The sequence below is a fragment of the Haliotis rubra genome, unplaced genomic scaffold, assembly GCF_003918875.1.
Source record: "Haliotis rubra isolate DU_JTF1 unplaced genomic scaffold, ASM391887v1 Scf407, whole genome shotgun sequence".
NCBI lineage: Eukaryota > Metazoa > Mollusca > Gastropoda > Lepetellida > Haliotidae > Haliotis > Haliotis rubra.
The window spans coordinates 639,425-760,000 of record NW_025767088.1 but is presented as its reverse complement, the minus strand read 5'-3'; the positions used below and the strand labels follow the sequence as shown (position 1 = coordinate 760,000).

Sequence of the window (120,576 nt, the reverse complement as noted above, 5' to 3'; positions counted from 1 at the left end):
ACTATGAAGCATTGAGAAATCACCAAAACTTGTGCACCCTTGGGGCATCTTTTTTAAAACAATAAATGCAACAAAACCCTTTCCCCGATTGAATCATGAACACGTGTTTATGAATCTACATAAATAGCGACACCGTGTGTTTGCTATAATTTAAAACACCGGGTGCTACCACTAAAGTTTTAATAGCAACATTCCTGAATATTTTTTGAAATTCACAAGTAACAATCCTTTGATGCAGGGCGAAATGTTACAAAACATGCACCGGTGCAAAACGGATGTATGAACTAAGGTCAAAATTTGTGTCTCTCTTTGCATTACTTGTCCACACAACACTGATACATGAACACACACAACATTTGAGTCATGTTTTACGGCGCTTTTAGCAATATTCGAGCAAATAAGCCATTACGGCTTGTTTACCAATCCTTGTTCAATTTATTTTGAATAAAATATGTTTACACTATATTCGAGCAATGTTCCCAAACTGGGTTTCACACAACTAGCATTTGAACAATTCCAAACATCTAACACCTGTAAACTATGTTACACGTGTTTAGTCATGGTTTGGGGGCTTGATGTCATCAAACTGTGGCTGCTTCAAGATTATGCACATATTCCTCTTACATTTCACAGCAAAAGATCTGAGAGGCCCTAGCTGCAAACAGAACTGTGATGCAGCTTTGATCAATTTATATGAACAGGCGCGGATACAGCTTTTGAGAAAGTGTGTGTGTGTGTGTGTGTGTGTGTGTGTGTGTGTGTGTGTGTGTGTGTGTGCGTGTGTGTGCGTGTGTGTGCGTGCGCGCGCGTGCGTGTGCGCACTATTGGGAAAAGGGAGGATGCACACTTCATTTTCACCAGAGTTTCAATGGTCATTTAATAAACTTTCAGTACAAAAGGGGGGTGCGCACCCCTGCACTCTGGATCAGACTATGATGAACATTGGTCACCTTGTCTTATTTGGCGGACCTAGGTATTCAAGTGCAAGTTCGGTCAAGTTACTCAAGTCAAGAGATGAGAAACAGAACTAAATATGGAGCTTCTAAATGGCATTTAATCTACAGATAGACAACCTAACATTCTAAAACACAGAAGGTTTATCTTGCAGTTGGGGTCTCTACTCATCACAAATCATATGTTTACAGGGATGCTAAACTTGTCTACTGTCACGGTTTAAGAGGATCACCATATATTCCATAATAAGATACAATTGTTAAAACATCTGACTGAGGTGTCATTGCTGATTGTAATACAAAACAATCAAAACATACTGCACGAGGACAGAGCTTCTCATCTTCAAATAAAGCAGTAACTATAGTTCGACCAGAAGTATTGAGAATGAGAACAACGTAAACTATATATTTAGTTAGACATAAACCAAAAGATACGTTTGTTCAACAAACACTGGTTACACAGGGCAACAAAACAGCAACATGTTCAATATTTTGTCAGACCAAATCTTTTCCCGATGGTGAAGCATACTGTCAATCGAGGAAAGTTAGAAAATGACAAGTCATGATACAGCAGACATATTCCTAGAACCAGATTAAAACCCAACTCACACAGTGTGAGGAGAAACAGGCCATACACTGGACTACCTACTGAATATGTCAGGTTTAACAGTGACCATATTACCGGCAAAAGTGCGCCTGTTCAAGTCCTTTATGTGGATGTACGGATTCAAATATTTCCCTGGGACCTGCAGCGGTGAGTGCGTAGACTGATAAGCCAGGTACAGGAAAAATGGCTGCGAAGATAAAACAAAACATGCATGATGAGCCGAAAAGAAACATACCACTGTCAAAGTGTCAAAGCACAAGCTACAAGCCTATTTCAGCTACATAGCGACAAGACCAAGTCACACATGTGTACAAGTCCATTATATACACAAAGTCACACTTGAAAGCAATTTTTATAAACCCATTTCAACATTGCAATATTGATTACAATATAAAAGTTAAAACATGAGCTATAACAATTTAATACCTACGAGGGCGAAAATATCGGGGTTCATATTTTCAATACGATGTCCTAGGGAAACATATCACTTTGTCATGGTGATGTAACATCATGAACAGTGCTATGACGTCACATTTCTTCTATGACGTTGCGTGCTACATGCGGCGACGGCGGGTAGCCAACCTGTTTGAAAGTAGATTTGGGTTTATTTTCCTCAATTTGATGACTTTGGAAATAAATAGAACATTATATTCATGACCATATCATACTATGTTTATGACGCTCGCTCTCGCTCGGGAAATACCATCATTTAGGCACCCGTGTCGTAAACATAGTATGACATGGGCACTCATATAATATCCACTTTATCATTTATGTTTTATGGCTGTTGTACCACATTTGATGGCCATCCTCTAAACAGTCTTCAAGGATGACACTTGCTCTGCAACATCGTACGCATGTCCTTGGAGATTTCTCACGTCAAGAGGCGGCAGCGACTCTACCTTGGACCACCAGAAGTCCAGATCTCAATCCCATAGAGCATGTTTGGGACATTATGAGATCCTCCAATACAAAATCCTGATGTATTAGAACATACCATCCATGAAGAATAGAACGTAACATCAAATTAAATGTCTGATACAGTCAATGAGGAGGGTCAGGGATATTAACACCTATGTGATCTTTTGAGGATTGGAAATCCAAATCTTGAAGATGACCACACTTGTTGACGTCATACGACTATCGCCGACACCCTTCTATTTCCCTTTTATTTCACCAAAAGGCTGCTTCTCCACTACCTATATGTAGAGAGTTGTACGTGCCACCAGTATTTGGCTACCCGCCAAATCACGTGCGTTCCATGCCTGTGACGTGTGACATTTTCATGTCACCATCCGACCAAGTTGGACGTGCGGCATCTTTCTCATGTTGTAATCTTCGTATTTCACTGTCAATAAACTGGTTTATATCGTAAGCGACGCTCCCCGTCTCATCATTCATTGTCCTTGGGACACCTCAAGACCTGAACCCGTGACACGACATTGCACTACAAAATGAGTCAATTGTTTTCCATGTTTCTTTCTATAAATGGTTCTGTCCCATTATGACCACGCCCCAGTATGACTACATCCCAACTTGACTACGGTAGAAATACACATCCTTATTAGGTACCATATGCCCTAATGGACTAGCCCAACTAGTGACTATATTTGGCTTCATGACTGCATTGAGTAGTATATGTTTTTATTACCCACGAGGTCAACGTATGGGTAGTTGCATACTAATCTCGTACGTCACACGAGTGTCGTATCGCGTTGACCTGTGTCGTAACGACTTGACCTGAGATTCTAACGATTTGATTGGATAACCGATGACCTCTCAATTAGGTCACATTCTGACGTAACTATTTTTTCATTCATAACAAACACGTGAATTCATTCATTCTACAACTTAAATGCATTGTGGGAATGTAAACATCGCGAACGTTGCCGTGTCGCTGTTTAATTGTAAGTCGAACTGAGACATTATATCCGTCGAAAAACATAAACGCAATGTTTCCACCAGTGATGTTAGCCGAATGAAGCAACTGCAAACCAAGAAACGAGGTGCTACGGAGTAAGTTACTGTAGGAGGCTGTACGAGGCGATGACAACTGACATGCATCGTGACGTCGGTTACCAAGGCAGTGACGTCATTACAGTGTGACGTCATGCAAATATTGTACTACAGTACAAAACTCTTCCGCAACCTCTTTATGAAACCGGTTTTCGGTTTGAAACCAAAATCATAACTAAAATACGCTATTTTGTCAATTTAATGCATGTAAGACGTGGGTAATAAATAAAATACCACACTCGGTCTCATTACATACGAATTATACGAAACGAGTGTCCTTCCTATGTTATCTGACCTCGCTTTCGCTCGGTCAGATACAATAGGAAGGACACTCGTTTCGTATAATTCGTATGTAATGAGACCTCGTGTAGTATTCTCTATATACTAGAATCACGATAATCTGTTCATCGCGTAAAAAGTTATGTGGGTGATGATCCTTCTAAGCAACAATTAACTTATTATTGTGTAAACATACTTTCATTTATAAAACTAATGTCTACAAACAGTAAGTGGATAGTAGTGCGGAGAAGTAGGAAGTTAGGTATCTTAGTTTCACAATTTTATTTAACTTTAAAACTTTACTATAAAAGATAGAAATTTCCTGGCACAACTATGGCCAGTGTTCAGAGAGCAGAGTTTGTTATATCTAAACTGGCGGACAAGGTCACCACACAGAGACTGTTGCATTAGTTACAAGATGTGGTCCTGTGCATAGAGCTCAGGTCACAGATCAGTTGAAGTGAAGCAACGCTGAGCACGGAGAGTCCATGGATGGGTGACCGTATTTGGCAGCTCGACTCCTGGGAGTTTCAAGGACTTCTGTCCTGCCCCACAACGAAGCACATGTGAAACATGTGGTCTCACCTTCGGCAAGTGAGTTTGTTCAAAATTTGCATCTGTTCAACCAGCATAAAATGGGTACATGGTATGATACGATGGTAGTCTGAATTTGAACTTTGAGCGCCTGACAGGCGAGAGGTTTTATTTTCCACTATTATTATTATTATTTTTATTATTATTATTATGTTGACATGAAACATTCTCGATGGAACTTGCACCTACTTTGGACTCATCATGATCCTTGATCACACTGATAGCCCTCTCCGTAAACAGATACGTTGAATAGTGGCCAGTCTCATTGAAAACTGGGTTTGTATTGTTACGTAGGTCAAGGCCACAAAACGAGTATCTGGAATCGTGGCCGTCGCAAGTTCTGTGTGTGAAGTAGTCCTCGCTGCCTGTCAGATAGCCTGCAAGTTTAGATTAGATATATAAAGGGTTAAGTCAAATAAAATGTTTGGTAAATAAATTGATATACTAAAATCATGTGATTTGTTAAAAACATGAAATTATATACAAGAGTGAGTGAGTGAGTGAGGGACTGAGGGAGGGAGCGAGCTGGTGAGTGAGTGAGTGGTTTTACACCCCTTTAAACAATATTCTAGAATTATCACGACGGGTCACCAGAAATGAATTTCAATTGCTTCAGCTTCAAGATGATATGCGGTAATCACAGTTTTTTCATTTATTTCACAGATATAACCAATCACTAGCCACACCTACAATTTAGACCCATGAAAATCTGTGTTAGAATGGGTCTTCAGCAAAACCATGCTTGTCATAGCAGGTGACAAATATGATTGGGTGGTTGGCTTGGTTAACAGACCATCACATTCATATTATGTTGATGCTCGTGATGTCAATCACCGGGTTGTCTGGTCCACCCTCGACTATTTCCACACTGCCACGATACAGCTGGAATATTGCTGATTGCCACATTTAACAACAAATAAACAAACAAACAGTTGACATCTTTCCTCACCATAGTATGAATCAAATCCCCGATTGGTAGGCAGGTAGTCATCCTTGTAGAAGCCCAGATGCCATTTGCCGACAGCGTGGGTGGAGTAGCCGGCCTGTTTGATCTTGTCTGCTACTGTGGGGCTATCTAGCGGGAGGCCATTGGGCTGAGAGCCCCAGATGATGCCATGTTGTAAACCTGTGTGAATCTGAAAACAGACAAAACAGATGGCCAGGCTCACAAACACTTGGTTGACACGACTGCATATCCCAGTTGTGTAGAGCAATGTTCATGACGTTGATCACTGGATTGTCTGGTCCAGACTTTGCTCAGTGCATGCGGCGTTAAATAGGAAATAAACATTACAATGTTTTACCGACAGAACACAAAGAAACTATACACCTGAAATAGAATTTGAACCCCAAATTACAATGTTATGAAAACAATCTTAGTAGCCTGAAAATATTTGCTGAAACACTGCAACCTTAAGGTCCCAATCACAACCTTGATACCTTCATCAAACCAGGGCTACTCTACAACACGTTATATAGTCTCCTGATCAAACACATCAATTACCAATCCTTGTTTGTTTCCTTTTCTCCTCTTCAGTATTTCATATGAACACAATAATCAAGAAATCATGCAGATTAAATCCACTGCACTCCCCTGAAGTGAGTTGTACAGCTAATTAATTTGGAAGAAGCATGTTTGTAACATCCAGCTAATAATTCTGTTCAGACAATGAAAACAATCCATGTGCAGACATTCGTGTCTGAACGTCTTCAGTCAGTCCCTCAGTTCTGATTCAAACAAAGAAAATCAAATTATGATCACGAGGATAAATAGAAGGTCTCAAAGACCGTGAACCGCATTATTTTCCATTCTGCCAAGCTTCTGCAATACTAAAGCCATAAATGAAGCAAGCGAAAAGTTGCCCTGAAAAGCTGTGTATTTACATACTAGGGACTCCTTGTTATACCGGAAATGCCCGTATTTAAGCCCTGGGCTTAATTTCGAATTTGACCCATTTCATCTAAGAAACATGTTTTTCTTAAATTATTCCCTTGGCTTAAATTCGAGAGGAGGTAAACTACAACAAAATTTGTTGTTTTTAATTTTTAATGGAACGAATCTTATTCCATGAACAAATTCAATCATCTTTTCAACATAACTATTATAATTTGAGAGAACTCTTTTAAAATTCAAACTGTTGCGTTGAAATTAAATGTTCATGAAAATGAAACACATCAAACGACTCGTCAGCTTCCATCATCTGGTCCTTATCTGTCAGTCATCATCACCATCTTCTGAACTGGAATCCTCGAAATGGTCGTCACTGAGCTGGTCCTCAGCTGGCAGTACAAGACCTGAGTGCGACTGAAGAACATCTGGCAGTACAAGACCTGAGTGCGACTGAAGAACATCTGGCAGTACAAGACCTGAGTGCGACTGAAGAACATCTGGCAGTACAAGACCTGAGTGCGACTGAAGAACATCTGGCAGTACAAAACCTGAGTGCGACTGAAGAACATCTGGCAGTACAAGACCTGAGTGCGACTGAAGAACATCTGGCAGTACAAGACCTGAGTGTGACTGAAGAACATCTGGCAGCCTGGAGGTCAGTTGCACCAGTGGAACATGTTCTCCCTTCTCAGCTACACCACACAATCTGAAGGAATTCTCGACAACCGTTTGGGAGATAAATGTTACTGCATCAGATGCCATGTTCAGCAATACTTCGTATGATGGTCTTTCCCTGTTGCCGGCGACAGTGAATTCTTTTTCAGTTCTGCCACTGTCCTCACATGGCAGCTTTGAATGGGGCGGTAACTCCGCCAGATACATCCAGAGGTTGCAGGGAGGACGTGTTTTTTGGTGGGATTAGCTTGGTGGCCACATTCAAGGATTTGAGTGTTTCGACGACGACATCAGTGTAATGGCTCTTGTGGCTGTCCATGAGCAAAAGAGAGGGTTCAGTTGCAAAGGTGCTGCCTCGAGCTCTTAAACCAGATTCAATCCAGGTCAACATCAGGGCTTCGGTCATTGATCCGCCTTTGGAAACAAAGAGTTCAATATTTTGGGGGACTTTGCATTTTGGAACATTCACAAGATCACCATAACTTTGAGAATGCATGTGACCATCCATGCAAATGCCCAAGACCACGGTAAATCTGTTCCTATCGTGTCCAGTCGTGAGCCTAGCAACGTTCTTCGATCCCACGAAGTCCAGAGTTGTCTGTCCAGCCATATCAATATAACATGGAGTTTCATCCATATTGATAATTCTACTTTTATCTAGCAGGGCAGTTAATTGCTCAACGCCACGAAAATAGTCATAGCTAATCTTTCTTTGAATCTTCATGCTGCGCTTGTCCTGTTGTCCATGGTGAGTTATCTTCCTGGATGAAATATCATGCCTTTTGCAGAACTTTAGGATCCATGTGTCACTTAATTTCAGGGAATCTCTGCTGATCCCCATTTCGTACACACGGCATAGCCCCTTCTCTCTCAGCGTCAGGTAATTAACGATGTGTTTCTCAGCTCGCTGTGTTTTGAACCAGATCAAGAGGGCTTCTTCAAGCTCAGGTTCCTGTGCTTTTCGACCAGGATTGCCTATCCGTCGCTTATCACGTTTGCCATCACTATTCACCATCTGCTCCTCTTCACTCAACCACCTTCTGAGATTTGTCCTGTCAGTGTTCAACTCTCTACCCACTTTAGCAACGTTATTGTCGAAATCAGTTTTTTAGCTTCTCACAGCTTCTGCATTATCGTAAATGATTTTCTTGATGCCATAGTTCTCTAAACATGCACATCAACAACAAGTAATATAGCTGAAAGTTTCCTAATGTCTACATGATTGCCAATAAAGATCAGGGCAGCTGGAAGTTCAAGTCCCCCTTGCGGCAAATTAGATCTTGGGGGTTTATTTGTTAATAGTTCCACCTGTATTGTAGCACCTCGGCGAATGAAGAAGTTACACAATTTGCGTTCTTCAACTGGAATATGTCCGACAATAACGTTCTTACTCTCAGCAGCCACTGCGTATCGATCAAACGGATTTAAATTGTCACAATTGGTGTCTAAAACGTCACCTGTATTTGGTGACCAATGCGGTATATATATATATATATATATACATATATATATATATATATATGTGAAACCCTCTGACAGAACTAACAGCATAATATAGACGAAGTGATTTCATCAAAAACACGTGTCTTGAATATTTCGAGAGGAGATCACTCTAAAAGTAATTTCAAATTTAAACGCATGGGCTTAAATTCGAAAAACAAAACTGTCAAAATTAGAAGGATTCCCGGTAACTTATCTGAAGTTACGTAAGCTATATATCGCTGCATCAAAGAGCTCTGGGGAACCCTCTGTCAGCCAATTCCACGCGAGAGAATCAATATGACTCGCTTGTAGTCTGTAGAATTTATACTGACTCACCTGGTACCTCCCTGACATGAACTGGGACCGTGTCGGGGTGCAGATAGGCTGGACATAGTAGTTTTCCAGCTTCACGCCAGCCGCTGCTAACTTGTCAAGATTTGGTGTTTTTATCTCCGACTTGTGGTACCCGATGTCATGGAATCCGTAATCGTCAGCGAGGATGAAAATAATGTTCGGGCGACTTGACTTCGCTGACAAAACAGTGCAACATGCACATAATAACAAGAACTCTGCAAGATGCATGGCTGTCACGAAACTGTTCAAGATCCCGAATGTGTCGAACGCCTACATTCAACTAGATCAGTCTTTCGGTGCAGTTCACTTGTGATCATGTGACAATGTTGGATCATGTGACTTGTGCAAACTCCTCAACAGTGCTACTACAAATGTACTGAGTAATGAGTATGGCAACCGCGGGACTACTGTGAGCGTTGTGCGTTGCTTCATTGTGTTTTGTTTGTTTGTTGTTTAATGCACTCAGCAATATTCCAGCTAATAGCCTATATGACAGCGGTCCGTCTGTCTAACGTCATAGTTAGAGTGGGGACGGGTCGTCATGTCAAGAAATGGCAACCATGTTCTCTGAAACAAAGAGGTACAAATATACATGTTTGATATCACGTGTGCTTATTTGGTGGGGTGTTCTAAGGTTGGGCCATTTAGGCCATTAGTCAACCAGGTCTCGGAGAGCCAATCAGTTGTGTCATCTATGGCCAGTTTGGTTGCTGGGGGAAATTATTTCTGAATTCCCATGGGGAGAATTTTGATATCATCTAGAGATTGACTTAGTGTGGGTAAAATAACACGCAGTTCTGACATCTCTGGTCAGGTGCTTCGAACAATATATATTTCTTCTCGTTTTGATTCATGATCTGGAACAATCAAGACCTCTGTTTGCCATTTATAAAGTGGATGTGTTACTCGTGACAAAATGTCTCTCAAGTAACAATGCATGGCGTGTATAAAAACCCACGACCATGTATTTTGTAATCAAGAGTTCCTCTGAACCATTGGGATAGGTGATGAAGTACAGGTTCACTGAGACACCGGGGCAGGTGATGAAGTACAGGCTCACTGAGACATCAGGGCAGGTGATGAAGTACAGGCTCACTGAGACAGCAGGGCAGGTGATGAAGTACAGGATCACTGAGACATCGGGGCAGGTGATGAAGTACAGGGTCACTGAGACATCAGGGCAGGTGATGAAGTATAGGGTCACTGAGCCATCGGGGCAGGTGATGAAGTACAGGGTCACTGAGCCATCAGGACAGGTGATGAAGTACAGGTCACTGAGACACCGGGGCAGGTGATGAAGTACAGGTCACTGAGTACAAGTACAGGTCACACTGAGACACCGTCACTGGCACCGGGGCAGGTGATGAACTAAATACAGAATTCAGTTTATTCAATAAAAAGAAGCATCACGTCGTTATGCTTGTGACGTTGGTGAGCTGTGTTGCCAGCTCATACATATATGGTTTATGACCATACGGTGGCGAATGAAAACATATGTACATTTTGATGGTGTTTATAAACCAAATTGTAGGTCCATGTGCTTGAATTCAGTGAGCTGGTGAGATTAGTCAGACCTTGAGAGAAATATGAGACCTTGAGTTCAATCAGATAAGTCGTATACCTTGATTGCGACCTTGGGCCGATATCATCTCAAGCTACGGGGCAGTAGGTCAGGCAGCTGATGTTTGACTCAATGGATGGTATAGGATATGGAGAGAAAAAACGCAATATAGAAAATTTTGTATTGTTTTCCGTAACATCAAACTGTAAAACGTTTCTATTTGCAAGTCAATGCATTTTCACCTTGTTTGAAAGACGCCGTAATTGCATGGAAGTGAGTGAGTTTAGTTTTACGCCGCACTCAGCAATATTCCAGCTAGTTGGCGGCGGTCTGTAAATGATCGTGTCTGGACCAGACAACTCAGTGATAAACAGCATGAGCATCGATCTACGTAGTTGGGAACCGATGACATGTGTCAACCAAGCCAGCGAGCCTGACCTGTGACCACCCGATCCCGTTAGTCGCCTCTTACGACAATCATGGGTTACTGAAGATCAATTCTAACCCGGATCTTCACGGATCATTGCATGGAAGACTAGTCAAACAGGCTATGAACTGGGGCACGTAATTCTCATTTCTTAACCAGTGTGAGAAAGAGCCACTGGCCCGACTGGCTAGTGAATTTTCATGGGGTCATTTTGTAAATATATCACTCTCTCCGACTTATTAAGTTAATACACTTTTATATCATGCAAGATTATGGCCTGATAAAAATGTTCATCATATTAGCAGCTCAATGATGTCTACATTCAAATTAGTGAATTATTTTATGGGCTAGTAACTGTCAGGCATAGCTAGCCCAACTGGCTAGCAAAATTTCGCACACTGTTCTTAACACCTCTGCTGACATGATATTAAAAGTGCATCGATATGCCATATCAGCCATACTGGTAGTGTGATGCAAGCCTGGTTATTTACCCTTGTCACCTGACCGCCTCTATGTTGACACTTGCACATGTATCTTACCTCATATCATTGACGGACACATAGCTGCACATGTACGCTCACTGACTCAGGACCGCCTCCGTGGTGTAGTGGTTCGAGCGTCCGCCCGGAGAGCGGAAGGTCGCGGGTTCGATCCCCGACCGCGTCATACCAAAAGTCGTTAAAATATGGTGCTTGTTGGTCCCTGCCTGGCGCACGGCATTAATGGGTACAACAAGGCCTGGTCAGTATAATGTGTCTGAGTGGGGTATTCATGCTTCACTGTGGCATGGTATCTCAGTGGGCAGCACTATAAAACCAGCTTAAGTCTGGGCTAGTACAAGCATACACACGCATGCACGTCGTCATATGAGCGAAATATTCTCAAGCATGACTTTAAACCCAATTTCACCTTACCTCACCTCACTGGCTCAGCATATCGTTTGATAACAGTGTCGCGAGGCAGTCATATCATGACTATCAACATTGTATCAATTCCAACTCGCATACCGACATTTCTATACAGATCTGTATTTACTTATCGAATGCAGGCATGCTGTATACATGACTATAATGTGTAAGCAATGTGCCACATGCATTGTTTGCCTATATTACACTGTAATGTATGAATCCGAGGAGGGACATTGTCGCTATGTCGCATTGTCGCCCTCTCAAAAACAAGTAAAGTGAGGAAAAATATCGCGACAACGCGACATTTCGCCCATTTGTCGCGTTATACGCGTGTCGCGTGTCGCGTTTTGGTTAATTTTGCCTCATTTTGCTTGTATTTGAGAGGGCGACAACGCGTCAATGTCCCTTCCAGGATTCCATAGTAATGGGTTTTCGCCACATGTTAAACATTTGAAACAAAATTATTCGTTACTGACTGATGTAAAACTTCCTGATCACCGGGGTTAAAGCGTTCACTCCGTTCATAGGCGGATACAGACGGGAATTTGTCCTGAAAGTTTATTAAATGACCATTGCAACTCTCGTGAAAATGAAGTGTGCACCCCACCCCTCTTCTCAAGAGTGCGCGCGCACGCACGCACGCACGCACACACACCCTTTCTCAAAAAGCTGTATCCTCCAAGGCGTTGGTTGGTTGGTTCGCTGTTTAACGCTCAGCAATATTCCAGCTATATGGCGGCGGTCTGTACATAATCGAGTCTGAACTGGACAATCAGCAGCTTGAACATCAATCTACGCAATTGGGATACGATGACTTGTGTCAACCAAGTCAGCGAGCCTGACCACCCGATCCCCTTAGTCGCCTCTTACGTTCCGAATGCCCGGGTTCCTTTCCCCACATGGGTACAATGTTTGAAGCCAATATCTTGTGTCCCTCGCAGTGAAATTGGTGGAATATTACTAAAAGCAGCGACACCAAACACTCACTCCTGATGGCTGGTGAGGTGAGGTGAAATTGGGTTTTACGTCGTGCTTGAGAATATTTCGCTCATATGACGACGTGCATGCGTGTGTATGTGTATGTGTGGCTATTTGTACTAGCTCAGACTTAAGCTGGTTTTATAGTGCTAGCCCACTGAGATACCATGCCACAGTGAAGCATGAATACCCCACTCAGACACATTATACTGAACTCCGAGCCGACCAGTCCTTGTACCCATTAATGCCGAGCGCCAGGCAGGGACCAACAAGTACCATATTTTAACGTCTTTTGGTATGACGCGGTCGGGGATCGAACCCGCGACCTTCCGCTCTCCGGGCGGACGCTCTAACCACAACGCCACGGAGGCGGTCCTGATGGCTGGACCAAAGTGAGTGAAATATATTGAATACCTACAGAAAACTATCAATACCCAAAGTGAATGATAATTTTTGAATGCATACTTGATGGCTTCAAAAGTATCTTATGTATCCAAGTTTAAGATCCCCACAAAAAATGAATAAAAGCACACATAAATTGAGTAAAATAACCAAACACTGATTAAACTTAAATTGTATGTTTTCTACATTTGTAAAAGTTGTGTTTACAGGTTCCTTTAATGAAAAAACCCACACCCAAACAAATAAAAAATATTGAAATTGGTGACATTGATTAGATTCCTACCAAAAAAAATAAAAGGATATTTAAACTGGATAAACTAATCAAACACTGATCTTAAAGTATATTTATTTTGCATTTTTTCCATGTATTTAATATTGATGAAAAAAACCAGAAAAATATAAATGGAAATAAGTGACATTGTTCAGCGCAATGATGAAGTGCAAGCCCCGCCCTTTCTATCATCAGTCATTTGTCGATTTAGCAGACGCCACATACATATGTATACTGATGTATATCAGTATACTCTATAAGATGAACGAAAAACAAAATTGCTTGGTTAGCACATACTCAACGATTCACTTTTAGCAGTGAATCTATAAACAAACATTGTTTTTTTTCAATTTCAAGTAAGCTCTTTCATTTTATAACTTTTGTTTGCCTTTGCATGTAAACTATTTTAGATGTAACAGGGAACATTTATATGGAAAACTTCTCAATTTCGGTTCACATTCCAGAAAAATTCAAAACATGCAGGCTGTCGTTTGGAAACTAGTACACGCATTAATCTTTCGGAAAATCTCGGCGTGAACGGAAAGACTTCCGGTGTAAACAAGGATATTGGAAATCCTACTGGTGTGTTCCGAATGGTAGACCGTGGCGCAACAACGAAGGAAAAGAAATAGAGTCGCATTAATGCGAATTGTGAAAACGAAACAGGTGCATATACGAATATATGTTATGCTAGAAAATAGCTTGTTTTGTGCATAATATCAGATCGTGATCCACTGTTCAGGGCATAGTCTGGATCTGACCAGAGCCCAATATTCAACTCATAGTCTGAGGAAGTGTTAAAAACTCCCGAATTCTAATGGTACATTTCCGCATTCCTGTTTCGTTCAATGCTTTCTCTTACAACCTTTCAGAAACTTTTCTATGTGGTTAAATGCAGTATGTTTAATACATTTGAAGTTTAGACAAAAAAGCTATGAATACACAATGCCATTTAGAAAGTAGTCAAATGCAACATGTTATATTTGGGATTACACTTTCTTAGTAAGAAAAGCAAGATTTATGGATGTCAACTTCTTTATTGTGAATAACAAGATGGTTCGGAGTGTATGCTTGCTCCTTCATCAGGTGTAATGATGGAGCAAGCATACACTCCGAAACCTCGTGTTATTCACAATAAAGAAGTTGACATCCATAAATCTTGCTTTTCTTATGTATTTCACTTCTAAATGCCCTTCAAAGATTTGACTCTCTTAGTATATATACAGATTTTAGTACTTTTGTTGGGTTGAGTCCCATCCATGGCTTGTGGAAACTGTAGTGACTGAGTGGGCTAGGCGCGTGACTTTGTGTGCTGGCAATTAGCTCACTATTAGGTGCTCTAAGGGGTGGGTTCTGAATCCCAGATTGGAACTCAACCCAACAAAAGTACTAGAATCTGTACTTTACTAAGAAAGTGTAATCCCAAATATAACATATTTTAGAAAAAAACATCTTGAAAAATCTCACTTTGAACCAAATCATGGAAATGATGACATTTCCTCTCAGTGACTGTTAGCATAGAGTCCTAGTACGGAAGATAAGGAGCACTTGCATGCAGATACTTTATGTAGTAAGTTGAATTATCCCCCTTGATAGTTCATTTTTTGGGGCATCTTGGATTTGTAAACTGCACACTAGGGCTGTGTATTGGCAAATAAATTTTATTACATTATATTGCGATTCAGGTACCCATATTGCAATATATTGGGAACTTAAGTGTTTGACAGTGAGTGACACTATTTTCTACATTATAAGTATACCTGAACATGAGTAATGGTTCTGATAACAACAATCTCAAAATTAGGTTGCATAGTCATGGATTCTCTTGTTTTAATACAGTTTATAGTATTACAGTCTGCTGTTTTGTCATTGAATAACAAAGGAAAACATTGTTGTGAATGAAAGTCTGTGTAGATTTTAATTTGAGCCATAAAGATAATCACAAAAACCTCATATATGTTCTTTACCCAATATACTGGTTCTCAGAAAAAATATTGCAATATGTAGCGCTTCACTTTGAAAAGTGTATTGCAATATACCTGTATACATGCTGTTGTAGTACTTATTTATACTGCCACCATATAGCTGGAATATTGCAGAGTGAGGTGTTTAAACAACTAACAAACAGCTCCTACAGCACACATGGTACCAAGTTAATGGTAGACTCTACAAGCCTTAAAATATTTTTGAAATATAAAATTTAAATTATGAACACCAGTAATTGGACTAATCTTGTCTGATAGGCAACAATTACTGTGATTTCTTTATCCAAGATGGTTTCCAAAAGAAAATGTATGTTGTGAACAACAAATTAATTGCTACAGGCGTTGTAGATTTAGATGTAGGATATAGTCCTAAAAGAAGTGATTATTTTTGTTGGTTCAAGGTCGTTTAGGCTGATAATGAGACCCATGTACAAGAATGATTGCGACTTTTCACCCCATACCCAGTCCCATTCAAAACATGTGCTATTCTTATGTCTATCTAGTATCTATGTGCATTCCAAATTACAATCTCAAACAGCAAGTGTATATTATATAGTGTCTCTTTTCTGAAAAGATTCTTTTCTGCATATGACTACCAATGATGATAACAATCACTTATGTCATAAGCATTGTGTGTTGCAGGACAATCAAAATTTAGTTGAATTTATTTTTGAGGTTTCTGTACAATAGTGGAGACTTTCATCATGAACATGTGTGAGCAATATTCAACTAACATTCATGAAAGTATGGAAGCTTTGTAAAAGTATGGAAGCTTTGAACTTCAGCTCTTCCATCAAAGGAGGAACTGCAACAGAGCTGACAAATTTGTTTTGTAGAAATTTGAATAACTTGAAACAAATAGACAAGTAGATAATTTTGTTTGGTCCAAATTGTATCTTGTTTATTTATTCTCTTGAGAAAAGATGGCTACAATCGTTAGAGTGAAGAACACATAAGTAGAACATGTCATTGTCATTGTAAAAGGGGCAAATTAATCATTTATTCGGAAATACTCAATTGAGGGATGTCAGCTGAAAGCAGCTCATCAACTTATGAAGAGAAAATACATATTCCTCACTGGCCTACAAGTGAAGTACGCATTTTGTCGGAAAGCGAGCATTACATCTCCAAATCATCATCATAATCATCATCATAATCATCATCATTCCTAACTGACACTGATTGTATCATTGTACACATCTGAAGTTAGAGGTGAAAAGAGCTTGAATACCCTTGTCATAACTTGTAACAGTGTCAGGTGAGGTGAGGTACTAAACTCTGGGTTTAACGTCGTGGCTTAGAATATTTCGCTCATATGATGTTTCATTTGCATGGCGTGTGTATCATGTAAAACACACGGCTCCCTGTACCTAGCCCAGACTTAAGCTGGTTTTATAGTGCTAGCCCACTTGAGATACCATGCCGCAGTGAAGCATGAATACAGATCTATCAGAGACTGTTCATATTACTGACTCACCGACATGACCAGTCCTTGTTCTGCCCATTAATGCCTGGCGCCAGGCAGGGACCAACAAGTATCCCTACCATATTTTAACGTGATTTTTGGAAATGACGCGGTCGGGGATCTCAATCATCATCATGATCTTCATCGCTTCCTAACTGACACTGATGGTATCATTGTAAACATCTGAACAGAGATGGAGGTGAATACCCTTGTCATAACTTGTAGTGTCAGAATAGAGTGTTACTAACACTCTGGCTTTGAACCATGGCATATAAGGGTTATAATAGATGTTTCATTTCTTATGGTATAAGCTAAATTTTATATGTTTTGGGGAACCCTGAGCCTATGTTGACAGGGTAAATTTCATGAGATTTTGTGCAAGTCAAATGTCAAGTTTTGAATGGTTTCAGCTTCAACTGTGTACTTGTGGAGGTCCATATTGATAGACATAGAACACTATATGCCCTCGATGGTACATCCTTTTGGGTGTGCATACTGTGGTGCTTAATATTGACAGGGCATACAGGGCTCGATTTAGTGCTTTGTTACTTGCACTGGTGCAACCCAATATTACAAAGTGCAACCTAGTCATAAGTCTAACTTGCACCAGGTGCAAGTCAATTTTTTGAGTGGGTAAACTTCTGAATAGAATATCTAAATAATTCAATAGCATATTTCTGATATTACATATTGCAATAAAAACAGTGTAACTGGAATTTGACTGGTGCAATCAGGTTTATATATTAAGGTTGCACCTGGTGCAAGTGGGTTAACATCTCTTAAATCGAGCCCTGGCATATACTTTATCACATCTGTGTCATCATACTGCCTATTATATTCCATTTGGATTTGACTCTTATGCTAGGTTCTCAGATATAGAAATCAGATGTGCATACTTAACAGCACAATTTCACACATTTTCAACAATATTTTGGCCTATATTAGATATATTGGGACATATGCACTGACTGTAGCTTCCTATTGATGCAATAAACGACTTATTATCCCGTACGACTTGCCTGAAATCGAGAATTGAAACTTCGAGGTGAACAACTTCCAAACAGAGAACACTTGCCATATATGGAATGTAAACAATTGCTCTGTAGATGGAAAACTGTCGCACATGGTGTTGTCAGTGTTTGCCAAACTGGTTTCAATCACATGTTGTGCGTAGGATATTCATAAAGCGCACACCAAGGGACATAACTCTATGGGGTTCGCTTGAAATAATGTTTGGCCAGAAGAGGGCATGATAATCGATTTAATGCAACGTTGAATTAATTCATTTGAACTTTTTAAATTTAATATTGTAATCTAAATCCGTAAATGTTTTTATATGAATTATATGGTAGCTTCCCTGAGGGCTGATGGTTAGTATTATTGAGTTAAGTGCATTATTTATTTTTAGAGAAGTGTGATGTGAAATAGTGCCTTTAACGTACTTGTTCTGTGAATTTAGAATATCAGTGTTTATTTGAATGTTCACCTGACACTTCTGTGGAGGGTTTGTTTGAGTGCGATCTCATCATCTCATTTTAATGAGATTAATTACCATCTTCACCCACCAGATGAACAATATGCCAACTTCCACATTCAAACATGGACTAAAAGCTGGTTCTTTCTTCATAGGAAAAGGCCTTTAAACAATGGAGCAGTATCCAGTCCAGTTCTTTACATCATTTCTGGAAAGTCTTCAGAGACTCTGTCGAGACAGTGTGAACTTCAGTCAGTTCGTGGAAATCCATGGCTACCTCTGTGTAGAGATCGACAACATGAAGAAGGAGAGATACGTTCTCAGTGAACTGCTACAGAGCAGTGGTAATGTGGTCAGCGAGAGCTACTGTACGAAGGCCTTCACATCTGCTGGACAAAATGGCCATCATCAGAGAGACACCAGGACTCAGTTTGAAAGAAATGATTGGGAATCTCAATCCTACTCACATTCCAAGACTGGTTCAGAGGACTGGACTTCTCCGGGGAATACAGAAGGCAAATTTCAACGTAAAAGGAGCAGACGGCATAATCAGGAAGACTCTGAGACATATGCATCAACATCTTCAAGACGTATGGATAACTACAAGCCTCAGATGTCACAATCTCCACCTAGCCCCGAGTCAGAGTTTGTGTCAGGTCATGGAGGTCATGTGACCTCGTGGGAATCAGAGCATGGAGATGGACAGAGGCAGACGGGCTCGGTAACCAAGTCCCCATCCTTCACAGACACTGTTCCATCTTCTGTAGTGGATCCTGATGAAGTAATAGATCTGGACATGATTGACGATGATATGGACGCATCGTTCCCAGGAGAGGAGACTTCAGTCGCTATACACCAGCGAACAGTGCCAGACCAGTCTTACAGCAGTGTTCAGCATCGGAAGACTAATTTGAGTCCAGGGACTTTGAATGTTATCAGACATTCTGTGAGACAGTTCAAGAGATTTCACTTTGAAAAGTCATGGAAGGACATTGATCTGCTGTCTACACCTCCTGAAAGGTTGAATGTTTTGTTATTGGAATATTTCAAAGATGCTAAGAAGATTGGAGGAGGTGAGCTCACGCCCAGATCCCTGAAGAATGTCCAGGCTCATTTAGAAATGTTTCTAAGGGATGGAGGATACCCATATTCAGTTAGCAAAGACAAACAGTTCCAGTCTTCTCGGGACTTTCTCAAGAAGAAGCTTATGGACAGTGGCAAAATTGTGACTCAGAAATTCAGCCCTGTTGATGATCACGACATTGAGACCATGTTTTGTATGAATCAGCTGGGGCCGCACAACCCAGATTCCCTCACTAACACCATGTGGTTTCTTAATTCCAAATATTTCGCCATCCGCCGGCCAGCAGAACACTTTGGGTTAAAGTGGGGATGTATCTCGTTGAAAACAAATGATGAAGGGCAGGAATATCTGGAACGAAGAATTAATGAATCGTTTTCCTTAAAATTGTTTGCTAAACCAGAGGTTCCGAACCGATGTTTTGTGAATTTTTACAAACAATACAAAGCCATGAGACCAAAGATTGCCCAAGATGCCGATTTCCCATTATATCTGAAGGTTAATAAGTCGGACAATGAACAGTGGTTCCTTCCTGAGGCAATGGGTTGGAATCCATTCACAACAATATGGCGCAAGTTGGTCATAGGGTCAGGGCTCCCAGTAAACAAGAAGATCATGTGAGTTCAAGAAGGGACGGCTTACTCAAAAAGGTTCGAACAGATGTTAACTTTGGAGGATATGTTTTTATGAAGTAGTGCTTCATGGACTGTTTGTGGAACTAATAGTGCAGGGAATGAGCACCTCTGCATGGAAATCCTTGCATGGACGTCCTGTGCATGGACCTCCTGTGCGTGGATCTCCTTGCATAGACTGCCTGTGCCTGGACCTCCTGTGCGTGGACTTCCTGGTATGGACGTCCTAGCATGGACTTCCTTGTATATATTTTCTTGCATGGACTATCTTGTGTGGAAATCCTTGAATGATGGGTCTTTCTGGGTGCAACCTTAAATCATAATCCATAGTTTTCTCTTGACTATGTACAATTTCTTGTCATGAAGCATGAAGTGGAATGTTTGGAGTTTTTTGTAGATGAACCTAGGCTATTCATTTCTTCTATGGTTTGCTGATAATAGATTACCAACTGCCTTGGGCTGGTTGAAATAAGACAAATCTTGTTGTATTTTGTTTAGCATGAAGTTATTTGGGTCAGTAGGTTTAATGGTAAAAACAAAATGGTAATAATGATTAAAGTGCCAAAAGTTTTTTATTTATACAGGAATATATATGTGTAGTTTCTCCCGTGAAAACAATAGTGGCAGTGATCCAAATGGTGTAGTTGCCATATGCATCGCCCTTAATTTAATTAATCAAAATTTTAAATTTCATAACTTGTTTGAGTGGCATTTTAGAAGTTGAAACGTACAATATAGAACTTTTTTCTTCTTTTTTTTCTTGTTTTCTTTTTTTTTCTTTTATGGATAACAACTTCTTTATTTTGTGAGTGTGATGTTTCGATACAGATTCTTGTACCATTGTCAAGCAAGAGTGAAAATTGTTCTACATTAAAATTTCAGGTTAATTTGGGTTATTTGGATGGATTAGTTTGAAAAATAATAAAAATTTAATCCAGTTTTATGTCAGTTTCTGTCTGGATTTTAGCTGTTATGTGGAAGAAATATGGCCTTTAATGGGTGTCATATAGAGCTGTGATGATATATCGTAGTATCGATAATCGTGATACTTTTTCTGACAATAAATATATCGATACTTTTTTCCGTATCGTGATATGTATCGTTGACCTTAAAATTGAGATTTTTTTTTTTCACACGAAATGGAGAGTTATGTCAAAATTTACACTGTTTCTTGTTATCAAAATACACTTTTTAAAAGAACTAAAGATAGCATATTGTGATATGCATCGTATCGAATCGTATCATTCCATGATATCGCGTTACGTATCATATCGTAGTGAAATTTCTGTATCGTCACACCTCTAGTGTCATACTTTATTGGTGTGATGTTGTCTTTTTGTTACCCATGTACGAACAAATGCTAGTTTCTCCTTTGTTATAATAATAATAATAATAATGCTAATTTTTGCGCCTAGAATCCAAAATGATGCTGCTCTCTGGTGTTACATTATTACCCTGAAGGAATTGTACTTTCAAAGCTGCTACTAAGCGCTTCGCACGACCGTATAGGTCCGTACATCCGCTTCTCAGGTACCCATTTTGAACACCTGGGTGGACTGAGTGCAATGTGGACGAAGTGCCTTGCCCAGGGGCACAACACAGTATGAGACCCAGGTCACAAATTTTGGTGTCTCCACTGGGATTCGAACCGAGGCCTTTTCAAACACATCCAGCAGGACACTAGTACATTTTGGTGAAGAAATATGTTCCAAATAACCATATATAATGTTTATAATCTAAAGCTACATTATGTAATCATGAGAAAGGTGTTGCCAGAGAGTGGGGTGTAATTGTGTTAATCTTTTATGTTCCATACCCTTCCTCCCATTACTGTTTCAACCTCTGTTGAATCATCTGACTAATGCATGCCTGCACCCTCAGGAGATATATGTAACATATCGTATCCATTGCCCTGCCACCCATCCCCAACCATAGCTAAATGAACAAACCATAATCAATGTTCAAATAAATTTGTCGTTGTGACAAATTTTGGGTGGTCTGACTCAGTGATGTCTATTGTTATACATTGCAGACATCTATTCTGCTCATAATGTCATCGACTGGTTTTCAGTTACAGTAAGTTGATTGGTTGGTCAGACTTGGTGATATTTTTATTATACATGGCAGTTATGATAATTGCTCATAATATCAACCACTTGTTTTTGGGTTACAGTAAGTTTATTGGTTGGTCAGACTTGGTGATATCTTTATTATACATGGCAGGTATGATAATTGCTCATAATAGCAACCACTTGTTTTGGGGTTACAGTAAGTTGATTGGTTGGTCAGACTTGGTGATATTTTTATTATACATGGCATGTATGATAATTGCTGATAATATCAATCACTTGTTTCCAGGTTACTGTAAGTTGATTGGATGGTTGGACCCAGTTGTATTGGATGTATGGGGCAGTCGTGATAAATGCTCTTAATATCACTATTTTCAGATTAAAAGCTTAATGGGTGGTCAGGCTCAGGGAGTGTTGATTGTGTGTCATTGTGCACAGCAGTCGTTGGTAGTTGCTCATGATATCAGCCTCTGGTTTGTTAGGACCAGATTCCATTATATACTGGTGTCGTTAATTAGTTGTAATATTGCCGAGTGTGGCATTAATCAACAAACATCCTTAATTCATTGTTTGATATGATGAGATGACAAGTATGCCGGCATCAGCAGACAACTAACTGTCATTCTTTTCATCCCAGGAATAGGGGCTGCTGGGAACCATGGAAACACAGTACTCAGTGCAATTCTTTACCTCCTTCGTGGAGCAGCTTCAAGATGTGTGTCGCAACTACCTCCAGTTCAGTCAGTTTGTGGAGGTCAGTGGCTATGTGTGTGTGGAGATCGACAACATGAAGAAGGAGAGATACGTCCTGAGTGAACTGCTACAGAGCAGTGGTAATGTGGTCAGTGAGAGCTTCTGTACAAAGTCGTGCAAAACAAACAGAAACGTCAGGGATCCAGTGGGTCGGTTTGGAGAAAGAAGTTTAAATGTTGAACAAATTACTAGAGACAGTCACTCAGGGTTACGGAGAAGTAAACAGAATTTTCCTTCTCCTGATTATATTCCACAAACCACTCAAAGACAAGATTTGGTTCCGACAGTACGTTATCAGGAGCAGTCGCAACCTGTTCCTTTAAAGAAACAACGGACCAGTTCCAGACAGGATACCTTTGACTCCCTCGATGGGGGTTGGGTGGTTGACCAGTTGGTGGAGGAAAGAGTGACTTTGCCACAAACATTCATTCAGGTTGACGCTGAACCCTCAACATTGGCAGCGTCCTCAGCTCCATCAAATCAGGTGCTTTCTCTACCTCAGGATGATGAGGTCATAGATTTGGACTTGTTTGACGATGACCTTGACATTACAATGGAGGACGAGGGATCAAGAAATGCCCTCAGTTCCGGTCTGGCGTTTGCTCCTGTGCATGCAGTGGATAATATTCAGAGGAAGCGTAGTCACTTGAGCCCAGCTTCTCTTGCAACCATGCGGTACACCGTAAAGCAGTTCCAAAGGTTCTTGTTTCATAAATGTAATCAGGATATAGACTTGTTTTCTACCACCCCTGAAAAGCTAAATGAACTTCTGCTTGACTTCTTCAAGGAGGCCAAGAAAGTAAATGGCGGGCGAGAATCTTCGTCCTCGGTCACTGAAGAATGTCCAGACATGCCTCGATAAGTTCCTACGAGATGGAGGGTATCCATATTCTGTGCTGAGGGACCAACAGTTCCAGTCATCGAGGGAGTATTTGAAGAAGAAACTGAATGACAGTATAGCTAATGGAGGTGGAACAAATACAGTCTCCGAGTGTGATATCGAGTCACTGTTCCAGACACAGGTGCTTGGAGCCAACAATGCTGAGTCGCTCACCAACACAATGTGGTTCCTCAACTCCAAGTACTTCGTCCTCAAACATCCTCTGGAGCATCAGAACCTGAAGTGGGGTGACATTAATCTCAGGATGGATGACAATGGTCAGGAATACCTGGAACGTGTAGTGGGTGGGAGATACACTCTCAAGGTGTACTCCAAACCAGCCAAACCTGACCGATGCTTTGTGAACTTCTACAAGCAGTACAGAGCACTGAGGCCTAAGATAGCTTTGGACGATGAATATAGCTTCTATTTCGGGTGGATGAAAGTGACGATCAGAACTGCTGGTTCATGCCCGAACCCATACGCCCTGGAACTCTTACCTGCGTATGGAAGAAAATTCTTCTCACGGCTCGTCTTCCTGCTAACAAGAGAATCATTTGAATTGGGTGATACTATTAGTGGTATGCTCTTTATTCTCCTTTAGGAAAAGTCAAATATGTTTTTTGTAAAAGCTGTAAGACTTGACGTGGTGAAGGTGGATTTCAATCGCTGTTTTCATCATACAAATGACACAAGGTCATGTGTTTTGCTCTGTAACAATATCCCTCTACTGGAGTTCTGACGCCCCTGCAATAGGAGGTCGCGCCACGTAGGTTTTTTAATCAGCCAATCTGCTTGATGGCTTCTTAATTCCTGCGGTAACAGAGAAATAGATTAACGGCGGTAAATCTGAATTTTTTAAGGATAGAAACAGAAGGAAATGCCCACTTCCAATTATCAATAATAATGGCCACACATATTTTATACACCCAGTCATTTCTAAATGCCATGGTGTCTACAACCAAAAGGGATTCCATGAAAGGAATATTTGAGTAATTTGTGAGTTTTCATCTGTTAAAAGCTGACATGTTTAGATCTAGAAGACAAGAAATGAAACAGAATCACTGTAGCTTATATCTGATTGGCACAAGGACTCGTTCATTGTTCACGTAGATTTGATGTCAGGTTCACCTGCCAGTCTTTGGTTGTCTTCATGCAGAACATGGAATGAGGCATCCGATATGGATTAGACAGACCACGCAGTCACTGAAATCTCATCACTTTTCAGCTGAGTGCAGCTGGGATAATATAAGTTTGTTTTTCATGGAGTAAATACGCTCATGTGAATATTTAGTGGACTTTACTTCTTTTTAGGTAGTTTACGGTAGAGGAGTAAAGATAAGGATACAATATTATCATGATTTGTTTTGCAATGAATAGGTCAAAATATGATATTTATAAGAGTGAGTCAATTCAAATTTAATGTCCCAATGGTGTTATTTAAGCCTTACCGCCATATAGCTGGAATATTGTGGTCTGCTGCGGAAAACTAAACTCACTCACTATTTAAGCCTTAATGTGGCTAAAGTATATCATAACCACTTGTGATTTTCCATGTCTTGACATCAAGGCAACAGGCATTTATGTCATAAACTGTCTGAAGGAACTGAGGAATATTGATCTCTTGCATCCCATTTTGATATTATGAGTGTCTTTGGAACTTAGAAAATTGACAAAGTGATGCTTATTATAACCTGGTTTGGGGGATTACACTTTCCCAGTAAAGTACAGCTTGTAGTACTTTTGTTGGGTTGAGTCCATCCAGGATTAGAACCCACACTCCCAGAAACAGGCACCCAATCACCAGCACATAAGTCAGCTGTCTAACCCACTCAGCCATCTAACGAAGATTTTGACTTGAAATGTTTTGATTAACGCCATGGAGAACGTACCGGTAATAAGCAATTTACAAAATGTTTTATGTGCTTGTAAACAGGTTTGAGGAATGTTTTTAGATCATTTAATTTCAATACACGATGATCATTTGAAGACAGATGTGTTATTGATCATTATCATTTTTTTTATTAAAGATCATTGTCCATGTTAAATAGATTTTATTTAGTTGTGGTCATGTTATGGAGAAGATTTAATTAATCTGTGTCCTAGTAAGAAGGTTTTACAGCAACTTTTTTACTCAATCACCATGTTATGTTCAATATTGTCATCATTGTCAGCATAATTTCATAAGTAACTCTACAGGTGTACGTAGGGGTTGCTATCAGTGTAGATTGATAAAGATTAACTAAATACATATATTATGAATATCAGAGATGTACTTTTGAGCAAAAATGCAAAACAATCGTTGAAAAAACCCAAGAGTGGCCCATGAATAAGACATCGAACTTTTTGTATTTTGTGTTTGCATTTAAATTCTATTTCATTCTAATAGTATGTGCAAGGTATTGGAAGACACAATTTTCATATCGATAATCATTAAGAATTCCTGCCATTGATAATTATCAATCTTTTATGACATCCCTAGTTGTGTGTACCTGTGTTTAATATTATCTGATATATAAAATATTGCAAGAAGTAACGTCGTCTTGGGTCTTTCTTGATTTGGAATATTGATGGAGAGAGTTGTATGGAAAGTGTTGCGGAGTTACAAATAGGGACTGTATGCTACATACACATGCTGCTCTCTACATACACAACATCCTTCATTGTATGGGGCGGTGGTTAAAGCATTGGCTCGTCACGCCGAAGACCTGGGTTTGATTCCCCACATGGGTAAAATGTCTGGTGGCCCTCGCTGTAATCTTGCTGGAATATTACTATAAAGCGGCATAAAACTTAACTCACTCACTCTTCATTGTACATACACAACATGGAACAAAAATTTATGATGATTAACTTCATGAGCATCAATCTACACAATAGGAATTTGAGGACTGCGAGCCTGACCACCTGATCCCATTAGTCAGCTCTCATGACAAGCATGAGTTGCTGAAGACAGTTCTAGTCATGATTTTCAAAGGGCAAATAAATATTATATTTTCACAAAAGTCCAGACATACAATGAACACTTTACCGGTACATACCGGTAACCAGATTGTGTGTCAACAGGATTAGATTGCATACTTCAGTTTGGATTTTGTTGCTATGGTGATTGTTACCAGAGGGTGTCCGGGTGTTATTCTCCCCTGGCAATTTGTCTAATTCTAACTATCAGGGTTATATAATTTCATGTCATGCTCATGATAATGGTTCTACATTGGAGCAAGAACATCAAAACTCATTGTATTTGGGGGGAATGAGAACTACACTCAAGAAAGACTTAAAATATATAAAATGCTAAAACATATAAATCAACGTATTTCCTCTAATAAGTGCTGGGTCTAAAGCAGCTCCATAACAATTATGGTAATGACATCCAGTAAGTGCAAAAGCGTCAGGTCTGGAAGTCCATTGAAAAAAATAAGTGCTCAGGCGCTTATTAGAGGAAATACGGTACTATGAAATAGTAGGTAACCAAACCAGTGTATTTATGCCCCTCGACTTCTTGCGCGGCACACGAATGTCGCAACTTTCCCCACAGAACTGGCATACAGTTAACACTTCAGTATAATTTATTTCATATTTTGCAATGAATCCTCTTTTCAACACAGATTTGTTAACTTTATTCAGGTGGGTTTTTTACTGTCAAAGAAGTCACACAGGTGTAATGTTGAAAGTCAAATTCACACTCACTCTCACTCTGAGAGTTGTTTTATTAGGTGCTAGTATTGTGAGTTGGTTAAAATCTCATAATTGATGATGGGTTCATTACAACCGATCAATCATCGACAATAATTGGTTAGCGTCATTTATCAAATTTTCCTGGTTATGTTTGTTACTGCACAAAAAAATAAAGAAACAAAAGTAGAAGTTATGTAGTTCTTTCTGGGTTTTTTGCCCAGCAATTTCACAAAATGCATTTGCAAATTTCACATCTTTAAAGGATGACTAGTATCTTAAGGACATAAATTTCCTGGAATCTTTAAGATAATTTCAATCATGACTTGGAACGAGCTTGTAGTGCTTATGAAATGCAACAGACAAAACCAACCTTGTGAAATATATTGTTAATGCAAACAAGTGTTCTGAAATAGTTTGTGTTCGATTATAAGAAAACATGATCGATTGCTTGGTTGTTTAGTCATTGCGACCAATCTTTGATTATTTAAATTAATCTGACCACCACTATCAGGTACATGTTGTTAAATATTATTTTCTTTACACATATTGAATAACCTGCATCATTGTGACTAAATTGTTTCCTTTCATCCTAGGAAGACGCTTAGGCTATCATGGAAAAACAGTACTCAGTGGAGTTCTTTGACCTCCTTTGTGGAGCAGCTTCAAGATGTGTGTCGCAACTACCTCCAGTTCAGTCAGTTTGTGGAGGTCAGTGGCTATGTGTGTGTGGAGATCGACAACATGAAGAAGGAGAGATACGTCCTGAGTGAACTGCTACAGAGCAGTGGTAATGTGGTCAGTGAGAGCTACTGTACGAAGTCATTCAGAACTGCAGAGAACAGATCAGCCTCCTGGAATAGTTCAACCCAAGAGAGAAGAGAAAGAGGTGACTTTAGAACTGCTAAAGATAAGGAAAATATAAGTGAGGATGAAGATGACACCACCTTTGCCTCACCATCCCCAGTTGGTGAACAATACACATCAGAAGCACACTGTGATATGGGAGGACCTGAAGAACGGGTGATAGTTCCACCCTGTCTGAAACAGCAGTTCAGGACTTCATCAAACTCGGAGTCCATGTCCTTTGCATCGAGGAATGCTCCTTCAACTTCAGTGGAATTTGACGAAGATGAAGTCATTGACCTGGACGTGTTTGAGAATGACCTTGATATGGAGGAAGAGAACTCACCAGGGTCTTCTGAAACAACTGTTTCATGCACACTATCAGTACCTAAAAAGAAGGGAAAGCTCAGCTTGAGTCCTGGAACATTAGCAAAAGTGAGGAACTCGGTGAAGCAGTTCCAGAGGTTCCACTTTGACAAGTCTGGTGATGACGTGGACCTGTTTTCTTTGGCCCCTGAGGATCTCAATGAACTCCTTCTGGCCTACTTCAAAGAGGGTAAGAAAAGAGGTGGGGGAGATCTAACTGCATGTACACTGAACAATGTTCAGAAGCACCTGCACATGTATTTACGCCATGGAGGCTATCCCTATTCTATTGTCAAGGACAGACCGTTCCAGTCCTCCAGTGACTTCCTCAGAAAGAAGCTGAATGTAGGAAGAAAGATTGTCGCCCAGAAACACTCTCCAGTCAATGATGATGACATAGAGATCATGTTCCAAACTGGCCAGTTGGGAATTCAGAGTCCTGAAAGTTTGATCCATACCTTGTGGTTTCTCAATTCAAAATATTTTGGCATCAGGCGCCCAGCTGAACATTTTAACTTGAAATGGGGAGATATTCAACTGAAGGTCAATGACGAGGGCATGGAATATCTTGAAAGGCCAATTAATGCATCGTGTTCATTGAAGATTTTTGCCAAGCCTCATACCCCGAACAGGTGCTTTGTGAACTTCTACAAGCAGTATCAGCAGTTGAGACCAAAGTTGGCGATGGATAAAGAGTGTGCTTTCTACCTGAAGCCTAATAAGTACTCCGACATATGGTTCACATCCAAGACGGTGATATATTCTTACTTCACATATCTGTGGAGGAAACTTGTAATTAATGCTGGGTTGTCCATTGACAAAAAAATATTTTAATGTTGGTGTGTGTTGCAATCTGATAGGCTTAAAACTATTCGATAGTTTTGAAAGTTAGTAAACAATATTGGGTTTTTTATTGCTGTCAAATGTTAGCCTTCATTTGAAGAACATGGTAAAAGCAGGGCATCATGTCAGCAAAGCATAATTTTAGAAATTGAGGAATTCCCCAAATAAAATCATGTGACATACTGAGGTTCATGGAGAAATGATCCACTGTTTGCTTGGTAGTGTTCATCTAGGTGACGTTACAGTCAACTTATAAACCAACAGTGACCTTGTTCTTAGGGGACACCTTTCCTTGTAATATCCCTCAAATCTGATACAATCTCGCTTCCTCTGGCCATTATCTAAATAATGTCCCTCTGTCCCAGGCAATTATCTTAATAACGTCCCTGTGCCCCGGGCATTATCTTAATAACGTCCCTCTGCCCCGGGATTTTCTGAGGAATAGCCCTTGACTTTGAATTATTACTTGTTTTGAAGATTGATACGACATTGTCTTGCCATCACTGAATGCAATCTTAAAATATGACATTACCGACAATTTCCAACATGAAGTGCCGGCACCCAGTTTCGAACCCGCAACCCTTCGCTTACTAGCTTGGCGGTTTTATCCACTACGCTACGAAGGATCACTGTGAAGAATGTGATTGTTTGTCAGTATGAACCGTGTGTTCCTCCCAAGATGGGAAGTGCGCGTGTGGAGCACGTGCATTGCGAGGCGTCGTCTGCCAGTCTCATCCCAATTGATTTCAACAGTAAATACCGAATATAAAAATTATATCTAAAGTATATCTTCGGTCGGTTTATAAGTTGGATATAACATGACCGTGGTCATTATTGAAAAGTAAGCCTTCTTCCCTTGGGAAATGCATGCGGGGCCTACGGCCCTTAAGCATTTCCCGCGGGAAGTGGGCTTACTTTTCAATAATGCCCGAGGGTCATGTTATATCCTACACATATAACCATAGTATGTGTGGTAATTAATTTGATGGACCTTTAGCAGAATATTTTTCTCTGTATTTTATAAACCAGGTGGTTACATGGACATTCAGCTACATGTTAAACATGTACAATATGTTCACAATGACAATATTATATAAAATTAGTGTAACCATGAGAAGATATTTTCATGTATCATGATTTTCCTACATAACTCTGAACAATAAAATTCTGTCATTCACTGTACTTCCTTTCTTCAAGAGATGACTCATTTGTCTGGGGCAGCACAATACGCTGTGCAGAGTTGTGTCCCTTCGGCTAGCGGGATACCTGACTGGGTTTGAATCCCTCTTTGCCCGGATCATGTTTCTAGGTTTGTAAGTGTAGCGGCCCTAAAATTTCCGGAGTCCCGTGCTGGGATTCAAACCACAAACATTCTGATCAGAAGTAGGACGCCTTGTCCATATGACCAAATAGGTTAACCATGCTGACAAGGTAAGGATGTCATCTGTGGGACTCCATAAGCACCATGCCTGTGCTTGTGGATTTCAGCAAATTGGTCCACGTCTCGGACCTGCATCACTTCAGGCTTTCCTCTCTGTCAAGCTGACATACCTTGACATAAGTTGAATATGGTTAAAATTGGCATTTAAAATACCAACTCATGCATTCACCAAGTGGTAAACTCCTCAGTACTGAATCACTTCAGGCATCAAGACGACAGGCACTGATATAACTGACATAAACCCAAGTCACTCTTATTCTTCTAACCACAGGCATTCTGGGTAAAAACATAGGTACCCAGCAAGCTACGCTGTGCTTGTTAGAACTTCAAATTACAATGGATTGGGTGGTTATACATGGTGAGTTGTTTGATGACGTGTCATGATAGTCATCATATCACTTAGATCAAATTCTGGTCTTCAGTCTCAATTACTTACAGACACATCATCTTATTAATATGCCTGGTGCTAATTTCTAGAGTGTCAATAAATCCTTGTCTGAAAATATTAACATTATCTGTATCTCTTGACTGCATTCTGGTCTGACAGGAGACATTAACTTGACTGCACTGTGCTAATTTCAAACCATTGGAGTAAACGAGAAGAAACCCACTTTAAAGTCTGACTTTTGCATCATGCTAAAACTTGAACTATACTTGGTAAGGCTTCTGCCCATATCAGCCCTAAATTATAACGATGAGGAATTATTTCTTTCAGTGACATTTTTATAATTCAGATACGTCTTTCAGTATGTTCAGATACAATATTAAAGAAACATGTTAAAATATTATATTCAGGTATGATTTGACTAGAATGAAATTTAAGGTGGGATACGGACGGAAGTCTTTCCGCATTCTAAACGTGACACTTCACACTTCATTATTCATTAACCTTCCATAAGCTTATCTCACAATAATTATTTTAAATACCCTCAAGTTAGCAGACGACAATGGACGTTTTGCGTCTATTGTTTTCCGCGTGCTTCCTCACTCTTGACATATTCCCCCCCCGACTCGTGTTCGTTTTCTGGGCCCTGAGAAAACTTTGCTATCGTGACTTTCACAAATTTCCCCAAAGACCTACATCCAGATAAACGCAAGCATGTGCGTCGAAACACGAACTCGGTTCCACAAAAATCCATGTGCCCCTTCTAACATTCTTAAATTTTCAATTAAAGGAAATAAAAATTACAAGGGGCATAACTCTTGCATCTGCCTTGTAAACTATTATCTTGCAGACTTATCATAGTCAAATACCGCTTGCAATTCAGTGCGATCCGACATGTATTAACAAATTCTAATATATAGGACTCAACTCACATGTACATATATTGTTGCATATACAAGCCATGTATTAGTATTTGAAGCAGGGCCTCGAAAAGTATAAAAGTTGTGCTGGGAACATTTTCAACCAACGCAATCTTTCAACCAATGTGTGTTATTCATTCCACGTTACTGCACACGTTTTATTCAGTATCTGCTCAGTACTTGATGATTTCATAAATAATATTTCAAAATGAAATGCAAACAAAAATATACCCAGTTGGTGTATCCATAGCTAGCAATGTTACCCATTAATGAGGCGCGCTCCCTTGATCGGGTTATTCCCGCTCACCTAGCCCTGTTAATTAATCATATCTATAACGGATTAGGGTTAGCTTGGCCAGCCACGGAGTAGGGGTGATAAGTTACCTGTTACCTGTGAAATTATACCCATCAAAATATGTGGTTTTGTCTCTGTATATGTACATAATGTAAACCCTTTTAAGATATCAATACTCCATGTATCAAAATATTTATGACATGTATATTCTAAAACTCCATGCATCAAAATATTTGGTCTTATCTCCAGTTCATGGGTATCCAGTTTGACCCAACACCTGTTGTTTTAGGGGATTATCACACTTGACTGGTAGGGCTGGGTGAATGGGAAAAACTAAAGTTATAATGAGTGAGTATGGTTTTACGCCGCTTTCAGCAATATTCCAGCAATATCACGGCGGGGAACAAGAGAAATGGGCTTCACAATATTGTATCCATGTGCATGGGAATTGAACCTGGGACTTCAGTGTGAGGGGCGGACGCTTTAACCACTAGGCTACCCCACCGTTCTAATTCGGTAATATCACATGTCAGTCTTCTGTTAAAGGAAATGCCGATAATTTGAAATCCACGTACACGATTTTGGTGCTAGAAACCCGCAGTCGAAATGGATTCGAACCCGCGTTCACTGGATCCGCACATGGTTAAGGGACGCAACACCAGCCAGTGAAATGGCAACTTGACAAGGACTGGCGAGTGGAGTTCTCCGCGAAATGCTTTGTATAGTGTTCAATGTGACCAGGATAATGTGTGGACATACAAATTAATGAACCCTGGTTACGGGGAGAACGTTTATTCCCTGTGTAAGAGCAATCCTGAAATAATATATATTTCAATACATACAATGTCAAATGTCATATTATATACGTAAGATTATAACATCATATCTGGACCGTATCCTAGATCGATTTTCATTCTGTTGATCACTGGATTGTCTGGTCCGGACTCGATTATTTTCACACCGCCGTCATATAGCTGGACTATTGTGTGGCGTAAACAACAAACCAACCTAAATACAATGTCATACTACATACCTAAAACTATAAAATAGGTCACACCATCCTTCAGATGAAATAATAACCAGGCAGATTCTAAAACAAATTAACTGCAAGGGGAGGTAACACCTTGATTTACGTCCGACATACGAATGAAATAAATACAATAACAGTACTTATTATTGTTGTTATTTGCACTTGTTAAATCTAACCTCTATATTTACACACAAGTTATGTTTTAAATGTACACATAGTTTATATTTACACATGAATATTAATTATAAATCATGTAAATGTTTGCACACTCGTGAACTAATATAAGTCCTGGGTGATGAAACGTTGGTGATTCCAAACACGACAGACGTATTGCTTGTGAAAGTGCGAATGTGAAGTGCAGATTTGAATTAAGAAACGAGTTTAATGATCCAATCTGGAAAGAGCTACAGATAACGTTTTGGGTCATTGAGTTATGTACTCACTTGTGTTCATCTCAATTGGGTACCCTAATTTTCTTTTAAGTAACCAAATCTATTGTTCCCACCGCACTCAAACTCAATTGGGTATTGGTACCTGCAACTCGTGACTATTAATATATAAATATCCATAAAACTGTTAAATGACTTAAAACAACTGTGCGGAGGATTTATTAGGAGGGACTGTAAAGGTAAACATATAATGCGCCTGGCACACTCAGTGTATAATTATCTTATATATATTAATGACGTAGTTTAGAACCCAAACGTAATATAATGAAATTCGGTTTATAACCAACAATAAATAGACATTCATGAAACAGGTATAACTGTACATATAATCTGTTATACCAGGGATAATCTACAACATACAACGTTATATTGTCTCCCTGGTTATACATTCAACAGACGACAAAAGGGACATACCAAACATAACATTGTTTTAACGTGTCAACATGCTGTCATAATGTGTGATAACGTCAGATACCCAATCAGTGTCATGATTTATACACTATATATATAACTCTTTCTTTGTCATTCATCCCATCGAAAGAGTACCGCTAAACCAAGTATTGGCTTTAGCTAGTTGTCGTCTAGTAGTATGAAAACCGGCATATTATTCCCCGTTCCGTTACTCTTTTGTGTGGAGGACTGCTGAAAAGAATTTGAGGAAAATGGGGGAATGCGGAGTATTTTCACGTTTAAAACCACCAAGGCATAATATTGCTCATGTAAGATCATGTTTTGCAGATTATTTACATGTGTATGGGTTAGTCTGTATGGGTAATATGTCTTTTTCACGTGCGTTTTTGTTAATTTTGCAAGCTTTCGATCTGCTGACCCGAACGATGTTTGCAAGTGGCCGTTTGTTGATCCACTTTGTTTTCCTAACTAGCCATAACCATATTTATCTCACTGCAGTGGTCTTGTTACTAAAACATACTTTACATTTAAAAGATCGTCTTCAAAGTTTATGATATCAGCGCCAATTTTGTCAAATCGTTCATGCCTGGACAATTATTGACTTTCGGACCAGTTGTCTCCCTTCGTATATTGAATGAAGGCGCGAAGCAAGTGAACCAAGAATAGAATGTAGACACAAGCTTCTCTGTGTATTTAAGGACATCAACCTCCGTGCTTGAAAAGATCCAAAGATTCCATTATGTTACACTGACATAGTGTTCCCAAATAATGTTCAAAATAAGATGAAATATTAATTAACCTGTTAAGGAAATCTTGACTTAGAGGAATACTCCATTATAGTGATAAGTATTGTTGATAAATAAAGTTTTCTGGATAGTACTGCCAATCAAATTCATAATTATAAGGGAGGTAATTTATCTAGTTAGTTTGTTTACAGGTTCATTCAGTTAATTTTGATGGCCTCATTAAGATAATTAATCATATACGAAAATATTAATAAGAAAATATCAGTGCTCCAAATCTACAGGCTCGAAAAGTGAAGTCATTGCCGTGCTAGATTAGAGTTAAGTTTTTTAAATTGAGGTTCAGGTGCAAATTGCCCTTCAGTCCTGCATATCATGTACTATTCAAAATTATCAGTATCCTTCTGACATGTTTTTTTCATGGTTCTTAGTGATTTTTAGGATGCTGTTCTTGTTTGTAATCTTTGCATACATGTGTCGCCACTCACTAGTGATTTGAAATATGTTGATTTATTTTGGACTCTATTATAAGTTTCTCCAATATTTATCGCTAATCTATTGATCATTTGGTTAACAATTATGAGGCTCTGTGATGTATATCAATAGCCAGCCCTATTGAAAATGAAGTGTTGATTTAACATAGCATCAGTGTGTCAACCATGTGCATAGAACCTTGCATCACAATCCAGGAGCGAGAGAGGACCTGTGAAGATCCAGGTTGAGTTGGTCCTGCAACCCATGCTTGGTTGATTTAACATAGCATCAGTGTGTCATCCAGGAATCTTGCATCACCCAGGAGCAAGAAAGAAGATCTGGGTTGAAATTGGTCTTCAGCAACCAATGCTTGTTGTAAGAGGCGACTAACGGGACCGGGTGGTTAGGTTTGCTGCCTTGGTTGACATGTCATCGGTTCCCAATTGCGTAGATTGATGCTCATGCTGTTGGTCATTGGATTGTCTGGTCCAGATTATTTACATAGATTACAGACCGTCGACATATAGCTGAAATACTGCTGAGTGCGGCATTAAACAACAACCAACTAACTTTGTGTTTAAGATGTCAGCTGCAGCATTTGGGGAGCAGGGAGAAAGATATTTGTACATTTCAGAATTTTAACAAAAAGTATTGGTTCTGTCAATTTCAGTGTGACCTTTGACACCGAAAAGAGCACAGAGTGACCAGACGATGTGAGAACAATGAACGACGACACAACCACTCGGTTCATCGCATCCCTTGTGAAATCTCTACAGTCCTTGTGTCATGGATATGTGGAGTTTGAGAAGAACATTGAGATTATCGGACACATCTATCTCAATATTGACAGCCAACAGAAATATGACTATGTTGTTAATGAACAAGTGTGCAAGAATGACGACGAGTCCCAAGCGATGTTTGTCAGCAATAGCTTCCATGCCCAGCCTCCACGGACCACTGTGAAGACTGCTAGGCAGTGCAATGCACTTGACCTCAAAATCCAGTCTGCCAAAGACAATATAGGTATCGACCTTTCCACATTCCAGACCGATGTAGGTCAAGGTCGTTCCGCATCCCGCGAAAGCTCACAATCACTTTCTGCAGGATCGGAAACAGGTTCAGTATCAGGAAATGTTCCAAATCGTGAGCCAGGTGCATCCCCTTCCCTCCACTGTCAAAATCCAGAACGATCTGTTTCGAGACGGAAACGACATTTGCATGACCTTTCCTCAAAGCCCTCTCCTGATGTCTCCCCATCTAGTCGAATCCGAGACGGGGAGAGGCGCGACCACCATGACAATACTTCGTTACGTTCGCAATATACTCTTGGTGCTTCTGCCTCCAAGCTCGCTCGGAGGATAAGTAATGAACTTGAAAAGCAGGGCTTAGCTACCCCAGCTCAGATAGACATTGACGGTGAAATCCATGCTCGATTATCTGCTTCAAACGAGACTCGTTTTGGTCGCAATGGCCAAGGTGCATCTCAGAGACAGTTTTCAGATGATTCGTCCAAACACATAGACTCTACAAAAGATCCCCCGGAGAAGTCTGAGGGGCAGTCATTTGCCGACAGTATTGATCTTAGCCGAGTGAAAGAGGAAGTGATTGAAGATGAGAGCCTGTTTGATCAGCTTGACTGGAACCGAACCACACGTGACACAGACCAAGAGACTTGTAAGTCCAACATACATACATACATACATACATACTAACATTTGTATAGCGCCGATATCCAGCTCAGCTCCTCAATGGCGCTTTGTTTTTTTCCCTCGTTCACTGGATGTCAATCTCAACGGCACATCGTATTGTCAATCTCAACTCCCTGGGGAGCATTGTGCCTCTTAGAAAAAAAGCTTGGTATTCGCCTGAATTATATATAAAATATATCATCTTTGGTTTGACTGAGCGTCTTGAACTTAGTTGAAGAGTAATACAAACTGAAAATCGTGTTCTCCCAAGTTTGGTATTTTTTAACAAAAATGAACATAGGTGATGTAATGATGACTATAGTGAAATGCATTCCCCTTTCCTTTGGTCCTCATTTGACTGATAAACAGTTTGAACAGCATCTGAAATATTGAACAAGGAGGGATGATGGTTCTTAATTTACGAATTGTTCATGATTGTATCGGGGCGGTGGGTAGCCTAGTGGTTAAAACATTGGCCTGTCACGCCAAAAACGTGGGTTTGATTCCCCATATTGGTACGGTGTGTGAAGCCCATTTCTGGTGTTCCCTTCACAATATTGCTGGAATATTCGTAAAACGGAGTAAAACTAAACTCACTCACTCATGATTGTATCTGTCCCAATTACAGATGATCCTCAGGCAGAGGGACACGAAGCCTCGGAAGATCAGATTGTGGCCGAAAACCTGGCTGCAGCAGCCTCCTCATCCCTCTATCCTGTCATGATCCACCAGAACACCGCGGGGCTGCCCATGCCAGGCTATGGATCCCCCGTCTTTCCACAGAACTTCAGTGAACCCACCCACACAATGTCCGCAAGCTCCTCCCCCATCGCTTCCACCAGTGGCCAGCTCAGTCCCGGGGCCGTCTTTGGAGGGCGCCGGACACAACCAGGAAACTCCGGCCGAGGTAGGATCATCTTTACCTCTCAAACTTATACTGATGGTTGTATTGAATGCATAGGAGAGAGGAAACTGCCTCATCTGTAGGTGGTTGTACGATTGTTTTACTGCCGTCTATGGGTGGATGTAAAGGCATCTTACCACCACTACTAATCTCTTTAGGTGGTTGTACACTTGTTTTACTAGCACCTGGAGGTGGTTGTATCACTGTGTTACTACCACCTCTACATGGTTGTATTATAGTCTTACTGACACCTGGAGGTGGTTGTATCACTGTTACTACCACCTCTACATGGTTGTATTATAGTCTTACTGGCACCTGGAGGTGGTTGTATCACTGTGTTACTACCACCTCTACATGGTTGTATTATAGTCTTACTACCACCTCTACATGGTTGTATCACTGTGTTACTACCACCTCTACATGGTTGTATTATAGTCTTACTGGCACCTGGAGGTGGTTGTATCACTCTGTTACTACCACCTCTACATGGTTGTATCACTGTGTTACTACCACCTCTACATGGTTGTATTATAGTCTTACTGGCACCTGGAGGTGGTTGTATCACTGTGTTACTACCACCTCTACATGGTTGTATTATAGTCTTACTGGCACCTGGAGGTGGTTGTATCACTGTGTTACTACCACCTCTACATGGTTGTATTATAGTCTTACTGACACCTGGAGGTGGTTGTATCACTGTGTTACTACCACCTCTACATGGTTGTATTATAGTCTTACTGGCACCTGGAGGTGGTTGTATCACTGTGTTACTACCACCTCTACATGGTTGTATTATAGTCTTACTGACACCTGGAGGTGGTTGTATCACTGTTTTACTACCACCTCTACATGGTTGTATTATAGTCTTACTGACACCTGGAGGTGGTTGTATCACTGTGTTACTGCCACCTCTACATGGTTGTATTATAGTCTTACTGACACCTGGAGGTGGTTGTATCACTGTGTTACTACCACCTCTACATGGTTGTATTATAGTCTTACTGACACCTGGAGGTGGTTGTATCACTGTTTTACTACCACCTCTACATGGTTGTATTATAGTCTTACTGACACCTGGAGGTGGTTGTATCACTGTTACTACCACCTCTACATGGTTGTATTATAGTCTTACTGGCACCTGGAGGTGGTTGTATCACTGTGTTACTACCACCTCTACATGGTTGTATTATAGTCTTACTGGCACCTGGAGGTGGTTGTATCACTGTGTTACTACCACCTCTACATGGTTGTATTATAGTCTTACTGGCACCTGGAGGTGGTTGTATCACTGTGTTACTACCACCTCTACATGGTCTTATTTGTATTATAGTCTTACTGGCACCTGGAGGTGGTTGTATCACTGTGTTACCTGGAGGTGGTTGTATCACCACCTCTACATGGTTGTATTTATAGTCTTACTGGCACCTGGAGGTGGTTGTATCACTGTTACTACCACCTCTACATGGTTGTATTATAGTCTTACTGACACCTGGAGGTGGTTGTATCACTGTTACTACCACCTCTACATGGTTGTATTATAGTCTTACTGACACCTGGAGGTGGTTGTATCACTGTGTTACTACCACCTCTACATGGTTGTATTATAGTCTTACTGTGCACCTGGAGGTGGTTGTATCACTGTGTTACTACCACCTCTACATGGTTGTATTATAGTACATGGTTGTATTATAGTCTTACTGGCACCTGGAGGTGGTTGTATCACTGTGTTACTACCACCTCTACATGGTTGTATTATAGTCTTACTGACACCTGGAGGTGGTTGTATCACTGTGTTACTACCACCTCTACATGGTTGTATTATAGTATTATAGTATCTTACTACCACCTGGAGGTGGTTGTATCACCTGGAGGTGGTTGTTACTACTACCACTCTACATGGTTGTATTATAGTCTTACTGACACCTGGAGGTGGTTGTATCACTGTGTTACTACCACCTCTACATGGTTGTATTATAGTCTTACTGACACCTGGAGGTGGTTACTATCTACATGGTTGTATTTAGTCTACCACCTGGAGGTGGTTCTACACTGTGGTACCATTATAGTGTATTTACTGACACCTGGAGGTGGTTGTATCACTGTGTTACTACCACCTCTACATGGTTGTATTATAGTCTTACTGACACCTGGAGGTGGTTGTATCACTGTGTTACTACCACCTCTACATGGTTGTATTATAGTCTTACTGGCACCTGGAGGTGGTTGTATCACTGTGTTACTACCACCTCTACATGGTTGTATTATAGTCTTACTGACACCTGGAGGTGTTGTATCACTGTTACTACCACCTCTTGGTTGTATTATATCACTGGAGGTGGTTGTGTTACTACCAGTCTTACTCTACATGGTTGTATTATAGTCTTACTGACACCTGGAGGTGGTTGTATCACTGTGTTACTACCACCTCTACATGGTTGTATTATAGTCTTACTGACACCTGGAGGTGGTTGTATCACTGTTACTACCACCTCTACATGGTTGTATTATAGTCTTACTGGCACCTGGAGGTGGTTGTATCACTGTTACTACCACCTCTACATGGTTGTATTATAGTCTTACTGACACCTGGAGGTGGTTGTATCACTGTGTTACTACCACCTCTACATGGTGGTTGTATATATAGTCTTACTGGACACCTGGAGGTGGTTGTATCACTGTGTTACTACCACCTCTACATGGTTGTATTATAGTCTTACTGGCACCTGGAGGTGGTTGTATCACTGTGTTACTACCACCTCTACATGGTTGTATTATAGTCTTACTGGCACCTGGAGGTGGTTGTATCACTGTGTTACTACCACCTCTACATGGTTGTATTATAGTCTTACTGGCACCTGGAGGTGGTTGTATCACTGTGTTACTACCACCTCTACATGGTTGTATTATAGTCTTACTGGCACCTGGAGGTGGTTGTATCACTGTGTTACTACCACCTCTACATGGTTGTATTATAGTCTTACTGGCACCTGGAGGTGGTTGTATCACCTGTGTTACTACCACCTCTACATGGTTGTATTATAGTCTTACTGACACCTGGAGGTGGTTGTATCACTGTGTTACTACCACCTCTACATGGTTGTATTATAGTCTTACTGACACCTGGAGGTGGTTGTATCACTGTGTTACTACCACCTCTACATGGTTGTATTATAGTCTTACTGGTGTTTACTACCACACATGGAGGTGGTTGTATCACTGTGTTACTACCACCTCTACATGGTTGTATTATAGTCTTACTGGCACCTGGAGGTGGTTGTATCACTGTGTTACTACCACCTCTACATGGTTGTATTATAGTCACTGTGTTACTGTATTACCTACTGACACCTGGAGGTGGTTGTATCACTGTGTTACTACCACCTCTACATGGTTGTATTATAGTCTTACTGACACCTGGAGGTGGTTGTATCACTGTGTTACTACCACCTCTACATGGTTGTATTATAGTCTTACTGGCACCTGGAGGTGGTTGTATCACTGTGTTACTACCACCTCTACATGGTTTGCTATTATTGACACCTATTATAGTTACTACCACCTCTACATGGTTGTATTATCTTACTGGCACCTGGAGGTGGTTGTATCACTGTGTTACTACCACCTCTACATGGTTGTATTATAGTCTTACTGGTTGTATCACTGTGTTACACCTGGAGGTGTATTTGTATCACTGGAGGTGGTGTTACTACCACCTCTACATGGTTGTATTATAGTCTTACTGGCACCTGGAGGTGGTTGTATCACTGTGTTACTACCACCTCTACATGGTTGTATTATAGTCTTACTGGACACCTGGAGGTGGTTGTATCACTGTTACTACCACCTCCTACATGGTTGTATTATAGTCTTACTGACACCTGGAGGTGGTTGTATCACTGTTACTACCACCTCTACATGTATATTATACTGTGTTACTACCACCTCTACATGGTTGTATTATAGTCTTACTGACACCTGGAGGTGGTTGTATTGTATCACTGTGTTACTACCACCTGGAGGTGGTTCTACATGGTTACCACCTCTACATTATAGTCTTACTGGCACCTGGAGGTGGTTGTATCACTGTGTTACTACCACCTCTACATGGTGTGTATTATAGTCTTACTGGTTGTATCACTGTGTTACACCTGGAGGTGGTTGTATCACTGTGTTGGTTGTACCACTGTGTTACTACCACCTCTACTGGTTGCACTGGTTGTATTATAGTCTTACTGACACCTGGAGGTGGTTGTATCACCTCTACATGTTACTACCACCTCTACATGGTTGTATTATAGTCTTACTGACACCTGGAGGTGGTTGTATCACTGTGTTACTACCACCTCTACATGGTTGTATTATAGTCTTACTGACACCTGGAGGTGGTTGTATCACTGTGTTACTACCACCTCTACATGGTTGTATTATAGTCTTACTGACACCTGGAGGTGGTTGTATCACTGTTTACTACCACCTCTACATGGTTGTATTATAGTCTTACTGGCACCTGGAGGTGGTTGTATCACTGTGTTACTACCACCTCTACATGGTTGTATTATAGTCTTACTGACACCTGGAGGTGGTTGTATCACTGTGTTACTACCAGCATCTGAAGGTGGTTGTACGATTGTCCTTCTGTCACCTGTATTTGGTTGGTGTACAATTGTACTGCCATCTTAAGTTTGTGTTTGTACGATTGCCCTGCTCCCATCTTAAGTTTGTGGTTGTACGAGTGCCCTGCTGCCATCCATTGGTTGCTGTTCAAATGTGCTATTGCAACCTATTGCATGTATATGGGGTTGTAAGATTGTGGTATTGCAACCTGAAGGCAACCCAGAGGTGGTTTTATCATTATATTACTGAAACCCGGAGGTTGTTTTATGATTATATTACTGCAACCCAGAGGTGGTTTTATGATTATATTACTGAAACCCGGAGGTGGTTTTATGATTATATTACTGAAACCCAGAGGTGGTTTTATGGTTATATTACTGCAACCCAGAGGTGGTTTTATGATTATATTACTGCAACCCAGAGGTGGTTTTATGATTATATTACTGCAACCCAGAGGTGGTTTTATGATTATATTACTGAAACCCGGAGGTGGTTTTATGATTATATTACTGAAACCCAGAGGTGGTTTTATGGTTATATTACTGAAACCCAGAGGTGGTTTTATGGTTATATTACTGAAACCCAGAGGTGGTTTTATGATTATATTACTGAAACCCAGAGGTGGTTTTATGATTATATTACTGAAACCCAGAGGTGGTTTTATGATTATATTACTGCAACCCGGAGGTGGTTTTATTATTATATTACTGAAACCCAGAGGTGGTTTTATGATTATATTACTGCAACCCGGAGGTGGTTTTATTATTATATTACTGAAACCCGGAGGTGGTTTTATGATTATATTACTGCAACCCAGAGGTGGTTTTATGATTATATTACTGAAAACAAGAGGTTTTACACTTGTGCTCACTGCAGTCAGTACTCAAGGTCTAATATGTGATGCTAGCAACTAACATCAATGTATGAATACACAGTGCCTTCGATGTATCTTGTTTGCCTTAAAGCGTCCTCAGTGTGACCTCTTGAGCTGTCAGTGACTCTCGGAGTCATCTCACTGCTGTTTCACATCCGTAAGAAAGTGGAAACCATACAATTGTGTCCCAGAGAAATTGTACTGACAACACAGGCACGATATACATGAATGCTGCAAAATCTTATTGACTTCCAATTCAGTGAGATCATGACTGATCAATGGGACATTTACTTGATGATAACATACATAATAGGCTGAGTATGAATTTATGTGTTAGTTCTGTATTGATTTTCAAAAAGTGATATTAAATATGTTTTGTAAGAAACCAAGCCAGACAACAAGGGATAGCACTGCTACCTGTCACAAACAATACAGTAACGACTGTTGCCTAAGGTATCATGACAAAGCTATACTTACCAGTCGGGCAAGTTTGGCACAGAATGTTTTATTGCAACAGTCTTGATTGTCATGTCACATGAAGTAGAGATGTTCATGCGAAAATGGGGTTTTGGGGTTGCCTGGTTAAAGCGTTCACTCGTCACGCCGAAGACCCAGGTTCAATTCCCCACGTGTACAGTGTGTGAAGCCCATTTCTGGTTTCCATCGCTGTGATATTGCTGGAATATTGCTAAAAGCGGCATTAAACTACTAATTCACTCACTCATGCAAAAATGATTTATATTGGGTGCCTAGTATAGATGGTATTGTCACTGGTATAGTGGTTTGTATCGATACATGAGCAAGTATATCGTGACACCCTGCTTACCAACTTCATGTGTGTTGAGCCAGACACAGCCTCTGGCTTCTTACTATGAGACAAGTATGGAAGTACCACCCTCTCATATGCCGTTGTATCACGTAACTTGATTGTCGAAATGAGCTGTGAACTAATTAGAAGCTTGCCCTGATGGTGAACCAAATATGTCTGGTGGTATGCATCTGCTGTGAGTCTCACAACACATGGTATGTGTCCTCAGGATCTTGTTGAGGCGTTATTGTGTTTGATTTGTGTCCACGATCTAGGTACAGTTTCTGTTGTTTTAACGGGATGTTTTACACAGCAGAAGCAAGGATCACCGCAGGGTCTTGTCACTCTCTTCTCCCTCATCAGAAAGTCAGTTTCAGAGAATGTTTGCCTCAGCGAACTTTCAGTATTCCTGCAGTAAGCATGAACATTAAAATCACGCCAAAATCAAAATTTCAAACCAAACTCCTTTCTTCTGCTATGTGACTTATTATCCAAATTTTTTTTCCTTTTTCTTGGTGTGTTATTTGCTAGTCTGCAGGAATACATTCTCTGAAGTTGCCTTTCTATTGCAGGAAGAACCTTGGAAAATTACGTGGAATTTGTGCGCCCAAGTAATTATCCAGTTGGCCGTGGTCCGTACTCTGCTTATAGGGAAAAACTGAAACAAGAAAATCCAGTAAAATGGATGAATTTCATGTGGAGGGAAAGAGAACGTGTAAAAAAAGAACGGGCCGTTTTGAAAGAAAGAGATGATGAACAGGCGTTGATGAAGAAGGAAAGAATACGTATACAGAATCGGTTGCGGAAGCGGAAAGAGAGGCAACGAAAACGCGAACGTGAACTGATGGCAATTGTGAAAACTGAAACAGACAGTGCCCCATCGGATGCACAATTGCGAAATGCAGAAGAATGGAGGAAATCTGATGTGTTTCTTCATTCGTCCTTTAAGCACCATGCTGGATGTGATGTGAACTTGTAGAGTACTCTGAATAGAAACACGTGTATGTTTGCAAGTGTCTGAATTTACACGTAGTACTCTAAACTGGATCGCCACGATTTGACAGTTGATCAAGGGCCTGTTCCTTAAGTCAATCTCTGATCGTAATTTTCAAACTGCATAGTTTACAAAAGGCAGACTGTTGAGGTCACTTTGGAACAGGACCTTGGTGAAATTGTTAATGACTGGACCAGTTTGAGTAAGTGTAGCCGTTACTGTGTGACTGCCATCATAGTATTGTGCCTCTCGGTACGTGTGCCCTTTTAGCCACATGCATTTATAGAGCAGCATGCATTCTGGGTAGTAAAGTAGGTCCCTGCAATCAATGCCGGTCGTAAACGGCAACTGACTTGACTAGGTGATTAGGCTTGGTGATTTGGTTCTACGCATGCCATTGCATCTCAGTGTGTAGATTGATGCTCATGATGTCACCCACTGGGTCGTCTCCTCATGACTTTATTATGTCCAGGAGGCTGAAATGTTGTTGGAATATTGTTAAATATTTCGGCTTTAAGTACAACAATCAAATATATACTGTTTGTTCCAAGGGAAATAGTGTACAAACAAGAAGTGTTAAATTTTGGAGGCATTTTATAAATAAGGAATGCCTTAGTATTGACACCTAGGTATCCCACTTTCAGGGAATTTTAGTTTGAGACCAAGATTTGGAAGGTATAGAGATATTTATAAGAAAGTAATCAAATAATGTTTTTTATACATTTATATATTTTCTTTTGTTTTCTTTACAAAATCAAAACATTTTGCATTTATCCAAGCATCTTTTATCAGTTCAGCAAAAGGATTCTGTATTGAAGACACAATATTGACATGATGTATTAGAAATCCATTTACGTACACATTGTGAGAACTATTTATGATTTGTTTGCACAAATTGCAGTGCTATTTATGACACATAGATATCTATTTATAAGGACATGTGACTAACACTGTTGATTTATTGTTGTTGTGTGGATATAGCAGTTTTATATTCATGTCTGTACAGTATTATTGAATGTTGACAACGGTACCACCTAGTGATATCTTGCAATAATCAACTAACCTGTGGTAATATAGTGCCTTAAGTGTTCAGCCAGGGAACAGGGGGGTTGTGTTCACCGCAGTATATGTTATATGTAATCGTCCTTTGGGGATTCTGTGTTAGAATAGGGCTCTAGAAACAAGGTCACAACATGAGACAAAGTGGATTGGGCACTAAGGCTTGAGCAGATTGTGGATTGGGTGGTCAGATTTAAGGCTACTGTGTGTATTGGGTGGTTAGAACTGAGTTGATTGCATGGCATTTCATGGCACCTCAAGGTCTATTCTCATTGTTTCTTCATGCTATAACTATTATGGAGGAAAAACAGTACATTAATTCGCTGTACATGAGGGATGCAGTGAGATTGTGCTAAATTTGATTGTTTGTGCTCATTTGTGACCATTGGTTGGTCAGCAGTCAAAGCAGTCAATTGACAATCTTTTGCATGTCCAAACAGTTTTCCCAAGCCTTTCTGCTTTGGTAAAGAAATCCTTCATGAAAGGTCTGATTGCTTTAAACATGGTTTCCAGTGATACGGTGATAATGTGATCTGACATTTGATTCCCAGAAATAAAGCTACCATATTTGAAACTATGTATTTTATAAAAAAAAATGATTACAAATACAGAAGGATCCTAGAAGAATTTCTTATTTCATGCTCGAGCTGAGAAATTCTTGACTTGACCAGTCATTCTAGACTTATTGGGGTTCCTTTTTCTAATTTATTCTCTAAGGTCTGGGAGAAAGATCCCGCTATTTTCTAAAGAACCTCAATTGTAGAGTTGGTTATGAGAGAGAAGGACCTTAAGAAACAATAAATAAGTTTTTCATTTGGAATGATGACTTTTAAGTTTGCAAGTTGGTCAGAGATGTATTCATTCCCACACCCTAGCTTTAACAGGGAAACATCGGTTCCAAATTGAGTGGATCGATGCTCATGCTGTTGATCACTGGATTGTCTGGTCCAGACTCGATTATTTACAGACCGCCACCATATGGCTGGAATATTGCCGAGTGCGGCGTAAAACTAAACTCACTCACTTCAACAGGGAAAGCTTCTAGGACTGTGGCTTTGTGCCTCCATTAGGCTCTGTAACAGAGTCCCAGAAATATAGTTCTTATTTCAAATGTATGCAATAGAAACTACAATCTAATTACAAACCAAGCAATGTTTAATTTTAGAGACTGGCACTAGACTTGACAAATCATTGTAGACATGGATTCATTATTCGATTTAGATTCTGTGGCCTAGGCGACTATCTTCCATGTGTATTCTTATATGATCTTCAGAGATTGAGCTATGTATGCTTGGTAGTGACTCTGTTTCCTACTCTCTAGCCCAAGAAGCAATCAGCTTCCATGCTGATAATCAACTTAAACTTTGTCAGTCATCGGTATGCAATGGAGAAAGCAATAACATCCTGATAGTCCTTATACCTCATTGGTAATTTCTGTACTTTTTTTATTCCCTTTTATCATTTTCTCAGTTTTTGTCATGTTATTGAGGCAACATCTGTCACTCATCTTTGTGATATCTTTGTGTAAACAATGGAAAATCCGTTTTAACTTTGTTAAAGGGAGCTCATATTAGCTTGATCAGGGGAGAATTTCAAAAGTTTGTTTTTTTGTAAATGTAATCATGTTGAAGTAAAGGTTGACAAATTGTCCGTCCAAGAAAATCACCTTTTCAGGGATAAAAAAAATAATGGCTTTCATTGTCTGGTTCTTTTGTGGAAATGAAAAGAATGTCTGTGGTTGGTAAACATCGGTGAGTTTGTGCCCCGTCCAAAATGTGTTCAAGTTGATGTTGCTCCATTACTTGGATTAGCAATGACTTGTTTTGTGTTATTTTATTTCTACCAAATATCTACATTTTCACAAAGAATGTCCACAAATATGTTTTAGCATGTTTACGGGGCAAGTGTGATATGTCTCAAAGCTTATGGAATTACTGTTTTATTTCTTCATCATACTCTTGAATTGCTCCCGTAAGACTGTTTGTTAGCTGGACTGAGTATACTGGGATGTTCATATGTCTTGGAGGTTATTGTGGTGTTCAAGGTGTGTTTTCTAACAGTGATGAAGCAGGACGAGACTGATGTGAATGTACTTGAATTGTTTCCTTGTTACGGAGGCTGTATGCCACACTTAGAACCAGTACTGCCTTTTTACAAGCTTCGGTTTTTGCTGTGCCAAATATTTTCTGTTTTAGTATGTGCTTTTCATTTTATTTACTTAACGTCCCCAGTCCAATAAAACAGCAGTTGTTGTCATTTGTGTTAACTGGGCTGAAGTTAGACACTTGTTTTACCATTGACGTGACTGAATGCCGCAGATGCTGTGAGCGCTGCCCATGTTGTGTAGATTTGTGTATTTAATGGTGCAAGTGTTCCTCTGTTGTTAACTAACAATCATGTAAAGGAATCAGGAGAAATAGCTGAGTTTTTCTGCGACAATTACCAACGATATATGATTTGTATAGATACTCAATTGCGTGCCAAGGAAAGGGTCTCAAGGACAGAGTCCCAGTTGCTCCAACTTACCTCCCTTTGTTCTTTGAATATATAAGATGAATTTTCTAACGGTTAGGTACCCACATCTCAAAGAGATCTTCAAATACAACCACCGATTTGATTTGTGTTTTCTTGAAAGAGTGACTATGAACTTATGCTGGATTGAATTCTAAAATTATCTTTTCTTTGTTTTGTTTTTTCAGTTTATTTTTATTATTATATTTTATTTCGTAGTTCTTGTTACAGAAACAGACTAAGCACCTTTTTCAGATGTATAAATACACATATGCTGTTAACTATCTTAGATTAATAGACATATATTAGTAGCTGTCTATATGCAAGTTTGTTTGAGATTGCTGAAAGATGAGTTCTAAATTAAGGGTGTTCCTGTTATCGTTCAGGTTTTCACTTACACTATTTTGAATCCGGGGACCTTTCAGGAATTTGGGGTACGAACAGATCTTCATTGATGTTCATAAGGGGCAATCAAATGGATGGATGCTCAGGCTAAGTAATTTGGTAGAGAGCGTGTCCTTGACAAAATGTAAGGTTGCTCATTATATTGATCACTGGATTGTCTGGGTTAGACATTTAATTACTGGATGCTGTCATTTTGCTGGAATAATGCAGAGTGTGGCGCTAAACATCAAAATCATCAAATGAAATCCCAATATGCTTCCACATTTGAGCTTTGACAAGGCCCCTTTTGCATACATGCCCAATTTAGAAGTGTGGATGTAATATCCTGTTTGAATTGTGTCCCCAAGTTTAACATATCTTGCAGACTACAGCTGAGGAATGCTGTTGGTTTAGAAGGTTAGTGTTGCTGTATGTTGATACGAACATGTTGTTACGTTGATTTTGTGTGTACTTAGAAAGATATTCAAGTAGCATAATAAAAGTGGAAAGTGGTAAACTTCATGATGTGTTGGTTTTTATCTGGTGTCATACTTCAGTATTCATCACGGGGCTACCCTAGTGGTTAAGGCGTTCGCTCGTCACGCCAAAGACCCGGGTTCGATTGTGAAGCCCATTTCTGGTGTCCCCGCCATGATATTGCTGGAATATTGTTAAAAGTGGCGTCAAACTAAACTCACTCACTCAGTATTCATCACTGCTTTTTGCAACATTTTGACAAATGGAGTATCCATGGTAACAAATTAGAAAAGTACATCGCACACACACACTCTTTCTTGCAACATTGCATTCAACCACAGAGGATGAAAAATGTTAAGTATGCTGTACAAATAACATGCATGCCTGTGTTCATGCATATGTATGTAGATAACATGTTTCTATGTAGATACTCAGCTTGTCAAGTTTGCTGGTACCCCAGCAGACCTAAGAGTAAAGATTTCTTGAAAATATTTGGAACTCAACAGAGATTACCAGGATCTGCTGATCACAGGTTTGAATCCCGGATTTGACAGATGTGGTCGTGCTCTTGGGTTTCACCAAAGTGGTAAAGGTCTGAGACCTGCATCACTTTGGGCTACCTACCATGCCAAGCTTTAACTGAGATTCTGCAACTCAAACACTAAAACTGTTCAACTGCTACCTGTTACCGCTGTACAATGACTTGTTCTGACTGCCACACTGTTTTTAAGCGTACTGGACTCGAGGGAGTCCTGCTGTATGTCATGGTGTGTGTGTGGACCGTGTAGGCAGTGTTCTCTTGTTGGTGACGGGATTGATGTTTGTGTAGCTGTCGGCTGATTGGACACAAGGTGAGAGCAACATTCCCATCTTTGCTTTCTTACAACATATCACCACCCCGTAACCATGGTAACCCAGTGCTCCAGCTTGATTTTCTGACCTCCCTAATCCTTCTCTGTATGTTCTTTTCTATGTAATAGTCAAGAAATTGCTTCCTTCATACTGACTACATTACTGTTCACACTTCAAGGTCACTGGCTCAGCTATTTTCACAGAAACTGTTACAAATCTCAGCTCAGGTTACTTTTTCGCGTCTGCTTTCCATGGCTAGTTCCTCCTAAGAACATGTTTACTCTTCATTTTAATGGATAAATATTTATTGAAATATGATAACAAAGCAAAGGAGGACATGTGTGCTCTTTCCTGAGTTTCAATCTGACTTTTGAATCTTTGAATTTTTTTTGTTCAGGAACTCAAACTGGAGCACTGTGAGAAGAAATTCATTAAAAATAAGTGCCATCTTGTTTTCTCTCTTCATAGTTTGAGTTCCTTGACTGTCTTTTTCTAAAACTGTTTGACCTTGTGATTTTCTTTGTTTGCAGATGCCCTGGAAATGGCTCAACAGCAAGGTGGCATGAGCCATGAAAGCAATCCCAATCTGCTTAGGTGCAACTTGTGTTCTTACACCACATCTTTTGTAGGAGCTCTTAAACGTCATTTACGAACGTGGCATATAAAGAAAGCCTCCCCCATTCCGTCTAAACCTGGTTATCCATGGCCCAGCACATGTGGGATGGACAATGTTAATCGGTTCCAGCCCATGGTCCTCCCAGTGACACATCTCCAGAGTCCCAGGGAACAAGACGTGATGATCATGTCCGAAAATATGCCAGGAAATCCAGGGATGTTAGAAGCAATAAGCATTTTTGAATCCAAAGAGAATGAAAGAGATAGTTCTTCCAGTAGAGGGCAGCACCCGGACTCAGTTATCCGAGACTTTAAGTGTTTGTTGCCGGACACAGAAGAGAGGGATCTTTGCAGTGAGGCGGACTGCTCAGAAGATCCTCAGAACACCATCATGGTCATGTCTACTGAGGATTCAGAAAACCCGCCAAAAGTATTACTCCTGTGTCGATTCTGCAACAAATCATTCAGGTCACAACTGGGTCTGAAACTTCATATTGATTCGAAGCATCTAGGGAAGTTTCAGTACAAGTGTAAAATTTGTGGGAAAGGCTTTACAAATCTGTGGAACTATCGCAACCATCTTTCCACGCACAGTATGACACCTTCAGAGAGGTGTGAAAACTGTGGGGCTGTGTTTCAGTTTAAAATCGGTCTTCAAGAACACCAACAAAGATGTCTGCCAAGGACGTCTGCTCCAGCAGAACTGGTTGAGGTGAAGGAAGAGACTGCAGCGAGAATGTACAGTTGTCATATGTGTGGACGTCTGTTTAAATGGAGATCTTCTCTCAAGTATCACCGCGACAAGGGATGCATTGTTAAGCGGTTTAGTCAAGGGCTGCAGTGAATCACTGATGGTTTTGTTTGTATCACATGAACATGTCACATGCTGTTGCTTTTCACATTGCTATTTGAATGGAGATATTTAGGATGTCTGAAATGAGGAATCACAAAGTCACCTTACATTGTCCATCATGGTTCTTGGATGCCAACTCAACCAAAAATCGTACAGTAGGATTTTTATAGAACAATTTGTGTCTGTGGATCAGAGGGTGTAAACTTGTTTGGACAGGTGTCATGGATCAGGGTTTCGCTCGCTATTTACTTTAACTTTAGTCTGAAACACTGTCAGGTAATATTTGTAACCTTTATATTTTTAATTTTTACCAAGATTATTATTTGTGGTCAGTAGGCGTACTGAAAATATAAGAAATGCCACTATTGTTTAAGGTGCAAAATGTTAGGAATTATACACTAATAAGTATACATACTTACTTTATTGATTCCTTGTTCTTTAGAGTTTTCAGTGACCAAATGTGAATACAATCACTTTAAGCAATTATTGAAAAGGTAAATGTTACCATGGCTACTTTAAAGGAGGAACAGAAGGGGACAAAGTTGAAACAATGCATATTTTATGGTTGTTGCTTTTGACTCATGTCAATGGAGTCATAAAAAATACAAAAAGTGTTTCCATGATAAAACAAATAATGGAATTTTGACCATCCAAGTAGACTGTCGATTTGATGACATTCCCTACTGTTACATGCACACATTTAATACAGAATCAGGTCACAGGGGTGGTTCATGGTGGGCTAACTTTTGTAAATAAACACATGTCTATGCTGTATCTTGTCATGCATCCAGTGGAATGTGATTCCAGATCAGTACAGCATGGAGCTTGTTGTCTTCACATGTGAAAATATTCAGTGAGTGTATGACAGTATTATGTATAGTTGTATGTATATCTGAGGATATTGATCAAGATGTACAGAACTGTTTGAAGACATGAAACTATTGCCTTTTATTTATGTTTGTGAATGCCCACAGTATTTATTTTAATAATATTTTGGTTAGAACGAGTCCCTAGCAACTGTTGCTGGTTGCTATTGGCAACTGATGGATTGGGTGCTGAGTCTATGTCTGGATTGATAGGACATCCCTGTACCCGAATGGCAGGGATTGTACTCACAAATGTCTGGTTCTGATGCTATTATTTGCAAGCTGATGTTATTTTCATAGGATATTGCCAAGTGCAGCATTAGAAACAAAAAACAGTTTTACTTAAGTCTGGAGTTGATCTGGTCACACGATACCAAAGATGGAATGAAAGGCAGCTCATGGGTAATATGTATGAAGCCTATTTCTGCTTTCCTCAACCGTGATATTTCTGGAATATTACCAACAGCAGCATAAGATCATACTCAACCATACTCTCTCTGTTGTGTAAGTGTGAATGCCCTCGCCTCATTTACTATTAGAAAATACACACACATTTTATTAAACTAAGTGCTTTCCTCAAAGTGATGTTTATTTTAATTGTTTACAGTCCCTGCCATGTATTGGAGAGTTTGTTGCAAGATTGTTTACTTGTCATATTTACCAGATGAGATTGGAGGATAAGTCCTTGACAGTGGTAATTCCCTAGTCGCAATGCGCCACGTGCATGAAGAGAGTTTAGCAATAAAAACTTGTGTTGTTTTGTGAGCCGAGATGTTTACCATGATGTGATAATTTGAGTTTACAATTCATTCTCATACTTGTCCTCCCAACAAATTACAACTTTTGTCCCTTTTTTGTATCCACGGAGAGCAAATTGTTTCTGAACTGGTGACATATAGCATTCTGTAGTGAAACTACACTGATCAATGAAAGCCATGTTTTCAAATCGCAGTATTGCAATATCCATTATTTCATGATACAAGGTCTCTGATTGGTCGTTCTTTGTTAAGCATGCTCAAAAGTCATTTTATAAAAAATATATTTGTCGATGCAGACAGGATGTAACTGAATGTACACCGTTTGAAAACACCTCATTGTCTTTCTGAAAAACATTTAGTTGGTGTCACATGAATTTCATGAATTATATGTTGTCAACAAAAAACGTCAAGGCGTAAAACTGTTATGGTACTGTTCACATTACACTTTTTCTCACAAAATTTTTGCTTTTCTTCACTACTGATGACTCCAAAGTTTCAATCAGAGTTTGCATCTCTGAGTTTATTTTCACTCGTCGTGCTGAAGACCCAGGTTCGTTCCCCACATGGGCACAGTGTGAAGCCCATTTCTGGTTTCCCCTGCCGTGATGTTGCTGGAATATTGCTAAAAGCGGCGTAAAACCCAACTCACTCACTGAGTTAATTCCCTTGAAGGAAGTCAGGATGTGCAAGATCATAAAGTTAAGCCTTCCTGTCAGAAGATATATTTCCTTTCAGTCAGAACATTGTGAATCATCAACATTTTGCCTAAAGTGGAAGATGTACTTTTCTGGTCAAATTATGATTGTTTTTGACAAACTTATGGCAAAAATATCGTGTGTTTATGTTTACAATCACATATTTATGCAAAGCATTGTGCAAAACAGATCAAATGGAAAAAGTTCTGATTCGGTTATGAAGACCCCATAAAAGGGGTTTTGGCAAGTGCATAGTTGATGTTGTATGGAGTATTGACAGTGGGTTTGACCAATAGACCAACAGCTGTTTTGTGGTAAATTGGCTATGTAGAGTTCTGTGTACACAGCTTTATCCTTTCTGCCACTGGACATTTACAATGTGATTTGTTTGTGTACAGACTTCTTGGAATCAAGCATCGAGATGGGGGGCATGGAAACCAAGGTATCCATGGAGATGAGAAACCTGTGTACCGAAACCATGGAAACCACATTCCCAAATATCGAATCATGTGTACCAAATTTGGAACCCGCGGTGGCGGAAACAAGCATGTGGAATATGGACATGGCCTCAGACTCAGGAACCATTTTACCCTCCGATTTCAACTCCACATCATTCAACACTGTTTCAAAATCAAAATCTTTCAATCCACAATATGAATGTCCGAGGTGCCATCGTAGATACTCCACTCCACAAACAGTAAAACGACATATGAAAAGTCACGACCATGAATATGTATGTAGGAAGTGTACTCTATATTACAAGACGGCTGAGGAGCTTGAAGCCCACCAAGTTATGAAACATCCGAAGAAGTCGCTGCGGTGTCCCTATCGGAACTGCAATGAGACATTTTGGGCGGCGATACAGCTCAACAGACATGTTGCTGGTCATGGCAGTGAGGCTGTTATAGACTGTAATAGGTGTTGGCTTACCTTCACATCTTTAGAAGACTACAGTCAACACACCAGCCAGTGCCATCCATAGAATGTATGCTGATGATGGAATTTCACTTAAGCAATAATGTGAAGAATGCAAAATGTGTTTATGTGCAACAGTGGGTCATTGATGATGATGATGATGCATCTGTCAGATTAAGTTGTCAAGATGGAACATATGTTTTTGTTGCCCGTTCTTCCCCAAGATGATGATGATGCATCTGTCTTTCTGACAACGGTTTTGTTTAAAAAATCTTTGTTGTTGAAAGTTTTACTCTAACAAACACCCATAACACAGAAGATGATGTAAATAACTGAATGATAACTCAGCTCCCTCATCACCACACCATCCATGCCACCCCCACATCATCTCACGTACAGTTGGTTTGATCACTGGATTGTCTGGTCCAGTCTCGGCTCCCCCATCACCACACCATCCATGCCACCCCCACATCATCTCACGTACAGTTGGTTTGATCACTGGATTGTCAGGTCCAGTCTCGGCTCCCCCATCACCACACCATCCATGCCACCCCCACATCATCTCACGTACAGTTGGTTTGATCACTAGATTGTCTGGTCCAGTCTCGGCTCCCTCATCACCACACCATCCATGCCACCCCCACATCATCTCACGTACAGTTGGTTTGATCACTAGATTGTCTGGTCCAGTCTCGGCTCCCTCATCACCACACCATCCATGCCACCCCACATCATCTCACGTACAGTTGGTTTGATCACTAGATTGTCTGGTCCAGTCTCGGCTCCCCCATCACCACACCATCCATGCTATCATGTCACCCCACATCATCTCACGTACAGTTGGTTTGATCACTGGATTGTCTGGTCCAGTCTCGGCTCCCTCATCACCACACCATCCATGCCACCCCACATCATCATCTCGCGTACAGTTGGTTTGATCACTAGATTGTCTGGTCCAGTCTCGGCTCCCTCATCACCACACCATCCATGCCACCCCACATCATCTCACGTACAGTTGGTTTGATCACTAGATTGTCTGGTCCAGTCTCGGCTCCCTCATCACCACACCATCCATGCCACCCACACATCATCTCACGTACAGTTGGTTTGATCACTAGATTGTCTGGTCCAGTCTCGGCTCCCTCATCACCACACCATCCATGCCACCATGTCACCCCACATCATCTCACGTACAGTTGGTTTGATCACTAGATTGTCTGGTCCGGAACCACTTATTTACAGACTGTAAGCATATGGCTGGAATATTGCAGCATTAAGCAACAAACAAATCACATATTGTGGCCAGTTGTCTAAAATGCGCCTCAATTTGATTTATGATCAACGGTTTGAATCCGGTTTGCCCTTATTATGTTACTCGGTTTGTCGGTACCAGACTAATGCTCCTGGGTTTTACCACAGTGGTAAACGTCGATGACCGTGTTGTCACTGGAATATTCTTCAGAGCAACATTAAAACCAAACTATCTCCCTCACAAATAGTTTGCCAATTTAATGAAAACATCAGGTTTATTGGACTGAGGACAATACTTCCCATTTTAGCAAATACAGTTGTTCCAAAGTTGAAAATCAATTGGACAAATTCATGTAAGTTTGTGAATTTCTAGAGTCACATGGGGCGGTGGGGTAGCCTAATGGTTGAAGCGTTGACTCGTCACGCCGAAGACCCAGGTTCGAATCCCCACAGGGGCACAATGTGTGAAGCCCATTTCTGGTGTCACCCGCCGTGATGTTGCTGGAATATTGCTAAAAGCGGCGTAAAACCAAACTCAGTCAGTCAGTCTAGAGTCACATTGTGGGGTTGTTCCTTCTTCAACATTTAGACTGTCATCAGGCGAAACTGGCTTTTTTTCAAAGGACATAAGGGGCGGTTTGATTCCCCACATGGGTACAATGTGTGAAGCCCATTTCTGGTGTCCCCCGCCGTGATATTGCTGGAACATTGCTAAAAGTGGCGTAAAACTAATCTCACAGAAAGAACAGTAGAAACTATACAGTGTTCAGCAGTTCATGCCACCTTGTCTATTAGAACTGATATAAGTATAAATGAACATAAGCGAGCTTCTCATTGTGTTTGTTTTGCAGTGAAACAAAGTGAAATGGAGCCTTTCCTCCATGTTTTTGCCAACTCACTGGTCAAGGGAACAACTAGTTTCAATATTTCTTTCTAAAGTTTTCCACATACCTGTTCTTGATGAATAAATCTTGATATAAAGATAGTTTTGAGGTTGTTTAGGGGCTTCTTTTTTGTTTTGTTATTTCCATGGTAACAAGCAGGAATATCTGGCTGAAAAAAAGCAGCTCAGTGTTTCTTCACGAAACTTTTTCTTGAAATAATTACCTGTAATTATGTTTTATTTGTCACAAGGACACAACATGGTCAATGCGTCTTCAGATGATTTGGGTTTTGTTTTAACCAATGAAAATCTATATACTGGCAATTGTTGCTTGTTATTTTTTCGGTGTTAATTTTGTTCAGTGGATATAAACATGCACTGCCATCTGCCGTGATAATAGAATTTCTTAATATTTTTAGGAATAAGTTTGTGCTCCGTGAATTGACTTTTGCATTGTCATTTGGACACCTGGACCAAATAGCCATGTTTGAAAGAAAATTAGAAAAATAGAGCTTCTGGCTGCTGTGAGATAAATTACATTGACTTCCACGTTTAAACAAACATATATTTTACTTTGAAGGTTTATTATGTTGGGCATTATGGATCATTGTAAATCCAGATGTGTGCAAGTATTTAAGTGTATATTATGTGTGTTCTTTATGTATTGAGCACAGTTTGGGTAACTGTGAAATATTCATGTTTGTCTGCTGTCAACCTGTCTCTCTTTATCACTGTACCGTCATATGCCCAATGTGGATTGGATGGCCACAATGTAGAACAGCATGAATCATACAAGTGCTTGCTCCAGATGCAGGTCAGGAATGTGCATGGGGATAGCTCTTGCAAATTTATCAGTTTGGAGTCTCATTGAAATTAAGCATAGAACTTTGTGGATGACCCTTCTTGTTTTTTGCATTGAGCGACGTTTCAATGTAGATTCTTACACAGTTGTCAACCTAGAAAAGCATTCTAAAATTCCGATCAAACAATCATTGAAATTAGTTTTTGTATTACAATATGATACTCTCCAAGTGAGGATCCATGGACAGGAGGTCTCATCGGGTCAACTTTCTGCTTTAGTCACAATATGGCTGAAATACTGCCGATGTGACTTTAAATTTTAACTGTGTCGAGGCTTCCATATTTGCAGATAGAGCGATCAATGCATGTAGGCAAGCTTATGTTCAAAGTGAATGTGCCTACAGAAAGCTACCAGGAGTATAATTGTGTATGTATATATATATGTAGGTATCTAGGCTATGTTATGGTGTACAGAAAAGTACCAGGAGTATATTTGTGTATACAGAAAGTATCTGAGATTACATTTATGCAGTAAAAAGACACCACAGAAGTGCACATTGAGTTCTATTCCTTCCCTGGTCTTTAAGTGGCATTTAGGGGGCGGTGGGGTAGCCCAGTGGTTAAAGCGTTCGCTTGTCACCCTGAAGACCCGGGTTCGACTCCCCACATGGGTACAATGTGTGAAGCCCATTTATGGTGTCCCTGCCGTGATATTGCTGGAATATTGCTAAAAGTGGTGTAAAAGTAAACTCACTCACTTAAGTGGCATTTAGAATTGGTACACAAAAGGAAAATATTTTTAGGAATGTCAACTTCTTTATTATGAGGAACACAACGTTTCCGAGTATATACTTACTCCTTCATCATTCACCAGATAAATGCGGAAGGCTATACTTCGAAATTTGAAGGTGTAAGGATATACCTCGAAATATTGTGTTCCTCATAATAAAGAAGTTGACATCCATAAAACTCTCTTCCTTATTCCTTCTGTCTCATCTATCTGTCTGAGCCTGGCCCAAGTTGTGGTGCATGTTAGCCATTCTGACCAACCGATCCCCATTGCTTACCAACCCTGCTGATCATTGCCGCTTGAGGTGATGAGGAAAATTACATTGTTCTGTGATTTGTCATGTCATTGATGTGTACATAAGAAGCTAGTTTTGATATGATGTACATGTATGGCCCCACTATAGTCAAATGCTTTAAGGGAAATATGGTGTTAAATGATGATCAAAATGGTTTATATGTTTAAACTGAATAAAATTGCTTAAATACAATCTTGTTTATCTGCATCTTGCTGTTATGTGTTGTGATGCAACATAATGGAACCTGTGCTGGTTTGGAGATTTTTCTAGTTCCTTGTGTACTGCTCCTGCTAATCTTATTGCTGCAACCATCCATCCAGGTCATAATTCATCATCATCCTTTGTTAAAATTGTAAAGTTCTACAGTGTATAAGGGTGGTGGGGTAGCCTTGTAGTTAAAGCGTTCGCTCATCAGGCCGAAGACCCAGGTACGATTCCCCACTGTGGGGCACATGGGTACAATGTGTGAAGCCCATTTCTAGTGTCCCCTGCCGTGATATTGCTGGAATATTGCTAAAAGCGACGTAAAACTCAACTCACTCACTCCTGTGTACCATATGTCAATGATTACAGGGTCATATGATTTCAGTGTGGCTCAAACCGAGGCTGGATGGTTATGGGTCAAGGGCAATTGTCAATCAATCATTTATTCAATAGAAGGCCATTGGCCCACGTATAACAAATTTTGTCATGACATTTTGATACACTTTATATGAATTTACATATCGAGCTGTAATTTTCTCTGTAGAAGAGCTTCCTTGATTCACATAGCATTATGGGTTCTAGGGAATGAGAAAGAATTAGTGCCAACAGTTTTGCATAGACTTGCAGCATGACACAACATTTAGTACATTAGTTCTTCCAATATGGTTGACAAGTAAGTTTCAGTGTTTAAGATAATACATGATAAAAGCAGCAGTACATGTACATCTCAATTCAGCTTAATTGGCTGGTCAGTACATTTACATATTTCCTGTCAACCGCTGACAATATTTTACAGTGAACAGGGAATTTGTCTCAGAGCCTGTTCAACAAATGGAGGTGATAGGGTAACCTTGTGGTCATGTTGAAGACCTGGGTTTGATTCTCTGCATGTGGAAAATGTGTGAAGTCCATTTCAGATGTGATAGTGCTGGAATGTTTCTGAAAACATCATAAGACCACACTCACTCACTCACTCTTCAACAAATCTTGAAAATCACCTTGACACGATCTGCTGATTAGCCCAAGCTCTGGTTCACAATTCTAACTTTTGTTAATCATATGACACTGCTCACTCTATCTAATCTGGGTACAAACATCGTCACCATCCACTCCCAGTCGATGTCGTGCTACAATCTCTTGAATGGCTACTTCAAAGATGGTCTTGTTTGAACCACCTCAAAGCAAAGCATAGTAGAATGGAGACACAATGGATTAACAATTGACTGCCAACTGCACTTTACTGAGGCACTGTTCAGCTGTACAGCTCCAGATTGCCTTGCACACATTAACATAATGACAACTTAGCATGTCGGACAAATCTTACTTTCAACACAGCATCTCCCAGCAGTGGGGTAGCCTAGTGGTTAAAGCGTTCACTCGTCATGCCGATGACCCGGGTTCGATTCCCCACATGGGTACAATGTGTAAAGCCCATTTCTGGTGTCCCCGGCTGTGATATTGCTGGAATATTTCTAAAAGTGGCATAAAACTGAAGTCACTCACTCACTCACTCACTGTCACTATCTATTTGATATCAGTGTTTGGTGTTAACAGAAAGAGCATACATTTCCACAGATTTGAAACAGGCCTTATGATTGGCAGTCAAGCCTTGAAAAGTCCAAATTGAACCTTTGTTTAAAGGCCCTAAAATGTGATAAAGGAGCTTCATCTGTCAACACTATCAAATTTATATTGCTTGCATGGACTATTTTTTATAATCCACTGCTGTGAAGTATACATATACTACTCAAAAGAATTTGAAGAAATCTGATTCTTTCATAGTGCTAGAGTCATGGCAAGACAGATTAACTTTAATAATGTGAAAGAATAAGGTGTTCTTAACTTTTCTGTGTAGTATATAAACATTATTATATGCTGTATAATTTCATAATTTATGGCTTGGAGGTGGGAGTAAAGATGATGATCTTGTTCTGGGGAGATTTTGTTCTGGGGAGCTAGGGGGGGTCAGCAATTTTGTACACACGTACTAGGAGGGGTCAGCAATTTTGTACATAAAAGTATGTTTAAACTTATGATTAGAAATTATGGGGGGGGGGCATTGATTTTGTGCATGACATGCAGGGGGTTCACTTATTTTGTACATAAATGTTAGGGGGGTCATTCACATTGTACATGCTTCTTCATAAAAATCATCAACACAAGCGCGCGCACGCACGCACACAAACCATAAATTATGAATGGTCCCTTAATGCATGATGCTGTCATATGGCAAAACTTTAGCCTGGTACTCCATCAATAATATTTCAACTGGTGTGTGGGCTTGAATAGTTTAATGATTAGACAGAAATGGAGCCTATTTGGCAAATGTGATAAGGAAGAATATCATGAAATCTTTCTTTTCACACTTGAGTTTTACTTTGTGCCTTGACAAGGGTTATCATTGCATCGAAAAGCCTTATATTTAGAGGATCAGTATTTGTAACGAGTGTGGAACCCATTATATCGTGGCATGTTTGTTGCAGGTTACACGGCCCAGTTCACTCCACGACCAGGCAAAGTACCCCAGGATATGGCCAGCAAGTTCAATGTGAGTACATCCTTATCTAGCTCCACATGACATGACAAGTCTCACAACACAACACACCATATAAAACCGTTAACCATCCGCTTGATTGAAGGAAAAGATCAAATTGTTGCTGTTTCATTGTGTTTCACATTGGTTGCCATTAGTTCCAATGAAAATTAGTGGAAAAGTGAAAAAAGACATTTTTCATTTTCTTTTCAAAGACTAGTCTTTATCCATGTCTTCATTGAAATGATAGAGCTGAAACAAGTTTATCCCCATGTTTTTGTTGTTAAATTTGGAGCAGGCAAACCTTGCACCCTTTAGAGTAATTGAAAGATTTTTAACAGTTTACCACATGTTTATGTTGTCTCCTCACGAGGAGATGGATATGGTTGTCATGGAAACAAAACGGTTGTCATCAGTGCATGCTTCCTCAACTTGTTAAGTCTCCTTTCTATTGGCTCCATCATAAACTTTCATACGATTGTCGCAGTGGCATCTGAGATACTTCCTGTAACACTATCGAACACGTGAACATAATACACTGTGACAAGGCTCATTGACTCGCTGAGATATCTTGAACATGTACCTAAAGAATTCCTCCATTGTCTACATCAGTCATTGAAAAACTTGACCATGTTGTGCATGCGTGTGACGATCTGGTTGTGGTCTAAGCCCCACTAATACATCATAGGCCTACCAAAGAATACTTTCCCACTGTGCAGAAAAACGCAGAAAAGCCCACATTAATCGTGGAAATAGCAACATAAACACATTACCTCGCTACTGAAACAGTAAAAACGGCAACTTTAAATCGCTAACACTGCATCATAAAACGAGGAGCCCGCAACTTCGATTTTGTACATGCGCACATGGAAGAGGAAGTCTCGACCGCATGTTGACATTTTCCAGCTTGGACAAAAGTTACATTTCTGTTGTGTTATTTGGCATTTATCATCATGATACTTGTGTGCACACTTGTTTAGTTTACTATCCATTCGTATGAAACGATTGATAGCAATTATTTCAACATATTTAATACGTTTTCTACGCGAGGCAATTCACGGTTGCTCAGAAATTGGAAAGAAGCCCAGATCGTAATGCGCATGTGCAGTAGAGGTCAAAGTTCGCTGATATACAAATGTTGCAGTTTCATAGCTTTTCGTTGCCGTTTTTACTGTTTCAGTAATGAGGTATTATGTTTATGTTGCTATTTCCACGATTAATGTGAGCTTTTCTGCGTTTTTCTGCACAGTGGGAAAGTTTTCTATGGTAGGCCTGACATCAGTACATGCTTATATTGCTGTGTGCATGCTCTGGAATATGTGACATTCTGAAATATAAAGAATAATAACTGCATTGTTTCAAGGATTAATCACCTGATCGAACACCACATGATGGTCGGAATATGTGAATTTATTGTGGAATTTTCTAAAATGTTTGCAATTTGATGGGTAAATGTTTTCCTACCAACTTTATACTGGATGAATGGTTGCTTTGACAATTTGTCATGACTAAGAATCTGGAACACTGTTGTGTAAGAATTAGTTTAACACATGAACCTTTCTCGCTAACAGCTCAAACAAAGGATGTCAGTTCAATTTCTTGAACTATTGTTAAAGATACTGTAATCAAAGGGAATATTCTTTTGATGTTAATGAATCTGAAAGATTCTTGAAAGTGCAGCATGAATGTATTAGCTAATGACATCCATGAAATCAAAGAAATATGTCCTGGAAAGCAGACGGCAGCAACAAGTTTGATTTGGAGGACACGGCAGGTAAGACTTTCCCAACAACTGGTAATTCCTGCTATAAGCATCTTGCCAAATATGAAATATTAATCTTTAAAGTCTCTACTGCAAGTATTTGATGATGTAGTTGCATGACTTTTTGTTAAAATTGAAGAAAGCATTTTTCGAAATAATTTTCAAGGAATCCTTTGTCTGAGCTGTTTGTGTTTAGATGTTGTTTTGTAGCAGAACTGATCATATTTTTTTTTTTTTTCCAGGAACATGACATATATATGGTGAAGGAGGAGCCGGGATCATCGCCACCAGGTATGAGTGTTGTCATGACTACCAGCAATCGTCCAATCAGTGAGCAGAAAAGAGATCAGACTCGAGACCTGACTGGTGTCACAAATTTTTCAAACATTTTACAGTCAAACAAGTCAGTATCAAGAGCAGACAGAGCACCTAGTGACACCTCATTCGGATATCACACCCAACATGGATACCTGGGGAATCTGGAAGAAATGGTGAGCCACAAAAACTACAGGAAATCAACACATTCTGCTGGGTCATATCAAGCAGATGTCCACCTGATGGCAAGGTCAGATGTTTCCCATGACAACAGCCACACCACAGCCAGCCAATCTGTGAATCAAATGGACAGCATCCAGTCATCCTCAGGTTCCGATTTTACATGTACGATTTGTTCTTTCTCTCACAGGGATGAGCCGACTGTTCATAAACACATGAGGTCAGTTCATTTCAAGCAAACTTTCGTCTGTCCAATTTGCAAGCTGGTGTTTGCGTTTGACAAAGACTTGTCACACCATAAGAAGCAGACGCATGGGAGCGGCTTCGGGTGTGAGCAGTGTGGCAAAGTGTTCACGTTGAAGTGCAACTTGGTGGAGCACGTGAAGAGGATCCATGAACACGGGGTGAACGCCAGACACTTCATGTGCCCCGTCGTAGGCTGTCTGAAGGCATTCACTCGGCCAAGCCATCTTAGAATTCATATGACTCGCAACCATATCGCAGACCCATTGACACAGTTTTAAGCTTGTCTCTCACTGCTATTACTAATATATACTGGGCAAAACAATTCAAGGATGATGAATAGTTTAGAGAATCTTTTCTTGTTGTCAAGATGTGATTTCATGATAATGCAGAAAACTATTCATTATCTCTTCGATTTTGTTCAGTATAGTACTATTCTACAGTAAGGTGACATTTTGTATTTTCTTCTGTTTCAAGATCTGATAAAAGTCACAATCTAGTTGTAAAACAAAAAACAATATCAAGGTTTATTTATGCTTACCAGCCTTACCTGATGATGGATTTGGTGAATTATAAAAGATACAGCTACTCATAAACATGTAAGTAAATAATTAATCAAATGGGATGAAGTCTTTGGACATTTTCTTACAAAAAAACAGCATTAAACAAAAGTTTCAGTGCTCTGTGAAAATATACTGAAAATAATTTCACCAATTATTTTGGTCATTATACAGTATTCCTTCAGCTTGTGAATTTATACAGTTTATATTTTTATGTGATTATCAGTGTTAAATGTGAGATACTTTTTCACACGTTTTACTGATAAATGAATGACATGGCTTGTGTCACTGGGATGCAGAGAGTTGTTTTGTATTTATCTGTCAATGCTCGGTCCATTATTCTGAGGCTAAGTCTGTCTTATTTTCTTTTATTTTTACCTTTTAAATGTTTGATATTACATATGGGACTATATCATAACAGTCCATGTAAACAGACAAATGACAATAACTGATTTTACAATGGCTAAAAATGTCTACATCATGATGGCTGGTTTCAGGTATACACATCGTACCGTTTTAAGACATTGTCAGTTCGAAAAAGATATTCCATCATGCTGTTGACATATTAACCATCTGATATTGAAAATAGTTTGTGAGGCAATGTTGCCCATTGAAGTAACTTAGTTGGGTATTTCATGGACACATACCTGAGAATTGCTCAGGTAAGACAATTTTGGGCAACCTTTGTGCTAGTCCACGAGGTGTCAAACTTGCTAGCACAGTTGGTTTACTTTTTTGTCTCCAAATATTTGGTGTCTGCTGACACAAGGAAATAAATATATTTTGTACATGTGTGTTTTGTTGTTGAAACTATGGTCTTTATTTGATTTACTTTTTTTGTTTTAAAGTGAAATTCATCGGTACGTTTTCACTGCAAACAGACTCTACAGCTTGTTGAGATAAGAAAAAGATAACATGTGGTAATTGTCCTTTCATCTCTCCATTATTTTCTTTCATTGACAAGATAAGGCCACATAAAAAAATATTCTTGTTTCTCATCACTCTTTAAAGAAAATATGGGTTGGGAGGATGGATTTTACATTTACATTTTGTTTTGTTTTGTATTTCATTTCATTTCATTTCGGTAACCCATTGATTCTGTGGAAATTTCCACTCTTCTCCGATAGAAAATCAACACCTTGAGGTGTAAAAAATTCAGGCACATTTTGAGAGTAAAGTTGCATTTTCACTAGTGTAAAAAATCAAAAACATCTTAGGGTTGGGTTGAATTTTTGGGTCGGGCGGTAATGAGAAACAATAATATTTTTATATATGGTCTAATTTATGGATTTGGTGGGGTTTCACCTCATGAAGAAAAAAACTAACATCAATAAGAAGTTTCAAAATTGTGTCAACATTTGTATTTGTTACCAAATTACGAAACTGCTCATTACCAAGAATAAAGTTGCTGGGTCCATTGTCCTTTATAGTGAGAGATTTAGGGTCCCAGGTTGTAACACTGTAGTAGTCTCACTCCACCAGGAACCCCTGTTATGATACTGATGGGAATTCTACAAAACATGCCTGTTGTATTCTGTTAGGTTCAGTTCCTGACAGAGAGGTTTGTGAAGACTTTTGAGATTAAATACAGTAGTTCCCAGAAATGATTCACAGAAGGCTAGGGTTGAAATTTGTTGGGCAGAGTTGCCTCCCTTGAACGTGCCAGAATCCTATTCTTGTGCATTTGAATTGCCCCAGTGATTTTTTTTTCATTAGCATGATACAACAGCTTTCGAAATACCTGCATGCCGGACCGCCTGGGACGGGTTATTTTCAACACGGGCTGCCAGATTCTCAAATTCAACTACCCGAAGTTTTACATCTAACCAGTCATGTGGTCTGGCTGAAATTTTTCGGAGCTTCATACCCTGGATACATGCTAGTGGGTTTTACTGATGTGGTAAATGTGTCAGACCTGCATCACTTCGGGCTTTTTGGGGGGCTTTTCTACCTTAAAGCTGACATGCTGTGATATTGGAATGCTCTTCAAAGTGGAGTTAGACACCACTCTAGGGCTGTCACGATTCGGTTCGGTTCATCGAAAATCGAATCGATAGATGTACGATTCGATCTCGATTTCAAATGCATCCATTTCGATTCGATTCATAAAGTACTTACTTACTAATACTGAGAGTTTATTTCACCTGAAATCGTAAGAAATTATGTTGAAAATTCGCTGCTACAAGTGTGGCCAGTGAGAGGGTATTCTCCACTGCCGGAGACATTGTAAGTGCCCAGAGGGCATGTCTTTCAAGTTAAAATTCCTTAACAGATCATGACCATTCCAAACGACTTACAGTGACATTAGTCACAATGAACACTTGACACCAGAGTTCGTGAGTGAAACTTAATTTCATGATGACTTGTTCAGTGAGTATTTGTTGACAATTTGTCTTGACGGTGTTCTAATGGTGCTTTGTGCCAATTTTCCAAAGTTTGCCAAATTAAACTGATATTACAACAAATTTGACTTTGTCCTCAGCTTTGGTGAATCAAATAGAAATTAATCGAATCGAGCGAATTGAATCGATAATCGTATCGAATCGAAGTGAGAGTGAATCGTGACACCCCTACACCACTCACAACAGGACACCAAGGTTCAGGCTCAGGTCGGGGCGGTGGGGTAGCCTCGTGGTTAAAGCGTCCACTCTACATGCTGAAGACCCGACTTCGATTCCCCACATGGGTACAATGTGTGAAGCCCATTTCTGGTGTTCCCCGTCGTGATATTGCTGGAATATTGCTAAAAGTGGCGTAAAACCAAAACTCACTCACTCACTCAGGCTCAGGTCAGTTAAATTTTCCTGCCTAAGATGTCTGACTTTGGGAGTGAGAGACTCTTGTTAGAAGCTGCTTCAGCAATCTTGCAGCTATTTACAATTTCTTCAACATACCTTACATAACAAAAAAAGAGGTGAGAACTTATGGATGTCAACTTCTTTATCAGGAGGAACACGCCATTTCACCCGATAAAGGCATACAAATATACTCCAAAACATTGTGTTCCTCGTAATAAACAAGCTGACATCCATTCTCACCTTTTATGTGTATCATTCCTAAATGCTGTTCCAAGGCTCTACCTTGAACGCATTCCCCACAATAGCTTTGAATTGACTGCATGTTGAACAACACTCTGCTCATTATTGGGAACCACATGAAACTTGAGGGACGCACACGCACGCACGCACACGCACACACACATTGTGCCAGTATTGTATGGAGTACAGAACAGTCTTCTTATTAGATACATGTACATAAGAATTGATGTGGAATGAAGCCCTGTGTTGAAGTAGGCTCAGTAAAACTGATCTCAAGCTATTCAGCAAGAGAAACTCTTTGTTAGCAGTTAGTAGGAATGGAACGACAAGAGTATGATAATATTTTGGGTGAGAACACAATAGTCAGGAGTTAATTGTAACAGCCCTTGTGATTAGTGTGGTGAAGGTGTTAAGGTCACAGTCATGGACACCCATGCAGGGATGAGAATTTTCCGCGTAATTTCGTGAATTTCATAAGACCAAGGATCATTTTTGTGAATCGTCTAAATCCGTTGTCAATTGTATGAATGTGCTTCAGCAGATTTAAAGTTTTTTAATGGTTGCTGTGTTCATGATATTGTCATTTCTGAGCCAGTGTTAAAGGTCTAAAATGACTAAATATCAGGAGGTTCAGCTAGTTTTCAGAGTTTTTCTCAAAACTTCATTCTCATCCCTGCCCATGCCATCTTATCCCAAATGTGTATAGATGCTTATGTTGTTTATCACTGGATTGTCTTGTCCAGACGCCATTATTTACAGACTGCCACCACATTGAAGGTATATTGCTGAGTGCGGCGTTAAACAACAAGCAAACAAAACCAACACGGTCATTGACACAATCACCATGGACCAAGTTTTATGAATTTGTTGAAGAGGTTTTGAAAATATTTATTATCAGGTTTTAATGGTTGTGCAGAGAATATAAACAAAGCACTGACAGAGAAAAACAGCATTGTAATTGGACAGAAATTTGGTAAAAATGAGCTGAAAATAAACATTGAAATAATCCCATTGATTTTCTGTGGATGTGCAGAATGATTGAAGGAATATGGTGCTGTTCTCATGTTTGCAATTCAAATCAATATGTGTAAAATGGGGTCCTTGATTTTTCCTTATCCTGACTCATGCTCTTTTGCTTGTCTTCTTCTTCTTGCGAACATAGTGGAACACTTGTATCTCCTTATTTGAAGCTCCCTTCAAAATAAAATCACTAATTGGTACTCACCACGAGTTGCTCCCCTTTGTCTCCCCTGGCGGGAAAAGGTGTCGCCACCCTCTGGCCATGTGCTTCACTCTCTCCTTCTTCGCCCAGTGAGCAGGATGTGAGAGCGCCTTGTGTCTCCTTACACACATATCCTTTGATAATCTCTTAGTTTTTACCTCTCATAGGTTACTATAGAGGTATAGCTAGTATCCTTTACTATTTGTATTGATTAATTATCGATTTCTACTGTTTATTCACGGTATTCGTGATTGTTCAGCTAGCTTTACGCTCATGAAAATCTGTAACGATTTGTAGATTACGCTTTTTTGCCTCCCGATCCACATGTAATATGCCCTAGTTGTTCTACTGCAGCGCTTAATTCACGCTGCAGTTACTGCATTAATTTATCTCATTCTGCATTTAATAAATATCATCTTTTTGCGCCTTTAAGACGTGCTGCAGATAGATCACGCAAACAAGGGCAAAACATGGCAGAGAGTCCAGATATTCCTTCCAGTCAGCTGCTAGCGATCGACCCTCTCCCGCCTGGTGTTCTGCTAGAGACCCCTGCGGCAGAGGAACGTGGGACGCAGTCCGTTACCTCAAGAAACGACCGCCTCCCCAGACATCCCGCCATTGCAGACTAAGTCTAAGAGGGCCTCATCGCCGCCTCAACGCAGATTGAGGACACCCAGGGCAGCGCAGACTTCCAAAGGGAAATTCTATTTAAGACAGCAAGAACTTTCTCAGCCGAGATCGCTCCAGCAGCAGAGTTGGGCCTCTACGATGATCAGCCGATAATCATCCCCGACTTACGGCAGAAGAAGCGACCGTGTCAGCTTACTGTGACTTCTGCAGAGATCTCCATGCAGCCTGATGCCTTCTACACCGACGCCAGACGCCATTGATGTGAACCCCATCGCAGAAAAGACGCCGACGACTTCTGGCCACAGATCATCCCAGAAGACATGATGCGCAGATTATGAACATCATGGAGGACCACTACAAACCGCGCAAGCAGGGTCCGAAGCCTTCGCTAAGGCTCCAACGACAGCACCCCAGAGGCACCCCGCCAACGAGCAGCCAAGACGATGTCACCTTCGCTGGCGAAGTCCCGCGACCACCTTGACGGCGACCTAGATGTACAGCCTTTCGGAAGGCCTTCGCTAAGGCGGAGAGATCATCACCATCTTCGATTTCATCTCTAGATATGGACTCAGACCATCAGACATCACGGAAGCCTTCGCCAAGGTCATATCATCGCATCCCCGGACCGACGAATGAAGCTTCGCTAAGGCATTCGCGAAAGACATATGATTCCAGATCTTCATCGCTCTAGAAGAACATCGAGGGATCGCCGAAGAGCTTCGCGGGCTATCAACATTCACCTCACAAGTCTCCAGAAGATCATCCCATAGACGCATCTCCACCGCTCATCACCAGGTCGATCACCCATCAGATCTCCACATAGAGCGACAAGTCAACTAGATCGCCACAAACCTCATCAGATATTCAGATAGCTACACGCAGTCCCGAAGAGCATCTACAATTTATTAATGATGATGGTTTTGAGGATGATGGAGGAATATATTTTCTGATGCAGAGATACGGTATTGGATGGTCAATAACCTAGATCTCACATCACCATCTAAAAGTGGCAATACAGCTCAGACGATTTGATGAAGGAAGATGATCCAGATGCAATCACTCTACCCCGATCGACCCCGATTGCGGCAGTGCCACAGAATCTAGATGCAGCTTTCCAGAAAGCTACGTAAAGTTCAGATACCACATCTACCCAACTTTCAAGCCAAGAAGTTCTCCACGATAACATGGACTCCTTCTACAAGGCCCAGGACATCGATGAGAACTATAAGATCATCAGCTTATGTAAAGAACAAGATTTACAAGATGGATGATCGCAAGTTGGCTCATATAGAAACCATGACGAGACGATGTTCTTTGGGTTAAATAGATCTAGGACGATCAATGAGACTCTTATTACTAGATTCCGGGATTCCACGACGGAAGATGATAGAATGATTTATTCTGCCTTACTTATGCAAAAGAAAGATCAGCAGTTTTAACGGATCATCTTACATCTGTTTCAGCAGCACTGACCTTAGTTTCGTCGCCAAGGCCTCCTCGCCTCCTGTAATTGGGGAGAACTTTACAGCCCCACTTTATACAGCCCCGCGGGTCGACAACATCCATCTTTGACGGAGAAATCGACAAGGTCGCCAAGGAAGTCTCTAAGGATTCCAGGGAAGTCCTTATGATTAGATCGATGGACACACTAGCCAGCGTAGCCGCCATTCGTCAGACTTCACAAAGATACTCAGGCAGATCTAAGTTCACGGGCCTACAAAGAGCAAGAGACAGGAAGATAGCCAGCTCTAGAGGTAAAGATTCTTTTCGTCACGCCCATATGGCAACTATAGAGGAGGATCAGGAAGAGGCAGGACACCCAGAGGTTCCCGCAATTATAGACGCTGAAACACAGGTTCGAACGACTGGAGTCTTCCACCCCAGCCGCTCCAGTACAACCAGCTCAAGTGGGTGGACGCTTCCAACTACACTGGGAAAACTGGGAATACTGCAAGATCCTTACGCCTCCAACATTATTCAACACGGATTTCGTGATCCCTCTACAGGACAAGCCTCCGCTGACAATCAAACCCCCAAGTTCGACATTTTACAGTTTAAACAACTACCAAAGATAAAAGAGGCTGTCTCATCACTCCTATCCAAACAGGCTATAGAAGTAATAGATCAAGCAAACGCCGAACCAGGTTTCTACTCCCCAGTTTTCCTAGTTCCCAAGAAAACTCCACGGAGAAATACAGACTCATCTACAACATGAGCTTTTTCAACAAGAACTATCTACGTAAACCACCGAAGTTTCGCGCGATGATACATTTACCTCAGTTACGCCAGATGATTCGTCCTATGGACTACATGGGCAGCATAGATCTACAGGATGCCTACTTGCACATCCCCATTCATCCCGATTCCAGGAAATACCTACGATTTACTCTAGAAGGGCTACATTACCAGTGGAAAGTACTCCCATTCGAATATCATCAGCCCCTGGCTATTCAATGAGGATAACTAAACCGATTATCAAATTTCTACATCGCCAAGGGCTACGCGAGCGCTTTTACCTCGACGACGGGATACAAGTAGATCAAGATCCACCGCGCCTCAAACTACAGTTAAATTACATCATAAAGCTACTAACACAACTAGGTTGGTTAGTAAACTTACGCAAGTCGGACCTAGTACCATCGCAAGACCTACAGTTCCTAGGTATTCGATTCATCACAAATCGCATAACCGTGATTATGGTACCAGAAGACCGCTGGCTCAAGATACAACAGACCATTCCACCAGCTCTACTCTCCGCTACCACACTGCGACAATGGCAGAGCCTACTAGGTCTTCTCACATCAGCCCAAGACATGACTGTCACAGGCAGATTACAGTTACGCCCCCCTACAGGTCCTCATCAACGCACATCTCAACGATGTACAACCATTCAGTCTACCGAAACATCTCAGACCACATCTACTATGGTGGACCAAGAAATCGAATGTCTGCTAAGGGATTTGTTTAGCAGAGCAGGAATACAAAACCCATCTGTATGTAGATCGCCAGTTACTCCAAGGTTGGGAGCTCATCTCACCAACCACACGATATCAGGGTTATGGAATCAGCAAGAATGCAAACTCCATATAAACAGTCTAGAAATGAAAGCTGTAATCAACGCCATTCTACATTGGAGCACATTTCTACAAAATGCTACCTAATGATCCATACAGACAATTCGACAGTGGCGTTCTACATAAACAAGCAAGGCTCAACGAGATCGATGAACCTTTTGAACCTAAGCTTTCAACTGTTCGATTTAATACAAGATCTAAATCTACATGTCAAAGCAGTGCACATTCCCGAGCCAGAAATATACTAGCAGACGCTTCTCTCGGCCTCATCTACCATCACCGACAGAGTGGATGATCAACCGGAAATTTTGCACAGATAATCAAGCAATTAGCGCCGCTTAATAGACCTATTCGCCACGCCCGATTCAACAATCAGCTACCGACATTCGTGTCACCAGTCCCAGACCCCCAAGCTTGGGCAACGGACGCTTTAAGTCTATCATGGAAGGCCTCAACGCGCATCGCTGCTCACCGCCAGCAATAATACCTCAAGTATTACAGAAAATCAGACAAACACAGAGCCTACAACTCACTTTTGGTCGCTTCTACTGGTCGGGCCAGAACGCGGGTTTCCATACTAATTCAAGAAATCGGTCAACCAACACTGGAGCTACCCAAGCGGCGCAAAACCTGTTAATTCATCCTCACACCAAACAAGTGCACGGAAACCCAGCAATGTTCCAACTACACGATGGACTGTATACAAATGTGTTTAAACAAGAGAGGATATTCTGCCAGGGCGGCAAAAGCAGTCACGCTTTGCCTTTACGCTACTCAACTCGTAACTTGTAATGCATTTACAAGTGGCACAGTTTCAAAATTATGCAACAAAGAAAGGGTTTACAGCAAGAGAGGCTTCACAACCTCAAGTGGCAGACTATTTGTGTTACCTACGCCAAAACAAACATTTAAAAGGTTCAACGATATCAACATATCTTGCCGCTAGCTTTAGCTCTGTAATCACCTATGAGAACGGGTGTCAAATTGACAAGATCTCCAGAGTTACTGGCCTTACTACGAAGCTTTTCCATTGGAGGACCAAAAGCGGAAGTTCCCGCTTCCAGCTTGGGATCTGAATGTAGTGTTACAACACCTCACGAAAGTGAGGTCTATGAACCCTTGGAATCGCACAAACTTTGAATTTCTCTCACAGAAAACATTGTTTCTGCTATCGCTAGCCACAGCAGCAAGAATGTCTGAAATTCACGCCTGGATTACTTAGAGGATACAGTTTGATGACAATCATAACACAGCGCACCTCGGATTAAGATGGGATTTCATTGTAAAGAATCAACTGCCAGGTCAACCAGACAGATTATTCCACATCCCGGCGCTTATCCTCTATTCTCGATCACAAGATACACAAGACCTATCACTGTGTCCGTAAGAGCTTCAAAGTTTATTTCATTTAACGATCCAAAACAAGGAGAAGATTTCTCAAACGCTTATTCATCCCATTATCGCCACTTAATCAAACAGAAGTGTCAATGGACCACAATATCTATTTGGATAAGGACTGTCATTCTCCCGTGCCTACAAGGCAGCAGGTTTGGACCCACCAACAGCATCAAATCCACATGAGATCAGGGCACTGGCCTCTACCCCCTACACGGTAACTGTTCCTTGAACACGATTATGGAAGGATGCTATTGGAAATCTAACATGGTATTTGCTAATCACTACCTAAGAGACATCACTACAGAAGATGTCTCTGGCATTCACCATTTCGACCACTGGTCCCTCAGCCAGCAACTGACAGTCCCTCGAGGGCGTTAAAATATTAGCCTCACAAGATTAATATGTATTTTATACATACTCATCTAGCTTATAACTCTAAGGAGTTTTAGGGCTATGTATATATGTTCAGCTTAAGTATTCTACCTTAAGCATATACTTGGATATAGTCAATTTCAGTGCCTCTATCAGAGTCACCTATATATATATATATATAATTTATATGTATTGTTCAATATATTCATAATGTAATTCCCTTTAATGGCTTTATATAACCTATGGTTTTCTTTTATACAGGATACATCCTAAATCTAAGACTTCATGAAGTTCCGTGAGGGGATATTACAGTATATCTATACAAAATCACTAATTATAAATCCAAAGTATTCTGTTACCCACCTTGCTCGTAGGATGCTACAAGCAAAAGAGCATGAGTCAGGATAAGGAAAAATATGTAATTTTAGAGTAAAATTGATATTTTATACTTATCCTGACTCATGAGGTTAGCTCCCTCCCATCCTCCCCACATAACACTTTGGATTTCCTGTAAATTCAAGTGTTGGGCTCGCTAAATCAGGAGAGAGTGGAGCACATGGCCAGAGGGTGGCGACACCTTTTCCCGCCAGGGGAGACAAAGGGGAGCAACTCGTGGTGAGTACCAATTAGTGATTTTATTTTGAAGGGAGCTTCAAATAAGGAGATACAAGTGTTCCACTATGTTCGCAAGAAGAAGAAGACAAGCAAAAGAGCATGAGTCAGGATAAGTATAAAATATCAATTTTACTCTAAAAATTACATTTTTAAAAGACAGCCTGATGAGATTCTGTCTACACGATGCAGGCTTCGTTAATGAAGGAAACATCATGAACAATGAACAAGAACTTAAAAGACCACCCAGGGCTCGATTTAATGCTTTGATACTTGCACTGGTGCAACCTAATATTACAAAGTGCAACCTTGTTATTAGTCTAACTTGCACCAGGTGCAAGTCATTTTGAGTGGGTAAACCTCAGAATAAAACATCTAAATAATTCATAGCATATTTCTTTCATTACATATTCCAATAAAAGCAGTGCAACTGGAATTGGGCTGGTGCAAGTAGGTTTTATCTTAGGTTGCACCCAGTGCAAGTAAGTTAACATCTCTTAAATTGAGCCCTGCCACCTGATCATTTCATGGCAGGAAAGATGCTCTGTAGCAACATGAAAAACATCTTGGTGGTCTTTAACTTCTAATAAGTATAACCAATACTGGTTGTGATGTATAAACTTCACTGGGTGAAATTCAGTACTTGATACGGAAAAGCATTACAGACACTCCAGTATCATTCATTCCGACATTGCGTAGCTCCAGTCAACACTACTTGGATGAAGGGGAGATCACTCATGTCCATCTGAAATATGAATATGTTTTAAATTCAATTTGAAACTTATGGCTAGAGGTATAGGCCTGAAAAGAATGTTATTCTTAGTGATTCCTGACTGAGTGTTCGTCACAATCTTGATGATACACGATTTTTATTTTCTTCTCCCATGTTGTCGTGGTCTCTCGCACCCTTCTCTCAAAGTATATACTCGCCTCTAAGTCAACTACTAAACACCTCTCTCCTTCCACTTCAATTTCTTTCTGAGTGAGTAATTTTAATTCAAATTCATTCAATAAGAGACTTATGTGTGAGTATATACTTAACATGACAATTTCGGTGTCTTAATTCCAAAGTAAAACATTTTGTGAAGGAAAGTTAAAATTTGAGAAGTTTTGACTGTCCAGGAAGATCAGCTGATCATCTTGAAGATTTTCAAATTTTGGGTAAGTAGATTCTCCTTGTCTTATGCTACATGTTTGAAATCAAAAGTACATACTCACATATTGTCTCTAAGTTGAAGATATTGTAATTGACCTGAACCAATTTTTTCTTTCCTTATTTAATATTTTCTTTCATGAAACTGTTTTTACTAAATGCTCTTGCATGAAACATTCTTTTTTGCCTGGTATGGTTGAAAAAAATCATTTTTGGCCATGGCAAAACATGATTTCTGGTTTTGAAAATACTTTTCAGCCATTAGACATTCGCTGTTGTGAGAGAGGTTCAGTGGGGTAGCCTAGTGGTTAAGGCGTTCGCTTGTTACGCCAAAAACCCGGGTTCGATTGTCCACATGGGTACAATATGTGAAGCCCAGTTTTGGTGTCCCCCCACCGTGATATTGCTGGAATATTACTAAAAAAGCGGTGTAAAACTTATACGCTGTTGTGAGAACCTGAAGTTGTTGTTAGATGTTTATGGATGTTGCTGCACCAGAGTGATATCTGCCTGTTGTTGCAGGTGGTGGTTGACCCTGAGTGGGAGGACGGCTTGAAGCTGGAGGAGGGAATGTACTACCGAGGACATTACCTGGAGATGATTCCACCCACCGGCAAGAAACGGAAGCCACAGAAGCGTTGTCGTGTTTGTTACTCTCAGGGCCGGCGGCGGAAGGAGTCGCGGTACCAGTGTGGGTCGTGTCCAGAAAAGCCTGGACTCTGTCTTGCTCCTTGCATGCAGATCTACCATGACCAGCGGGACATCCAAGTGCTGGATGCGACCATCCTGGGATGATGGAAGGTTCATTGTTATTAGGGGAAGATGGTGGTGCAAGGCGGTTCCATCCATCCTGGGATGATGATGATGAAGCAAGGCGTTCCATCCATCTGGGAGGATGGAAGGTTCATTGTTATTAGGGAAGATGGTGGTGCAAAGCGGTTCCATCCATCCTGGGATGATGATGATGAAGCAAGGCCGTTCCATGCATCTGGGAGGATGGAAGGTTCATTGTTATTAGGGGAAGATGGTGGTGCAAGGCGGTTCCATCCATCCTGGGATGATGAAAGGTTCATTGTTATTAGGGGAAGATGGTGGTGCAAGGCCGTTCCATCCATCTGGGAGGATGATGATGAAGCAAGGTCCGTGCTTCTAGTAGGAGGATGATGAAAAGAGGCGGGTTCATGTATTTGGGAAGAGGATGGTGAAGCAAGGTCCGTGCTTCTAGGAGGAGGAGGGTGAACGGAGGCAGAGAGGGTGAAATGAGGTGGGTCCAAGCATGGAGTAGGAGGGTGAAAGGGCAGGAGGGTCTATGCTACTAGGAGGAGGCGGGTGAAAAGAGGCGGGTCTGTGCTTCCAGGAGGAGGGTGAGGGTCATTTTTCTGATTGTAGGAGGATAAAGGGTGAAAAGAGGCTGGTCTGTGCTTCTAGGAGGAGTAGGGAAAAAAGAGGCGGGTCTGTGCTTCTAGGAGGAGGAGGGTGAAAAGAGGCAGGTCTGTGCTTCTAGGAAGATGAAACGAGGCAGGAGGGTGAAATGAGATGGGTTCATGCTTGGAGGAAGAGGGTGAAAAGAGGTGGGTACATGCTTGCACAGGATAAGGGAGAAAAAAGGGCAGGTCCATGCTTGTTAGAGGATAAGGAAAGAGGCCAGTCCATGTTTCTAGGAGCAGGGTGATATGAGGTGGGTCCATGTTTCTAGAAGTAGGAGGCTGAAATGAGGCGGGTCCATGTTTCTAGGAGAAGGGTGAAATGAGGTGGGTCCATGTTTCTAGGAGTAGGAGGGTGAAATGAGGTGGGTCCATGTTTCTAGGAGTAGGAGGGTGAAATGAGGTGGGTCCATGTTTCTAGGAGTAGGAGGGTGAAATGAGGCGGGTCCATGTTTCTAGGAGCAGGGTGAAATGAGGTGGGTCCATGTTTCTAGGAGCAGGGTGAAATGAGGTGGGTCCATGTTTCTAGGAGCAGGGTGAAATGAGAAATGGGTCCATGTTTCTAGGAGCAGGGTGAAATGAGGTGGGTCCATGTTTCTAGGAGCAGGGTGAAATGAGATGGGTCCATGTTTCTAGGAGCAGGGTGAAATGAGGTGGGTCCATGTTTCTAGGAGCAGGGTGAAATGAGGCAGGTCCATGTTTCTAGGAGCAGGGTGAAATGAGGTGGGTCCATGTTTCTAGGAGCAGGGTGAAATGAGGTGGGTCCATGTTTCTAGGAGCAGGGTGAAATGAGGCAGGTCCATGTTTCTAGGAGCAGGGTGAAATGAGGTGGGTCCATGTTTCTAGGAGCAGGGTGAAATGAGGTGGGTCCATGTTTCTAGGAGCAGGGTGAAATGAGGCAGGTCCATGTTTCTAGGAGCAGGGTGAAATGAGGCAGGTCCATGCTTCTAGGATGAAGAGGATAAAATGAAGCCAACCTTTGCTTCTGAGAGGAGGATGGTGATAATATTTCACAGGTCCATGCTTCATGAAAGAGACGAAGAAGCAGGTCTATGCTTTAAGGATTGTCTTCTTTGAGCATAAAGGAATGATTCTGAAATTAATATCAGAAGTAATATTTGAAGTGTTAAATCAAATATTAATAGTTTTGTGCTGGTGTTGCTGTATATGGAGGAAAGAGTTGGTGTGGAAGTCGATGAGGGGGAAGGGGTTAGCACGGTATAGATGCTGTTGGTGTGGATGTAGATGAAGCTGGGGGAGAAGCAGTAGACCAGACAGTCCATGTAGTGGTAAGATGTTACGGCTGTAACTTGTCCATGTAGTATATACATGTATATCCACTGTCAATATTACCAGAAGTCCCATTGTTTACTGTACATATTTACATAGTGTGTGTCCTTTACTCAGAGAAATCCATATTGTTTGTATTTTTAAGCAAAGGAATGTGCAATGGTGGTGCCAATTTGACCACAGTATATGGAGGGTCTTAGGCCAAGTCTTCTTATTGACATTTCCATATCTATCATGAAGTTCCTGAGTTGCTACCTCTTGTCAACACCTCAATATCTTCACATTTATTCTCACCAATACCAATTCTATTTTTTGTATTTTGATTTACAAAACTCTTTCAATGACCCATATTGGTTGCATATCAGCGAAATTACACAAAATAAATCAGTGGGTGAGTGAGTGAGTCTAGTTTTACGCCGCACTCAGCAATCTTCCAGCTATATGGCAGCGGTTTGTACATAATCGAGTCTGGGCCAGTCAATCCAGTGATCAACAGCATGGGCATCAATCTGCGTAATTGGGAAACGATGACATGTGTCAACCAAGTCAGTAAGCCTGACCACCCGATCCCGTTAGTCGCCCCTTACGACAAGCATGGGTTGCTGAAGATCAGATCTTCACGAGTCTCAAAATATATCACCATATACATACATACATACATACTAACATTTGTATTTATATATATAATAAGTTTGAGTTGCTTGGCTACAGAAACGTATTACAAATTTGACACCAATTAGTATTGGCTTGTCTTGTACACATCATAATCATCATCTGTAAACGTGTATGTCGTTACTTTGAAATGTTTGTTTTACATCCTGAACAAGGCATAATACAGGCATCATGTTTGTATTCCACTAATATGTCACTTGAAATCCAGTTTTTTCTATATCTTATATTTGTTGTGCTTCCCAAATGTTTTGAACTGGAGTGGATACCAGATTCTTTTTCCAGTCTTGTTATAAATAAAGATGGAAATGTTTAAATTGTAAATATTGTGTCCAACGATGGCTTGAGCAAGAGGGCTGATCATATTTTGATGTCAAAATAAGTACTGGTAAGAGCAAATTCTTATATTGTTTACAAAGAGAAATAAATTTTACTATGATACAATTGTTGTGTTATTTTTTTTAACAACGGAAGGATATAGAATTGGGTTGCAACGTGTAAAAATATGGTCAGTTTTTGGCAACACTCCATGGTACGATTACCTGAATTGCATCATCTTGTTATCACAATTTCTGAACCAGATTAATGTCATGCATGTAACCATAATCAGTTTCACAGTAATACAAAATCGGATTTTGTAACTGTCATCTCAGGAATGTTCCAAACTTAATTAACTTATGTATTATATACGGTTATGTATTATAGGGTAACTGCACGTTCTTTCACAGAATCCATTCCTTGTTCTAGTTCTATGTTCGCAAAAACAGGCTTGTCCTTCATATATTGATCGGATATTGATCCATTGAAATGCTTACTGCAGATACTGTTAAACTGCTGACTTGTGTAAAGTAACAACAGGTCAAACTGTCGCAGTTATCCGTGGCTACAGGCATTACATTTGTGACGGTTTAATGCCTGTATGTGAACAGGAGACTTCAATGCTGTACAACAATATCAAGCAGTATTCAAGCCTGCTGGCCTGATGGCCTGTGGCTTGTTAAAATTTAGTCGGGCCAGTATATCTCCACAGTCACTGGCCCGACATGCTAGTGAATTTTCATGGGTCATTTTGTAAATATATCATGCTCTCCGACTTGTGAAGTTAATACACTTTTAAATCATGCAAGATTATGACCAGATAAAAATGTTCATCATATTAGCAGCTTAATGGTGAAACCTGTGACTACATTCAAATTGTGAATTGTGAATTGTTTTGCGGGCTAATAACTTTCAGGCATAGCTATAGCCCAACTGGCCAGCAAAATATGGAAACTATTTCGGACACTGGTGATTACTAACTTTTTGGTCCATTATTATAGCAAATACACTCTGAAAAGACATACCAGTATCTTTTGAGGATGTGTTCATAAACTGATGTCATTGAGAGTTACCTCCCTTATATTCCTAACATCTGAATGTGTTTATGAATTGAAATCGATGAGAGATACCTTAGTTATTATCCTTACATCCTAAAATATGCATAAAATTGAAATCAATGAGAGTTACCTCTCTTATTTTCCTAACTGCTAAATGTTATTAATTGTAATACGTGAGTTACCTCCCTTATTTCCCTAATCCCTAAATGTGTTTATAAATTGAAATCACTGAAAGTTACCTCCCTTACATTCCTGTCATCAGCTAAATTGTGTCCAACAATATGAGGAGATCTACACAGTGTGAAGAAAGGGACAGACATGATCCCATTACAGTACAGTTTTATAGTTACTCCACAATTACATGCGTATTGTACGATTGCTCTTAACTACACCAACAGTTGACGTGCTCCTTGTCACCATCCCTATAAATGTCACAGATGAAATGCAAATTTAAAAATGCTTGCATGTGTTCTGATGGGATACTATTAACATTGTTTTTGTCTTGGAATTAATACATGTGGGGGCGTGGTGGGCGAGCTGGCTAAAGCGCCAGGCTTGTGATCCAGCGGGCATGAGGTGCCGTAATAGAGCTCAGCTGTGACCGGGGTAAAACCTTGGAGTCAACTTTGTGTGCAGACTCTATCAGTGTTGTCACAACCCCTAGTGTACAGTACACAACCCTGTGCACTTAAAAGAACCCACAAATCCTTTGGTATATGACCAGATGGTGGCCACATGAATACGTGCAAACACCTAGTTGCGGGTACAGCAAAGTGCAGTAAACTGGGACAAAGTACTGTAACTATGTGTCCCAGTCCACCCAGCTGTGAGTAGGGACCTTGTAAGAATGGGAAATTCACATTAACTCGGTGCGCCTAGTGGCAGCAAGAGTTGTATGCTCCCCAGGGAGCTGAGATTGATAATAAGATGTGCCGTTGAGATTGACATCCAATGATTGGGGGAAAAATACCAGCACCTTGAGCATGCACTAGTGTGTGGATATGTGCGCTATATAAATATCCAATGATAATGATAAATAATAATAATAATAATGTGTCAGAAGTTTCAACACATTACGATGATCATTTACGAGGTGCTTTCTGTATCTGTGTTGGATTCTCATGAAGCAATTAGGTTTGAAAACACTGTGGAAAATATTATAAAAAAAACTTTAAAATGTGGCATGTGCGTTTCATTCTTTGACTTCGGATGAGGTTTTGGATGGTCCCTTGAGAGACATTATTAACATTTGAACACAACTGAACCATTTTCCATGGATTTGCGTGGAATATTGTCTCCAAGACTACTACATTGAGTTGTCCGTGACTTACTGACAACTGGGTGTTTGTTTACGTGATGTACACATGGCTTGCAGTGCAGAGCATTAATCTGTTCTATTGTCCCCAATGTAGCATATGTGGCCCACTCCATTTCATCCTCGTATATTTCGGCCGGTGTTTAGCAGAAGAAGGCGACCCCTCGTATTTGAGGTTCCCACTTATCTGACATACCCCACAGGTGAGTACTGGTGTCAGAATTACTGTTGTACGAAGCATACACGTCAGTGTCAGGGTATCTCATGGCGGGGGTATAACATTAATAGCGTAAATATCAGTATCAATGTATAACATGGCCTGGATATAACGTTAATAGAGTAAATAACAGTATCAGGGGATGTCATGCTGGGATATAACGTTAATAACATAAATATTAGTATCAGGGTATCATTTTAATAGTGTAAATATCAGTATCAGGGGATCTCATGGCTGGTGATGTCATGTTCATAATACACTTTAAGATCTGGTCCCCGTTTCACAAAGCTATCGTATCGCTACGACTATCGTACCTCCTATATGGTAACATAGACTTATGACAGTCGTAGCGCTACGAAAGCTTTGTGAAATCGGGCCCAGATAGATCACAAGGCAATGTTAAGATAAACATTAACATGAAAAATGTCATATAAATGGGGATATAACGTTACTAGCATACATCTCAACATCAGGAATATACAATAAAGCGGGATATAACATTTATAGGATTCATGTCATCAGAGATATTACATAAAGCTGGATATAACATTAATAGCATACATCTCAACATCAGGAATATTCCATAAAGCGGGATATAACATTAATAGTGTACATGTCATCAGGGATAGTACATAAAGCTGGATATAACATTAATAGTGTACATGTCATCAGGGATATTACATATAGCTGGATATGACATTAATAGTGTACATGTCATCAGAGATAGTACATAAAGCGGATATAACATTAATAGTGTACATGTCATCAGAGATATTACATAAAGCTGGATATAACATTAATAGTGTACATGTCATCAGAGATATTACATAAAGCTGGATATAACATTAATAGTGTACATGTCATCAGGGATATTACATATAGCGGGATATAACATTAATAGTGTACATGTCATCAGGGATATTACATAAAGCGGGATATAACATTAATAGTGTACATGTCATCAGAGATATTACATAAAGCTGGATATAACATTAATAGTGTACATGTCATCAGGGATATTACATATAGCAGGATATAACATTAATAGCATACATCTCAACATCAGGAATATTACATAAAGCAAGATATAATATTGATAGCATTCATGTCTGGATATAACATTAATAGTGTACATGTCGTCAGGGATATTATATATAGCAGGATATAACATTAATAATGTACGTCATCAGGTATATTACATATAGCAGGATATAACATTAATAGTGTATATGTCATGTCATCAGGGATATTACATAGAGTGGCATATAACATTAATAGTGTACATGTCATCAGGGATATCACATAAAGCAGGATATAACATTAATAGTGTACATGTCATCAGGTATAGTACATAAAGTGGGATATAACATTAATAGTGTATATGTCATCAGGGATAGTACATAAAGTGTGATATAACATTAATAGTGTACATGTCATCAGGTATAGTACATAAAGTGGGATATAACATTGATAGTGTATATGTCATCAGGGATAGTGTACATGTCATCAGGGATAGCATATAAGCGGGATATAACATTAATAGTGTACATGTCATCAGGGATATCACATAAAGCGGGATATAACATTAATAGTGTACATGTCATCAGGGATAGTACATAAAGCAGGATATAACATTAATAGTGTACATGTCATCAGGGATAGTACATAAAGTGGGATATAACATTAATAGTGTATATGTCATCAGGGATAGTACATAAAGTGTGATATAACATTAATAGTGTACATGTCATCAGGTATAGTACATAAAGTGGGATATAACATTGATAGTGTATATGTCATCAGGGATATTACATATAGCATGATATAACATTAATAGTGTACATGTCATCAGGGATAGTACATATAGCAGGATATAACATTAATAGTGTACATGTCATCAGGGATAGTACATAAAGTGGGATATAACATTAATAGTGTACATGTCATCAGGGATAGTACATATAGCGGGATATAACATTAATAGTGTACATGTCATCAGGGATAGTACATATAGCGGGATATAACATTAATAGTGTACATGTCATCAGGGATAGTACATATAGCGGGATATAACATTAATAGTGTACATGTCATCAGGGATAGTACATAAAGCGGGATATAACATTAATAGTGTACATGTCATCAGGGATAGTACATAAAGCGGGATATAACATTAATAGTGTACATGTCATCAGGGATAGTACGTATAGCGGGATATAACATTAATAGTGTACATGTCATCAGGGATAGTACGTAAAGCGGGATATAACATTAATAGTGTACATGTCATCAGGGATACTACATAAAGCGGGATATAACATTAATGGTGTACATGTCATCAGGCATAGTACGTAATGCGGGATATAACAGTAATAGTGTACATGTCATCAGGGATAGTACGTAATGCGCGGATATAACATTAATAGCATACGTATCAGCGACAGTACATAATGTGGGATATAACATAAATGTAAACGTTAAGAACAGAACACAAAGCAGGATATTATGTTAATAGTTTACACATCAGTTTTGGGATTATGAATAAAGTGTAGCCTATCTGTGCACAAAACATGTATTTTTACCTGGAATATCTCAAGTCATTTAACACTAAGTAACAATAGCATTGGCATTGAGGCTTATATGACACTGTATATATTTCTGTGTTAATTTTATGCAAGCTTTAAAAATTCACTACAGTTTTAAGAATATTTTGTTTTGAGCATGTGTATGTCAAAATCACAAATCAGTTACATGAAAGTTTATTCTCAATTATTATAAAATCTATAGTAATGTCCTTTTCATCTCAAATTAGATTCATACCTGTAGTTCAATACAAGCAGTAGAAGAGTCAAAGGTGCTATGGTATTCTAAAACCGAAATATTTTAAACAGCTGTTGTTTTGCATTAAACAAGGCATTATTTGTCAATAGTAAACCTATCGGTATATTGAACACAAGCCAGGGTGAAGCGTGAACCAGATCCTCACAGTTAAGGGGTATGTCAGCTAAGTTAACCTTCAGACTTGGCAAACATTTTCAGATTTCAGCCTTTTTTTTCTTTCCAAATTTGCATGTACTTCTGTATCGACCTTTAAGGGCATCCAGTCTCACCTACCTTATGTTTCTCCGTCTGCATGACCTTGACCTCTTCCCTTGGATTGCAAGCTAGTTTAGCTTCTTGAATTTGTGGATCAGTGCCTTTCCTAATCTTCAAATTTTTGTTTTAATTATTTTTGTTTGATATAACCTTGAGTGCTGGATTTCTTTTTGACTAACTAATTAACATATCATAATCAAATGTACGCTCATTTCTCCAGTATCTTAGAGAAGACAAGGCCAACATATCATTATTGCACAGATATTCATACAAAAGTATCATCAAAAGAAAAATATTTTTGAAAGTAATGATGTGAAAATCACCTATCGGTTGATGTGGGATGTTTAGAAAAAATTAAATATAGATAAAAAATATACTTCAGACTTAAAATGTGAAGTCCCTGGTGAATTAGATTCTGTTTTTGATCTGAGGGAGGAGGATTAAGTTGCGTGCATTTAAGAAACTGAGATTTTACAATTTTGACATATCGAAACAACTAGCAGCCACAGCAGCAGATATTTTATGCAGTATTAATAAGTTTTTTGCTCTTGTTTTTGTGGGCTGCATTTGTTACAAGGTCCACATATGATTTTTTTATAGCTGTAAGATAAATATTTTGTATCATATTTTTTTAAGAACTCAGAAGTAGTGATTTGTTTTACATAAAATATATTGTAATTTTTACTTAGAAGTGATATAGGATCATTTATGAAATGAATATCTTGACCATTTCGTCAGTCAGTTCAGTTTTAAGTTTAATAGCAATTTGAACTAGTTTTGTTCCTTGTGCAAGCTATTAGTACTAATGTAAGTTTGTCGTATTGCAGACGAGCAGAGAAGAAATGGATTATCGGGACATGAGAGTATTTGTCCCGTTGGACCGATCGGGAGAAGATCACATCATGGAGGAAGTACCTCCCACGGAGAGAACCCCCCGAGCAAGGAAGCGATGTCGGGTGTGCTACGCGCGTGGGAAGCGCCGAGACAGTCGGTACCAGTGTGCTACCTGCGTAGACAAGCCCGGCCTCTGCATCACCCCATGTATGGAAGTTTACCACAGTGCTACCAACTTTGACCGACGTGGCGGCAAAATGTTTTCCGCCAATTTCCCCGATGTGGGAATAAGTTGAGACATGCTGAATGTCTAAGTGACTGTGATTTTGAAGTTTTTTATCGTTTTGTACTGGCCAAGTTTGAGTTTTTAAGCTCAATACACTGCACTGCTTGAAATTGCATATGAATATGCTTGCTTCGAGGTTTATATTGAACTGTGTATGTGAAGGTTTAGCCGAATATACTATTATCCTTGTAACCATGTGGCTAGATTTAGGCTCATTCTTACCAAATATAATGATGACTCATCCTGGTTGTAACGATTGTCAGTTGTTTTCTTTAGTGATTTGTTATTTTAAACTTAATGGTTTTAGATATATATTTATGTAGGTAGAACACATACAGGGTCTCAAGTGACTTGTAGATGGCATTGATATGTCCATTTATCTGCATGAGATTGGCAAAGGCCAAATTTTATAAAATATTTGCTGGATTGTTGACGTATTTGTTATAGCATCTCTAAGATAATTTATTATATTAAATCATCAAGGACACATTGTATGTTCAAGTAAAATGCAAACACCTTTCATAATTCAGGTGAAAAAAGAAAGCAATTGCCTACCCACATTTCAAACAAACCAGCATTTGAAAGGGAATTTCTAAACTTATGCTGGTCTGTAAGTCCATGACTAGTAAATTGTGCTGAGGACAAGTGAAAATCTAATGATGGTAGTCCTTCTTGAATAGTAGCATGTGAGAGCTATAATTTGAACCTGAATAAAACTGTCAGAAAAAATGAACTTAGCAAACATTTATTGTTGAACAAGTAACTCTAGCTACAGACTCTGAAAACTATCATAACAACGTATGATATGGATTTACAACTTCATTAATATTTACAACACGACGTTTCTGGGCTACTTCTTGCCCCTTCATCAAGAGATGCTCCTTCATTCACCTGATGGAAGCTGCAAGAAGTAGCCCAGAAACATTGTGTTGTCTCTCATTGGTTAAACAAACAATAGGATGGTTAGCTGCAGTCTTTGACTTACATTATCTACATTTCTGTTCTGACTGTAACGTTTTTAGAATACTGTGAGGTCAAATACAACATAAGTTGTATGCTTCTCTCGAGGGTAATACGGTCTGATGTACGCCTCTTTGTAGTAGTGTCACCCGAGCCGATAGCTGAAGGCGTACATCAGACCGTATTACCCAAGGGAGAAGCAGTGCTTCAGGCAGGCAAGCGCCATTGTGCCATTCACACTAATAATTATGCAATGGCACTTTTTTCAATGCTAGAGCGCCCATTGGCGCAACATTTAATATAATCCACCAGTCTTCTATACCATGGTTACCATGAATGGCAAAAGTCTTCACTGCATTGGCACTTATTTTAGTAGTGAAGGTGCCAACTGGCAACACTCATAAAAATTCTGGCTGAAGCACTGGAGAAGTTTACAACGCATTTATCTTACCGCCATGTTAAATTACAAAATATCGTTTTATTCTATTTTGAAGATCGATAAGCTCGCTACCGACTATATGGCATGAGGAAAAAAATGGCGTCTGCCTCTCGACTGGATTTTTAAAGTCAGTGAAACATATTCTGACAAGCTTAAAACTGCTGTAACAATGGTTAATTATGTTTAAGTTGAGTGTGCAAATGATGCAATGTATAAAATAATTTAAATAAAGCAGTAAAAGTCGGTAAAATAAATGTGTACATAGTGAACTCAAAAACAGCTAATTGAACAGTGTTCGAACTCCATGCACTGCATGCATCATATTATGACGTCTTACGATTGTTAGCGATACAGCTTCTTGGGTAGTTTTTGGCAATTATCATAGCAGCAGGTAATATCCTGGAAGGGGTGACATGGAGACTTGTTAAAGCATCATTGACCAATGAAATTAAAGTATTTTACATGAAGGTAAGATATGAAAGTTACTACTGATTGTATTCAGTTCTGAATCAAGTCAGCTAGTTTGGCTCAACGTAGAGAATGCGATTTCTTCACTTGCAGAGTTACAAGTAATGAGAAAATTCTGTACTGATAGATAAGTACCAGAACAATATCTTTTAATGCGCAGAAATCTTAGCGCTAAGTTGATGGTAACTCCCATACCTAAACATAGATTGATGACAATCTTAGTGCTAAGGTGAAGGTAACTCCCATACCTAGACATAGGTTGATGACAATCTTAGTGCTAAGGTGATGGTAACTCCCATACCTAAACATAGATTGATGACAATCTTAGTGCTAAGGTGATGGTAACTCCCATACCTAATCATAGATTGATGACAATCTTAGTGCTAAGGATTCTGCTTAACTCTTTCAACACCAGTCAACCAGAGGCATTTACTGCCATGACACCGAGTTCCCAGAGACTCTGAGGTCATAGATGAAGCCTATGTTTATAGGAAGATTAGAAGCCTATGTTTATGAAGGAAATTATAAGCTTGTAAAACGTTATTGCTACTACATCCCATACACAATTTAAAAGATCTAATCCTACTGTTGATAAATATGAAGTTTATTTTTATAATATTATTAAATTTATACAACTACAACTTAAATAAATTTATATTTGAATGAAAATGCAAGCTTACATTTATAACGTCCAGATAAACCACGAAAGGAGCAAAAACTATGGCGATTTTTTCCATTTGTGACATGTCACAATATGCCCGTGCCTTTTTCTTTTATATTTTCATCTTTACGTAATCAGAAAATTATTATAAAAAGATTTCTTAAACAATATGTATGGTCGCCTATTTCCCGATATCTGTGGCTTTCCGCTCGGTAAAATGACATAACAACTGAAAATACCTCCGTTTTCGAAGCTTCGTATGAATAACATGCGCGGCAAATCGTTTGATGTCGGGCATCGTTCGAAAGCTCTGAACATCAACAATATCACTGTACCCTTGTCAAGAGTATTTTCACAGTTGTAAGAAGCGATTTTATTGGATAAAAATTGGTTTCTAATGACGCTTTTTCGCCACAGTCTGCTATAAGGGTCGTCATTGGTCAAAATCAGACACGTGACCTAAGGCAGCCAATCATATTACAGCAATGGATATCGTCCTCGTAAACGAAAACCTTTAGATTTAGACAAAAGTTTTGGGTAAAATAATGGTATTCTGAACATATTAAGCAAGAAATCGCTACCTATACGTAAATTATGGAACTTATTGGATGTATCGTGCTTGGTTATGACCTGTGACAAAAAATGCTTCATGTATGTATTTTCGCATTAAACATCGTGTCCGAGCGTGAAGATTGAGGCGGCGAGAGCCGAGATGTCACTCGTCAGTGACTTGACTTGCATTACATGATCGCACAAAAAAGATGGAAATAGTAATTTTATATGTACGTTTGACAACTTTAATGAATGCTGTTGTTGATTTTATTCATTAGTTATTCAATTTATTTAATAATTTCCTCGAAACATCGTTACTTTGCTCTTTGACAATGTTTATTGTAGACCCGCTGCCGAAGCATGTGTCCGAGAATCGTTGTTTTCAATAACATTGCGAAAAATAGTTTATAATTTTAATTCTGCTGATAATATATGATAAATTGAAATTTAATAAGTGTTTTCAGACATTGTGAAATGTGATAGATTTGATATATGAATCAAAAGTCAGGTAGGTTCCTAAAATTATGTCTCATTTTGACGTGACTACTGCCTGGCCGATTAATCGGCCTCCGGTGTCTGGGGACTCATAACGTTGTGGCCGATTATTCGGCCTGCGGTGTTGAAAGGGTTAATTGTTACTTGCAAAACTGTTTGTGGATTTAAGGTCAGTTTGGGTTGATCAGATTTTAAAAAAGAACAAGCTTATGCAGGTCAATAGTTTATTTAAAATGACTTGGAATGATTTATTTTTGTGTTGGGTATTAGTAGTTAGCGAGAATAAGTGCTAAATAAGAACTTTTTTAAATACATGTGTTTGGAAGTGCCATGTGTAGTTATTTTCTGTCTGATCATTTCAATGTTTCGATTATGATGTAATAACTTAAAAGATACTTGCAAGTCTTTGTGCTTGATAATGTGATTGAATATTTATTATATTTTTCTGAGCCATGAAAAATGTTATGCTGAAGTATAGATAAACATAAGGTATCTGCTGAAAGAGGTTAAAGAACATGCGATTTTTTCATATGACTATACTTAATCTTGCAAGACATGACAGACATGTAAAACATCAGGTGTTTTTTTTAATTTCTTGTAAAAACAATATCTTTTTCTATGTTGTATTCTGATTTTGGTTTTCATAAAAAGTAACAAATGTATCACTTTGTAAAACTTAACACAATGCTGTATGCTTTTACAAGCATTACTAGGAAACTCACAATCCCTTTACATTCTTAATAAAACAAATCCAATGCTGTATGCTTTTACAAGCATTACTAGGAAACTCACAATCCCTTTACATTCTTAATAAAACAAATCCAATACGAATCAGACCTTTCTCTGTGATACCTCTTTGTGAAGACTTGACAACTAATACATTTAATGTTGTGTAAGGTTAACTTTTCAATCTCCCAATCAACATCTAGGCAGTGCGTGTGATTCTGTATCTCAGGGTGAATGTAAATGGCAGTTCCAAGTGGAAATAATAAAGGCGCATTATGATCTGGGAATGTTGTACACCCTGTTCTTTCTCAGCAATCTGAGATCTACAGCTGTACCATTGAAGGAGAACTTGTTCTATGTGTTTTCTTTAGTTAAAATCAAATTTCTGAATCAAGATGTTAATTTAATTTAATTTAATTGGATCATCCCACACATAACTTTTTTGAATGGGGCAGTAAAAATATTCAAGCTAATGAACCTACTAAGGATATTGTCAAATTTTAACACAGAGAGGCATCATATGAGGATAAATTGTTTTAATGAGATAGCTTTGCCTTGTCGGATTATTAGTAGAGAGATTTTATGAGTGCTTGAAGCAATTACAGACTGCAAGCAGTTTGAAGGCTTCTTGAATAGCTGTTATGTGTACTTACTGACTTGCAGTTGGTTGTTCTTAAAGAAGATGGTTTCATTTCATGACAGAGTATTTTTTTATGTGGTAAATGATTAATAATTTAGCAAATTATGAAAGATCACTTATGAATGTTCTTTCTAATCAGTCTTTTTGAAAGCTAACAATCAAAATGCACTTTCAATCAGAGTACAGGGGTGGAAATAACTTTAAAATTGCTAGTGTACTCCAGTACAGTGGCACATGTAAAATCACTTGCCCTGGTAATTTTTCCACTATACCAGCTGTTTTCTTGTTGATTTTTTACATAAAGAACATAATTAACATTGGAAAGGCAACTGGACACCGGTACAGTGTGATATACAAATTTGCTTGCCCGACAGAAAAACATACTGGACTCGGGCCGTCGGGCAATGGGTTATTTTCACCCCTGAGAGTATTTTCAAAAGCAATTTACTCTGAAACAAAATTGTTCTGAGCAAGATTCAGTTAGCCTCTTCTCTCACTGGCATTATCATCCAACACACAAAAGTATTTACTGTCTTTTGGTTGAAATATCCCAAATATTGTAAGTTGAGTATGTCTGAAACTGTTTTTGTAGTGGATTCTCACCTGAGAGTGACTCTTGCTATGGTTTCAAGAGAGGTGGCAAAAGGAAAATAGGAGTATGATTTCATTGTATTATTTGACAATACTCTCAAATATTGATGTTTTGATGGTAAAGGTAAAAACATGAAATAGAACAGATTGCCCTTGATTTTCACACTCAACCACCAAAATGAAATCATGTGTTTGCGTCATAATAAGTATAAGGTAATTCTACATATGACCCTGAAAATATACAGTGCTGTCTCTACTGATCAGGGGTGGTAGGGTAGCCTAGTGGTTAAGGCGTTCACTCACCGGACCCGAGTTTCGATTCCCCACATGGGTACAATGTGTGAAGCCCATTTCTGGTGTCCCCAGTGTTATTGCTGGAATATTGCTAAAAGCGGCGTAAAACCAAACTCAGTCAGTCAGTAAAAGCGGTGTAAAACCACACTCACTCACTCACTCACTCACTCACTCACTCACTCACTCACTCACTCACTCACTCACTCACTCACTCACTCACTCACTCACTCACTCACTGTACTGAGCAAAGTGTAATCACACAATTAATTTCTGTTTTTATTTCAAGCCATAGAATGCCCACAAAAGATATTGGAAAAGCACTTTCTCTATTTCTCACTTAGGATAGGCATTTACAAGGACAAATATCTGACTATTTGTTATGTGTCAGTAGTAACCATAGTAACCCCCTCCTGCAATAAATAATGTCCCTGCAAAACTTTCAGATCAATCTGCAAGTAATCTTTAGAAGGTGCCCCATCAAAGGCAGATAATTTACAAGACTTTCCATGTTTGTTTTGTACAATATTGGGTTTGGTTACAGAAACAAGGTGTAAATAAACCAGTTGGTAAGCTTAAGCACATTCTGTCACCGTTTGTGTGGCTCGTCAACAAATTTAATATGGTTTTAACGAAAAATTAGAAACAAGAAAATATGTTTTAACGTTTCACTTCTAAAGATATATTTAAAGAGAGTGTGTTTTATATTTGTTATTGGTTTGCTGTGGACATACTGTTGAAGATATATATATAGATGGTTTATGAAATATACTGCTCAAAAGATGTTAAAGATACCCATTCTTGCATGTGCCATGACAGAATAACTGTAGTGATACGAAAGAATTGGTGTTCCTTATCTTCTTTTAAATAGTATACATTAGTTATATCACACACTGATGTTTTGGTCAAGAAAAATACAACTTTTATCTTATCAATATTGAGAAATGACAATAAAGATTCCTTAACTTCTTCTGAATAGTATATATTAATAATCATACACTGAAGTTTTGGTCAAGAAAAAACAAAACCTTTGTCTCATCAATATTGACAAAGTGTTTACTGTTCATGTGAAAATCTGACATTAAATGGCAATAAAGATTCCAGTTTAGTGTAATATTTGATAATCGAAATATTCAAAAGTGCTCTGAGATGAGCATGGACTAGGATCGGACTGATTATGGTTTAAATCCTACACTGATTCTGATTTTGATAGGAATCAAAGGAATTCTTTGCTTTGAGAAACGTTAGAAAGTTAGTGGGAGTAGTGTTAGAGTAGCAGAAGATGCATAAACTTTAAAGGAATTGTGAGGCAGAGTTGGTGATGTAAGCAGACGTGATCTCAAGCATTGGAATTAGGCTGAGGACAGAATACACATTGCAATTAAGGGATTATCGAAAGTAATAATTATTGGTAATGCTGCCTTATAAAAACATTTCACTAAATGTTGCTAAATGCCAATAACTGAAATAGTGATAATGTAAAACTGAAATCAGTCTCTTTGATGTAAAGAGAAAATCTCATGTTGTGAGTGACAATGTCACAAGTCATTTGTAAAAAATTTGATGGTTTTCCTCCAAAATATTTCACCAAAAATTATTCTCACAAATGTATGAATCCTCTTTGATATGTTAGTTTTTGTCAAATCAAGATCAATATGTTGTTCTTTAACCCGTTCAGTCATTCATGATTTACAAGTTTGCCTCCCAACTTTATGTTAATAGTGTATTGAATGTGAATAGTAGAATAATGTACATAGTAGATCCATAGTATTGTTTCGATTGTCAGTAGGACAAGCCAAGGCAGCTTTGGGAGATGTTTATAACTGCAAATATATCTTGTACTTGTGCCATATGCTATAACAGTGTGCATGGATTTGAAGAGAATGTGTTTAGCTGCTTGGGTGAATGAGAGATTGTTGTGACATGGCGTTTGTGTCAAATGTGACTCATGTCCAATATTTACAAGGAGATGAACGCCAAATGTGAAGATTTTAGTGACAGTGTCACATACTAGAGTAAACAAAAACATAAGTTGTTCTATTTGTGATCTTGACAGACAGCAGGATGTTTCCTTTTTCCTCATTGAGCAATTAATCATATTTTGCCAAAATTGAATTAAACACTCACAAAGGTTTTTGCAAATATTTTGTTAATAACCTCTATCAATTTATTTGGGAATCACCTCTAAACATTAAAGTATACAACATGCCAAATATAACCTTGATTTTTTTCCAAAGTTTCCAGGGTTTTTTCTATCATTTAAAAAATCATATTTCCTCTGTTCATTTTAATAGAATATGATGAAAATAAAGAATTGTGAAAACACATCACCCATTGGCTCTGTTCCTTTGTATAAAATTAGTACAAGGTCATAGTATTCAAGGTTGTATTGAAAAACAAACAAATTATTAAGTTTGATTTCTACTCTGTCTCAGTAATCATCAGAGAGATTTTTATCTTCTGAAAACATACCACTAAAAAACCTAAGGGGCATCCAATTCTTTCACAGTACTATTTGATTACAAATACTATCACCATATTGTCACATGAAACAATCAGGTGTGATTTAATAATTTTGTAATTATTTTTTTTAGAATTTTAAAAATATTTCTCGAGTTTCAAAAACTTGAATGAAACGGGTCCCCGTTTATCCAACTCATTGTATTTTTGGTTTAGGCTGGGATTGTTACCAGAAGATATTCTTTTGGCTACTCCTTCAAAGTATGTACTATTATTGTGAAAGTAGGGGAGCTGAACAAGGAAAAGTCTCAATTTTGGGAAATTAATTTGGAACAAATTTCTTTCTTTCAAATTTCCCAGGCCTTTCCAGCTTTGATCAGATTTCAAACTTCCATTTGACAAATTGTTCACCTCATGTCAGGTAAAACTTGAGCAAACTTTTTCTGACCATCAACATAATGAATGGGGAGTTTTTAACCAATTAGATGCTTTGGTTCTCATTGCCTCTGTCCTCAGTTTATAACTTCCTGTCTGGCCACACAATAACTCACAAAAAGACAAATATTCTTTATTGTACCCTTTTGGGTTCAGATACTATGGTGCTCATTGTTAAATATACACAGAATAGTTCCGCTGTTGTTATTCCCATTTCCCTGTTTACATCCATTTCTGATATGGTAACCAGATGTGAAGTTTTTAATGCTTTGCTCACTCAAACCAAGATTTCCAAAGTCTACTGGTACACTGATCTTCATTTCGAAAGGTATTAAATCTGAGTTAAAGATCGATTAAGTTAATCAAATCTTGTTCTCCCTTCAGTCCTGTTTATGACCTAACATATTTATGTGTTGCTATGACGACATACCCTTGTACATCCTCATTGTGGAAGGCTCACTTAGCTTTGTCTGTTTGTGAAACATTTGAGCAATTGTCGGTTTGTGTGATGAGGCAATATTGGTTGTGTATTTGTGCAGTTGAGATGAACATACATACATACATACATACGTACGTCTGTATATATAAGCACAAAATGTCCAAAATAGTACAGGTGTTCAGTAATAAATATCACATAGATGAATAAAAACAGAATGCCTTTTTCTCCAACATGTTTCGTTCTTTACTCTTCAGGGAGTAAGTTGGAGAAAAAGGTATTCTGTTTTTATTTATCTATGTGATGTATATATATATATATGTTAAGGCTTGTATACATACACAATAGCGATAAGTAGACCGATCTGCTCTGTCATACTCATACAGAAGGACATAGTTTTAGCTGTGAGAAAATGTATTTTATAGATTTCAGTATATGTGTGCCACGACAACCATTCATACTATATCTCCAGTTCATTACCATGCTCAAAGCTTGTTTTATTTGTTATAATTACTTTGATAAATTAAAAACCTCGATGATTTATGAATAAATTCTGTTAAGTTGATACTATGAAAGATTCAGTGTAGTGTGATTTTCACTTCATTAAAATACAATATTTATTGATTTTAATGGTCGACAAACAAATCTTATAAGCATGTAATTAATTTGTTGCTTGAACATTTATCATTGAAAATACTGTACTGGTCATGTTGTAGGCAATGTCATGTGAAATATACTACTCAAAAGACTTAAGGATCACCTTTTTTTCATGACTATTTGTCTGTCGTGACAGATATGATATGCTCAGCTGAAAAAATCACTTCTTTTGAGTAGAAAACCTCCTGACAGACCAGGTGAGCTATCTGACCGCTAAAACTGGAACCAGACAGGTTCCAAGGAACCTATATTTGTGGGAGGCGAGTTCATGGAAGAAGTAGGCTCAGGCATTCAGTTGACTCCTTGTCAGTATATACCGAGCATGGAACATGCTCACAATATCAATCCCTAGGTTCTCTGGTTTCCGGGGGTTGGTGGGGTAGCCGAGTGGATAAGCGTTCGCTCGTCATGTCGAAGGCCCGGGTTCGATTCCCCACATGGGTACAATGTGAAACCCATTTCTGGTGTCCCCTGCCGTGATATTTGCTGGAATATTGCTAAGAGCGGCTTAAAACTAAACTCACTCACTCACTCACTCCAAAGGCCGTGGGGTAGCCGAGTGGTTAAACATTTGCTCGTCGTGCCGAAGGCCCGGGTTCGATTACCCATCTGGTGTCCCCCACTGTGATATTGCTGGAATATTGCTAAAATCGGTGTAAAACTAAACTCACTCTCTGGTTCCAGTTTGATTATTTAGAGCAGTCGTATTGATTTTTCCAGTTGTATTGCTGGAATAGTGTTATATTTCTGATAATGAGCTTGGCATTAAACAGTTGAAGGAAACGTGACAAACTTGTATAGGTGTGTATAGGGTGTTGTTCTGTGTCCATCGTATAGCCATTGCATGCATGTGTATCATACAACATAACTCATCTATATCTGTTGATCTGTGGCATCTGTCCATGCATAATAAATACAGTTGATTCATACTGCCTGTGTTGTGTCTTCCAAAACTATCCCTGGAATCTGGGTCAGAGGAGGACTCCAAGGCCTGTATCACAAAGCTCTCGTAAGCCCAAGATCTCGTAACTTTTCTCGTAGCATTCGTACCTCCTATACTGTAACACAGGGAGTACGAATGATACGAGTAAGTTAAGAGATCTCAGGCTTACGTGAGCTTTGTGAAATGGGGCCCAGGTATCTATGATGGTCGTTAGAGGTCAAGGTCAGTGAGTTGCTTGTCCCTCCCTGACACCATTGATCCTTGTTCACATTATCAATCACTGGTTCGTGAGATCCAGACTTGGTCATTTATTTACCATGATCATACAGCTGGATATTGCTGAGTCTGACATGCAACACACAGGCAATAAAATCGTATTCAGTGTTCATCTCTGTCAGTTTGCTGCTTAATTTCCTGCTTATTGAAACATACAGTAACTAAGATTTGGTTGAAATATGACAAAGATGCAATTTCAGTCAATCACTATTGTGTCAAACGTTTACGTGTTGAACTGACAGTTGTCTGGAAGCAAAGTTTGGCCCCTGTGTATTGTGTTGCACCTTGGATAACTCAAAGTACTGACGGGGCGGTGGGGTAGCCTAGTGGTTAAAGCGTTCGCTTGTCACACCGAAGACCCGTGTTTGATTCCCCACATGGGCACACTGTGTGAAGCCCATTTCCTGTGTCCCCCGCCGTGATATTGCAGGAATATTGCTAAAAAGCGGCGTAAAACTAAACTCACTCACTCAAAGTACTGACACAGGTCCGTTCAACTGCAGCATAACAATGTTTGACGTCATTCTCTTCCATCATTCTGTATATCAACTGAAGTTTCCATGCCATATATACAATATACAGATATACAGGGGAAATATACATGAATCATTTCACCAGATAGTCACACGAGTTGACAGTTTTGCTTTCTTGTGGAATAAAGTCCCCAAAATGGCCACAAGAGAACATAAATCTCTGTCAGGGCTTGCCCTGGAATAACATGAGTTGGTCACAAATGGACCATTCTCAATACATCACATTAACTTCAGATTTGTTTGTGTTGGGCAATTCATTGAAGGATTAAAGTTGATGTTTACTGGGAATATTGGAAATAGTATTTTGCTTTTGACACCTTTCTTAAGGCTTCATTTATCCAATCAAACAATGATGATGTTTTGGAGATTTTATGTGCGCTTCCCAACATAATATGTATTTTGCACACAGTCCTCTGATGCACACCCACATATCTGAAGTATTTCATTTGCACACTTGCTGAGTGTAACAGTCATTGATCTGCATAAGAGAGTCATTGTTAGAAGGGGCGGTGGTGTTGCCTGATATGGTTATGGTCACTCGTCATGCTGAAGACTTGGGTCCGATTCCCCACATGGATACAATGTGTGAAGCCCATTTCTGGTGTCCCCTGCAGTGGTATTTTCTGGAATATTGCTAAAAGCGGCATAAAACCAAACTCACTCACTCATTATTAGATGATAGTTTATTCTTAAATTCTTGCTCACATAGTATGAATGAATATTCTTTCACAACGATGACAATGATCACCTGTGATTTGGAACATATACCATCTCTTTATCATAATTAACAACATCAATTCTTGTTGAAGTGATTTATTTATTTGTAAATCGGACAAAAAAGTATATTTCAAGCGCACTAAAAATATTCAAGTAAAAACATATTCCCCCCAAATTAGTATTCATGATTTAAATTTAATTTTCATTCAGTATTTTAATAACATAAACACATTTATAATGCAAAGCCTTGAACGAGAAGCACAGCAGTTATGAATAACACCCCTTATGTTTTCATGAGTTATCCCCCCTTATGTTCCTGTTATGGCTACATGATCACACCTCATTGCACCATATTCCATACAACTAGCTGCACTGAATATCAAGAGACTTGAGATGATATTGTATTAGCATATGAACGATCTGCTCGTGTGGGGTATGTTCTGAGGGCCGGTGTGGTTGTAATGCAGGTCGGGTTGGACACTGAGGTGCATGATGTTAAGCTGGAGACACAGCCGACAGTAAACATGTCCTCCGTAGGTCGGGTAGATTTGTGGAAACTCCCCCGTCAGTGGAACACAGCCATCGTACGGCGGTATCTCTCTCACGTCCTCGCCAAGTCAGCCGGGAGTGGAAACATTGGATATGGAAAGGAGGTAGGTTTTAAAAAGTAAAAATAGATATATTTATATTATATACTGGAAACATTTCTCATATATGAAAACATGTTTTCCTCAAATTGAATTTGTTAAAAGAAGCTTTAAGTCTTCTTTCTATGATCAGTTTAAATAAATAATATCTATCATTAAACCACTAAGATTGAATATGATTCAAATGTGATAAAATTAAATTTTGTAATAAATATTATTTGCATTGTATTATTTGCTAAATATAGCTATAGTTCCAAAACAAACACATGGGATGGATTGAAGCTTTTTAGTGATCTAAGAAGTATATTTGGGTTGTAATTTGAACCAGATCAGAATCTTATCTGATTTTTAGGCTTGGTTTCTTGCTGAATGTGTCAGTTGTGTGTTCCTTTGCTTGAGTTGTGGCGGTGTATGTAGATGGTGCTCGTGTTTCAGGAGAAACAGCCGGCGTTCTGGCCACGTGAGGTGCCATGGAGAGACCCCAGCAGACGCCCACCAGGATTCACCGGTAAACTCTTTACACTCTTTACATCTGGGTGATCATGAGTTCCTGTCTGAGATCTTGTGTATGCCCTTGATCCTGAGTTAGTTCCTGTGTGTGTGCATTCCTAGGCTTATGAGTGGATTCCTCTGAGTTACTAATTGAGATCATGAATGTGTGCCTTCTTGAGTGTGTTCATAGGCTGCTGTGTGAGTGCCTTCTTGAGTGAGTGAGTTCATAGGCTCCTGTGTGAGTGCCTTCTTGAGTGCGTTCATAGGCTGCTGTGTGAGTGCCTTCTTGAGTGAGTGAGTTCATAGGCTGCTGTGTGAGTGCCTTCTTGAGTGAGTGAGTTCATAGGCTGCTGTGTGAGTGCCTTCTTGAGTGAGTGAGTTCATAGGCTGCTGTGTGAGTGCCTTCTTGAGTGAGTGAGTTCATAGGCTGCTGTGTGAGTGCCTTCTTGAGTGAGTGAGTTCATAGGCTGCTGTGTGAGTGCCTTCTTGAGTGCTCCCTGTGTGTTCATAGGCTCCTGTGTGAGTGCCTTCTTGAGTGAGTGTGTTCATAGGCTCCTGTGTGAGTGCGTTCCTAGGCTAATGAGTGGGTCTCTGAGATTCTGAATGAGCTCATGAGTGAGTGCCAGGGTTCTCCACACCTGAGTGAGATTCCTGTGACTTATTCCTGTATTTGGGAGATCTCGAGTGAGCACATTCTTGAGTGAACCCCTGAATACACTTCTTTGTGAGTGCATTCCTACATTCATAAGTGATTTGCTGAGTGTGTTCTTGAATGAATTCCTGAGTGTGTATCTGAATTAATTCTTGGATGAATTCCTGAGTGTGTATCTGAATAAATTGTTGGATGAATTTCTGAGTGTGTATCTGAATTAATTCTTGGATGAATTCCTGAGTGTAACTGAATTGATTGTTCAATGAATTCCTGAGTGTAACTGAATGAATTCCTGAGTGTTTATATGATTTAATTCCTGAATTGATTGCATGAGTGTATACTTACTACCTGAGTGAGATCCTAGTACAGGTGTCAACATCCTATTCAACACCTATTTTTCAGAAATAGTCAGTTTTGTAAACCAAAAAATTCAAAATCCTAAACAACATGGAAATCATAATACCGTTATGATGTTGGTATACCTTCCATCTTATTTCAGGAAACTGGACAGAGACCCTTAAGAGGATCATACTGATAGCTTATCGTCACCATGGATACGACCCGGATACCTGGATCATAGACAGAAATGTTTGCTGAACGAAGATCCATTCCATTCCAGTTTGCTGAACGAGGATCCATTCCATTCCAGTTTGCTGAAATTTCAATGGAATTTGTGATACGAATTTGACCAAGAACATGAGCTGTGTATGTGATTCTGTGCAGAGTACTTCTAGAATTTTCATTGTTTGTAATATGTCTGATCCTTCATCATGTCTCACTTAGTTCTGAAATCAGCGTTACCATCACATTCATGGTTCCAGCACTGATATAGCGACATGTATGGCAGTGTGTGGTTTTGTGCTAAAATCAGTTTAAGTTAAACATGTTGTCACGGAGAGTCCTAGGATTAGTGACCGTGTTTGGCATCTTGACTCCTGAGAGTTTCTAGGACTTCAGTCCTGCCCCACAATGAATCACCTGGCACATGTGGTCTCACCTTACGCAAGTCAGTTTGTTCAAAATTGTCTCTGTTCACCCAGCATTGAATGGGTCAGGGGCATAGCTACTATTATAAAAAAAGGGTTAGGCTTACACATGATTGTTGCTAAAACGGTTGGGCAAGTCCTCAATACTGTCTAAATATATGGCTTTGCAACCTATTAGGCTTACATGAAAAACTTGGCTTGCTACGTGCCTGTGGGTACCCGGTGGGATAAGTTATGTGACTATTAACCTTCTGGGGCTACACAGGCGTAATAATGACCATTATGTTGTTTGGTCTTAGAGCATACCTGTTCAGAGTTCATCGCCTTATGTATGGCTTTATTATGTACATGTGTGTGGTTTGTGGGTGCTTGTTCTAGTCTGGACTGGTGCTGGTACAATACTGCTTGCCCACAGAGATACTGTGTCACACTTTAACATTTATACCCAACTCAGAGTACATTCCAAGCCAACCAGCCCTTGTTTCATCCATAATGACAGTTCCAGGCAGGGAAACATCAAGTACCTTAATTTTACATCTTTTGGGATGATGCAACCACGGGATTAAACCACCAACCATCCTATCCATGTGCAGGTGCTCTACCCGCTGGACCAATGAGGTGATCTCATAGCTCATAATTTCACCTATTTGTAAGACATTTAAAGGCAGATTAATTTTTTTAAAATTTATCGTCTTGTCCTCACGAACAAACACCTGTTCTCACATCATATTTTTATATTGACAGATAAAAGAATTCGCCACAAACATTCCCCTATTCCTTTACTTCGTGAAATTCTATAGTGAGTGAGTGAGTGAGTTAAGCTTTATGGTCACATCAGCAATATTTCAGACTACAACAGGTCATTCATAATAGATAAAGTTTGATTTATAAATCTGTAGTACAGTGTACAGTAAAACAGAATATCACAGTTGGAGAATAAAACAGAATATCACAGTTGGAGAATTAAATCTAGCATGTAACTTCAAAATTGTTTCACTATTTAGGACAGTACAATATAAAGATGGGCTCTAGATCGCCACAGTAGGGACCATGGGGACTTACAGTACTTTTGCTACCTGCATGAATCCTAGCTGTATTTACACCATTACTTTAGCTGGTGGTGATTGTACTTAGATTTAGCCATCATATACACAGTATTTTATCCAGAACACATGAACCAATCCCATCCATTCTTGAGGTAAGATAAAATACCTTAACGTCCTACCAAGCATTCTTTCGTCAACTGAAACATATCTGTTGACACTCACTCATTCACTCACTCTGAAACTCTGAAACTCTGAAACAAGTCTTACTCCTGATACAAACTTTTCAGGCTTACCTTTTGAAGTATTTAGGTTGCAAATGTGACCCTAGATGAGGTTCGGTGTTGAGGGATGCTCGCATCAGTTGCTGAAACTGATGGCTCTGGCTTGTAGAGCTGCTAATATTTACAGCCACGTATTGTCCCACATCCAGGGTTTTACCAGGTGGAAATATAGTGCCCTATATGCACAAAAACTTGGAATTGATGCAGATGATTTACACTGTAAGTCTTCCTGGTATGAATGTCTGTTTGATTCATTTTACACAAATCTTCGAAGCCATGGCGTTATGGTTCTATATTTCCAGGTTCAACATAACTGTATGCCCCGGTTTGTTTCTAACAAAGAAAACCTTATTATAAAGTTAGTGGACCAACTGACTACTATTTCAGTATCATTCTTCTAGTGGTCATCCTTATACCACTGCGTTAAAATGTTTGACCCCTGAAAGCATGACTGAGTCGCGAGGGCTTCAGTAACCCATGACTGATTCTATTTAGAGGTCAGGCTTGCTAACTTAGCTGGTCCATGTCGCTGTTGCCTAGATCAGTGCTCATGATGTCAGTGACTGGATTGTCTGAATCAGATTCAGCTTTCCCTGATGTTAGTTAATGGAATCAGCTTTGGCCGGGGTCTGGCATTAACAAACTGTTTTTAGGTTTTTACATGTTCCTACCTCGCCTACTTACATTGTCCCAAACCAAATCATAATCCTACACCAACCTTCACCTTCACCAAAGGTTAACCACACACCAACCTTCACCTTTCACACAGGTGAACCACACACCAACCTTCACCTTCCACAGAGGTAAATTACACACCAACCTTCATCAGAGGTGAATTACACACACCAACCTTCACCTTTCACACAGGTGAATCACACACCAACCTTCACCTTTCACAGAGATGAATCACACATCAACCTTCACCTTCACAGAGTTGAATCACACACCAACCTTCACCTCTCACACAGGTGAGTCACACACCAACCTTCACCTTCCTCAGAGTTGAATCACACATCAACCTTCACTTTTCACACAGGTGAGTCACACGTCAACCTTCACCTTTCACAGAGGTGAATCACGCACCACCCTTCCCCTTCCTCAGAGGTGAATCACGCACCACCCTTCCCCTTCCTCAGAGGTGAATCATACCAACCTTCACCTTTCACAGAGGTGAATCAGGCACCACCCTTCACCTTTCACACAGGTGAATCAGGCACCAACCTTCACCTTTCACACAGGTGACTCACGCACCAACCTTCACCTTCCTCAGAGGTGAATCATACCAACCTTCACCTTTCACACAGGTGAATCAGGCACCAACCTTCACCTTTCACACATGTGAATCATGCACCAACCTTCACCTTTCACACAGGTGACTCATGCACCAACCCTCACCTTTCACACAGGTGAATCACACACTAACCTTCACCTTTCACACAGGTGACTCATGCACTAACCTTCACCTTCCTCAGAGGTGAATCACACATGAACCTTCACCTTCCACTCTTGTGGTGACACACCTTCTAATAGGGGGACTAGCAGGTGAACCCAGTATTAACTTTGACCTTTTCATAACAGTAAAACATGTATATGAGATAACCTTTGCAAGACTGCAGTTTTTTAGCCTGATTTGTAAAGTTCAGTCTGAAACGAAATCCACACAATCGACAAATGTTTGATAGTGAACTGCCACACATATTTTCAGCTGTAGTAGGAACCACCATTCAGCATGTTGTAACCTAGATTTGTACATATCTGCCTGGTTGACCAATTAGAATAAAGAAATCTTGATAGAATTCAACTTTAGCAGGTACCTTGTATTGTGAACCCTACAAAGGGGCGTAACTCATGTCAAGACGTACTAATGCCATCCACTACAGTTTTAGTTATTGTGTTAGATGAATGTTGTTTGGACATAATGTTACTGTAAATGTTCAAATGTTCTTGTTATTAATGTCTGTTGTGAATTGGTTGTATTGTTCAAGTTATTGTATAAATTGTGAACATTTGTTTGAAAATAAATGAACAAAATTGAACAAAACTGTTATCGAGTTATTCTTATAGTCTGATAGAGTACTGTAAAAGATTTACCTAGAACTCTAAAACTAAGAACTCCTAGCCAGCAGTTTGGGGAAAAAATAAGATATTTTGTTCAAAATTTGGATTTGGGGGAACAAATTCATAGGTCTTTTAACATTTTGAATCTGCATTCAAAGCAACAATTGAATCTAAGAATTAAAATCTCTTGCTCATTAGTGATTCTGCTGTCAGCGAAATTCAGGTTACCAGTAGTATTTATACTATGTCTATATATACCGAATATATGTTATATGTCTCTTGGGCTTGCATTTCGGTAAACTTTACTAATTCACAAATCCCATGGTTCTTGCAATCTGAAATAACCTGCCTTTGATTTTCATCAATGAATTTGATTTACTAAGCTAGTCAATGGACCAATGAAAGTTACAAACCAGCCACAATGATGTATTGGTAATATAAACAACATGTTGCCAAGTCCCACATAAAGCAACAGAGTTCGAGAAAAATTCAACATTGAAAATCTCACTGACACGACGAAGTAAAACAGCTAAATTCTGTCTGCTGGAAAGGATGATTTCATCTCCATCAGAACTAGAGGTTCCCTTGCTCATGTCCTTTTCCCTTATCTTGACTTTTGATTGGTCAGTAAAATATTAATGAAAATCAAGAGCAGGTACATTCGCTTTTTGTAATTTGAGATCACAAGAACCACTGGAATGGGTCCAGAGTGTAGCAGAGGTCTCCTGAAATGCAAGCGTTTGAGATATAGTGGATGAGAAGTCTGTTGACTTTCACATGTGTTTGTTGCAATTGACAGATTAAGTACAATAACATGAAACATTTACCTTCTTTTGATAGTACAAAAGGAGTTATTGAGTCAAAAATCTTTCTTTCCTCTTTGACAGTGTTGTCATTACCAGAACAGATATTACCCTTCACTATCTGAAATAGATATGTGTCATCATGTTGATGGTATTAAAACATGTTGACCAAAACATTCATTGATTTCAAATGTGAAAGAAATCACAAGTACATTCACAGAGTTTCTCAATGGAGTCTCTTCACAACCCAATTTGAGGAAACAGCCATTTGAATGTCTGTGGTAATGAATCTGATCATCACAAAATGTTTTTTTAACCTCTGTAAAATTATGAAAATACTTCCAGTGTCTCAAGTTTTGTTTTCAGCAGCAGTTTCCTTGTATGTCCAAACGGATCAACTGTGAAAAACAAGGGAGTCAATTCTAATAGGCGAGGGGGACGGTGGGGTAGCCTAGTGGTTAAAGCGTTGGCTCATCACGCCGAAGACCCGGGTTCGAATCCCCACATGAGTACAATGTGTGAAGCCCATTTCTGAGTTCCCCGCCGTGATGTTGCTGGAATATTGCTAAAAGCGGCATGAAACCAAACTCAGTCAGTCAGTCAGTCTAACAGGCGAGGTACAAATCAGTCTTTGCTTGCAGGACTCCAGTCGGTCCTTTATATTAACATCTTAATTAGGCATACATTTGATCTGAGGGGCTCATTGGCCAAGCTGTCAGAGTTGTGTCCCTTAGACATGCAAGGATTCAGTATTTGTGATTTATTCCCACACTGACCTTGACTATGGTACTTGGTTTATCAGTTTCATAGCCATGCAGATGGGTTTCACCAAAGCAGAAAATATCCTGGGCCCCGTTTCACCAAGCTCTCGTAAGCCTAAGATCACGTAACTTTCCTCATAGCATTCCTACCTCCTATACTGTAACATTGTCTTACGATAGTCGTAGCTCTACGAGAGCTTTGTGAAATGGGGCCCAGGATCTCCCACATGAAGCTGTCATGCAAGGATTAATCTAAAATACTTTTAAAGTGGCTCTTTAACACTCTCACTCATTGGTATGTTCATCTTCTATTTTTCCCCAGATGTTGGAGTTGTCTGTGGGTCGAGGTATCTACGTGTTCCCGCTCCAGATTGCCCGTGCCAAAAATAAAGTGTCATCCACAGCCTGTGCCAACTACCTGTTGAACTGTTTCTACACGACCTCTGAACTCCTGGGGTCAAATTTAACTGGGGTCAACAACAAGAAACTGCTGGATCCTCAAATCATTTCCAGTATATTGGGTAAGCATTTCAGACTTTGTTACTCACCTGTGTTGTATATAAGAATTGCAGGCAGTCTACATTACACACCTGTATTCTGTGAAATCATTGCATACCTTGTTACTCAGCTGTATACTGGTTAAGCATTTCAGACCTTGCTACTCACCTGTGTAGTATATAAGAATTGCAGACTGTCTGCATTACACACCTGTATGTTGGGAAAGCCTTGCATACCTTGTTCCACACCTGTATACTGATTAAGTCTTGCGTACCTGGTTACTCACACCAGTGAAGATTCGGGTTAAAATTGGTCTTCAGCAACCCATGCTTGTCGCAAGAGGTTACTAACAGGATCAGATGGTCAGCCTCGCTGACTTGGCTGACACATGTCATCGATTGTCCATGACTCGATTATTTACCGACTGCCGCCATATAGCTGAAATGTTGCTGAGTGCAGCTTCAAACAACAAACCAACCAACCTACCAATCGTTACTGTAATGAGCTTAATGCATGCTATTTATAGCCTCTCTGTACATGGTCACATGACCATTATAGAGAGCCTCGTTCTGATATAGAAACATGGTGCCTACATAACGCTACATGTGCTAACCTTGGAATGAACGTTACATGAAGGAATAATACATTACACTCGCACGCGTTTTTGGGGTGAGCACTGCAGACAGTTTTATTACATACCTGTATATTGGGTAATAATTTCGGACCTTGTTACTCACCTGTATACATGCCACTCAACTCTTGTTTTGTAATAGCTATTTGTTGAGAAAATAGATCGGAGCTTGACGTACCTATTTTCTTGGCACAAAGATAATGATGTATGGAGTATTTCTGACTGTATTTGTTGCAGACTTCACGGTATTAAACTACCCGGGCGCTGATGTGGCGATGCTGAAGAGGGCCTTGAGGAACAAGATCACGGCTGCAGAGTGTCGGGTCAAGAAGAAAGTTATAGCCCAGATGGCTAGTCACACGTAGCATCAGGTCACAACACTGGGACGCATAGCCTATTGCAGATTGGCTGTTACTGACTAATGGTGAACCAGTAGTACTGCTTGCAGACAACTATGTATAGGGACCAGTCAGTTACTGACTAATGGTGAACCAGTAGTACTGCTTGCAGACAACTATGTATAGGGACCAGTCAGTTACTGACTAATGGTGAACCAGTAGTACTGCTTGCAGACAACTATGTATAGGGACCAGTCAGTTACTGACTAATGTTGAACCAGTAGTACTGCTTGCAGACATCTATGTATAGGGACCAGCTAGTATACTTTGAGGGGCCACTGCTGTGAAGACATGCAGTTTCATTTCTGTGAAAGGAGGAGTTTAATTATTTTTTTTGCAAATTATCTTTTCAAGATTTTTATCATATTTAATAGAAATAATATGTATTTTTTCAGCCACACCTAACCAGTGTAATACTCCCCTCCCCAAACCCAAATGAACATGAATTGTCCCTCCATTACCACCATACCTGGTGATGTTTACTGCATCTTGACTGCATTGCCCATAGTGCTGACTTCAGACAACATACTGCCATAATTTGATGCACTAGTTAGTGAAAAGTGGCAGGGCTGCATCGAAAAGTTGGCTTGCCAAAACAGCAATATTGGTTCACAATTCTGGAAAATGATTCATCACTCAACAAATGTTTTATCTGCTGTTCAGCCTCCGTCTTAATTTCCAAATAATTAGAAAGAATATACAAATGACTATTCTGTGTACTGCACAATATGGCCAATGCATTAATTCAAGATGATGATGATGATGATGATGATGATGATGATGATGATGATGATGATGATATTGATAATGATTTGGAGAACAGGAAATTATATTACGTCAGTTTTCAACATTTAACCTAATTTCACCCATTTGGATATGCACAGGTTCTGTGCATTTATGAAACAGAGATTGAAATGTTTGGATGCTTTTCATGAATACTTAGTCGATCATTTTGCGATAATTCCTGTAATATCCACAGAGTGGTGAATATGTTTCCACTGCCGTAGTCTAAAGGTTGACCACAGAACAGATTGCAATGATTGCAAACGAATGTAACCATTTTCTTCAATCTATTTGGTTGAAAAGTTCATGGTGGAACTTTGTTTGACTTTGAACAGTGCATGAATCTTTTTTTGATAAGTATGTATTTTTTTATTCAATCCAAGTTGGGCTTGATGAACTAGATACCACATTAATTAAATGTTATGTTTGATTAATATTTATCTGAACAATTCTAGTTGTTTTCTTTTTATCCACACAATCGTGTGGTTTCGTTGTAAAGAGAAGAAGTGTTATGTTAATATTCAGTTTGATATTTTACAGTGTTTATAATCATTTCAGATTTGAGGAAGTATTCCATGCCTGGTTATTTTACATTTGAAACCCTCGGCTAGCATTGAAACCAGATAATGTTATGTGAAATAATTCTTCGACTTGATAGGCCCTAGGAACTATGTACACTATGTAACTCAGATGTCTGGCCTTGTTACTCAGCCATGTCTTTGTTAAATATTGCTCTCATGCTATAAAACAATGCTGAAAATCTTGTAATTGAAACTGTCTTGATCCGTTTCATGGCCCAGCTGGCCTTGTCATTAATTTATTATGCAGAGTTGTGTCCCTTATGTGTACAAGGATGTTGTGGGTTTAATTTCAAGAGTTACCTTCATTATGATTCTCATTACGCCATAGTTGTGATTGTAAGTTAAGAAACTTCTAACCTCCATAATCTAGCTTGAGAATTGCTGAGTTTACCATGAATCAACAAACAACAAGAATAAACATCTAAGACCTGTTTCCTCCCACACCTGGCTGACAGGCCCGATATATTGTTGAAATACAGAAGGATATATGACAGTCACGCTATTATATCATCTTTTGACAACTTTGATAATGACATACCCAGTCTATTTTCATATTTCAATGTTTATTATTCTATTTGCATCGATGGATATTGAGTTTTAATCTATGTCCTGGATCTATAAATATATATGAAATATTTGTCAACATTTGACAGTATTTCCATCGCTCTCTGTTGATGCATAAAAGCAATATAGTCACCTTGTAATCAGGTGATCTTATTTGGTGATGTGTTTTAAACACTACATTTAACGTATTTCCAGATATATTTTCATGTCTCAATTTTTATGGATTTCTTAACAAAGATATCTTCCACTTTTGTTTTTATAAACACCTGTTCTTCCATTGTGGTCTTTGTGTTTGCTAAAAATCTAACTAGTTAAAAGAATTGAAAAAGTGTTTTTCACAGCAATAACATGTACACTTCATGCAATATATTTCTATTGTGGGACTTGTAAATACAATAAGTCAGATGCTTACTATATTTCCACACCTCTGGGTCAACTGTTTAATCAAAATAGTTACCTGATGTTTGAGCTTATGCTAAGCTGTTCTGTCTCAAGACCAGTTCAGTTTGAATATAGCACATGTTCTTAAAATGTTTGAAACTGTATGAGATAGAAAGCAATGTTATTGTGTACTTCATTTTCTCAATGTTTCACAAGTTTAGCATCTGTTTTTAGTGCATACATATTGAATGACTTACCAACATTATATGAGGATTGATTCTCAAGATTTGAATTGTGCAGTGAAGGTAAGCTTCTGTACCTATGTAGTTTGTTTTAAAATGGCTGCCATTGTTATATGTTTGTTTAGCCTTTATTGAAATTTACATGTCTAGATTGTTTAGTCCTTAGTTTGAGTATATAGCCATGTTTGTGACCATTGTTGATTCATGAATTGAATAAGGATTATAAAAGTTAGTTAGTTTTAAAGTGACAAGACCCTTCCCATATTTCTAAGAAATTTCTTGCTAACAGCAGATTCATTTGTACAACTCTAACTATATAATGAGTGTTTCTTTAATCACAATCAAATAGTGTTGATACGAGGTGTTTGTGAAAAGACAAGTGTATGTGCTCTTCTGATTGCACTTGCCACAAACACTTGCAAAGGCATGGCAATTATTCACCTTGAAAAACACTGTATTAATAAATTTCAGATGTGTACGTGTTTTAGAATATAAACTATAACTGTTAATCCAGTCAATTAATTTTGTGGTGGAACTGTATATAGGGCTTTTTGCATTGAAATATGTAATACTGACAAAATACTCTTTAACTGACGGTTAAGTGGCAAGAATCACAGCACATTATTTTTCTATATGAAGAATTTTGTTGAAGGATTTCTCATTTACGTATCACTGTTAGAAGACTGACCATTTCAATCAGTCTCTGGCTGAACACGACAAACATGTGACAAACTTTGTACAGTAGGTTTGTAGATTCATTGGCAGTACTTCATGGCTTTGTATACACAATATTCCTACAGTACCACAGAAACTAATATATGCTGTATTTAGGATTATATTTTCTCAGTGAAGTACCGATTCAAGTTCTTTTTTGAGTTAAGTCCTATGTGAGTCAGGACCCTAATCTCCAGCACACAAAGTCAGCGATCTAACCCACTCAGCCAGCACAGCTTCCACAAAATCGGCAATCTGAAACCTGGAAGTCTAGATCAGATACTTCTTTGAGTGGCATTTTAGAAGTTGGGAAGTACAGTATTGACAAACTTTTTGGATAACAACTTCTTTTATTACGTGTGAGTGTGTCATTTCGATACAGATTCTGGTACCGTCCTGCTTGACAACAGTAACAGAATCTGTATCGAAACGTTGTGCTCATGGAATGAAAGAAGTTGTTGTCCATAAAGTTTGTCAATATAGATCACATACTTTGTGTACGTCTCTCACAGTGTAAAGTCATTCACTACAGCATCATTTTGAACCAACGAATCAAATTAGGGCTTGGTGCCAGCAAGTGGTAAACCAAAAGGGGCTCCAACCAATGAACAGTTAGATTACATGACACAAGTGCAATATTGTTCATGGAACAGGTCACACAGCCTTACGGCCATTTTGGAATAGTTTCTGTATGTCATATGTAAAGACTTGATGTTTTTTAACTTTTGAGAAGTACATTACCAAGTACAATAGAACATGGTTATAGCGAACACTGATATAGCGTACAAACGGATATAGCGAACAAATTTAAAAGTCCCGTCAACAGTCCTTTATAATATCATTAAAATTATACGTGAATAACGAACTCGTGAGTAGCGAATTAACGGCTATAGCGAACTGATTTACTACCCCCAAGACCCAATTAACGACGTGATTAGCGAACTCACTCAGTGTCAGCTCAGCCACTTAGCGGTACAGTATACATCAATCTTGTTGGCGGTGAATCAACATTGATTGATGGTCATTAATTAATTAACAAAACAAACATATCGTGTTTAACCCATTCAACAACCGTTTTCTTTGACGAGGACGGTATCAAATGTGAATAACGAACAACGGATATAGCAAACTAAATTTCTTGGTCCCTTGGAGTTCGTTATATCCGTGTTCTACTGTATTTGGGAATGTTGTGTATAAAAATGTTGAAGTGTTTGCGTGGCTAAACCATGAAAGCATTTATGATAGTGTATGTTAGTGTTAGAAATATACTCATTGTTTGTTTACTGTGATGGGGCAACATAATCAAACTACAATTTTTTATTTTGTGAGATTTTCATAGTCATCACAAAACTTGCCGACAGATGTTTACTGGTAAAACTACAATGTAAGAGAGTTGTTTCAGTTGGTAACTGATTGAATTTCACGTCCTTGTATGCAGGAAGCTCCTAACGTTCTTCATCGACCTTCACTGACCTTCATCCACTAACCTTCACTGACCTTCATCGACCTTCACTGACCTTCATCTTCTCGCTGCAGAGACAATCGCATACATGTATATTACAGGGATATCAGCTATAATAGAATTATGTGTTTTAGATACAAGCTGAGTCACCGAAGAAATCCAAGTACAGAGGAGTCGAATCCCCTGAAAGTCAAAGATCTTCATGATCCCAAAAACTACAAAAGAGAAAAATCTCAAAAGCACATAGAAATTTCAAAAGCTGTGGAAAAAAGGTGTGATTTCAATTGAATTGAGCGCAAAAATATCTTTTAACATTATTTATAAAGGAAATGTTTATGTACCGGTATACAATTTCTGATTGCTTATTGTTATGTAAGCATATTTTTGCAGCTACTTGATTGGTCTAGAGGCGGTCACGTGACCGTCGACAGAAAAGCTTATTGACTCCAACCCAGGTCCGACCAAAAGTCATATTGACTTGAGTTACTCAAAATAGATTTTGACGTGAGGCTATGACGTCATTCTATTGTTTACATGTCACAGTATTGTTGACATAACGTTATTAGATTTACTTTTCTTGACTAAATGGACATGTTTTGGTTTTTAGAAGCTTTTTTTCGGTAATTACATAATAAAACAATTATGGACTGGTGAATTCGGTCAATGCCTGGGTTGTTTTCATCCTCGGTCAATATTGCTTTTCGTGGGTCCATAAACACAGGTATTGACCTCATCACCAGTCTGTAATTGTATAATGTTGCTTCTGCATACCAAAGTTGTTTGCATCCAATATATAACACTGCTTGGTCCAGAATACCCTCTTAACAGATCTGAGTGAGAGAGTGAGTGAGTTTAGTTTTACGCCGCACTCAGCAATATTCCAGCTATATGGTGGCAGTCTGTAAATAATCGAGTCTGGACCAAACAATCCAGGGATCAACAGCATGAACATCGATCTACACAATTGGGAGACGATGACATGTGTCAACCCAGTCAGCGAGCCTGACCACCCGATCCCATTTCACCTCATACGACAAGCATGGGCTGCTGAAGATCAATTCTGGCCTGGATCTTCACGGGTCTAAACAGATCTGAATCCTGCATCACAAACAGGGTGGGCAGCCTCAGTACATTGTGTAGAACATATTTTGGTATTAACCTGTTTTACCAAGTGTTCAAAACAAACCTGGGTCATGGATGGCCAGTTATTTAAATCTCTGAATTTCACTTTGCAGAGTTACTTCCCATGAACGTGTAAGGATTCTGTGATCTCACATTTTAACCAAAGGTTCACACTGTTTGTTATTCTTGGTTTATAAGGACCATACAAGTGATTGTGAGTTTCACAAGAATTAAATGTCTAAGACATGCATTGCTTTAGCTTACCTGCATTGACCACCTGACATGGCGACCTGATAGGCCTGATTTTACTGAACCTTGTAGCTTGATCCTATCAGAATGTGATGCAGGTTATCTTTATGTCTCTTGCCAAGACTTATATAAGTATGCTATGTTAAAAGAGTAACATCAGCAGTGTTAAGAGGATATTTAGTTATAAAATACTTCCAGTATTCACTTTGGTCATGACTTGGTGCGATATGTTAAGAATACAAAACATTTGTTTGTACTGTACCAGGTCATGTTAACCCTGTGTCTTAGATCCTGACTGTAAGACAAGAATTAAACCTTATGTTCAATTTTTAATCAATTTCATAAATAATTGACTTAAATGTTTAGCTGATATCCCTTGCAAATGTTGAATATTTTCCTGTGTCAGGAGTCTTACATGATGGTTGCAATGGCCATTGAGCATTAATGAATATATGGTTTTATATGGAAATGCTGCAACTAGTTGTATGTACATATTATAGTGATAGTGGCCGGATGTAATCTAGCTGATGCTGATGTTGTGTAACTGAGTGTAAAGCTGGTGTGTGATCTTCGCGTCTGCTTCTATTGTAGTCATGATGCAAGCTTTTGTGATAGAAAACTTGATATATCCCACCAACTTACTGTCTTATCACAGCCCATCCACCTACCCCTTCACAGCCCGATCCACTCACACCTATATAACCCATCCATCCACCATCCACCCCTTACAGACCATCCATCCACCCCTTCACAGCCCGATCCACTCACACCTATATAGCCCATCCATCCACTCTGCCCACCCCTTACAGACCATCCATCCACCCCTTCACAGCCCGATCCACTCACACCTATATAGCCCATCCATCCACTCTGCCCACCCCTTACAGACCATCCATCCACCCCTTCACAGCCCGATCCACTCACACCTATATAGCCCATCCATCCACTCTGCCCACCCCTTACAGACCATCCATCCACCCCTTCACAGCCCGATCCACTCACACCTATATAGCCCATCCATCCACTCTGCCCACCCTCTTGACCATCCATCCACCCCTTCACAGCCCGATCCACTCACACCTATATAGCCCATCCATCCACTCTGCCCACCCTCTTACAGACCATCCATCCACCCCTTCACAGCCCGATCCACTCACACCACACCTACTCTGCCCACCCCTTATAGCCCATCCATCCACTCTGCATCCCTCACCCCTTACAGACCATCCATCCACCCCTTCCATCCACCCCTTCAGCTCGATCCACTCACACCTATATAGCCCATCCATCCACTCTCTTACAGACCATCCATCCACCCCTTCACAGCCCGATCCACTCACACCTATATAGCCCATCCATCCACTCTGCCCACCCCTTACAGAGTCCATCCATCCACCCTTCACAGCCCGATCCACTCACACCTATATAGCCCATCCATCCACTCTGCCCACCCCTTACAGACCATCCATCCACCCCTTCACAGCCCATCCATCCTGCACACCTATATAGCCCATCCATCCACTCTGCCCACCCCTTACAGACCATCCATCCTTCACAGCCCGATCCACTCACCCCTTCATCCATCCACTCTGCCCACCCCTTACAGACCATCCATCCACCCATTCACAGCCCGATCCACTCACACCTATATAGCCCATCCATCCACTCTGCCCACCCCTTACAGACCATCCATCCACCCATTCACAGCCTGATCCATCAATCGTCATATGAGCGAAATATAACGTTCAACTGCCTACTGTCTGCCAGCAGATGTGGGCTTGTCATTTGTCACAATTATTCTTTTTATGGAGGAGTTAGGGGGGATTGAAAACTTTTAATGTTTTGCACAATACATTTTTTCAGGACATGTGCATGCACAGCAAGTCTTTTTGGCATTTTGTTTCAAATACATACCCCATCATTCCACCACTCTCCGTCCACCCCCACCTCCCCATGATCAGTCCCAAACAATCAATCTTAGTGCACAACCTTGTCTTCTTATTCAAATAACATTTGTAACAAAATGTGTGCAATGGCTAATGTTAATGACCTTGACCTAGGTGTGTGTCTGTCACATTCATTATGACCTTGACCTTGGTTTGTGTCTGTCACATACATCATGACAATGACCTTGGTTTGTGTTATGACCTTGACCTTGGTGTGTGTCTGTCACATTCATTATGACCTTGACCTTGGTTTGTGTCTGTCACATACATCATGACAATGACTATGGTTTGTGTCCAATGCATCTATCTATGACGGGGTGGTGGGGTAGCCCAGTGGTTAAAGCGTTGGCTCGTCACGCCGAAGACCCGGGTTCGAATCCCCACATGGGTACAATTTGTGAAGCCCATTTCTGGTGTCCCCCGCCATGATGTTGCTGGAATTCAGTCAGTCAGTCAGTCTATCTATGACAGAGCCTTGACCATTCCATTTGTCTCAGAGTGGGTTTACCTATTCGTTAATAGGTGTTGACAGTGGGAATATCGTTCATGGGTTGTTGATGGGTTGGTGTCGTGTAAATAGGGCACCTGTCTGCAGTTGGTCAAATGTGCTTTAATTATACTGTGGTGTAGATGCTTTAATTGTTATGGCTGTTACAGCTTTAATGATTTGTCATGTATACATAATGCACACGTTCGTGTATACGTTATGTATAAGGTATACATATATGTCTACACTGTTACCAGTTTTGTGCTTGAATGGACACTGAATTTTACAGCAGTTGTTGATTTTACAGTTCCCAGTTCAGCATGCCAGGCAATCATGCTTCACCTTGGGTTTGTTGAGAGGAAAATATTTTTTGAATGAATCAGATTCCGAGTTTCTGGTTTCAGCAGTTGATACAACAAAATAGAACCAGTGTATTGTAGAAACTGTGAAGACTCTGTATACATATGTCTTAGTTAAGTTCGTAACAACTGCACATTAACTCGTTACGCCAAAGACCCAGGTTCCATTACCAAAATGGGTAAAATGTGTGAAGCCCATTTCTGGTGCCCCCGCAGTGACATTGCTCTGTAATATTGCTAAAAGCGGCATAAAATCATACTCACTCACTTGGTCTTATTTCAGTATTCCAACCAGATCTGCAGATCAAACATGGTCCTATATTTGTTACGCCAACTGAATATGGCTGTGACTCCTAAATTTAAAGATTTGCAACATGTCTAGTTTTTGAGAGTTTATGCACAGATATCCAAATCTAAAGCTTTAAAAAAGCATGTATGTAAATAACCAAAGCACAGTATATATGTTTTCCAGTGTGTATTTTGAAACCAAAGAAATTAGCAGTTGAATATTCTTATTGCGAAGTTACATGAAATATGCTTCATTGATGTGCTTCTATAGCTTAATTTTTATGCATTAAATATACAGTGTATTTTCATTGATAAAATGTGTATGAAATACATGTATGTTTTGATATGACATATATATCAGCTTTTGTAGTTTTGATATTTGCATACTGTTTCAATGTATGTTGTGACATACACGATATGTTGACGTTAGAGACAAACTATTTTTAGATGATGTCTTCCAACTTTCGTCATGATATGCTTAGGTAGTCATGATTTTATTTCAATACTAGATCTAGAATACTTTGACATGTAGTTTTGTTGTTTTTTTATATCCTGTTGGATATGGCATTAAAGCATACAAAAAGTTGGTGACGTTTTGGGGTCTTTGATGACCGACTGGAACATTTTTGGTTTTTGATTCATGGTGCTCATGAAGAAGTTTCTTTTGCATTTTTTGCAGTATTTTTGGTAACAATATGTATGCTTTTGTACATGTTCTGTAATGGCATTAGTAGTTTCAATAAGCAATAAACTTTACATAGACATTGCGGCTTTGTTGCTAGTTTGTTGATGCGAATGAATGGATGGCCACACTGCAATGTGGTTAAGGGAAATGACTTGGACCAAAAAGCTATTGTGGTCTCTTAAACCGCCTGTGAAGACTTTGTTCTTGAAAAAATGAGTTTTTCAGTGCCATGCCGGTTCTCATGGGTTTCATTGAATTAGTAAATGTCTGAGAACTGCATCACATTGGCTTTCCTTCAACATTAGAATGACACATTAAGATAACTGGACACAATTCAAAGCATCATTAAAACACATATCACTCACTCTTGGAAAAACCTGTGCAAATCCAGGTTAGGATTGGTCTTCAGCAACCCATGCTTGTCATAAGAGGCGACTAACGGGATCGGGTGGTCATGCTCGCAGACTTGGTTGACACATGTCATTCACTCATTGTATCCCAATTGCGTAGATCTGTGCTGATGCTGTTGATCACTGGATTGTCTGGTCCAAACTCGAATGTTTACAGACCACCACCATATGGCTGGCATATTGCTGAGTGTGGCGTTGAACAACAAACAACCATAAAACTCTTGAAAAACATTTTGTTTCTTGTCCACTGCAGTTTTGTAAAAGACTGTTCATTCAGATAGGCAAATTCATACCACATTATGCATAAATTATGGATTAAATGTGATAAATATTATCATAATTACTTCAATTTTGTTGTTATTTCTTACCCAGGTGAGTTCTGGTGTCAGGAATCCATTGTAACAGTCTCTTTCCCAGAACTGTCAGTTGTTACCTGGCACATGACAATGTGGAAATAAAACAAGGCACATGGCAATAAGAGAATTAAACAGGGCACATGGCAATAAGAGAATAAAACAGGGCAATAAGAGAATAAAACAGGGCCATGGCAATGAGAGAATAAAACAGGGCACATGGCAATGTGGAAATAAAACAAGGCACATGGCAATAAGAGAATAAAACAGGGCACATGGCAATGAGAGAATATAACAGGGCACATGGCAATAAGAGAATAAAACAAGGCACATGGCAATGTGGAAATAAAACAAGGCACATGGCAATAAGAGAATATAACAGGGCACATGGCAATAAGAGAATAAAACAAGGCACATGGCAATAAGAGAATAAAACAAGGCACATGGCAATAAGAATAAAACAAGGCACATGGCAATAAGAGAATATAACAGGGCACATGGCAATAAGAGAATAAAACAAGGCACATGGCAATGAGAATAAAACAAGGCACATGGCAATAAGAGAATAAAACAGGGCACATGGCAATGTGGAAATAACAAGGCACATGGCAAGAGAATATAACAGGGCACATGGCAATGAGAGAATAAAACAAGCCACATGGCAATGAGAATAAAACAAGGCAAATGGCAATGAGAGAATAAAACAAGGCACATGGCAATAAGAGAATAAAACAAGGCACATGGCAAGAGAAATAAAACAAGGCACATGGCAATAAGAGAATAAAACAAGGCACATGGCAATGAGAGAATAAAACAAGGCACATGGCAATGAGAGAATAAAACAAGGCACATGGCAATAAGAGAATAAAACAGGGCACATGGCAATGTGGAAATAAAACAAGGCACATGGCAAGAGAATATAACAGGGCACATGGCAATAAGAGAATAAAACAGACCACATGGCAATGAGAGAATAAAACAGGGCACATTGAAATGAGGAAACAAACCCAGGCACATAGCAATGAGGAAACAAACCCAGGCACATGGCAATGAGGAAACAAACCCAGGCACATAGCAATGAGGAAACAAACCCAGGCACATTGCAGTGAGGA

At 39.6% G+C, this 120,576-nt stretch overlaps 3 protein-coding genes across 17 annotated transcripts in view; 2 read left to right on the top strand and 1 right to left on the bottom strand.

The window, feature by feature from the left end:
- LOC124287875 (arylsulfatase B-like) overlaps positions 1 to 9,157 on the bottom strand; it is a 15,116-nt gene extending 5,959 nt beyond the window's left edge. The window contains exons 1-4 of the mRNA XM_046724358.1: positions 8,834 to 9,157; positions 5,399 to 5,585; positions 4,639 to 4,826; positions 1,636 to 1,747 (exon numbers count right to left, since the gene is read on the bottom strand). Coding sequence (XP_046580314.1) covers positions 1,636 to 1,747; positions 4,639 to 4,826; positions 5,399 to 5,585; positions 8,834 to 9,079 — 733 coding nt within the window. The 5' untranslated portion in view covers positions 9,080 to 9,157. The remainder of the gene's footprint in view (positions 1 to 1,635; positions 1,748 to 4,638; positions 4,827 to 5,398; positions 5,586 to 8,833) is intronic.
- A 4,767-nt stretch (positions 9,158 to 13,924) lies between these two features.
- LOC124287870 lies at positions 13,925 to 30,649 on the top strand. Of its 5 annotated transcripts, XR_006901331.1 has the most exons (4): positions 13,925 to 14,064; positions 18,478 to 20,053; positions 22,742 to 24,318; positions 28,009 to 28,142. XR_006901331.1 is itself a non-coding variant. In XM_046724356.1 (3 exons), exon 3 carries the CDS (start codon positions 28,157 to 28,159, stop codon positions 29,456 to 29,458), a length of 1,302 nt encoding a protein of 433 aa, XP_046580312.1. In that variant the 5' UTR covers positions 13,925 to 14,064; positions 22,742 to 24,318; positions 28,009 to 28,156; the 3' UTR covers positions 29,459 to 30,649. The 5 variants fall into 5 exon arrangements, 3 of the variants coding, with proteins under 3 accessions (XP_046580312.1, XP_046580310.1, XP_046580311.1); XR_006901332.1 differs by lacking the exons at positions 18,478 to 20,053; positions 22,742 to 24,318 and adding an exon at positions 30,433 to 30,649 and having other exon boundaries at positions 28,009 to 29,730; XM_046724356.1 differs by lacking the exon at positions 18,478 to 20,053 and having other exon boundaries at positions 28,009 to 30,649.
- Positions 30,650 to 34,596: 3,947 nt separating this feature from the next.
- Positions 34,597 to 112,455, top strand: LOC124287837 (zinc finger and BTB domain-containing protein 20-like). Of its 11 annotated transcripts, XM_046724304.1 has the most exons (8): positions 34,597 to 34,706; positions 36,286 to 37,289; positions 37,932 to 38,210; positions 62,190 to 62,254; positions 100,053 to 100,238; positions 100,668 to 100,740; positions 101,876 to 101,978; positions 102,009 to 102,328. In XM_046724304.1, exons 2-7 carry the CDS (start codon positions 36,338 to 36,340, stop codon positions 101,971 to 101,973), a joined length of 1,653 nt encoding a protein of 550 aa, XP_046580260.1. In that variant the 5' UTR covers positions 34,597 to 34,706; positions 36,286 to 36,337; the 3' UTR covers positions 101,974 to 101,978; positions 102,009 to 102,328. The 11 variants fall into 11 exon arrangements, 8 of the variants coding, with proteins under 8 accessions (XP_046580260.1, XP_046580259.1, XP_046580262.1 ...); XM_046724303.1 differs by having other exon boundaries at positions 101,876 to 102,328; XR_006901325.1 differs by lacking the exons at positions 100,053 to 100,238; positions 100,668 to 100,740; positions 101,876 to 101,978; positions 102,009 to 102,328 and adding exons at positions 77,321 to 78,212; positions 79,125 to 80,009.
- The last annotated feature ends 8,121 nt before the right edge of the window (positions 112,456 to 120,576 follow it).

Excerpts from the sequence above, each read along its gene's own strand:
- LOC124287870 (XM_046724354.1), top strand. The coding sequence starts at position 18,495 with ATGGAGCAGTATCCAGTCCAGTTCTTTACATCATTTCTGGAAAGTCTT.
- LOC124287837 (XM_046724300.1), top strand. The coding sequence starts at position 36,338 with ATGAACGACGACACAACCACTCGGTTCATCGCATCCCTTGTGAAATCT. Across the intron at positions 37,290-37,931 it reads TGACACAGACCAAGAGACTT|ATGATCCTCAGGCAGAGGGA; the intron begins GTAAGTCCAACA and ends TCCCAATTACAG. Across the intron at positions 38,211-51,310 it reads ACCAGGAAACTCCGGCCGAG|ATGCCCTGGAAATGGCTCAA; the intron begins GTAGGATCATCT and ends CTTTGTTTGCAG.